We start from the raw sequence: 144,179 nt of genomic DNA on the forward strand, positions 1-144,179 counted from the left end.
TCACAGGGAATCAAACGATCTTAACAAAAGGACCTCAACTGGGCATGTGCAGAAGTGACATGGCAGGCACTATGCTGAACAAGAGCAACTCCATCTTGAGAGAAATATGCGCAAGCACCCCATTATAATAAACTACACCGCTTCTTAGAAGACAACGCCTATTCCCAGAAAACCCATGAGTAAAGATGACACAATTATCCTACTCTAAGCTATAAAAGCTGTAACCTCCCTGACTCTGGCTAGTCAGTGTTTTGGAGAGGGTTAGTACCCTTTGACTTCTTTTACTTGTCACAAGTAAAATAAATTTGCCATAGTTATGACCAACTCTGTCTCCTGAGTGTATTCTTACTTAGGGAAAGACAAGGACCCTTTGTGTCAATTGGATATCGGTAACAGCTACTTGGAGAAACTTTTATATAAATTGGTCTATTTGAAAAATACACCAAGATCTTTATGTTCTATACTATGTCAGTCTTAAAGGTGAAACCTTTCTAAGTAACTTAGGCTAGATATTATAAGAAATGTGTTTTATTTAAGGAAAAGAGGTAATTTTTATTTTTACATTTCCTTTTTTTAAAAATTGTGCTGTAAGTGAAAGTTTACAGTTGAAGTTAGTTTCTCATACAAAATTTATACACACTTTGTGTGACCCTAGTTGCTCTCCCTTTAATGTGATAGCACACTCCTCCTTTCCACCCCAGATTTCCCGTGTGCATTCAACCAGGTCCTGTCCCTTTTTGCCTTCTCTTCTTGCCTCTGGACAGGAGCTGCCCATTTAGTCTCACCTATAGGGTCGGATTCAACTCCACGGCACTGGGTTTGGTTTTTTTGGTTTATCTACTTGAGCTAAGGAATGCAGTCCTCACCAGTATCATTTCAAGTCTTATAGTCCCGTCTAATCTTTGTCTGAAGAGTTGGCTTCAGGAATGGTTTTAGTTTTGGGCTAACAGAGAGTCCAGGGACCGTGTCCTCTGGGGTCCCTCCAATCTCAGTCAGACCATTAAGTCTGGTCTTTTTACTAGAATTTGAGTTCTACATCCCACTTTTCTCCTGCTCCCTCAAGGACTCTGTTGTGTTCCCTATCAAGGTGGTCATCGGTGGCAGCCTGGCCCCATCTAGTTCTTCTGGCCTCAGGCTGATGGAGTCTCTGGTTTATATGGCCCTTTCTGTCTCTTGGGCTAATATTTTCCCTATGTCTTTGGTGTTCTTCATTCTCCTAAAAGGGGTAATTTTTGTCTTAAAGTAAAAGTAGCAGTTCCAGAATAGTAAAAGAGAAAGAAATTAGTTAGCTTTTGCCCTTCAAAATTCCTAGGTTGACTTAAACATATGTAAATGAATTGAGACGACACCAGTCCCACCCCAGTCTCACTAGCCAAGAATTGATGGATTCATTTACGAAATTGCTAAAGAGCTTTGTTACATACTGGGTAAATAGCCTTTCAAAATGTAAATGAATCAGAATGGCCTAATCTTGTCTTCTACAATGGGTCAAAAAATAGAGAGGGTGGGACAACATCAGGGTTCCCCAGCCACCAGTCTCCAAGGTCATATAATCACAATGAGACACACCTAAATGACCTTGAAAATCCTAGCCAGATACTTAAGGTTATATCCCTATCAATGAACTGGTCTGTTCAGCAAAGACTATGTGATTTTTAAAGCCAGTTGATAAAATCTTTAAGGTCTAAAATTGAAAAAAAAAAAAAATTAGATTGGGAAAATACGGGAAATAGTAAAATTTGAATGAAAACTTAGAATGTTTAAACAGACTTTCTTTCAACAACAGTTTTATGTTTTATGGTATACAGGCTTAAAATAATTTCTAAGACTTTAGGTAACTTATTGATGTTAAATTGAGTTAATAGATATTTGTCATAATTTAACCTTATATAGTTTTGCTTTTTATGCCACAAGAGAAATTTTATATATGTGTGTGTATTTGGGTTTGCTAATGAGTGTGTTCATTTTTTGCCATTTAAAGAGATGCACCATAAGAGGCATGCAACAAAGACAACGTTTAAGAGCTTTATTAAAAAGAAATTTATTTGATATGGTCAAAAGTTTTATCCGTCTGACTAAAGTTTTAATGGTTTAATTTATGAGATTTTTAGGAGCCTAAATGTTAAATAAAACATAAAACAAAGAATTGGGCTTTTTGCTGTTAAAATAATAAAATTTTCTTTTGATTTCTGAGTTGAAGGGTTAATTTATTCTTTGTGTAATCTGCCTTGAAGGCAGAGGTTGGCCTCTCATTAGTATAAGATCCTGAGCTGAAAACCAGACCACATGACTTTTAGAAATGCCAAGGTTTTTACTCTAAGATCTTTGGTTAAATAACTGAAGTATTGTTTCACAGTGACTTATAATATACTTCTGACAACTCTGAAACTTCATGGAAAGCCACAAAAATTTTTTATAAAGGAAAAGTAATAAAAAGTTTTATTTAATAAATTATGTGGAAGGTGTTGTCAAAATCAAGAAAAACGCCTGATTCTCTTTGGGTTAAGATGTATATGTTAGTATTTCCTCTTGTGTTTTTGCCTAATATCAACAGCAATGCATAATATTATGTCATAATTTTATTATTATTTCTTAATTGCCAACTTGGTCACAACTTTATCAAAGCCAATGGTTTGATTGAGAATTCACATCATTACCTATGAAGTTTTCTTTTATTACTATTCAGGTATTTAAAGATGTCATAATCTTGGTATACGATACATAATAATCTTAAGACATAATACCAGGATATACCGAGTCAGGGTATACCAAGAATATAACAAGATTATGACATCTTTAAATACCTTTAAGAGTAACTTACCTGCCCACCCTTGGTGAGCAGCCTTGGCAGCAGTAAGCACCGACTCCATTTCCTTGTACGATGAAATAAAGGTGCGTTTTTGTTCTCTCACCTTGGTCTCTTGTTTATTGGCCAATACAAGTCATGCTGAATAAGAACCTGGGGTTTCCACCCAGTAACAAGGTAAGTAAGAAACACGGGGTCTACTCTGTCTGACTAGTGTTTCTGGCATTTTCTCTCATGAAGAAGCTATGCTCAATATCATTAGCCATTAATCTGTTGCTGTGGAGTCCATTCCAATTCATAGCAACCCATTTAAAAAAAAAAAAACCTACAGCAGAGAGATGCAAATCAAAACTACAATGAGATACCAGTTTACCCCCATTAGAATGGCAATGATTTTTAAAAAATAAAAAGGAAAACAACAGGTGTTGGTGATGTTGCAGAAAAACTGGAACCCTCATGACTTCCTGGTGGGAAGGTAAAATGTTACAGCCACTGTGGAAAACAATTTGGTGGTTCCTCAAAAAGTCAAACATATGACCCAACAATCCTGATTCTAGGTATATACCCAGAAGAAGTGAAAGCAAGAATACAAACAGAAACCTGGTCACCAATGTTCATTGCAGCACTTTTAACAATAGACAAAAGGTGGAAACAACAGAAATGTCCATCAACAAATGGGTAAACAGAAGGTGGTATATACACACAATGGAATACCACTCAGTTATAAAGGAAGATGAAGTCCTGATGCATGCCACAACATAAAAGAACCTTGAAAACCTTATGCTGAGCCAAATAAGTCAGTCGCAAAAGGACAAATGCTGTGTGATCTCACTTATATTAAATAAGCAAATATATAGAAACCAAAGATTATTAGTGGTTACCAGGGGTGGGTGGGACGCAGGGGCAAAAGGGGAGTTCTTGTTTGGGGGCACTGAATTTATGTTAATGGTGGTAGAATATTTTGGGTGACAATAGAGAGAATGTGGCATACCATGAAAAATGGAATCGATATTACTGATTCGTACATGTAGAAATTGTTGAGATGGCATAAGTTATATATATTTTCACCACAATAAAATATAATAAATTTAAATGCAGGAGATCTCCTTCTTCCACTGCCTGGAGGATTCTGAACACTCCATCCTCACATGTCATTCATGTAGCCACTGAGGTTTTCTCAGGTGACTATCCTCCCAGGCGTGGCAGCGGCCTCCCCTTTCCTTTCACAGAGGGTGTCAGGAGGCACAACCCCTATATCATGTTAAGGGACAGAGCCTTTGGAATTCGCAGCATGTTGTATGCCCAGAGCTGGCAAAAACTGAAACTAGGCGATCTCAGTAACTTCTACCAGTTGCGTGATGTGGAGTTGCTCCCCATCCTAGTACAAAGGAAGAGAAGTGTTTCTGAAATGATCACCTCCAGATCTCTCAGAGATTTTAAGCCAATTGGTGGTTCTCAAAAGGTTAAACATAGAGTTATCATATTGTTGTGTGCCTTCAAGTTGATTCCAACTCGTAGTGACCCTATATGGCAGAGTAGAACTGTCCCATATGGTTTCCTAGGCTGTAATTTTTTTTTTCTTTAATTTGTTTTGTGAAGAATATATACAACAAAACATACACCAATTCAACTCTTTCTACGTGTACAATTCAGTGACACTGATTACATTCTTCAAGTTGTGCAACTGAGACCGGGTAGAATGGCAGGGATTTTCCTGCGGGAACATCATGAGCCTCAAGCAAACAGCAGAATGCCACACCCTGGAAAAGAACCTGTTATCAGCAGTATTAGTCAGGGCTTGCTTAGCTCACTTAACCATAAGGCTGTTTTTCTTGAGCAACCAGGTGCCGAGCATGGGCTGTGAAGAAGGAGATGGCCGCTGTATGACCCTACACTAGAGACAGACCAAAAACCAAAAACCCATTGCCGTTGAGTCGACTCCGACTCCTAGCGACCCTACAGGACAGAGTAGAACTGCCCCATAATGTGTCCAAGGAGTGCCTGGTGGATTCGAGCTGCTGACCTTTTGGTTAGCAGCTGTAGCACTTAACCACTATGCCACCAGGGCTTCCCCACTACAGACAGGAGTGAGCAAAAGTCTCTCACAGGGAACTGAACTACGATCTTAACAAAAGGACCTCAACTAGGCATGTGCAAAAGTGATGTGGCAGGTGCTATGCTGAACAAGAGTGAGTCCATCTTGAAAGAAATATGCACACACACTTCATGATAATAAACTATGCCCCTTCCTAGAAGACCACACCTATTCCCAGAAAATCCATGAATAAAGATGACACAATTATCCTACCCTAAACTGTAAGAGCTGTGACCTCCCTGACTCTGGCAAGTCAGTCTTTTGGAGAAGCTTAGTCCCAAGCTGACTCCTTTCACTTGTTACAAGGAAAATAAATTTGCCAAAGTTACAACCAACTCTGTCTCCCTCCTGTATTCTTACTTGGGGAAAGACAAGGACCCTTTGTGTCAATTGGATATCAGTAACACAACCATTCTCACCCTCCTTTCCTCCTAGGCTGTAATTTTTACGGGAGCAGCTCACCAGGTCTTTCTCCCCAGGAGCCGCTGGTGGGTTCAAACCCTTGATCCAACAATGCCACTCCTAGATATATACTCAAGAAGAGACTGGTCCTGAAAAGGACTCTCTAGGAAGGTTTATTGAAGTGATTAAAGGGATGAGTATACAAGAATGAAGATGGCACAGGACCAGGCAATGTTTCATTCTATTATACGTAAGGTTGCCGTGAGTCTGAGGCAGCTCAATGGCACCTAAGAACAACCACATGCAAAGCAGAGTAAAAGTTGAGCAAAGCCGGCATTCCAGACAGCAGTGACAGCACGTGGAATGGCACCAGGGTGAGCAGTGACATTGCATTTACCGGAACAGACAAGGATTTTCGAATTGTTGGAATGTCAAATGCAGGGAGGAGCAGGAATGCGTGTGTGCCGCAGGGGTCAAAGCAGCCAGGTTGCACACTATGGGCAGCCAAGGGTTACTGACAGGCTTAAGTGTGTGTGTGGGTGAGGGTGTTTATAGGATTTTTTTACACTAATAAGTCTAATTCTGATGCCTGCAATGTCCGGAATCTATTTGCACAAACACATAACTACACACCAAAATGTACTTACATCTGAGAAAGAACACTAGGCTGGCTGTGGCGAAGCAGCTGACCTCTTTAGATTTCAGTTGTCTTATCTGCAAAATGAATCTGACTCCCGAGGTTCCTCCTACCCTCCACTTCTTTGCCTCTGTTCTTAATAGAGTGTCTAGACATAACTTAGATGATGATAGCTGTGGTGTGAAAGTGTACTTGAATTGTGTCTATACCATTAATGGGAAGTAGTTAAGCAATTAGCAATTCAATCTGACAGTGTACTTGAGGTTCCAAAGTAGATTTATTTCAGTTGGGTCGGGTACCCGGATAAGATACTTCTTTCTACTGTCTGGAAGGCACCCTCTCCAAGTTATGTGTTTGAAACCAGGGCTTTGGTTTCCGCAGCTGAAATCCGATGCCTGTTTTGCATGGGTCCCAACGCCTCAAGAGCAGTGGTCTGTTAGGGCCTTTAGAAGCCACCTCATCTAGACCCCTGATTTTACAAAGGGCGGAGTGATTAGACCAGTGTGTTTCTTCTAATTCACAGGTATTTGTTCTAGTGCTTCTTTAGCCCCTTTCTTCCTAATCATCAATCGGAATCACAGACTTTTTATAAAAATATGATTTCTTATCAGTTTAATGCTCTTGATGATAACTATATTGTTTAGCTGGAAAGTGAATCTTGGGTAGGTGTACTGGCAAGTTATTCATTTAGCTGTTTCTAAGGGGCCTCGTTGCTCTTTAATGCTGATCTTCTTCAGCATTTATGTAAATTCTTTCAATAGTCATCCAGCAGCTTTTACTGAGCCAGTATTGTTCTCCTCTCAGAGATGGATAAGAAATTCTCTGCTCTGAGGAGCTCGTTGTTTTTTTTTTTTTTTTTGGTGGGAGTACACTCTAAAACGCAAGTGCAATTTAATATGACCAAAAAAACAAAAAACTAAACCAGTTGCCATTGAATTGATTCCGACTTGTGGCAACCCCATGTTGGTCAGAGTAGAACTGCTCCATAGGGTTTTCAATGGCTGATTTTTCAGAAGTAGATTACCAAGCCTTTCTTCTGAGGTGCCTCTGGGTAGACTGGAACTGCCAACTTTTCAGTTAGCAGCCGGAGCATTAACTGTTTGCACCACTCAGGGAATCCATTAATATGACAAATGCTATAAAGGGAAATACATATGAATGAAAATGGGGGAACAATTAGTTCTGCCTAAGGTATGAGAGATTGTCAGAGACAAGTGACATTTGAGATGGCCCTGAGAGAGTGAGAAGGGATGGGGCAGGTACTTGAAGTCAGGGGCTCTGTGTGGGGGAGGATGTTCGAAGCAGGGTAATGACTCAAAGTCACTGAAGCCTATAAGAGCATGGCGTATTCAGGACGTGCAAGTCGTGTAGCTGGAGCTTAGTGTTTCTGGGTGGAAAGGGGCCTGAGTGGTGGCCCAAAAATTCAAGCGGGGGCAGGATTGTGAAGGATGTTGTACAGCAGCAGCCTAAGGCATATGAGCCTTGTCCTATAGCTATCATTCTATAGGTGGTAGCCATGACAATTTGTGTGACATGGTTTAGAAAGGCACCCCTGAAGCTTCAGCGTCCAGGATGGACCGGCTGCAAGATCAACTAGAAAAACTCTTAAATGCGTAGTGAACACTGGCCACAGGAGCACGGCTTCATTTTTTTCTGTGAGTGCCTGGCTTTGCTTGGCATTATTCCCTATCAAGAAGACAGTGGACTGATGGTTCTCCTTCCTGCATAGCAAGCAACACACAAAAAGTTATAGAAAGAGCTTCCATTAACACAGGCTGTACAAGTACCACAGGGTCTTGGTCAGGCTTGGACAATTTGGGATCTAGTCACAGCTTTTGCGTTTTCCTGCTTTGTGACATTGAAAAAGGCACATAGCCTCCCTGAACCTCATTTTTCTTATATGTAAGGTACATATAAGATACAGAATAAATTATCTAGGATTAGAAAGTTGAATTTAGAACAGATTAATGAAATAGCAAAAATTTAAATGGGTTATTATACTTATCATGTTAAAGGGGAATAAGAAAAACTTATCATGTTAAAGGGGAATAAGAAGAGAGAGAAAATTTATGGAAAACTCTTTCAGTTTGTCATCGTGTGTTGCTATGGTTCTAGAAGCCATGTTACTGGTATTTCAAATACCAGCAGGGTCATCCATGGTAGACAGATTTCAGGGGAACTTCCAGGCTAAGACAGACTAGGAAGAAAGGCCTGGTGATCTGCTTCTAAAAAATTGGCCAATGAAAACCTTAGGGATCACAACAGGATATTGTCTGATATAGTGACTTGAGCATACCAGCAATGGTGAAGATGGGCAGGACCGGGTAACATTTTGTTCTGTTGTACATGGGGTCACTATGAGTCAGAGCCAACTGTATGGCAACCAACAACAATGACATATAACAACTGTCATTTCTACAGATTACAAATGAAAGCCAAATGTGCCACATGAAAATCCCAGTTCTCTCCAGTGTCCCCAACATCGTATCTTCTGATTTTGCTCCTGAATAGAGAGGACCAGAGGCTTGTGTTTCCAAGAGTCCAGAGCACTGGCATCAGCTTCCATGGTAACGTTTGATCCTGTACTGGAAACTCTATCACTCAGCCCCAGGTAACCCTTACTTGGTATCCCCCCAATTCCAGCATGTTTTTCTCTCTCTCCTCTCCCCACAACAACCCCTGAGTTCTCAGTTTTCTCAGTTTATAATCCTTTTTCCTTTCTGATCTCCAGACCTTCCAAATGGCAAGCTGACTTCTCTCATCGGAATTGCAGGCGCACAGCTTGGCCCTTTAGCCTCAGCGCCCTTTCCTGCAACCTGGGAGGACAGACGAACTGTGAATTCCTCCCTGGTTCCTGAAGTTCATACCCGAAAGACTAATTGATTAAATGCCTGCTGAATGAACGCTACAAAACAAGGTGAATGTCAGCAATGACTGGAGCTAGACGTAGGAGTGGTTTACAGACTTTGCATGTAACGCCTTCAAATTAAAAACAAAACAAAACAAAAAGCCCATCCCTGTCAGGTCAATTCCGACTCATAGTGACACTACAGGACAGAGTAGAACTGCCCCATAGGGTTTCCAAAGAGCTCCTGGTAGATTTGAACCGCCGGCCTTCTGGTTAGCAGCCGTAGCTCTTAAGCTCTAAGTCACCGGGGTTTCCAGCCTTCACATAAGTTAAAAGTAATATAAATTTTTCAGTAGAATTTTAGAACCCTGGTTTCTTTTTTTCTAAATATTGGTTAACATACAATTTTATTTAATATAAAATTAAATATTCATTGGGCTTATTTAAAGCTAGGAAAGAAATGTACATTGGAAGAGAGTGAGTGTTATTTTCACTTGGAAAATAGGATAAAAAATACACAGTTGTGATAAAATATTGAGTGATACTGATAACATAATTTTATATTGTGTTCTCAGCACTTTCAACGATGGCCTGGCACAGATGAGGTGCCCAGATATTTGTAGAGTAAATGAGTGAATACAAAAATGATCCAACACTTCATGTAGATTAGTTCAACAAAAATGTATCATGTGGATGACTTCTGGTATCCAGTTTGACATGTAAAGAGCTTTGAAGATATCCAATCTCTCTGCGGCAGCATGGATGTGTGCCGTCTAGATTTCCATATGGGTAAGAACTTGCTGTTGAGCTGCCAGAAGTGCAGTTAACCGACCATCTCTGTTAGCTCCTTCAGAAAACCTTTTCTATGTGAGGCCATGCTCTTCCCAGGTAATCCCCAGCTAATGACTAAAATACTGATAAAAGGGCTTGGCCATTTTGTCAAGGTGGGACTCCACTAACTCTTCCTCTTTGCTCCAGAGCTCTGCTTTGGGTTGGCCAATCATTTGTCAAATTTCATCGTTGTCTGAGGTTCTCCTGCCCATTTTTGTTTCCTCCACCCTTTCTTTCACAGGTATCCAAACCTACAATCTAGTTTAAGCAGAAAAGTAGTGTGCAACATATGAAAACATTAAAAGCTACCTTTTTTTTTTTCTGGTCTAAGCATTTAAAACATTTGTTAGAACAAAGGAAATTTTTTTTTTTTTTAATGTTCCATTGAGTTAAAGGAAAGCACTCAGTCATCATGCTGCTGATGGTCGCCCTTGCCTGGCTCCGTTCTCTGCAAACCTCCCCCTGCCCATTAGCATGGAGCCTTTCTCCCAGGAGACTAAAGCAGCAGTTTCAACACCAAAGAGCGTCACTGACCGAAGGATAACAAGGTGTGACAAGGACTGACAGCGATTTCTCCACACCATTCAGAATAGCAAGGGAGCCTGTACTCCCCCATGGGGCTTTGTCTCCCCAATGACTGTGCCTTGGAAATGCATTTATTACATTTTGTTCTGTGACTTGACTCTAAGACATAAGAAAAAATAATTTTTTTTTTTTTTTAAAGAGCAGCATAGGGCTCAAGTACTTATTTTGGCTTTTTGGAGGCTGAATCAATACAGCAACTAGCTGATTCTCTAATATTCACCCCTCCCGTGTGCTGGGTGCTTGGCAGTTGAAGACTTTGCTTTCCACGATTTTATGTGAATCTTCTAACAGTCTTGTAAGGGGCCAAGGGCAGATATTATTATCTGTACATTACATATAACGAAAAGGAGGTTCAGAGAGGTCATGTGCCTTTTTCAATGTCACAAAGCAGGAAAATGCAAAAGCTGTGACTAGATCCTAAGTTCCAGTTTGACCAAGACTCATCCTGCTATGTAACATGGCTTGAGAGATGTAGCTCCAAATGAAATACAAAAGGACACCTGTGATTTCAGCCCAAGATTTAATCAAATAGGGGTTGGTACATAATAACAAATGCGGAACATTTGTTTCTTTATTCTATTTGCTTGAGATGCAAGAGAAAACAAAATGTCCATTAGCGAAAATTACTTTCAAGCATAATACTCACATGCCCTGCTTAAGTATTAAAAGCTGTCAGTTGTTCATATGCACAAAGACCCCATTTTTGTGCAAAAAGCGAATCTAATTCTGACTCACAATGAAGGGTAAGTGGTACAATGACTCAGGAATGGAAGAAATGTTCTGCCATTGGCATTTGGCTACCAACGGACCTGCTAGACTACTAGATTAGACTCATTAGTAAGCCATTGGCCATACTATGACTATTGAAAATATGTCCAACAATCTTTTGCCCCAGGAAACAAATGAAATCGGACAGTTATGCGGGGATTTTTTTTTTTTTTTGGTACTCTCCAACTAAGCTGAATGTATTCACTAGAATCAGAAAGTTGGATTTACAATAAATTAATGAAGACAGTGAAATTTCTAAATGGGTAATTACACTTATCATATTAACAGGGAATAATAAAAGAGATATAAAGCATATGGAAATATGATTTATTCAGGAGAAGAATTAGGGAAGAAAAGAGTTTTTTTGTTTTTACAGAAGCAATGTATAAATACCACTCTATGGTAAAAAACAATTTCAAACAATGCAGAATAAAGATAAAAATGGAAACTGCGCCTTTAATTCCCCCTTCCTTCCCCAGATACAACCAATGTGTATCCTTTGTACGTGTAGAAGTAGACATTTTTATAGAAATTGGACTTTGCTGTATTTGGTATCCCAACACTCTCTCATTTTCACAAAATGATATATCTCAGAGCTCTTTCTATGTCAGTGCATACATGATTATGTTGAAGTGTATCTCTTTTTAATCCATTACCGCAGTTTATCTAGCCACTCTTCAATTAATAGCCATTTCAGTTGTCTCTCAACAATGGTGTGCTGAGCAGCCCCCTACATGCCCCTTTGTGCATGTGAGTGAGTCTTTTTCTAGAATAAATACCCAGAAATTAAATTCTGGGTTTGATGTGTCTGTGCATTTAGAATTTATGCACAGTAACTCAAAAGATTAAATAGGAAGCTTAGGGGACAGTGAGTTTATGTTAATGGTGGAGGAGCAACTAGGAAAAGGAGGGTGAGAATGGTTGCACAACTGGAAAGATGTAATCGATGTCACTGAATAGCACATGTAGAAACTGTTGAATTGGTTTATATTCTGCTGTGTATATTCTCAACAACAAATAAATTATTAAAAAAAAATTTATCTAGACCCTGTCAAATTACCCTCTTTAAAGACTACCTATTTATCTTCAATACCATACGAGACTAAATGTTTACTCACAATATTGCATATTACTAATAATTTAAAACTTTGCCAAACTCAGAAACGGATAGGAGCTGGTTAAAAGGACGCGGGAAATACAGTATGGAGGGGAAGGGTGTGCTGTCAGATTACAGGTATAGCAACTAGGGTCACATAACAATGTGTGTATAAGTTTTTGTATAAGAAACTAACCTGAGCTGTAAACTTTCACTTAAAGCACAATAAAGGAAAGACTTTGCCAAAATGTTGGAGAGATAATCTTATGTTTGTTAGTAATTCTAATTTTCCTAATTAATAATTGATTGAGCATCATTTCAGATGTTTATTGCCCATATAATCCTTTTGTAAAATGTTTTTATAATTGTTGCCTATTTTCCTATTGTTTTGTATACGTTTGACTTACTGATTGTTAGAAGGTCTCCATATATCAGATATTAATCTTTTCTCTGTTGTATTTGTTTCACATGTTTTCTCTCAGTCTGCTACTTACTTTTTCTTAGGGTGTCTCTCCTTAAGTAAATACCTACACCTAAAATCTGTTGCTTTTTTCCTATAGGCTTCTGGGTTTTCTGACTTGGTTAGGAAGGCCTTTTCTGCCTCAACATTATGTGTCTTAGTTATCGAGTGCTGTTTGGCTATAGCAGAAATACCACCAGTAGATGGCTTTAACAACAGGAGTTTATTTTCTCACAGTCTAGGAGGCTAGAAGTCCAAATTCAGGGCGCCAGCTCCAGGGGAAGGCTTTCTCTCTCCATTGGCTCTGGAGGGAAGTCCTTGTCATCAATTTTCCCCTCATCTAGGAGCTTTTCGGAGCAGGGATTCCAGGTCCGAAGGACACACTTTGCTCTTAGCGCTACTTTCTTGGTGGTATGAGGCCCCCATGTCTCTCTGTTGGATTCTTTCTTTTATACCTCAAAAGTGATTGACTTAAAACACAACTTAATCCTGTAATTCGAGTCCTGCCTCTAAGCCTGCCTCATTAATATCACAGAGATAGGGTTTACAACACACAGGAAAATCACATCAGCTGACAAAATGGTGGACAATCACACAGTACTGGGAATCATGGCCTAGCCAAGTTGACACACATTTTGGGGGGAAAACAATCCAATCTACAATATCATAAAAAAAAGAAAAGAACCTCACAGTTTTTCTGATAAGTTTAAAATTTTGCTGTTTTCATACTTAGATGTTTAATCCATATGGAATTTGATTTTGAAATGACCCAATCTTATATTATTATTTTTTATGGAGAGGAAATTGTCCTGAGACCCTTTGGTAAATATTGTATTTATTCCTGACTGATTTAGTGTATACCAAGTTCCTCTGTAAGCCTGTTTGTTTCTAGATTTTGTTTTCTGTTCAATTGACGTATTCTTCTAGTCCTGTGCCAGTACTGCACTCTCTTAATGACTTTAACTAGCACAGGTCCCTCCCCTACTCCACAGTGTGCTCTGTGAAACACACCTCCACTCTTCTTACTTATTTTATTTTCCAAGCAAGTTTTTGAGTCAGCTTGTGAAATTCTCTTATAAAAATGTTAATTTTTTCATTGGGACTGTGTTGGATTTATGAATCATCATTAGCTATGTTGCCTTCCTAATTCCTGAAGTTGAATAGGCGTGCATTTATTTGATCTTCTCCAACTCTGCATTCAGACTTGACAAAGGTTCGCAAATGTGCTTGCTTTCAAAAAACAAAAAAACTGGCTTTTGGTCTTATTAAGACTGTTTTTAATGTCTATTTCATTAATTTCTGCCTTTATCTGTTAGCAACCTTCCCTACTTCTTTCTTTTTGCCAGCACTTAGAATAAAAGGAGAGGTGTGTTAATGTCCCTCAATGTGATTGTGAAATATGTCAAAAAATTTTTTATTTCCAGAATTTTTGCTGTATACATTTTAAAACAGTGTCTAGATTCAGTAAGGTTTATGGCTGCTATATCTTACAGGCAGATGAAACATTTTCTCAATATTAAAAATTATACCCTATGGCTTTCTTTGTCCAGCTTAATCCTTTTAGATTTGAATTCTACCTTGTGTTATCATACCTACCCTTTTTCCTAAGTCCTTGGGATATACATTTTTAAAATTTTCTATCCCTTAATTTTTAATCGGGAACCCTGGTGGCATAGTGGTTAAATGCTATGGCTGCTAACCAAAGGTCGGCAGTTCAAATCCACCAGATGCTCCTTGGAAACTCTACGGGGCAGTTCTACTCTGTCCTATAGGGTCGCTATGAGTTGGAATTGACTTGATGGCAACGGGTTTGGTTGTTTTTGGAATTTTTACTTACTCTCTGTCCTATTGGTGTAGGTCTGCCTACTGTCAATAGAACGTAGCTGGATTTGTAACTTTGGCTCTGAAAGCCATATTGGTAACAGAGGAATGCGATAGCGCACGTTTACTATGATAACCAATGTATTCCTGCCACCGATTTTTAAGTTGTCTGTTTACCACACATTTCTGCTTGGTTTTCTCCAACTTTACCCCTTACCATTTGTTACACTGACCAAGTTTTATTTCTTCCATTTTTCCTTCTGTTTCTATTTTCAAATAGTTTACACACATTTAAACTTCTTTTTTTTTTTTATCAACATCTAGATCTAATCCATATTTCTATGTTCTCTCTGAAAAAGAAGCAAGTCTGTTACTTCTTCCCATCCCTCTGTATAATAATTATCCAAGGTTTTTATTCTAAATTGTATTGATCCTCTAAGTATGTAACATGATATAAAAACATTTAGGTGTAACCAGCAGTCATACTGGCTTCTTTATTCACCACTCATGCATCCAGTATCAGCTTCTTTCTTGTTTTGCTTGAAGTGCATTCTTAATTATTTCTTTCAGGAGGGTCTGTAGGTCGTAAACTTCCTAACCCCTTTTATGTCCAAACATAGCTTTAGCTTACCCTCACATTTGCATGCTGCTTTGGCTGGATATTGATTTCTTGGCTCAAAATAATTGTCATGGGGAGTTACTTATGGTCTGATTTTTGTCTCACTCCTCTGAAATATCACCAGAATGTGTCTAGATGTTTGGGAGTGGAGAATCCTGTCTCTACCCTTCCTGCGTGATTCTCAGCAGGGTCTTTCACTCTGAAATACCATGTGTTTCCTCCACTCTGGGGACAGTTTCTGGCTAGCTCTCGGATTACTTCCTCCGTGGAGGAACACAATCAGAATGGTCCTTAGAAGCAAGGATGACAAGACTTGCATTTGTTTATTTTAGACACATCATCCTGTTTGGTAAAATATGGACTCAAACATACCAACGATCATGAAGCTGGCACAGGACCAGGCAATTTTTCATTCTGTTATACATAAGGGTGCTGTGAGTCGTAGCCGAGTTGCCAGCAACTAACAACAACAACAACATCCATTCACTTGGTTCCAGCTCTCTTGACTCTTATTAGTGATTGTTGTAATTTCTATCTCCGAACATTTTTTTTCTTCCCAGTTTTCCATCTCTTGTCATTTTATTCTACAGTCTGAGATATTCCCTCAACTTTATCTTTCAAATCATGAATTGGTCTTTCATTATTTCTAATTTGCTATTCGACCTTTCAATTAAATGCCATATTTGCTAATAATTTTTTAATGTCTAAATACTTTTTTCTTACTGTCTGATTTTTCTTCATTGCATTCTTCTATCCCTTAGTGGATTAAACATCCATTCACATTCCTCTAAGTATTTAAATTAACATTTTGGTAAATTCCTCTTTTCCCTGGATTGTGTATTTCCTATAGAGTCAGTATGGAGCCATGGTGGCACAGTGTTTAAGAGCTGTGGCTGCTAACCGAAAGGTCAGCAGTTTGAATCCACACCCCACTCCTTGGAAACCCTATGCAGAGCAGTTCTACTCTGTCTTATAGGGTAACTATGAGTTGGAATCAACTCAATGGCAATGAGTTTTGTTTTATGGTTTCATAGATTCAGAGGAGCCCTGGTGGTGCAGTGGTTGAGAGCTAAGGCTGCTAACCAAAAGGTAGTTTGAACTCATCAGCTGCTCCTGGAAACCCTACGGGGCAGTTCTACTCTGTCCTATAGGGTCGCTATGAGTCAGAATCAACTTGACAGCAACAGGTTTTTTTTTTTCAGTAGAGGCAGATGTGGAGCTTTGTTCAGTTTACACATCCTGTTCCTTTTTGTTCATTTTCCTTGTTATCCCCATGTCTGATGATCCACTTTACTCTTGAATGAAGATCTACATTGGTTAGCCTAGGACTGAGGGGAGCAGGTTGTTGGCCCAACAGTCTTCTCCTCCGAATTGACTGTAGGTGGCTGACTAAGGTGCTGGGTAAGTGGATGAAGTGTCAACTGGTAGGCTTCTCTACAGGGTGGGCTTGGGGGCTTCTGCAATCCATTGTCAAAGTAAGTAGGGCTATATTCTACTGGTGGAGGATTTTAGAGCCTTTCTTATGGAGTGCTACTCTTCCTCTCCACCCACACCAGTACCACCGCACATATACACACATGCTTGCTGTGGAGACCCAGGACTTCTTCAAGCCCTTCTCTCTCTCTTTCTTTCTCCGGTTCCTACACTCTCCAAGGAGCCCTTTCCAGTCCATTTTTGGTTTAGTCGAGGGTCAAATGTCACAACTATATTGTCACTCTATATGTGTGTCTAGGAGAGGATGGATTTCTCTTAAATTCTGAATACTGTACATTAATTATCTTGGAAATTGTCCCAGGGATCCCTTGGCTTCTTTGTACTTGGTTTCTCTATTCTTGGAGTTTCTCTAATTATTCTGTCATTACCTTCGAAGTTGTTTGCTCCTGCTGTGTTTTAGGCAGTGTTTTTTTTCTGTCTCAGATAATTTGGTCACATCTGTTTCCAGAAGCTCCTCACAATTTCTTGGTCCTCGATTGCATTCCCTCTTGTTTTTCAGTTGTAGATATGTATGTGTGTACAGGAGTAGGGAGGGTATACAACGCACATGTATTATATTTCTGTGATTTTAAACAATTTGTACAGCAGGTCAAGTACACTATGTGATCACTCCAATATGGTCTAGTTGAAAATAATAACCACCCTTTCCTTGGCATCTAGCGCAAGGCCCTGTGTTAGGTGCTTCATATGCAGTATCACTGATGCGCAAACACTTCTAGAACAAAAGCTCCATGTGAGCAGGGATCATAGGGTGTCTTGTCCACTATTGTGTTCCTACTGCATAGCACGGTATCCAGCACATAGTAGCAGCTAAATAAATATTTGTTGAATGAATGAATGAAAAACCCCACATGGCAAGTAGCATTATTACCGCTTAGCAGATGATGAAACCTAGTTTCAGACAGGTTTATTAGCCTGCTCTAGGTTAAGATTGAAATTGTCAAGGATTTCATTTATTTTGGATCCACAATCAACACCCACGGAAACAGCAGTCAAGAAATCAAAGGATGCATTGCGTCGGGCAAATCTGTTGCAACAGACCTCTTTAAAGTGTTAAAAAGCAAAGATGTCACTTTCAGGATTAAGGTGCGCCTGACCCAAGTCATGGTGTTTTCAATCGACTCATATGCATGTGAAAGCTGGACAGTGAATAAGGAAGGCTGAAGAAGAATCCATGCCTTCGAATTACGGTTTGGTGAAGAATATTGAACATACCAGAAGAACGAACTAATCTGTGTTGGAAGAAGTACAGCCAGACTGCTCCTTAGAAGCAAGGATGGCAAGACTAGGTCTCATATACTTTGGACATGTTTTCAGATGGGATCAGTCCCTGGAGAAGGACATCATGCTTGGTAAAGTAGAGGGTCATCGAAAAAGAGGATGACCCTCAATGAAATGGATTGACACAGTGGCTGCAACAATGGGCTCTAACAAAGCAAGAATTGTGAGGATGGCGAAGGACTGGGTGGATTTTCGTTCTGTTGTACATAGGGTCCCTATAAGTCGGAACCAACCTGATGGCACCTACCAACAACAACAGGTGATAAGTCCCGAAGACAGGATTCAAATGTAGATCATTTGACCAAAGTTTGCTCTTACTACAATGCTACTGTAAGCAGTTCTTTAAAAGAAACTCTAGAAAGGAGATATGAGCTGTTGTTCTGTATCTGACTTTAGCTCTGGTTGTTTTCTCTATAGTGAAGTGATGTACCAAGCTTTGCCTTGGTGTGCTCTACACTGATCTCTTCAGTAGGACAACATGTGTAATTTTTGGGTGGCAGAGATGTAGCTTTGGAGCAAGTCATATCAATAAAGCCTGGGAGTTTTAATATATCACAGGTCCAAAGTGACCACACAGAGTATGGTCAATGAAAACAAAAAAAGACATTTTACTTTAGGGCAAATATATGGTACCCTGGTGGCTCAGTGGTTAAGAGCTTGGCTGCTAACCAAAAGGTTGGCAGTTGGAACCCACCAACCGCTCTTTGGAAGTGCTGTGAGGCAGTTCTACTCTGTCCTTTAGAGTCCCAATGAGTTGGAATTGACTTAACAACAACAGGCTTGGATTTTTTTTAAGACAAGGGAAGAAGTCCCACTGTGTTCTTTACTCATTAGATATTATCTGGAGAATTCTATTTACCTCTGGGAAATTAATAAGCATGTCACATACGGCATAGTAAAGGACCAGGGTATGTTTTAGATTTGGCTGTGCTAATGCTTTCAATTCCTCCTCCTCCCTTGTCCCTCCAGGCACTGCCTCCACTGTAGACCTCATCATTCTTTACTGTTTCAACAACTCACTGATTGTCTCCCTATTTACAGTCTTGCCACTTCAGTTCCATCCTCCACATAGCAGCCAGGGTGATCTTTCTAAAACAAGAATCAGATCTTAAAAACCCTCTGATTAAATCCCTTTAATGGTTCCCTTAGATACTAAGGATAAAATAGAATTAGAGGCAAGGCCCTGAGTGACCTGGACCTTCTACCTTCTCTAGCCTGGTCTCTCCCATCATTCGCTGCCCTTGCAATGGAGGATGTGGCCATGTTGCAGTGCTTTTGAAGTAGAACGCTGACATCGTTTCCTGAACCGAGGTAGTGTAGGTACCTAGAAGGAGTACTTTATTTTCTCTGAGTCCATTTCGTCTACATTATATGGCTAAGTCTACCTTATTTGTGCTCTGGTTCTTAAGGTCTAGGTTTCAGGATTCAATTGGATAAATACAATTAATATAATTACTTGCAAATGCTTATTTATGAAGATTGGTAAATTGGTTTTATTCCAGAAAACATAAATCTTAATCTCCTAATTTATTTTCCAAGTTACAAACATATTGGAGATCATTGGCATATGAGAGGCAGTGGCTAAGTAAAAGCTGGAAGGACCACGATCTGGAATCTAGAGAAGTAAGAGAGTCCTGGATGCATGAGAAGGGAAGTGAGTGGAGGCAGGTAAGGCGTGGGTGGACAGGGTAGGTCTGGGAGGTCTGAGAGTTGCCCAGTGCAGCCCTGCTCAGCCACCCAATCCAAGAGCAAACCTATGAGTGTTTACTCTGATTTTGTTCATGATTTCAGTTGTTTTTGGCCTCTCTCTAGCTTATTGTAGTCAGGAGGAAATCAGAGTCATTCAGAAGAATTTTATTTCTCATTCAGCCAACAATTATAGTCATTCATCTACTCACCCATTTCATTCGTCATTTACTTGGAAACTTGAATGTGACAAGCTTCGTAGTAGGTGTTGAAGTGTACTAGTTCTCTTACTGAGAAAGACCTTAAAAAAAACAACTGTTTGTTCTAATGGCAAATGGTTTAAAATAGTAACATTTACATCAGTTATTTCAGAGAAAGACCATTACATATGGAATTACAGTCGTTTCAAATTTTTGAGTTTGCTAAATAGACAAAGATTGTTTTATCATGTAAGCATCTGAAGAGCAGAAATATTTGCAACCATGCTTATGGTATTGTTGTTGTTAGCAGCCGTCATGTCAGTTCCAACTCATAGCTACCCTATGCACAATAGAACGAAACACTGCCCGGTCCTGCGCCATCCTCACAATTGTTGCGATGCTTGAGCCCATTGTTGCAGCCACTGTGTCAATCCATTTCGTTGAGGGTCTTCCTCTTTTTCTCTGACCCTCTACTTTACCTAGCATGATATTCTTCCTGACAACACATCCAAAGTATGTGAGATGTAGTCTTGCGATCCTTGCTTCTAAGGAGCATTCTGACTGTACTTCTTCCAAAACAGATTTGTTGGTTCTTTTGGCAGTCCATAGTATATTCAATATTTTTTGTCAACACCACAATTCAAAAGCGTCAATTCTTCTGTCTTCCAACTTCATTATCCAGCTTTCACATGCATGTGAGGTGATTGACAATACCATGGCTTGGGTCAGGGGCACCTTAGTCCTCAAGGTGACATCTTTGCTTTTCAACACTTAAAATAAGTCTTTTGCAGAAGATTTGCCCAATGCAATGCACCTTTTGACTTCTTGACTACTGCTTCCATGGGTTTTGATTGCGGATCCAAGTAAAATGAAATCCTTGACAACCTCTATCTTTTCTCTGTTTATCATGATGTTGCTTATTTGTCCAGTTGTGAGGATTTTTGTTTTGTTTATGTTGAGGTGTAATCCATACTGAAGACTATGTATGGTCTTTGATCTTCATCAATAAGTTCTTCAAGTCCTCATCACTTTCAGCAGGCAAGGTTGTTTCATCTGCATAATACAGGTAGTTAATGAGTCTTCCTCCAATTCTGATGCCCCGTTCTTCATATGGTCCAGCTTCTCAGATTATTTCCTCAGAATACAGATTGAATAGGTATGGTAAAAGGATACAACCCTGACGCGCACCTTTCCTGACTTTAAACCATGCAGTATCCCCTTGTTCTATTCGAATGAACTGCTTCTTGATCCATGTACAGATTTCTCATGAGCACAATTAACTGTCCTGGAATTCCCATTCTCTGGAACGTTGTCCATAATTTATTATGATCCACACAGTTGAATGCCTTTGCATAGTGAATAAAACACAGGTAAACATCCTTCTGGTATTCTCTGTTTTCAGCCAGGATCCATCCGACATCAGCAATGATATCCCTGGTTCCATGTCCTCTTCTGAAACTGGCCTGAATTTCTGGCAGTTCCCTGTCGATGTACTGCTGCAGCTACTTTTGAATGATCTTCAGCAAAATTTTGTAGACCATGTGATTGTCTGACTTAAAATGACCAATATCAGTCCATTTCAGGTCACTAATGCCTAGATATCGATCTTTATGTGTTTCCATTTCATTTTTCATGATTTCCAATTTTCCTAGATTCATGCTTCATACATTCCAGGTTCCAATTATTAACGGATGTTTGCAGCTGTTTCTTCTCATTTTTAGTCCTGGCACATCAGCACATGAGGGTCCCGAAAGCTTGACTCCATCCTTGTCATTAAGGTTGACTCTACTTTGAGGAGGCAGTTCTTCCCCAGTCGTATTTTGAGTGCCTTCCAACCTGTGGGGCTCATCTTCCAGCACTATATCAGACAATGTTCCACTGCTATTTATAAGGTTTTCACTGGCTAATGCTTTTCAGAAGTAGACTGCCAGGTCCTTCTTCCTAGTCTGTCTTAGTCTGGAAGCTCAGCTGAAACCCGCCTGCCACGGGTGACCCTGCTCGTATTTGAATACCGGTGGCATAGCTTCCAGCATCACAGTAACACACAAGCCCCTACACTATGACAAACTGACAGACACGTGGGGGTTTTTCATATTTATGCTAGTTCATATTTATTCATTTTATTTAGCCTTATTATTCAGTTGACTGCAACATGTTTTTTTAAGGTATCCTCGGTGGTGCAAACAGTTAATGGGCTCAGCTGCTAAGAGAAAGATTGGAGGTTTGAATCTACTGCAAAGCACCTGGGAAGAAAGGCCTGGTGATCTACTTAAGAAAAATCAGCCATTGAAAACCCTTTGGAACACAGTTCTACTCTGACACACGTGGGGTTGCCACGAATCGGAGTCATCTCAATGGCAACTTTTTTTTTTAAACATGTACTACGTCAGGCACTGTTCTAAGCTCTTTACAAATATTCGTCTACTTATTTCTCCTAACAACCCTCTGAGGGAAGGCCCCCAAGGAGCTGGATTTACACAATGGCTGCAATAATAGACTCACATATAGCACAAAGATTGTGAGGATGGTGCAGGACTGGGCAGTGTTTCTGTTGTACATAGGTCTCTGTGAATTGGAACCGACTTGATGGCACCCAACAACAACAACCCTATGAAGTAATTACTATCATTATCTGGATTTTACATATAAGGAAACTGAGGCACAGAAATGTGAAGTAAGCTGTCCAAGATCCCACAGCCAGTAAATGGCACTCGACAGGTTTCAAACACAAGCGGTCCGGCTCCAGAAACCAAGCCCTTAATAGGTATGCAATTTCCAATCATTTACTCATATAAAGTAATGGGCTGTGTTTTATGAAACCATCCACCTTGGAGTCCATGGAAAGATGACACATTTCAAGAATTGAACAGAGTGAGGCAGTCAAAGTGTCAAATACAAAAAATGTGACTTCAGCAGGGGCCCTGAAGTTTAGCTCTGTGGAGCGGGACTGGCCCGGGGAGGGCTGGGAGGAGAGTGTGGCCGTAGCCTGCCGAGCTGCTGGGGAATGGCTGTGATGTGGAAAGGCAGAGCTACCAACCAGACTGTGCAGGGAAAAAGCAGCAGGCTCTGGCAGTGGGTGGGAAGGAGGAGGGAGAGAGAGGCACGACATTCTGGCAGCGTCCATCTGTTGTCTTGTCGCTTGTCTGCCAGTTGAATTTAGCCAGTTGACTTCTAAAGCCAACTGCCCTTTACCTTAGAGCAGACTGTTGACAAACAATTTTGGCACTTACAAATAATGAAGGGAAGAGCTAGCTTGATCAATTAGTGCTTCTTGATAGAAATAGGGCAGAGAAGTCCCCATTCAGAAACACTCAAAACCGAGACCAGCCATCTTCTTCACTGAAGGACCCCACTGGGCCCGAAGCCTCTTCTGCTAATGATAAATCCTGCCCTGCTGTGGCTTCTCAATCCAGAGCTGATCAGAGGAGACAGCAGAGGGAAGAACGAACCATGGCCTCACAAACCCCCACTCAGAAAACTCCAGTGTTCCTGAAAGGTCAAATACACATTGCAAATAAGAAATTTTAGTTCTCCGAGTTGAAAATAAAGGAGTCTCTGGGTGGTGCAAACAGTTAAGTGCTCCTCTGCTAAGTGAAAGATCGGAAGTTTGGAAGAAAGGCGTGGAGATCTACTTCCAAGAAATCAGCCATTGAAAACCCTGTGGAGCACATTTCTACTCTGACACAGATAGGGTCACCCCGAGTCTGAGTCAACTCCACTGCAATTGGTTGGTTTTGGTTGAAAATAAGGGAAGAGGCTCCCTGCCTCCTCAATTCTTTCAGAATTAGTTTTAGATAGCTTGCCATTGTAAATTCTTTGTCTCTTTGAAGAGTAAGTAAATCTCTGGTGAGAACTCAGACCTGGAGGCCACTTCTTTAAAATGTTAACTTTAGTTGACCTACCCCTCCTTTCCAGTTTCCTGAAAGGAGATTAGCATCACCAAGCCCCAAATTGCAAATCTACCTCAGGTCATAAAGATACTAGAAAATTTGCAATTTTATTTTTGAAAATAATGCTGCAAAAGACCTTTTTAAAGTTTTGAAAAGCAAAGATGTCACTCTGATGATTAAGGTGTGCCTGACCAATTGATAAGATTGATCTTTTCAGGTGCCTTATATGCATGCGAAAGGTGGACAAAGAATAAGGAAAACAAAAGAAGAATGACTGCATTTGAATTGTGTTAGGAAGACTATTGACTAGACTGTGTTTTTGTTAGGTGCCCTCCAGGCACTTCTGACTCCTAGTGACCCTAGAGAACAGAGTAGAACTGCCCCCTAGGGTTTCCAAAGAGTAGCTGATGAATTCCAACTACACCTTTCGGTTAGCAGCCATAGCTCTTAACCACTGCACCACCATGGTCTGCCAGAGGAACCAACAAATCTGTCTTGGAGGAAGTATAGCCAGAATGCTCCTCAGAAGCAAGAATAGTGAGATTTTGTCTTGCTTACTTTTGAAGATTTTTACCAACTTCTGCAGTGTGAGGTTGATCAAACATGTAATCAAGATCCATTGATAATTACCTGGCTACAACTGATGACCGCCCTGACAGGGAACACAACAGAGTACCCCTGAGGGAGCAGGAGAGCAGTGGGATGCAGACCCCAAATTCTCCTAAAAAGACCAGACTTAATGGTCTGACTGAGACTAGAAGGACCCCAGTGGTCATGTCCCCCAGACCTTCTGTTGGCCCAGGACAGGAACCATTCCCAAAGCCAACTCTTCAGACATGGATTGGACTGGACAATGGGTTGGAGAGGGATGCTGGTGAGGAGTGAGCTTCTTGGATCAGGTGGACACTTGAGACTATGTTGGCATCTCCTCCCTGGAGGGGAGATGAGAGGGTAGAGGGGGTTAGAAGCTGGTGAAATGGACACGAAAAGAGAGAGTGGAGGGAGGGAGCGGGCTGTCTTATTAGGGGGAGAGCAATTGGGAGTATGTAAAAAAATAGCAAGGTGTATATAAGTTTTTGTGTGAGAGACTGAACTTGATTTGTAAACTTTCACTTAAAGCACAATAAAAATAAAAAAAAATGCATTGATAATTACTGGTGATTGGAATTAGAAACAGTGAAGAAGGATCTGTAGTTGGAAAGTATGACCTTGGTGATAGAAAGGACATGAAGATCACATGATAGAATTTTGCAAGACCAATGACTGATTCATTGCAAATACCTTTTTTCAACAACAAATGGCCACTCTACATGTGGACCTCGCCAGATGGACTACACGGACTGCAACAGTACATCCATGGGGAACTGCCAGAAAGTCAAGCTGGATTCAAAAGAGGATGTGGAACCAGGGACATCATCGCTAATGTCAGATGGTTCTTGGCCGAAAGCAGAGAATACCAGAAAGAGGTTTACCTGTGTTTTATTGACTATGCAAAGGCATTCTACTATGTGGTCATAAGAAATTATGGATAATGTTGCATAGAATGGGAATTCCAGAACACTTAATTGTGCTCATGAGGAATATTTACATAGATCAAGAGGCAGTTGTTCGGTCAGAACAAGGGGATACTGATTGGTTTAAAGTGAGGAAAGGTGTGCATCAGGGTTGTATCCTTTCACCATACCTATTCAATCTGTATGCTGAGGAAATAATCTCAGAAGGTGGACTATATGAAGAGGAATGGGCATCAGGATTGGAGGAAGACTCACTAACAACCTGCATTATGCAGAAGACACAACCTTGCTTGCTGAAAGTGAAGAGGACCTGAAGCACTTACTGATGAAGATCAAAGACCACAGCCTTCAGTATGGATTGCATCTCAACATAAAGAAAACAAAAATCCTCACAACTGGACCAGTGAGCAACATCATGATAAATGGAGGAAAGATTGAGATTATCAAGAATTTCATTTTACTTGACCCACAATCAACACCCATGGAAGCAGTCAAGAAATCAAAAGACACATTGCATTGGGCAAATCTGGTGCAAAAGACCCTCCCTTTTTTTTTTACATTAGTGTTTTTTGTTTAATTCTTTTTTAATTCTTAACTTTTTAAAACTATTTTAATTTTGTCTTCATTTGACCAAAATGCCTCCCCTGGCGTTTCAGGAAAAGCAGGCTTTGTTGGGGGAATGTTGCCCTGATGGTTAGGACAAAGAGGTTCATTTTCCTTGCTTCGTGGAGCTTTCAAAGCCAGGTCGACTAGCCTTGAGCAAGTACTTAAACTTTCTGGCCTGTCTGCTGTCGTGTCTGCTTCCCTAAAGCATGCTGGGTTTGCTCAGTGAAAGGCTCGCTCAAGTACAAAGAGTCAAGATGTGAAATCCTTCGAGCCAGCTGTGCCTGTTGCTTTCTGCAAGCCCTCAACTCTGCCCTCAAGTTACTTGTTCAGAGGGTGTGCAAGTTCCCGGACAGGCAGTTCTTTTAGGCTTCAGGTGAGTGACAAGCCATTGATTGTGCCCTCAATCTGGGTGCGCTCCTGTTTGCAGTGCTGGATGCAGAGATTGAGAACTAACTGGGCAGTAGCTATTGCTGGAGCTGTGCATCTCTGCGAACTTTCCCCCTCACTTTCTTTCACACTCAGGACACAAGTCGTCAAGTTACTGATCGGATCCATGCTGTTGTTGTTAGTGGCCATAAAGTTGATTCTGACTCATGGCAGCCCCTTGTGTGCACAGTTGAACTGCTCCAGAGGGTATTCAAGGCTGTGACCTTCTGGAAGCAGATCACCAGGCCTGTTTTCCAAGGCACCTCTGGGTGGGTTTGAACCGCCAACCTTTCAGCTAGTAGTCTAGTGTTTAGTGGCTTGTTATTTTATTTTATATTTCTTTTCTGACAATTATAGCCTCCCTCACTGGAGCTGCATTTAACATTCAGTGAGAAACTGCTTTCTCAGCTGAGTTATTGACCTGTCTAAAAACCAATGAGGAACTCAGATAGGAATTCATGGCAGTGTTAGAGGAGCCCACAGTACACGCGCAGGTCCTGAGGGAGGGCAGGTACAGGGGTTAATTGATTTGGGTCCATTTTAAAGATCAGCCCATTTTCCTTCCCGCCTCCACTCCCCAGGTTGGAAGCTCCTGTAAACTAAGGGGCAATTTTGGTTTCACCAGGTTTCCTTCATCCCCTGGTCAGATGTGTTAAATCTCCGTCAGGTTTCTCTTAACACGGTGACAGCCGGTTTTAATCTTCCTGTACACACCGCGGCAGCTGTGCAAACATTTCATTAACAAAAGTGGGAACCATTAAAGCGGCAGGTGACTTGGGCATAGCATTTGATATCAGTAGAGTTTAAGATGCCCCAAAGTAAGGATAAATCTATGCACCTTAAATTCGACTTTATTTCAAAAAGCTTGAGTAGTCATAACAAAGAAATTAAACTCCATCTAGGGAATTAAGAAATGCAAGAAGAATCTGTGAATTAGGATTCAGCTACACAAGTGTCAAAGAGCATATGTGGCAGAAATAATAAAACAAAGCAACTTCCAGGAAAAAATTCACATTCTGAATGGGGAGGCTATAAAATGTGATATGGGCAAGTCTTTTAGATGAAAAACTGTTTAATGTAATATTTACAGGCTGTCTTTCATAAGTTTTTTTTGAAATATGGCGACATTTGTTCTCAAGATACAAAATTGTTCAAAGATAGCTGGAAAGTCAACACTGGGGCTTTGATTTGTCTTGGTTATATTACCATTCAAGTGATTTATTATGTTTATTTCATAGTTCTCCTTCCTGAGAATTTTTAATATGTTGCTGACATTTTATTAGTTAGAGAATTTTTTTTTTCAATATCAAAAGAATCTGCCTATGGATTCTCTACTTACTGGTGTAAACAGTAAGGACAAACCTGTGCTGCTTTCGTAGCTCATTTTTATTTGAACATAATTCATCATATGCACAATCAAATATTTATTATTCCCATTCTCTCTTAAAGGAGCCCTGGTGGCACAGCAGTTAAAAGTGCACGGCTGCTAACCAAAAGGTCGGCAGTTCGAATCCACTGGCCGGTCTGTGGGAGAAAGATGTGGCACTCTGCTTCTGTAAAGATTTATAGCTTTGGAAACCCTATGGGGCAGCAGTTCTACTCTGTCCTGTAGAGTCCCTGTGAGTCTTAATCCTACTCCATGGCAGTGAGATTTTGGTTCTCTCTTAAAGAGACAAGCTACTGTATTTTTGGGTACATACCCCTTCCTCCATGCAGTCCTCTGTAATCCAATAGTAGGAAGTCATATCTCTCTCCATTCTCTCAAAGGTTTTTTTTTTTTAATACCTCCCTCCACTAAAAAAAAAAAAAAAAAAAGGAAGAAACAAACCCACTGTTGTCGAGTCAATTCGGACACATAGCGACCCTACAGGACAGAGCAGAACCACCCCGCAGGGATTCCAAAGCCGCAATCTTTATGGAAGTGGACCACCACATCTTTCTCCCATGGAGTGGCTGTTGGGTTTGACCCGTTGACATTTTGGTTGGCAGTGGAGTTCTTAATCATTGTGCTACCAGGGCTACAATTCATTATACAGTTTATATATTATACATTATACAGTATTATAGTTGTTTGTGTACCTGTTAACCATTCCTAATTCATAGTGAGCTCCTTGAGGGCAGGTACCAGGCCCGATCCAATGTTCCGTCTGCCCATAACCAACACTGGCTGCAAATGACCCTTGGGGTGGAACACAATGCTTCTGGTGGGAATCTTCCTTTCCTTGGTTTTGCTTCTTGTTTCGGAGAATATAGGCTTTTCCCCCAGTTGTGTGCTTGGTCTGGGTAGGGATATGGGTCTGGGTGAGAGGGATGTAAAATACACAGCCCCTACCTCTGAAAAGCCTACTTTTTAGGAAGGAAATTTGCAAATCAACAATAAAAATGTTTGGCAAGTTTAATGAAAATGATCTTGTGGGGTTCTTGCATGAAATCAATCTGTATTACATTTTTAAATATTCATTCAAAAGAAAATTCCCTTAGATTCTAACAAAAAGGCTCTATCTCTGTAATTCTCCATTCTCTTTCCTGTGGCAATATTGATTTTGTATTTAGTGTAAATTGTTGACTTCCACCTAGGCAGGATGCCTGTGCCTGGTGCGCCTGTCACCAGGGAAACTGTAGATTGAATGTTTACCAAGGTTCTCAAGCCCTAATGTTCACAAGAATGACCTGGGTGCTTTCTTGCAATGCATATTCCAGGTGCTTAGGACCAAAGACTGTTTCTGGACTCGGGCCCAGGAAAGTGCATTTTACCAAGCCCCTTACCCCTCTCCTGAGCCTTGGTAGCACAGTGGTTAAGTGCTCAGTTAGGCTGCTAACTGAAATGTCTGCGGTTGGAACTCACCAGCTGCTCCGTTTGGGGAGAAAGATGTGGCAGTCTGCTTCCTTAAAGACTTACAGCCTTGGAAACCCTATGGGGCAGTTCTACTCTGTCCGATAGGGTCGCTGTGAGTCAGAATTGACTAGATGGCAATGGGTTTGGGTTTTACCCTCTCTCCAGACGCACACACTCGGCACCAGCAACAAGTGATTTTGATGCAAACGATCTACAGATGACAAGGAGAAACTTAGGCTTTCCCAGCACGCTGGCCGCTGACTAGTTCATTCTCAATGTAAATAGGTAAGTACTTAGTGGTCTCAAACAAGCCAACGATCATGAACATGGCACAGGACCAGGCAAGATTTCACCCTGTAATACATAAGGCCGCCATGAGTCAGGAGCAGACTCCAGGGCAACTAACAACAACCCCCACCACCAAGGATTAACTTCCGGTTCTGGGGTGGGAGGGGACTGGGGAGAAGACATCACAAAGGAAGTGGTATTGGAGCTCCGCCCTGCAGACTGAGAGTAAAGATTTAGACAGGCTTTCCAAACAGAGGGAACAAAAAACTTGAAAAAGTGTGGGGGCAAGAAGGAGCAGGTGTAGCAAGGGAAGAGCAAGTGGGCTGGTGCAGTGCAAGTCACAGGCATAGGGAGAGTGGGCAGAGTCCCATCTCCCCGATTTACTAGCTTGAATGACCTTGGGTGCCGTGCATAACCTCTCTGAACCTCAATTCCTTCACCTGCAAGATGGGGCTGATAACACCTAGCAAGCTTAAGAATTAAACAAGAGATAGATGTGAAACACAGTGTAGAGCCTGACACAAAGTAGGCCCCTAGGGAATGATAGTTGTTATTATTAATACTAAGGGCCCCTGGTGGCGCTCGTTTGCTAACTGAAACACTAGCAGTTCAAACCCACCAGCCACTCCTGGGGAGAAAGATGTGGCAATTTGCTTCCATAAAGATTACAGCCTTGGAAACCCTATGGTGCAGTTCTACTCTGTCCTGTAGGGTCGCTATGAGTCGGAATTGACTCGATGGCAATGGGTTTTGTTATTAATAACCAAAAAAAAAAAAAAAAAACCATTGCCCCCAAGTAGATTCCAACTCATATACTATCCATCAAAAAAAAAAAAGAAAAGTAGCTGGTGGGTTCAAGCCACTGACCCCTGGGTTAGCAGCCAAGCACTTAACCTCTGCACCACCAGGGCTCCTTATACTATGCATATGGTTGGAATATTCCATCAGGAAGTGAGTACGTGAACATCACAAGGTTAAAAGAAACTCAGACTTATTTATAAAGCTCAAATCACATCCATTTACTCATGAAGTATCAAGGCAATGGAGGCACAATGTGAGCTGGGCTGTAATCCTTCTATTCATTGAATTGTATCTAGGGGTGACTTAAAGTGAGTCCAGCACTGGACAATTCACTCAGTTCTCTCTTTTCACCATGTAGACACAGCCAGGAGGCACCTCTGTTCTAGTTCATCAAAGAATGCAACATAGTAATCTGGAAATTCTGGCCCGGCCATCATCAGACTCCCTCCGAGCCAGCAGCCTCCTGTTTCTCAGGTAATGGAAACTCCCCATTGCCTGGAGGATGAGTTCTGAGTTATGTAGTACGACCTGCCCCGGGTCCCTAGCTTGAAGTAACATCTGATAACTCTGGAGAATGCAGTTCACTAGCTCCAGCTCAAATACACCCTTTCCAACACTAAAAAACCCATAAAACTATTTGCTAAAAGCCCACAAGCCTTAAAGAGTCACCGTTTATTCTATTAAATAAGTTACTTTTTGTATGGCACTTCAAACCGTGCCTGCCTCTTGGTAAGTACGTGTCCAGCCAACCAGTTAAGTCGATTCTGCCTCCTGGCGGCCCCACGCGCCTTAGAGTAGGACCTGTGCTCCACAGGGTTTTCAGGGGCTGCTTTTGCAGAAGTAGGTCACCTGGGCTGTCTTCCAAGGCACTTCTGCGTGGACTGGCACCTCCAACCTTTCGGTTAGCAGCCAAGTGTGGTAACTGTTCGCACTACTCAGGGATTGTAGCAGCCTCCTAACTATTCTTCCTGGGTCCACCAACTCCAACCGAATTTTTGGCAGAGCTGCAAGAGAATTTGTTGAAAAGATTGACAAAGAAGTTAAGATCAAACCTGACAAAATCGCATATGTGTCAAAACTGAATATCTCCTGTAACTGTACACACACACACACGCACGCACGCACACACACGCACCTTTAAGTTTTGTGTACCTTAAGGCAATTTTGCCATGTTTTATGTACTTTTATGCATTTCTGGCCATATATCATTCTTACCAAATATTTTTGGTAATTTCTGTGAATGATGGAAGAGTTTTACAGTTATTAAATGCTTTTCTTTGTTAGTTATTTTTATGCATATGTTTTTTTGAATTAAAAAAGTTTAATTCCTTTTCAACCAATTATATCATCTCTGCATGGGTTTCGATGTTGCTTCAATTTAAAAACTTTGCTTCTGGCTCTAAATCAATTGTCAGGAAGTAAGGTGGCCAAAGCGAATGTTAACAGCCACTCGTTCACATATTAATAACTTTGGTTCATCTCAAGGTGATTTTAGCCAGTTTAATATTTTCAAAACATTTTTTTCCATATGCTGGATAATATTGCTTTAATACTTTTGATTTATGTTTTAGCCAGGGAGGCTTATTTTACCTATTTATTATTTTTAAGCCATTTTAACTGATTTTTAAAAAAAAAAAAAATTTAAGCAGGTTTAATAATTTTTTCTTCATGGAAAAAGAAAAAAAAGAAATCTTCTAGTAGGAATGAGGGGATGCCTAGTTTTGTTTTTTGGCTACTTTTGAAATACACATTACATTTTTAAATGTTGATTTAACATTTACATCTGAATGGCATAAGTAGGTGAGAAATTGGTTCTGTAGATCATTTCTCATTTGTTTGACCTTACAAGTAGGCATTGTGTGCCTTTCATCATACTTAATTAGATGTTTACTGCCTTAGACTGACCAAACATAGTGCATACAGATAATGTAACCAAACCAAACCAAACCTGTTGCTGTCAATTCCCAACTCATAGCAACTGTCTTGGTCATCTAGTACTGCTATAACGGAAATACCACAAGTGCATGGCTTTAACAAACAAAAATTTATTTTCTCCCAGTCTACTAGGCTAGAAGTCCAAATTCAGAATGTCAGCCCCGGGGGAAGGCTTTCTCTCTCTGTAGATTCTGGAGGAAGGTCTTTCTCCGCAATCTTCCCCCGGACTAGGAGATTCTCTGCGCAGGAACCCTGGGTCCAAGTACTAGGAGATTCTCTGCGCAGGAACCCTGGGTCCAAAGGACACGCTCTGCTCCTGATGCTGCTTTCTTGGTGGTATGAGGTCTCCAACTCTCTGCTTGATTCTCTTCCCTTTTATCTCTTGAGGGATAAAAGGTGGTGCAGGCCATTCCCCAGGGAAACTTCCTTTACTTTGGATCAAGGATGTGACCTGGTAAGGGTGTTACAATCCCGCCTTTATCCTCTTTAACATAAAATTACAATCACAAAATGGAGGACAACCACACAATACTGGGAATCACGGCCTAACCAAGGTGATACACGCATTTTGGGGGGGACATAATTCAATCCATGACAGCGACCCTATAGGACAGAGTAGAACTGCCCCATAGCGATTCCAAGGAGTGGCTGGTGGATTGAAACTGCCAACTTTTTGGTTAGCAGCCAAGCTCTTAACTACTGCACCATCAGGTCTCCTTGAGTACATAAGAGATGCTCAATTAGTGTTGGACAGTGAGAGGAATAATAATACTTTAAGAGTGCTTAACGTGTACCAGACACTATACTAAGTGGATTATTTCGTATCGTCCCTCAAAACACCTCTGCGAGGCAGGTGCTATTTTTATCCTCCATCACCCATCTGTCAGTTTGTCCTACTGTGGTGGCTTGTGTGTTGCTATGATGATGAAAGCTATGTCACCAGTATTTCCAATGCTAAGCAGGGTCACCCATGGTGGACAGGTTTAACTGAGCTTCCAGACTAAGATAGGCTGGAAAAAAGGCCTGGCAATCTAATTCTGAAAATTAGCCAATAAAAACTATATGGATCACAACAGAACATTGTCCAATAAATGGAGTGCTGAAAGATGAGCCCCCTAGGTTGGAAGGTGTTCAGAACGTACAGTCGCTACAATGGACCTAAGTATACTGATGATTGTGAAGATGGTGCAGAACTGGATAACGTTTTGTTCAGTAGTACATGGGGTCACCACGAGTCAGAATTGACTCAACCGCAACTAACAACATTATTATCTTCCTTCTATAGATAAGGAAATGGAGAATCAGAGAAGTTAGCAACCGACCCAAAGAAACCTAGGATTTGAACTCGCCTTACTGGATTTCAATGTTTTTACATTGTTTTCTACTGTATGTCATTAGTCATATCTCCATGGCTCTAAATCTTAACTCTGTGGAATTTTTAACTTTTTTGATTAAAAATATTTAAGGATCATGAACTATATATGGGGCACTGTGTTAGACACTGTAAGGGATAAAAGTAAGCTGGTCGTAGCCCTTAGAAGTGGTAAGTGGGGCACCTAGGACAAATATACAAAGGATGAATAGATGAAGCTCTATCACAGGAGAGAAGAAGGAGACATGATACATCTTTCAAGTCTTTTGAGGAGTAATCAGATAAGCCTTCCTGCAAGCAGTAGCACTGGAGATGAGCTATAAGGGATGGGTTGAATTTCAACAGGCATACACAGGGCTAGGGAAAACCTTCAGGTAGAAGACTCAGTTTGATCAAAAACATGGGTGCAGGCAAACCTGGGTCACTTTTGTTCACCAGCAACTAGTTAAGTTTGTTCACAAAGGTTGGGTAAGGCTTTGCTGTAGAGGACTTCGAACGTCAGAGTAACAGATTTCTAACTAATTTAACAAACAGTGAGCTTCCCTGAGTGGCGTAAACGGTTAATGTGCTCCGCTGCCAAACAAGAGTTTGGAGATCCAAGTCCACTCAGAGGTGCCTTGGGAGAAAGGCCTGGTGATCTACTTCTGAAAAATCAGCCATTGAAAACCCTATGGAGCACAGTTCTCTGACACGCTTGGGGTCACCCTGAGTCAGAGACGACTTATTGGCAACTAGCATGGTTTATTATTTGTTGCTGTTGTTTTTTTTTAAATCAGGGAGCTTTTATTTTTATTAATCCCCCCTTTTTTAATTGAACTTTAGATGAAGGTTTACAGAACAAACTAGTTTCTCCTTAAAGAGTTAGTACATATATTGTTTTATGACATTGGTTAACAACCCCACGACATGTCAACACTTTTCTTTCTTGACCTTGGGTTCCCTATTACTAGCTTTCCTGTTCCCTCCTGCCTTCTAGTCCTTGCCCTGGGCTAGTGTGCCCTGTGAGTCTCGTTTTGTTTTACGGGCTTGTCTATTCTTTGGCTGCAGGGTGAACCTCAGGAGTGACTTCATTACTGAGCTAAAAGGGTGTCCAGGGGCCATACTCTTGGGGTTTCTCCAGTCTCAGTCAGGCTAGCAAGTCTGGTCTTCTTTTGTGAGTTAGAATTTTGTTCTACATTTTTCTCCAGCTCTGCCTGAGACCCTCTATTGTGACCCCTGTCAGAGCAGTCAGTGGTGGTAGCCAGGCACCATCTAGTTGTACTGGACTCACTCTGGTGGAGGCCATGGTAGATGTGGTCCATTAGTCTTTTGGACTAATCTTTCTCTTGTATCTTTAGTTTTCTTCATTCTTCCCTTCTCCCGAAGGGGTGAGACCAGTGGAGTATCTTAGATGGCTGCTCACAGGCTTTTAAGACACCAGACACTACTCATCAAAGTAGACTGTAGAACATTTTCTTTATAAACTATGTTATGCCAGTTGAGCTAGATGTTCCCCATGACCTTGGTCCCCACAACCCTCAGCCCAGTAATTTGGTCCCTGAGGGAGTTTGGATGTGTCTATAGAGTTTCCATGACCTTGCCTTTTACAAGTTGTGCTGTCTTCCCCAGTACTGTATACTGTTCACCAAAGTTACCACTTATCTATTGTCTATTAAGTGTTTTTCATCCCCACCATTCCCCTCCCTCATAACCATCAAAGATTGTTTCTTTTTTGTGTGTAAACCTTTGCATGAGTTTTTATGGTAGTGGTCTCATACAGTATTTGACCTTTTGTGGTTGACCTTTTTCACTCAGCATAATACCCTCCAGATGCATCCATGTTATGAGATGCTTCACAGATTCATTGTTGTTCTTTATTGTTGTGTAATACCCCATGGTGTGTGTGAACCACAGTTTATCCATTCATCTGTTGATGGGCATCTAGGTTGTTTCCATCTTTTTGATATTGTGCATAATGATGCAATGAACATGGGTGTGCATGTGTCTATTCGTGTGACAGCTCTTATTTCTCTAGGCTATATTCCTAGGAGTGCGATTGCAGGATCTTACGGTATTTCTATTTCTAGCTTTCTAAGGAAGCGCCTTATCATTTTCCAAAATGGTTGTATCATTTTGCATTCCCACTAGCAGCGCATAAGAGTTCCAATCTCCCCACAGCCTCTCTGACATTTGTTATTTTCTGTTTTTTGATTTGTCCATGTAATGCCAGGGTGAGGTGGCAACTCATTGTGGTTTTGAATTGCATTTCTCTAATGGCTAATGATCTCGAGCATTAACCGCTTGAATGTCTTCTTTGCTGAAGTGTCTGTTCATTTCCTTTGCCCATTTTTTAATTGGATTATTTGTCTTTTTGTCGTAGAGGTGTTGGATTTTCCTGTAGATTTTAGAGAGTAGACCTTTGTCAGATTTGTCATAGCCTAAATTTTTTCCCCGGTCTGTAGGTTCTCTTTTTACTCTTTTGGTGAAGTCTTTTGATGAGCATAAGTGTTTAATTTTTAGAAGATCCCAGTTATCTAACTTATCTTCTGGAGTTTGTGCGTTGTTAGTTATGGTTTGTATCCTGTTGATTGTTTTTATAAGTAAAAGAGAGCTTGTGGACATTTTTGAGCAGGGAAGAGATCTGAAGAGAGCTGGATCTTGAGTATTTCCTCCATTCCCATGCTTTTGTTTGACTGAAGATCAGGTAGCCTCAACTAGATACTTTGCGCATATCAAGCATGCAATAGTTGATTGATAGCACAGAACTCTCTGCACCAGTTCATTTGCTGATGTGTAGTTTATCTGAATAGGTAGAAAATCAATGGAATTTTTAACAACCGACTGTATATAATTATTTTGTCAAAGCTACCCATGCTTTTCCAGAATAACGAGTGGGTTACCTGAGTGTGTCTTTTATTCCAAATGGATTTTATAGGAACTGCAGGTTTTTTTTCATCAGAGGGCGTCTTTCCTGGGACAGTTAGGAAGAAAACGGAGCTGTTACAAATACAACATAGGACTTCAAACTAGGCCTTAGTCATTTTCTGGCTGCAGATATGAAGCTCTCGTTGCTTCCAGCCTACACTGTGTGGTTCTGTTCTGTGATCGTAAATGTGAATAGCAGGTTATTTATTTTTCAAAAGGGACATGATTCAGATTGAAATCAACGTAGAGAAAGAAAAAGCTTTCTTAAAGTCGCCAGAATGAATGGCAGATTTTTCTTCCCCCACATAAAAATGTCTGGTTTCTGAAATCAGCAGAAATTGAGGCATTGGTGAGGTTATTTAGTGCCTACAATGGCTTCAGCTTCACATTAGTCAGAAATAAGCCATAAATCCATTTGCATGTGTTTGGAAAATTTTGAAACAGCTCAGACTCATTCCAACAAGTCAGTATTTCCACCACATTAAGAAGTTATTGTCAAAAAGCAAAAAAGGGGAAAAGAAACGTTCAAAAGTTGTAATGAATTGATGAGAATATTTGAGAGTGAAGATTAATACATTTATTGAGTGTGTACCATGGCCAGGCACTGTGTTAGACATTTGACGTATTTACTCCCAACATTCCTGTGGAGTAGATATTATTCTTCTCTAATTATAGATGAGGCTATGGTTATGCAGTTATGCAATATTCTGGCTAGGCTAACTGCTGTAACAAAGGATCCCAGAATCTTATGGCTTAGCACAACAAAGGTCAATTTCTCTTTTGTGTAACATCAAATGTGGGTCAGCATGGGGATTCTTCTCCATGTAGTCTTTGAGGGACTCCACCTTCCATCTAATGCTGCTACCATATTCTAGGGCATTGGGATTTTCCTCTGGATTTTTTGCATTCAACTGGCGGGTGAAGAAGGAAAGACCATAGAGGATGACTTGAGAGGCTCTAGAAACCCAACTACTTCAGCACACATTCCAATGGCAAAAATTCAGTCACATGAACCCACCTAATTGCAATGCGGGGTGGAGACAGAAAATGTGGTCTAATGGCTTGTCAAGGAAGAGAAGAAAGCAGATACTGGCGAGCACTAGAATTCTTCGCTACAGCCTACCCTTCTGGTTATCAAATTTCTTCTTCACTCTTCTTCTCACACATACATTCACCATCACTCCCATAGGTAGATAGTAGCCAAAGGCCCCATCTATCTGTTGGTGCATCCACCACAGATGAGATGATGTATAGTCCTATCCGTTAGGTCCAAATATGGTTCCACTTGGCCCTGTCCTTTAGGAAGTAACAAGAGAAGTCATCCACCCCTCATAATAACCACCAGCATACAATGGCACCATGTATCAGTCCAATCACCTTTTAGGTATACACAAGTAAATAGACATTCCCAGAAGGCACGTGACTTGCTTCGAGGTAGAACTGGGTAAAAAATCCAAGTCTCCTGACTTTTGGTATAAGGTTATAGGTTATATTCTTTATTTGAAGCCAATTATTAAAATGGATGCCATTAATAGGAGTCATTGAATGGGAAGAGAGCTTTAAGATCTAATTCAGTTCCCCATCCAATGTGTGATGATCTGCTGCTTGGCTGATGTATCTTTGGTACAGAGTCCACTCTTAAAGCATTTCTGGACCTCTCTGTGAAGGGCAGACAGGTGCTTGAGGGCCATTAAAGTTAGGGTGTTGGCCATACGAGTCTTCTCTGATTCTGTCAGGTCCTCAGTCTGCTTCTGGCCAAGGGCACACTCATCATGAGGAATGATTTATTGAGGCTCATTGTGAACCTAGCAACTGTAGTAGCATATAATGTGGATTACTTTGATAAATACAAATCCCTATGAAAATGGTACTATTGTTATTTATTTATTTTTGGCTTTAGCAAACAAATTTATTCTCTCACAGTCTAGGGGGCCGTTGTTGTTAGGTGCTGTCAAGTCAGTTCCAATTCATAGCGACCCTGTGCACAACAGAATGAAACACTGCCCAGTTCTGTGTACTACTGTTATTTTCATTTAACAGATGGAAACTGAGACTCAAAGTAAAGCTTCCTGTCCAAGTTACTCAGCTAGGAAATAGCAGAGCCAGATTTCAATGCAGGCCTATCTTTTACCAAAGCCTGTGTTCCTAACTACTAATGACAGTTGTGAATCTCATTGAAGCTTTGTGATTGCCTTAGAAAAACTGAAGCAGGGCTGGCTGGGAGTGGAGCATGACACTTGCAGCCTAATGACAAGGGGAAGACATGTGGGGCAGAGCACTTGAGCTCTGACACTTGAAAGTGCAGAGCAGGTTGTCTTTATCTTTGTGTGCACAATACCTAATGATTGATGTAGGACCAGGCCTTTTCAAATTTGCAGGACATGGTGCTGGAGTTGAAGCTGGAATTTGCCCAACCCACCTTGGGGAGGAATTCCATTCCGCTGTGAGAAGTAACATGTCTGGTCCTTTCTTACGTTTCATACTACAGTGGTTAAAGATGAGTTGGAATAGAAGAAAGATAACAGTATAGCATCTTTTCTGGTAAAGAAGCTTCAACTCTGTTTCCAAAAGCTGGGTAATAGCAGGTGAGGTAAATCCATGCACATGCATTCCTTTAAATAATTTGATGTCAGTAAATCTGACAATCTCCTATTGGTTCTACTTCTCTGGAGAACCATGACTTATACAGCTTCCCAGATTATTTTGGAAATCAAAGCCAAGAATTTACTTCATTTTTCTCATTAGGTTACTTTTGAATCTCCCCAAGGGCTAGAAACTTCAGACTCTAGATCTAGTTGGTGAAGATTAACCAGTTTGACTTGGCAAGGTTCTCATTATTCAAATGTCCTTCTTTGTTAAAAAACATGGATAATTCTTTCCTTAGATTCCTCTGGAGTCCCTGGGTGGTGCAAATGGTTAGCACATTCAGCTGCTAACCAAAAGGTTGGCAGTTTGAGTCTGCCCAGAGGCACCTTTGAAGAAAGACCTGGCTATTCACTACTGAAAAGTCTGTCATTGAAAACCCCCTTGGGCATAGTTCTACTCTGACACACATAGGGTCATAATGAGTTGTAATGGACTTGAATAATTTTTAGCTTACCCTATATTAAATGTGAAGGTTGAATGAGGTGGCAAATTAAGCTCATTTCTAGATGTAACTGCATTTGTTTCCTGTGGCTACTGTAACAAATTACTGCAAACTTGATGATTTAAAGCAACAGAAATTCATTCTTTCACAGTTCTGGAGGCCAGAAGTTTCAAAATCCATGTCACAGGGCCAAAATGAAAATGTTGGCGGGGCAGTGCTCCCTCTGGAGGCTCTAGGGGAGAATTCATTCTTTGCCTCTTCCAGCTTCTGGTGGCTGCTGGAGTTCCTAGGCTTGAGACCACATCACTCAATCTCTTCAAGGCCAGTATCTTCAGACCTCTGTGTCCTATGTCTTTATATCACCTTCTCTTTATGTCAAATCTTCCCTTGGCTCCCTCTTATAAGGCTCCTTATGATTATATTTAGGGCCCACCTGGGTGATCCAGGATAATCTCTCCATCTCAACATCCTTAATCACATCTGCAAAGACCCCTCTCCTTATAAGGTCACTTTACAGCTTCTAGAAATTAGGACCGGATATCTTCAGGAGGCCGTTATTCAGTCAACTGCAGACAGCCCTCCATGAATAGTATGATTCTCCATGAAGTCAAAGATGAGGATGTAGAAGCTAATGGAGAGCACGTGGCCCATGGTGTTGCTGTTCATGTTTCTATCCACATGACTTGGTCTTTACCGAAACTTAGGGAGCTTCACCCAGCTGGGTTCTGGTCATTGTAAATAAGATCAGAAGATGTCTCCAACATGACCTAGTGTGCAGTTGGGCTGGGTTCTTGTCAACAATCTGATGAGCATCCAAGGCTTCCTTATAGGGGTACCTGACAGAAGTAGCTCCTCTAGAGCCATCTGGCAGTGAGCTTGTACCTGCTAAAGTCTCCCATAGGCAAATGTGGCAGGGAAATGGTATGAATTCTCTGGATCCTGTAAATGCCAGAGTGAAGTCTGTTGTGGCGTAGTAACATGTTAGTGGGAAGAAACCTGATGCTATAGGAATTTAACATTAATCATATAGAGCTGTACTGTTCAAACAAAATTATTATGAATTAGGTAGACAAACACCTTTGGATTCCCCCCACTGTTCTCCATTTCACTTGAATTGCCATTTACAAAAAGGCTTGCTTGTCTTCCCTAGAATGCCTGCACCCTGGGTGGTGCAAATGGCTAACACACTCATAGGAGATAAGCTTATGTGTGAGTGAAATTTTCGACGTGAGGGGAGGTGGCTTTGGTAATTCTGGAGGTGTTGGTTTGTTTTGGTCTCTTTGAATTCTTGTATTGGGTGGCTTGTAGCCCAGCTGGAAGAGACGGATTTACAGGGCTAAAAAAAAAAGCAGAGTAATTTTGCCACAGTAGAGGCTTGATTTCATGCTTATTTTTTCTACAGATTTGAGTAAGATTCTGGTTGTCTGCCTCTCAGGCTCAGCCACAAAACATAAAATTAAGTGGCTGAGCTATTATGTGCACACACCCTTTGTACTTATATGCTTGAATCTGTGAGGGTCCTTGTTCCTATTTCTGAGGGTAAAGTTGTCTTCATTTGAATTTTCCCGTCAGGCACACTATGTGTCTTAGGCTGGATTCTCTAGAGAAGCAAAACCAATTAAGTGTATAAATATATATAGAGAGAGATTTATATCAAGGAAATGCCTTACGTAGTTGTAGAGACTGTAACATCCCAAGTCCTTAGATCAAGATAGAGGCTTCTTCAGATTCACATAGCTGCAGGGGCTGGCAAACACAAGATTGGTAGGTCAGAGATCAAGGCTCTTGCTCCCAGGCTGCAAAGATCTATGAACCCCAAGACTGACGGGCAAGATTGCAGGTAAGCTGCTAGCTCAAGTCCCAAGAACTGAAGGTCAGATGAATAGGAGCCAGCTGCAAAAAGCCCATGAGCCTTGCCAGGCCGTCCACTTATCTTTGATACAGGTCACATGTCCAAGGAAACTCCCTTTCAACTGATTGGGTATTCACAGCAGATCCCATCATAGAGGTGATCACATTATATCAAATCTCATCATGGAAGTGATCACAACATCATATGACTGCTAAACCACCAAGAATTATGGCCCAACCAAGTTGACACATAACCTTAACCATCACAGCCCACTCCTTGTCAACTTGGCACCTGTGCATATCTCCTTGAACCCTACATAATCTCTGAATAAAGACAACTAGAAAGTTATACTTGTGCCTAACATGATATAACGAACATGCATACAACCGAAAATGCACTAGCTCTGTTTATATTTTATCATTGAAGAAAACAAAAATATTTGATGCACACAAACAAAGCAGAAATACTCATAACAATTATAGTCCTTCTTTCTGCAACTGATCACGTGGTTATAACTGTTATGTAGAACTACCTTCTTCCACCATCCACTCCTTATTCTCTTTGCCTTCAGCAAGTACCTCAGCTGGTCATGGTTCTTTGCCTGGTGGGGTGACCCAAAGCTACATTCCTGAAGGGTCTGGCTTATTAGTAGTCATGTTGGAATTGGGTTGCTGTAGTTTTCCATTGACTTTAATCACAGGACATGGTAGTACTAAGAGACGTCCTAAGGGATCTCCTACATTTGAGACTTATTCTTCTTTACCACCATTATGTAACATCAATCCAGTTTTCTCTGGGTAATCAGGATCAATCACACCAGCCAGTATGGTAACGCCCTCCTTTGCCTGTTAATCCAGAGACATAAGGAGCCCAAAGTGGCCAGGTGGCATTCTTAGCTTCCAGTTCAGTGGAATCAGTGATATGTCTCCAGGTGGGAGCATTTCTTCCTTTGGAACTAAGATCTCTAAAACCACAGAGCATAAAGTTGTTGGGACAGGAAGCAAAAATTCTGTGAGTGGGTCATTAGGGCTTATAGTGAATGGTGCCAATCCCATTTCTACCCCTGATTCCTAAACCCATGAATCCTGGCTATGGGAGAGACAGCACTATATATCGGATGCTGGTTTAGTACATATACAGCCTGCTGAAGAACATTGCCCCTACTCTCTAAGGTATTGCTACCCAGAGGGTGCCGAAATTGTGTCTTTACCCAGAGGACCTAATACCACCAAGAAACAAGAGCCAGGACAACAGTGTGTCCTTAGAACCCGTGTCCCTGTGCTGAGAAGTTCCTTGACCAGGAAAGATTGATGACAAGGAACTTCCCCAGAGCTGACAGAGAGAGAAAACCTTCCCTCGGAGCTGGTGCACTGAATTTGGACTTCTAGCCTCCTAGACAAATAGAGAATAAATTTCTCTTTGTTAAAGCCATCTGCTTCATGTATTTCTGTTAACAGTAGCACTTGAAAGCTCTAAGTAACATTGACTATAAATTCTGAGAGTTAGCAACAGCATGCCCTCTGGTTTTCACATGGGCACTTAAAAGTGCACTACAGCCTAGTATGTTTCTGCTCCTTCCCTAAAACTCAGTTCAGCTACATCACCTCTCTAATCACTGTCTTGGTAGCCCCCCTCCCCCCAAGCATCTCCAACAGTTGGTCTTTCTGAATTGCTACAACTGGACTGTAATTCAAACCTGGTTATTACCACTCTCCAAAGCCCCCAAGGAATTTTTGGTCCAGTTAGATAATAAGCAGGAGCCACTTTTCTGGCTTTTCTTTGCATTTTCCAGATCAGCTTTCAGAACAGAATGTCTATGCTGATGAACTGGATGTTTAGAAGCATCCAGCCTTGACTGAATGCAGTGAGGACTTTGGGACCGCCTCTTCAAAGATATGATTGTATCTCCATGACTGAAGTTGATCCGGTGCTTTGTTAAACTTACTCTACCTGCTCACAAAAATGATTTGAGGTAGTAATAATACAAATATGTTTATGATAACACTGTAAAAAAAACAAACCAAAAGTAACTCCATGGTGATTGAGGAGGAAGCAGTTATATGAAACACCTCACCAACATAATTACAATGATTGAGTGTTCAAGTTGACTGGGAGCTTCCTGGCAGCCAGAATATAAAAGAAAGTACAATGTATTACAAAATTTCTACCATCTGATACAATGAACATGTGTACTTTCTTTATGGAAGACAAACTAAATCCTGTTTCCTAAATTCTTCCTGGGTTGCTAATTGGGAGGGAAGTGGTTGAGGTAGATATTGCATTCTAAAAATAATTCATCATATGAATCTCTATGCATGAGACATTGGACACCAATATTGAAAACATCTTCAAAAGCTGCATGTCCTAAAATGCAGAGAAGCATCGTTCATTGTCTTTTTCTGTGTGGAAGACTGATAAAAGCCAAAGGCTCTATGTTAAGGTAAACCCAAAACCCAGTGCCATCGAGTCGATTCCAACTCATAGTTGTAGCCAGCAGGAAATGCACTCAGTGGGGAATGAAAGAGTTAGGCCTCTAGGAGATGAGCCAGCAGCTTGTTTTTTGTTTTGTTTCTTACGTAATTTACTTGAATTAGAAGTTACACATTTTGAAGTACATGGGTAGGGCAGACAAAAGTGATATTTAGGATCTGAATGATCTAATTTCCATGAATTTCGCCTGACTTAGGTTATGTTTTGTTGGGTCCTGATCAAAGTGAAGTAATAATTTTCTTAGAAATATCCAACAATCTACTTATGATTCCTAACAGTATTACTCAATGAACTGTAATTCAGCAATATTGTTCTTGAGGGCGGAGAGGCCACAGCTTCATCCAATATTTTAGACCTCTACTTTTAGAGCAGAATGAATCAACAAGTTCTTTAGATACAAGAAATTGCCTGCCACCTGAGAGCTTGAGAGAATAGTGTCATCAAAATGACAGCAGACAAGCATGCCTTCAAAAGCAATACTGCAGAATAAATAAGAGTTTTATCTTGTCCTATGTCTGAGGAAATTAAATGTACAAAAAGGCTAAAATGTCCAGTGACTCCAGATCAAAGATCTGTGGGGTCTGGGTTGAAAGTCAGTTGGCCTGGTCTCTACTGTGCCTGTCACTTGCCTGTGCCTCTCGTTCTTTGGGTCCCAGTTTGCCCTCACACAGAATGGAGGCATTGGACTAGATGTTACTTAAATTTTCTTTAATTAAAAAACTGGTTTTATGAAACCTAAAAAAAGTTGCAGCAGGGTATATCAAGAGACTGACCATCAGAATTGAAATGTAAAAATGTTACATGACCCTGCACTTGGGTTGCAAAAGCAAACTACACACCTATAGAATGTGGAAGACATAGCTTAACATTGACTAGTGGGGGTTGATGGGCAGACCATTTAGGAGTATAGTGGGCAATGGTGGTTCAATGGTAGAGTTCTTGCCTCCTATATGGGAAGACCTGGGTTCGATTCCTGGCCAATGGACCTCACGCTCAGCCACTGCCCGTCTATCAGTGGAGCCTTGTGTGTTGCTAGGATGTGGAACAGGTTTCAGCAGAGCTTCCAGACCAAGACAAACTAGGAAGAAAGGCCCGGAGATCTACTTCTGAAAATCAGCCAATGAAAACTTTATGTATCGCAGTGGAACATTGCCCAGTCAGTAACCAATCTTGGGAATGGTGCAGTACTGGGCAGCATTTTGTTCCATTGTGCATAAGGTCACTAAGAGTCACAGGTCAACTTGACAGTAGCCGATAACAACATTGTTTAGCCACTGAAATACAAGCAGTCCCCAGATTACGAATGAGTTCCCTTCCTAAGTCTGTCTTTAAGTTTAGTTTGTACGTAGGTTGGAACGGTTAGGTACAGTTAGTATCTAATGGAAGTTGGTCAAATGTTTAGTATATAGTTGTCATGGATTGGCTTATGTCCCCCCCACCAAAAAAAATATGTGTATTGACTTGGTTAGGCTGTGATTCCCAGTATTGTGTGGTTGTCCTCCATTTTGTGATTGTAATTTTATGTTAGGAGAATAAGGGTGGGATTGTAACACCACCCTTACTCAGGCCACCTCCCTGATCCAAGGTAAAGAGAGTTTCCCTGGGGTGTGGCCTGCACCACCTTTTATCTCTCAAGAGATAAGAAGAAAGGGAAGGAAAGAGAGAGTTGGGGACCTCATACCACCAAGAAAGCAGCACCGGGGAGCAGTGCACATCCTTTGGACCCGATGTCCCTGCATCTGCGAAGATCCTTGATCGTGGGAAGATTGAAGACAAGGACCTTCCTCCAGAACCGACAGAGAGAGAAAGCCTTCCCCTGGAGCTGAAGCCCTGAATTTGGACTTGTAACCTACTAGACTGTAAGAAAATTAATTTCTCCTTGTTAAAGCTGTCCACTTGTGGTATTTCTGTTATAGCAGCACTAGATGACTAAGACAATTATGTACCTTCCTATGCATAAAAACATTAAGAAACACTTCCAGATACAGTAAAGCATCTTTAGCATAATAATACAGTGATAATAATAATGTTTTGTTTCACGTTGCAAAGTATCACAAATTTGTTATTATGAATCATTGTATGTACCTCAAGGAAACCCTGGTGGCATAGTGGTTAAGTCCTACAGCTGCTAACCAAAAGGTCCGCAGTTCAAATCCACCAGGCGCTCCTTGGAAGCTCTATGGGGCAGTTCTACTCTGTCCTATGGGGTCGCTATGAGTCAGAATCGACTCGACGGCAATGGGTTTACGGGTTTATGTACCTCAAATTTTTAATATAATAGATTTCATGGGGGTTAGTTCGTAGCTATGGGTTATATGCTACAGACGTTGGCAACCCAGGGACTGCCTGTAGTTAATCAAACCCTTCTTCAGATATATCACTTCAGAAGTATGTTATCTAGACTGACAGAGCTGATAGCCACAAGCCCTTTGCACTGGTATGTCTGGAGTATTGAGTCCAGAATAGACATCTTATGATATCTTATGAAGAGTGAATGAAGGAACTAAGGATGGTTAGCTAGGGAAGAGAAGACCAGGGAGTTCTGCCTTCAAATATGAAAATAAGACCAGGGATATCTGCACTCAAATATGGCGTTTGCCCTTCCACATCCCTTCTCTACTCCCTTGCCCTCTGGCTTCTGACTGGGCTCAGCCAATAATGGGCACCAGCAAGAGATTGCTATGTGGGAGGAGAAGAAAGTCAGGGTCTTTAATTCTCCATCTCCTTCCTTGCTGAGCTTGGACTTGGCAGTGGCTGTGCCCCTCTCCTGAAGGCCACAGCTGCAGTTGACCTGCCTTCTTTTATATCTACCTTGCTCTCTAGAATCTTGTAACTTTACTCTTTCCACCTTAGGCTTAGGGATGGCGATTTGCTATCCCCACGGTTCTTCAACTCTCTTTTGATTCATTCTTGTGATGTTTAAGGTTGTGTGTCAACTTGGCTGGGTCATGATTCTCAGTGGTTTGGCAGTTGTATGACGTTGGGATCACCTCCATGATGGGATCTAATGTAAGTAGCCAATCAGTTCAAAGGGAGTTTCCTTGGGCGTGTGGCCTGTTTTGATTGTAAGTGGACATTCTGGCAAGGCTGGTCTGTTTTTTGCTCATGCTGGATCCTTCACGTGGCTCCTGTTCGTCTGACCTCTGTTCTTGGGACTTGAGCTAGCAGTTTGCCTGTAGTCTTGCCTGCTGATCTTGTGATTCATCAATTTTCACAACCTATGAGCAAGAGCCCTGCTCTCTAACCTGCGGATCTTAGGTTTGCCAGGCCCTGCAGCTACATGAATCTAGAGAAGCCTCTATCCTGACCCATGGACTTGGGCCGTTACAGCCTCTACAACTTTGTGAGCCATTTCCGTGATATAAATCTTTCTCTCTATATATTTATACGCTTTACTGGTTTTGCTTCTCTAGGGAACCCAGCCTAGCACAACTTCCTTATAAAATACTCACTTCATTCAATCATTCATCTTTTTAGTTATACCTTTGAATGTGCCATCTGTTTCCTGCCTGGACACTGATGTATATGTGTCTTCATGTTGAAGGACTGGATGTGTGTGTTACCACAGGAAAGTGCTAACATTAAAGGATAGAACTTGTGGAAAAGAATATTTGGTTCAAGATTCCTAACACTAGTTGTTATTGTTCAGTTGGCAATAAGTTGGCTCTGATGCATGAAACGTTGCCTGGTCTCGTGCCATCTTCCAGCATTATATTGGACTATATTCTGTTGTTAACCATAAGATTTTCACTGGGTCATTTTAGGAAGTAGATCTCTAGGCCTTTTCTTCCTGGTCTCTTAGTCTGGAAGCTCTGCTGAAATCTGTCTGCCGTGGGTGACCCTGCTGGCATTTGAAATACTGGTGGCATAGCTCATAGCAACACACAAATCATCTCACTTAAAATGAAATAGTAGAGAGCCTTTGTCACTGGCAGTGTTCAGGCAGAACACTAGGACCTTTTTTTTGAAGGGCGTGGGGGCAAGGAGGAGAATTTATTTTTTTTAATTTTATTTACTTATTTTATTTATTCTTTTCATTGTGCTTTAGGTGAAAGTTTACAGCCCAAGTTAATTTCTCATATAAAAATTTATACACATATTGTTAGGTGACATTAGATGCAATCCCTGTAATGTGACAGCACACTCCCCCTTTCCACTCTGGATTTCTTGTGTCTACTCAGTCAGCTTCTGTCCCTTCCTGCCTTCTCATCATGCCTCCAGACAGGAGCTGCCCATTTAGTCTCATGTATCTGACTGAACTGGGAAGCATGCTCTTCATGAGTGTTATTTTATGTTTTATAGTCCAGTCTAATCTTTATCTGAAAAGCGGGCTTCAGGAATGGTTTTAGTTCTGGGTTAACAGAGGATCTGGGGGCCATGGCTTTGGGGGTTCCTCCAGTCTCAGTCAGACCATTAAATCTGGTCTTTTTATGTGAATTTGAGTTCTGCCCCACACTTTTCTCCTGCTCTTTCAGGGTCTTTCTTCTGTTCCCTGTCGCGGTGGTTCATTAATGGTAGCTGGGCACCATCTAGTTCTCCTGGTCTCAGGCTGATGGAGTCTCTGGTTTATGTGGCCCTTTTGTCTCTTGGGCTAATATTTTTCTTCTGTCTTTGGTGTTCTTCATTCTTCTTTGCTCCAAGTGAGTGGGGAGCAATTGATGCGTCTTACATGGCTGCTCACAAGTTTTTAAGACTCCAGATGCCACTCACCAAAGTAGGATGCAGAACTTAATAAACTTTGTATGACATTTGACCTAGTTGTTCTATGAAACCATGGTCCCCACACCCCAGCCACAGTTGTTCTGTCCCTCAAAGTGTTTGGTTGTGTTCAGGAAACTTATTAACTTTTGCTGTAGTCCAGTTGTGCTGACTTCCCCTGTATTGTGTGTTGTGCTTCCCTTCACCTAAGATGATTCTTGTCTATCTAGTTAGTGAATTCCCCTCTCCCTCCCTCCCCACCCTCAGAACCATCAAAGAATGTTTTCTTCTGTATTTAAACCTTTTGTTGAGTTTTTATAATTGTGGTTTCATACAGCTTTTGTCTTTTTGTGACTGACTAATTTCACTCAGCATAATGCTTTCCAGATTCATCCAGGTTGTGAGATGTTCCGCAAATTCATCATTCTTCTTTATTGTTGCGTAGTATTCCACTGTGTGTTTGTACTATAATTTGTTTATCCATTCATCTGTTGATGGCACCTATGTTTTTTCTATCTTTTTGCTGTTGTGAACAGTGCTGCAATGAACATGGGTGTGCATATATCTATTTATGTGACACTCTTATTTCTCTAGGATATACTGCAAGGAGTGAGAATGTTGGTTGGTATGGTACTTCTATCTCTAGCTTTTCAAGGAAGTGTCAAATCGATTTCCAAAGTGGTTGTACCATTTTACATTGCCACCAGCAGTGCATAAGTGTTCCAGGTTCTCTACAACCTCTCCAACATTTATTATTTTGTGTTTTTTGGGTTAGTGCTAGCCTTGTTGGAGTGAGACGGCATCTCATTGTAGTTTCGATTTGCATTTCTCTAATGGCCAATGATCATGAGGATTTCCTCATGTATCTGTTAGCCATCTGAATGTCTTCTTTGGCCAAGTGTCTGTTCATAGCCTTTGCCCATTTTTTATTTTTCTTTTTTAAAATTTTTATTGTGCTTTAAATGAAAGTTTACAAATCAAGTCAGTCTCTCATACAAAAATTTATATACATCTTACTATTTACTCCTAGTTGCTCTCTCCCTGATGAGACAGCACACTCCTCTCTACCCTGTATTTCCGTGTCCATTCATCCAGCTTCTGTCCTCTTCTGCCTTCTCATCTCCCCTCCAGACAGGAGCTGCCCACATAGTCTCATGCGTGTACTTGATCCAAGAAGCTCACTCCTCACCGGTATGATTTTCTATCCTATAGTCCAGTCCAATCCCTGTCTGAAGAGTTGGTTTTGGGAATGGTTCCTGTCTTGGGCTAACGGAAGGTATGAGGACCGTAACCTCCAGGGTCCTTCTAGTCTCAGTCAGACCATTAAGTCTGGTCTTTTTACAAGAACTTGAGGTCTGCATCCTACTGCCCTCCTGCTCCCTCAGGGGTTCTCTGTTGTGTTCCCTGTCAGGGCAGTCATCGGTTGTAGCTGGGCACCATGTAGTTCTTCTGGTCTCAGGCTGATGTAGTCTCTGGTTTGTGTGGCCCTTTCTGCCTCTTGGGCTCACAATTACCTTGTGTCTTTGGTGTTCTTCATTCTTCTTTGCTCCAGGTGGGTTGAGACCAATTGATGCATCTTAGATGGCCGCTTGCTAGCATTTAAGACCCCAGAAGCCACTCTCCAAAGTGGGATGCAGAATGTTTTCTTAATAGATTTTATTATGCCAACTGACCTAGATGTCCCCTGAAACCATGGCCTCCAAACCCGCAACCATGCTACGCTGGCCTTCGAAGCATTTGGTTTATTCAGGAAACTTCTTTGCTTTTGGTTTCGTTCGATTGTGCTGACCTCTCCTGTATTGTGTGTTTTCTTTCCCTTCACTTGAAATAGTTCTTGTCTATTATCTACTTAGTGAATGCCCCTCTCCCTCCCCAGTATTGTAACCATCAAAGAATATTTTCTTCTCTGTTTAAATTATTTCTTGAGCTCTTATAATAGTGGTCTCATACAATATTTGTCCTTTTGCAACTGACTAATATCACTCAGCATAGTGCTTTCCAGATTCCTCCCTGTTATGAAATGTTTCACAGATTCATCATTGTTCTTTATTGATGTGTAGTTTTCCATTGTGTGTGTACACCATAATTTATCCATTCATCCATTGATAGGCACCTTGGTTGTTTCCATCTTTTTGCTGTTGTAAACAGTGCTGCAGTGAACATCGGTGTGCATATATCTGTTCACATAAAGGCTCTTACTTCTCTAGTATATATTCCAAGGTGTGAGATTGCTGGATTGTATGGCAGTTCTATTTCTAGCTTTTTAAGGAAGCACCAGATTGATTTCCAAAGTGGTTGTACCATTTTCCATTCCCACCAGCAGTGTATAAGTGTTCCAGTCTCTCCACGCCCTCTCCAATATTTTTGTTTGTTTGTTTTTTGGATTAATGCCAGCCTTGTTGGAGTGAGATGGAGTCTCATTGTAGTTTTGTTTTGCATTTCTCTAATGGCTAATGATCATGAGCATTTCCTCATGTGTCCGTTAGCTACCTGAATGTCTTCTTTAGTGACAGGCCTGTTCATATCCTTTGCCCATTTGGTAATTGGGTTAATTGTCTTTTTGTTGTTGAGTTTTTGCAGTATCACCTAGATTTTCCACATTAGGCACTGGACGGCAATGTCATAGCTAAAAACTTTTTCCCCGTCTGTAGGTAATCTTTTTACTCTTTTGGTGAAGACTTTGGATGAGCATAGGTGTTTGATTTTTAGGAGCTCCCAGTTATTGGCACTGGGTTAGTCAGTTAGTTAGTTATCTAGTTTCTCATCTGGTGTTTGTGCATTGTTAGTAATGTTTTATATACTGTTTATGTCATGTATTAGGGCTCCTAACATTGCCCCTATTTTTTTCTTCCATGCTCTTTATTGTTTTAGATTTTATATTTAGGTCTTTGATCGATTTTGAGTTCGTTTTTGTGCATGGTGTGAGGTATGGGTCTTCTTTCAATTTTTTGCAAATGAATATCCAGTTATGCCCACACCACTTGTTAAAGACACTGTCTTTTCACCATTTAACTGACTTTGGGCCTTTGTCAAATATCAGCTGCTCATATGTGGATGGATTTATGTCTGGATTCTCAATTCTGTTCCATTGGTCTATGTATCTGTTGTTGTACCAGTACCAGGCTGTTTTGACTACTGTGGCAAGTATAATAGGCTCTAAAATCAGGTAGCGTGAGGCCTCCCACTTTGTTCTTTTTCATTAATGCTTTACTTATCTGGGGCCTCTTTCCCTTCCATGTGAAGTTGGTGATTTGTTTCTCCATCTCATTAAAAAATGTCTTTGGAGTCTGGATCGGGATTGCATTTTGTCTGTAGATTGCTTTTGGTAGAAGGGACATTTTGACAAGTCTTCCTATCCATGTGCAAGGTATGTTGTTCCACTTATGTAGGTCTCTTTTGGTTTATAGTGCCTTATAGTTTTCTTTGTATAGGCCTGTTTCATCTGTGGTTAAGATTTATTCCTAAATATTTTATCTTTTTGTTGGCCTTTGCCCATTTTTTAATTGGTTTATTTGTGTGTTTGTTGTTGAGTTGCTGCAGTATCTTGTAGATCTTAAAGATTAGGCCCTTATCCAATATGTCATAGCCAAAATTTTTTTCCCAATCTGTAGGTTGACTTTTCCCTCTTTTGGTGAAGTCTTTGGATGAACATAAGTGTTTGATATTTAGGAACTATGCAGTTATCTAGTTTCTCTTCTGGTGTTTGTGCATTGTTAGTTATGGTTTGTATTCTGTTTATGCCATGTATTAGGACTCTTAGCATTGTCCGTATTTTTTTCCATTATCTTTTTTGTTTTAGGTTTCATATTTAGGCCTTTGGTCCATTTTGAGTTAGTTTTTGTACATGGTGTGAGGTATGGGTCTTGTTTCATTTTTTTGCAGGTAGATATCCAGTGTTGCCAGCACCATTTGTTAAAGAGATTATGTTTTCCCCATTTAATGGGCATTGGGTCTTTGTCAAATATCAGCCTCTCGTATGTGGATGAATTTATGTCTGGATTCTCAATTCTTTTCCATTTGTCAGTGTATCTGTTGTTGTTCCAGTACCAGGCTGTTTTGACTACCGTGGCGGTATAATAGATTGTAAAATTAGGTAGTTTGAGCCCTCCCACTTTGTTCTTCTTCAGTAATGCTTTACTTATCTGGGGCCTCTTGCCTTTCCATATGAAGTTGGTATTTTGTTTTTCCATCTCGTTAAAAAATGTCATTGGAGTTTGGATCAGGATTGCATTGTGTCTGTAGATCGCTTTGAGTAGAATGACATTTTCACAATGTTGAGTCTTCCTATCCATGAGTATGGTATGTTTTTCCCGTTATGTAGGTATCTTTTTGTTTCTCTCAGTAGTATCTTGTGGTTTTCTTTTTATAGGTCTTTTATGTCTCTGGTTAGGTTTATTCCTATGTATTTTATCTTCTTGAGGGATATTGTAAATGGTATTGATTTGGTGATTTCCTTTTCGAACTTCTCTTTGTTGGTGTAGAGGAATCCAACGAGTTTTTTATGTCTATCTTGTATCCTGATACTTTGCTGAAATCTTCTACTAGTTACAGTAGTTTTCTTATGGATTCTTTGGGGTTTTCTGTGTATAAGATCATATTATCTGCAAATAGAGATAACTTTACTTCTTCCTTATAGATTTGGATGCCATTTCTTTCTTTTTCTAGCCTAATTGCTCTGGCTAGGACCTCCAACACAATATTGAATAAGAGTGGTGATAAAGGGCATCCTCTGGTTTCCAGTCTCACGGGGTATGCTTTCGGACTCTCTCCATTTAGGTTGATGTTGGCTGTTGGGTTTGTATGAATGTCCTTTATTATGTTGAAGAATTTCCCTTCTATTGCTATTTTGCCGAGAGTTTTTATTTTGAATGGGTGTTGGACTTTGTCAAATGCCTTTTGTGCATTGATTGATAAGATCAAGTGGTTCTCGTCTTTTGTTTTATTTCTGTGATGGGTTACATTGATTGTTTTTCTAATGTTGAACCATCCCTGTATACCTGGTATGAGCCCTACTTGGTTTTGGCAAGTTATTTTTTTGATATGTTGTTGCATTCTTTTGGCTAGAAGTTTGTTCACTATTTCTGCATCTATGTTCACGAGGGATGTTGTTGTTGTTAGGTGCCATTGAGTCAGTTCCGACTCATAGAGTCCCTATGCACAGCAGAATGAAACACTGCGTAGCCATGTGCCATCTTTACAATTGTTGCTATGCTTGCACCCATTGTTGTAGCCACTGTGTCAATCCTTCTCATTGAGGGTATTCCTCTTTTTCACTGACCGTCTGCCTTACCGAGCATGATGTCCTTCTGTAGGGCATGATCCCTCCTGATAACGTGTCCAAAGTATGTGAGATGTAGTCTCGCCATCCTTGCTTCTAAGGAGCATTCTGGTTGTACTTCTTCAAAGACAGATTTGTTTATTCTTTTGGCCGTCCACAGTATATTCAGTATTGGTCTGCAATTTTCTTTTTTTGCGGTGTCTTTTTTTTTTTTTTTTACCTAGCTTTGGTATCAGTATTATGCTGGTCTCACAGAATGGGTTTGAGGAATAGTCCATCCTTTACTATGCTTTGAAATACCTTCAGTAGTACTGGTGTTAGCTCTTCTCTGAAAGTTTGGTAGAATTCTTCAGTGAAGTTGTCAGGGCTGCGGCTTTTTTTCTTGGGAGCTTTTTAATTACCTCTTCAATGTCTTCTTTTGTTAGAGGCTTATTTAGTTTTTCTACCTTGGTTTGTGTTAGTTTAGTTAGGTAGTGTGTTTCTAGAAATGTGTCCATTTCCTCTATGTTTTCAAATTTTTCAGAGCACAGTTTTTCATTGTACTCTGTTATGATCCTTTTAATTTCAGTTGGGTGAGTTGCGGTATTACCCATCTCATTTCTTATTCAGGTTATTTTCTTCCTGTTGAGTTTTTCTTTTGTCGGTTTAGCCTATGGTTTATTGATTTTCTTGATCTTTAAAAAAAAACAGCTTTTGGACTTGTTGACTCTTTCAATTGTTTTTGTATTCTCTATGTCATTTAATTTTGCTCTAAAATTTTTGTTATTTGCTTTGTTCTGGTGCCTGAGGACTTCTTTTGCTGCTCTCTTTCTATTGTTCAAATGGTGTAGGGTTAATGTTTTGATTTTGGTCCTTTCTTCCTCTTTTTTTTTTAAATAATTTTTATTGTGCTTTAAGTGAAAGCTTACAAATCAAATCAGTCTCTCACACAAAAACCCATATACACCTTGCTACACACTAGCAATTACTCTCCCCCTAATGAGACAGCCCGCTCTCTCCCTCCACTCTCTCTTTTCATGTCCATTTTGCCAGCATCTAACCCCCTCCACCCTCTCATCTCCCCTCCAGGCAGGAGATGCCAACATAGTCTCAAGTGTCCGCCTGATCCAAGAAGCTCACTCCTCACCAGCATCCCTCTCCAACCCATTGTCCAGTCCAATCCATGTCTGAAGGGTTGGCTTCAGGGATGGTTCCCGTCCTGGGGCAACAGAAGGTCTGGGGGCCATGACCACTGGGGTCCTTCTAGTCTCAGTCGGACCATTAAGTCTGGTCTTATGAGAATTTGGGGTCTGCATCCCACTGCTCTCCTGCTCCCTCAGGAGTACTTTGTTGTGTTCCCTGTCAGGGCAGTCATCGGTTGTAGCCGGGCATCATCTAGTTCTTCTGGTCTCAGGATGATGTAGTCTCTGGTTCATGTGGCCCTTTCTGTCTCTTGGGCTTGTAATTGCCTTGTGTCCTTGGTGTTCTTTATTCTTCTTTGATCCAGGTGAGGTGAGACCAATTGATGCATCTTAGATAAAAAAAAAAAAAAATTTTTTTTTTTTTAGATGGCTGCTTACTAGCATTTAAGACCCCAGACGCCACTCTTCAAAGTGGGATGCAGAATGTTTTCTTAATAGATTTTATTGTGCCAATTGACTTAGATGTCCCCTGAAGTCATGGTCCCCAGACCCCTGCTCCTGCTACGCTGGCCTTTGGAGCATTCAGATTATTCAGGAAACTTCTTTGCTTTTGGTTTAGTCCAGTTGTGCTGAGGTCCTCTGTATTGTGTGCTGTCTTTCCCTTAACCTAAAGTAGTTATCTACTATCTAATTAGTGAATGTCCCCCTCCCACCCTCCCTCCCTCCCCGCCTCGTAACCACAAAACTATGTGTTCTTCTCAGTTTATACTATTTCTCAACTTCTTATAATAGTGGTCTTATACAATATTTGTCCTTTTGCAGGTGACTAATTTCACTCAGCATAATGCCCTCCAGGTTCCTCCATGTTATGAAATGTTTCACAGATTCCTCACTGTTCTTTATCGATGAGTAGCATTCCATTGTGTGAATATGCCATAGTTTATTTATCCATTCATCTGTTGATGAGCACCTTGGTTGCTTCCATCTTTTTGCTATTGTAAACAGTGCTACAATAAACATGGGTGTGCATATATCTGTTCCTGTAAAGTCTCTTATCTCTCTAGGATATATTCCAAGGAGTGGGATTGCTGGATCGTATGGTAGTTCTAGTTCTAGCTTTTTAAAAGGAAGCGTCAAATCGATTTCCAAAGTGGTTTTACCATTTTATATTCCCGCCAGCAGTGTAGAAGTGTTCCAATCTCTCCACAGCCTCTCCAACATTTATTATTTTGTGTTTTTTGGATTAATGCCAGCCTTGTTGGAGTGAGATGAAATCTCATTGTAGTTTTGATCTGTATTTCTCTAATGGCTAATGATCATGAACATTTCCTCATATATTTGTTATCTACCTGAATGTCTTCTTTAGTGAAGTGTCTATTCATATATTTTGCCCATTTTTTAATTGGGTTATTTGTCTTTTTGTAGTTGAGTTTTTGCAGTATCATGTAGATTTTAGAGATCAGGCGCTGATCTGAAATGTCATAGCTAAAAACTTTTTCCCCCTCTGTAGGTAGTCTTTTTACTCTTTTGGTGAAGTCTTTGGATGTGCATAGGTGTTTGATTTTTAGGAGCTCCCAGTTATTTAGTTTTTCTTCTACGTTCTTTATAATGTTTTCTATACTGTTTATGCCATGTATTAGGGCTCCTAACGTTGTCCCTATTTTTTCTTCCATGATCTTTCTCGTTTTAGATTTTATATTTAGGTCTTTCATCCATTTTGAGTTAGCTTTTGTGCATGGAGGGAAGTATGGGTCTTGTTTCATTTTTTTGCAGATGGATATCCAGTTATGCCAGCACCATTTGTTAAAAAGACTGTCTATTCCCTATTTAACCGTTTTGGGGCCTTTGTCAAATATAAACTGCTCATATGTGGATGGATTTATGTCTGGATTCTCAATTCTGTTCCATTGGTCCATGTGTCTGTTGCTGTACCAGTACCAGGCTGTTTTGACTACTGTGGCGGTATAATAGGTTCTAAAATCAGGTAAAGTAAGGCCTCCCACTTTGTTCTTCTTTTTCAGCAACGCCTTATTTATCCAGGGCCTCTTTCCCTTCCATATGAAATTGGTGATTTGTTTCTCCATCTCATTAAAGAATGTCCTTGGGATTTGGATCAGAATTGCATTAAATGTATAGATCGCTTTTGGTAGAATAGATATTTTTATAATGTTATGTCTTCCTATCCATGAGCAAGGTATGTTCTTCCACGTATATAAGTCTCTTTTGGTTTCTTGCAGAAGTGTACTGTAGTTTTCTTTGTATAAGTCTTTTACATCTCTGGTAAGATTTATTCCTAAGTATTTTATCTTCTTGGGGAGGCTACTGTAAATGGCATTGATTTGGTGATTTCCTCTTTGATGTTCTTTTTGTTGGTGTAGAGGAATCCAACTGATTTTTGTGTGTTTATCTTATAACCTGAGACTCTGCTGAACTCTTTTGTTAGTTTCAGTAGTTTTCTGGAGGATTCCTTAGGGTTTTCTGTGTATAAGATCATGTCATCTGCAAATAGAGATAATTTTACTTCTTCCTTGCCAATCTGGATGCCCTTTATTTCTTTTTCTAGCTTAATTGCTCTGGCTAGAACTTCCAGCACAATGTTGAATAAGAGTGGTGGTAAAGGGCATCCTTGTCTGGTTCCCGTTCTCAAGGGGAGTGTTTTCAGGGTGTCTCCATTTAGGGCGATGTTGCCTGTTGGCTTTGTATAAATGCCCTTTGTTATGTTGAGGAATTTTCCTTCTATTCCTATTTTGCTGAGAGTTTTTATCATGAATGAGTGTTGAACTTTGTCAAATGCCCTTTCTTCATCAATTGAAAAAATCATGTGATTCTTGTCTTTTGTTTTATTTATGTGGTAGATTACATTACTTGTTTTTCTAATGTTGAACCTTGCATACCTGGTATGAATCCCACTTGGTCATGGTGAATTATGTTTTTGATTTGTTGTTGAATTCTATTGGCTAGGATTTTTTTGAGGATTTTTGCATCTACAGTCATGTGGGATATAGGTCTATAATTTTCTTTTTTTGTGCTGTCTTTACCTGGTTTTGGTATCAGGGAAATGGTGGCTTCATAGAATGAGTTAGGTAATATTCCGTCATTTTCTATGCTTTGAAATACCTTTAGTAGTAGCGGTGTTAACTCTTCTCTGAAAGATTGGTAGAACTCTGCAGTAAAGCCGTCTGGACCAGGGCTTTTTTTTTGTTGGAAGCTTTTTGGTTACCTTTTCAATCTCTTCTTTTGTTATGGGTCTATTTAGTTGTTCTACCTCTGTTTGTGTTAGTTTAGGTAGGAAGTGTGTTTCTAGGAATTCATCCATTTCTTCTAGGTTTTCAAATTTTTTTGAGTATAGTTTTTCATAGTAATCTGATATGATTCTTTTTAATTTCATTTGGGTCTGTTGTAACATCGCCCATCTCATTTCTTATTCGGGTTATTTTCTTCTTCTCCTGTTTTTCTTCTGTCAGATTGGTCAGTGGTTTATCAATTTTGTTGAGTTTTTCAAAAAACCAGCTTTTGGTCTTGTTAATGCTTTCAATTGTTTTTATGTTTTCTATTTCATTTAGTTCAGCTCTAATTTTTATTATTTGTTTTCTTCTGGTGCCTGTGGGTTTCTTTTGTTGCTCTCTTTCTATTTGTTCAAGTTGTAGGGATAATTCTTGATTTTGGCCCTTTCTTCTTTTTGGATGTGTGCATTTATTGATATAAATTGACCTCTGAGCACTGCTTTTGCTGTGTCCCAGAGGTTCTGGTGAGGTGTGTTTTCATTCTCAGTTGATTCCGTGAATTACTTTATTCCGTCCTTGATTTCTTCTATAATCCAGTAGTTTTTGAGCAAGGTATTGTTTAGTTTACATGTATTTTTTCTCCCTTGCCTTTTCTGTTATTGATTTCTAGTTTTATGGCTTTATGACCACAAAAAAATTCTTTTTAATATTTCCATGTTTTGGATTCTGTTAGGGCTTGCTTTGTGGCCTAAAAAGTTATCTATTCTGAAGAATGTTCTGTGTGCTTTGGAAAACAATGTATACCTGGCTGCTGTTGGTTAGAGTGTTCTGTATATGTCTAGGTCAAACTGGTTGCTTGTGGCTTTTAGATCTTCCTTGTCTTTGAGTTTCTGTCTAGAAGTTCTGTCATTCACTGAAAGTGGTCTGTTGAAGTCTTCTACTATTATTGTGGAGTTGTCTATTTTTCTTTTCAGTTCTGTTAGAGTTTTTTTTGTGTGTGTATTTTGAAGCTCGGTCATTTTGTGCATATATGTATTTATTATGATTATGTCCTCCTTTTATATTTACCCTTTAATCATTATATAGTGTCTTTCCTCATCCTTTGTGGTGGATTTTGCTTTAAATTCTATTTTGTCAGAGATTAATATTGCCACTCCAGCTCTTTTTTGATTGTTGTTTGCTTGATATCTCTTTTTCCATCCTTTGGGTTTTAGTTTTTGTTTTCGAGTCTAAGGTGTGTCTCTTATTGGCAGCAAATAGACGGTTTGTGTTTTATAATCCATTCTGCCACTCTCTCTTTATTCATGTATTTAGTTTGTCTAAATTCAGTGTAATTATTGATAGTGCTGTCATTTTGATGTTTCCTTTTTAATTGCTTGTGTGTTCTTGACAGTTTCTTTGTTTCACTTAATTTTTTTATAATTTTTATTGTGCTTTGAGTGAAAGTTTACAAATCAAGTCAGTTTCTCACACAAAAACCCATATACACCTTGCTACACACTCCCATTTACTCTGTCCCTCCACTCTCTCTTTTTGTGTCCATTTTGCCCTCTTCTAATCCCCTCCATCCTCTCATCTCCCCTCCAGGCAGGAGATGCCAACATAGTCTCAAGTGTCCGCCTGATGCAAGAAGCTCAATCCTCACCAGCATCCCTCACCAACCCATTGTCCAGTCCAATCCATGTCTGAAGGGTTGGCTTCAGGGATGGTTCCTGTCCTTGGTCAACAGAAGGTCTGGGGGCCATGACCACTGGGGTCCTTCCAGTCTCAGTCAGACCATTAAGTCTGGTCTTATGAGAATTTGGGGTCTGCATCCCACTGCTCTCCTGCTCCCTCAGGGGTTCTCTGTTGTGTTCCCTGTCAGGGCAGTCATCGGTTGTAGCCGGGCACCATCTAGTTCTTCCGGTCTCAGGATGATGTAGTCTCTGGTTCATGTGGCCCTTTCTGTCTCTTGGGCTCGTAATTGCCTTGTGTCCTTGGTGTTCTTCATTCTCCTTTGATCCAGGTGGGTTGAGACCAACTGATGCATCTTAGACGGCTTCTTGCTAGCGTTTAGGACCCCAGACACCACTCTTCAAAGTGGAATGCAGAATGTTTTCTTAATAGATTTTATTATGCCAATTGACTTAGATGTCCCCTGAAACCATGGCTCCCAGCCCCCTGCCCCTACTACGTTGGCCTTTGAAGTATTCAGTTTATTCAGGTGTTTCACTTAATTTTATGTGCCGAGCCCTTTTTCTAAATGTATTTTCTTTTCATCTTTTTCATTATTGTTGATTTTGTATTTGCTGAGTCTTTATGTGTTTCCTCTTTTATATTTTGCTGGATAGATTTGTTAGTTTCCTTTGTTTTTGCCTTAGAATTTACGTTTGTTTTTCTAACTTCCTCTCTATATGAAATCTCTGTGACTACACTATTTAGTCCCTTTTTATGTTTTAATGTTGTCATCTTTTACATATTGATGTCTCTATTTCCCTGTTTTTAATGGTTTAGCTTTGGCTTATTTTTGTGACTTATCTGGTTTGATATCTTGTTGTTCTGTCCTGCACTCTAGTCTTGTGTTCTTACATAATGTTGTTGGTTCTCTAGCCATGGGACTTCCTTTAATATTTCTTATAATTTTGGTTTGGTTTTTACAAATTCCCTTAATTTCTGTTTATATGGAAATGCCCTAATTTCACCTGCTTATTGGAGAGACAGTTTTGCTGGATATATAATTGTTGGCTGGCAATGTTTTTCCTTCAAGTCTTTTTATACCTCATCCCATTGCCTTCTTGCCTTCATGGTTTCTGCTGAGTGATTAGAGTTTAGTCTTATTGACTCTTCTTTGTGGGTGACTTTTCATTTATCTGTAGCTGCTCTTAAAATTCTCTGTTTATGTTTGGTTTTGGAAGTTTGATCATAATATGGCTTTGTGACTTTCTTTTGGGGTCTACCCTGTGTGGGTTTTGATGAGCTTCTTGTATATCTTGTCTTTGAAAATATCAGGGAAGTTTCCTGTCAGCAAAACTTCAACAATTTTCTCTGTATTTCTGTTATTCCCCCTGTTCTGGTACTCCAAATCACTCGTAAGTTATTCCTCTTGATAGTGTCCCCCGTAATTTTTAGGGTTTTTTCATTTTTTTAATTCTTTTATTTGATTTTTCCTCCAATAAATTGGTGTCAAGTACTTTATCTTCAGTCGCATTAATTCTGACTTCCATTGCCTAAATTCTGCTTCTGTGACTTTCTATTGAGTTTTCTAATTATAAAATATTATTGTTAATCTTTTGAATTTCTGTTTGCTGTCTCCCTATGGATTCTAAAAAAAAAAAAAAAATGGATTCTAGCAGCCTTTTAAGTTTGCCAGTCTGATCTTGTATTCTTTTCTGAATTCCTCTATTGCTTTCTCTGTGTGTTCCTTTGCTTGGTTTGCGTTTTGCCTGATTTCCTTCGTGATCTCTTGAGGAACTCCATATATTAATCTTTTGAATTCTACCTCTGGTATTCCAGGAACTTATCTTACTCTGGGAGGTTTCCTGGTTCTTTGTTTTGGTCACTTCCTGGAGCCATCTTGATCTGCCTCTTTATGTGATTTGATATTGGTTATTGTCTCCAAGCCATCAATAAATTATATTTATTGTATGTTTGCTTATTGTGTCCTAGCTTTTTGTTTTGTTTTGTTTTGATATGCCCAAATAGGCTGGGTGTGTGAGCTACTTTGTTTATTTGCATCTCTGAAGCTCTCCTGTCCTGTCACCAGGTGGTTAGAGGTGCTACTAGGTGTGTGAGCCCAGGAGTCCATTTACTTTTCTTGTGTGGATTCAGCTCTGGTGTCCAGGTCGTCAGTGACTGAGTGTGTGGTGTGGGCTCTCACCTGCAGTCCTAGACGGACAGTGCCACATGGGCTGATTGGAGCAGGTACAGGTATCTTGCTGTAGTAGGGGTCTATGTGGTGAGCAAGATAGGGCCTGATGGCTGCGTTTGAGTGCCTAGGTGGAAGGCATGTCTCTGGACCCTAGAGTGTGTAGGTGGGTGGGTTTTGCAGCTGTACTTTGGGCACCCTGTGTTTTTGGTTGTAATGACTGGGAGGTACCACTTGTTCTCAGACCCCTGTGGAATGGTTAAAGACACTATTCCTCAGGCCCCTGATTTTGGTGGGTGAGGACCCTGCTTAATAGGCAGGGCAATGATAAATGTCATGAATCTGCCCCTCCCCTTTGGGTGTTGCAGTTGAAAACAGGCTTCAGGTATATACTAGGAACGCGAGTTTAAATGGATGTTTGGAACAGCTAACTTTTAAAGAACTCATAAATTGAGTGAGTGAGCCATGTACTCAATTGGGGTGACTTCTCCTCTCTGAGCCCCCTGTGTGTATGTGGCAGGCTAACGGGCACTCTGGAGAAAGGGTTAACACGAGACAAGCTGTTGTCCCTTCCTTTTCAAACTGTCAAAGCAACAAATGTTTGCCTGGACTAAGTCATCCTTATGGTTCCTCCCAGCCCTCTGCATCCAGCCATCTTTCCTTTCTTCCTTCCATCAACTCACTTACTTGCCCCACACTTTCTCAACAATACTTGTGTTAGGTAGTGTGCAAGCTCTGCATTGGAGGTTTGGGGTGGGGCAGCGGTACATTGTACAAAAAAAGACCACGAAGCCCATGTCTTTAAAGAGCTCACAGCCTGGTAGGAGAGAGGCAGGCGGATGCTGACAAAATATTTAGTTCTTGCTTCCTCAAACTCTTCTGCTCTGTACTTGGGAAATTCTCCCCTTAAATGCCCACACATTGAGCTTTCCCCAAGCCCTGTCTTGTCCTTTGTTCATTTCATCTTCATTTCTCCCTGTAGTCCTTTTTTAGATTCTGAAGTTGCCCCTCCTGTAGCCACCTCTTTGCAGCTGACTCCCTCCGCCTTTCAGTCATCTATCTTGACTCTCTCTATCAGTGCTAACAGGATGACACCTACTGCTTGGGCAAAAGAGAAGTGCTTTCATATTGCTATCTGCTTCTAAGCAGTATAATGAAAGGTTTCTGTTCTCCTTTTTCCTTTGGGGGGGAAAAATACATGGTCATGAAAGGAACATGTAGCTGGGATAAAAATAGGGAAAGTAAATATAAATGCAGCATTGCAGCCCAGCTCATTACAAATTGAGGAGGGACAGAAAACGTATTGGTTGTGCTGAGAATGCTGATAAGTAAGCATGCATTAGTAATAATTTGAGTATCACTAGCTGTATCAGAAATTCTTTTTCTTTTAAGGATTTTTACAGCTGATTCTCTAGTTCCTATGCCCCTCAGCCTCACCACCAAAAATATCTTTGTTGTATTAGCTGCACTGAGTTGGTGCTATTGATTTTGTTTCCAAGGCCACAGAAGACCATCAGACCCAACTTGCTGGGCTGTTGTTTGAAGCTTTGAATACTACACAATTCCTTTAGAGGTCATTCCACTTAGAGATAATGGATTATGGATTTCAAATGCGATAGCCACTGTCAGTCATGTTGGGTAAACACATATTGCAAAAAGAAAGAAAGAAATATAATGATAACAATTGGACAGAGATCGTGATGAGCCAAGCTAAAGAGGACCTTTTCTGTAAAGGAAGTGGTCTTTCTTCGAATTCTGCTGGTGCTGGGTGGCTGAGCATGGGCTTTGTAAAGCATTGCTGTTCACCACGGTTCAAAAGCTATTGATACTGCACACTCCCCATTTCCACCCGCATCATCGAGAGGCAGAGATTTGGAGTGCATGGCACTGCCTGCATCAACGCTTCCTCTGGGACATAGTCTCTGGTTTGATGAACTAGCATAGAGTCAAATGCCCTTGTCTGCAGCGTCAGTGGTGTGATGGGCTGATGCATAGACAACAAAAGGTGGTGTGGAGTAGGGGAATGCCATATAGTCTCATTTCCAAAGGCATAGTTTGAAGTTGGGTTAACTTTTGCCATATTGCAGAATATCAGCAAAGCATTTCTCTACCTCCCAGAACACTGAAGGGGAGGTTTCCTTCCAGTTTTGTGTGCCAAGTCTTGTCTGTCCAGGAGAGAACTTAATCAAGTAGATATCAAATCTTATAGAGTGGTCTTTTTTTTTTTTTTTTGGTGCTCACCATTCACCAGAATGAATGAGAGGTTGACAGGTCTTTGAGTTATATGGTGGCCTTAAATGTCATTGGCATGGACCTGCAGTGTTCAATATAGCAGCCCCTAGCCATATGTGCTTATTCAAATTTAAATTAATTAAGATGTAAGAATATTAAAAATGCACATCCTCAATCATGCTAATCACATGTCAAGTGCTTAATAGCCACATGTGGTGAATGACTACCGTATCGTACTGTGTAAATGTAGAATGTTTCCATCATAACAGAAAGTTCTATTGAACAGCACTGGTCTAGACAACTTCTATGTTTAGCTTTCCTTGTTTTAGGACTTGGTAGGAAATCCTGACATCCCAAAGCCATGGAGAGTAGAGATATAGTACATGTGGTCACTATAGAGCAATGGGGGAGTCAGATGACTAAGGGGCAGTGAGGCCGTAGGTTAAGAAGTGTGCTATTCTAACCCTGTGTGATTTGGCAAAATACATTTTAATATTTTTATGCTATTTCATTTGAAGAATTAATATTACATTAAAAGCTAAACAATAAAGAGTATTATGAAATATTTTGGTATCTACTACATAGCTATTTATTACGGATGAAAAAACTGCTGTATGATAATAGATGAATAGTTTTTTGTAGCTTTCATATTTAAGGTTTATGGTCTTTTGGTTTGGGGATTTACCATCTGCTTTTCTGAAATGATTCTTAAATATTGACCTAGCTAGAAGCAAAGTCTGGGAGGAGTGGGCTTGCCCGAGTGTAATATTACATGTTGTAGTACATCACTGTCATGTAGCACTACAGTAGGGTAGTTTCAATTACAGATGTGAGAGTACATGAATGGCCTCTGCAGCTAATGGAGTGGTGTGTATCTTACTTCACACTTAGAGTCATTGGAATAATTGCCCACTATCTTAAGCAGCTCTCCAAAACTATCTATGAATTAGAAAAGGAATACCACCCAGAAGAACTGAAGCATTTCCAGGTTCTACACATTCTCAGAGTTCCTCCTAGAGGAAATGAATTTCTGAAACCCCTAGAGGTCGTTTTTGTGCACAGGTGTGTGCATGTGTGCAAGCACACACACACGCCTCTGAGGTTGTATTAAATGGCGTTATTAGAATATAAGATACCTACATCAGAAAGTGCCACCTGTTCAATGGTCAGTAAATATTAGTGCTCAACATCCTCCCCCTTTGTGATAAATGATAGTATGTGGGAGACTCTAGAATGAAATGTGATTGTCCTTATCATCCAAAGTCTTGAAAAGGAATAAAACTTGGGATGGGAGTGGTGTGAATAAAGGTTCCCCCAGCTGCCTTTCTTGCTCTTTGCTTTGTGACTGCTGATTGACAACATTTAGTTGTCACAGGACCAGGCCCTTTGCTAACTGTTAGCCTGAATGTTAGCATTTGACCTTTCCTCTGAATTTCTCAGCAAAACCTACTGCGGTGCTATAGATCGCCTTCGTGTGGCCTTTCTAGCCGTGGTCTTGTAACTCCCATCCAAGCAACTGGGTGGGACTGTGTGATAGGGTAGTTGTGGCCCACCAAAGGGATTGGTCAGTTTTGTCATCCCACTGGGCTTGAAATGAGCAACTCCAGAGGCAGGAAAGAGAAAAATTCTACCACCATCAAAGAAGAACAGCCAGGAGCCAACATGTCCTTTGGACCTGGGATCCCTGTGCTGAGAAGCTCCTGCAACCAGGAGACAGAGAAACAGAGAGAAAGAGAGATGTAACACTGAAGGTAGTGAGACCCAGCAGCAGGAGATGGCATGGTGGGTTTCCAGGCCCACAGAATGAGAAAGCTCAGTGCCTTTGGGCAGAGGCCGAGGGCCAGGGAGAGGCATGCCTGTGTGCATGGCTGAGAAAAGGCTGTCCTGATGGAAGAACTGTATCCTTGAGTGTTCCTGAGCCTGAATTGTAACCTGTTTCTGTGGGTTCTGTGTTGCCATTGCAACGAATTATCAAACTCAGCAGAGAAGTAGAGAGTACCGTTGGAGGGATGGTTCGTGTCAGAGACGGTAAAAATGGCAGAGAGAGGAGGCATGTCTGGCCTCTCTGCCTTACAGGAATCAGCCTTTGGCTGTTGATCTTGATTCTCCTTCCCCCTTTTGAAGTTAGAGGAGGTTAGATGTTGCCCCCAAGCTGTTTTTATAACCCCTGATGACGATTTTTGACAGAGGGGGTCAGACACCTCCCCCAATCCATTTTTTACATCTTCCTATGAAGAGGTATGGGAAACCTGGTGGTGTAGTGGTTAAGACATAAGGCTGCTAACGAAAAGGTCAGCAGTTGGAATCCACCAGGCACTCCTTGGAAACCCTATGGGCCAGTTCTATTATGTCCTATAGGGTTGCTATGAGTTGGAATCGACTCATTGGCAACAGGTATTTTTGGTTTATGAAGAGGTATCAGGTTTTTCATAAACCACACCAGGGATGGCTGGCCCTTGTTAACCCAGAATCAAAGCCTTCTTTTTCCTTTAGGGTTGTTATAATGATTTATGTAAGACACTTCCTATCACGCTTGGTATTTAAGTGCTCAAAATGTGTCAGCTATCAGAGTCCCACTCTAAGGCTCTCCTGATTGCTCTGACTTCCAAACAAACTTCTGAATTCAATGCCTTTAGTACAGCCACAAAATACATTCTGTAAAACCAGCAAATCAAAGATTGGATAGATTGCCTAAATAGAGTCCATCTCTTGGCAGTGCCCTTAGTGAGGAAGATGAAAGACATGAGGCTAGTCTCATCAGGAGTAATTCAAGTGTTGGTTGTGTAATTTAGTTGTTGTTTCTTGTTCGCCTGTTCTGCTGTTCACATTGAATGATGAAGCCACTGTAAATGACTTATTTCAAGGCGCCAAATGCCCTAATATCTAGCAAAGCACTTTATTTCCATGGGATGTTTTATTCAACTTGGCAAATCATGGGTTCAAAGATTTTGAATGCAGCACCTACATATCAAATAAGGGGGGGACTATGAAGGTTTATTTCCCTCCCCCCCCCCAATTCTATAGAAGTGCAATCTGGTTGTTTCTGTTGGGTCACAGAAGCTTTATCTGCTATCTGTCATCAGGGAGCATTGCACAGTACCCATGGGTAGTCAATGTCTCTTGGCCAGGAAGCAGTAGACAGAGTCTGAGGTTTAAAAAAAACAAAACAAACCTGTTGCCATTGAGTCAATTCCAACTCATAGTGATCCTATAGGATAGAGTAGAATTGTCCTGTAGAGTTTCCAAGAAGCGCCTGGTGGACTCGAACTGCCAATCTTTTGGTTAGCAGCCGTAGCACTTAACCACCTATGCCAGAGTCTGAGGTAGAGGGCACATTGTAACCATAGTGTGGTAGCCACTGGTCAAGGGGTCCCCTAAGTCATTATTTCCAAAACTCGTCTGATATGATGAATTATTTGGAGTACTTGATAAAAAAATAAAGTTTCTGTCACAACAGACAATCTGAAGCAGATTTCTCCAGGGGAAGAGTGTGGGAAGCTAGATTGTTAACAAGCTCCCCCTGCTGATTACTATTATCAGGAATTATGAGAAACTACTAAAAAAAATTTTTTTTATTTACTGTCTTAGTTTCCTAGGGCTGCTATAACAAAAATATGACAAAGTGGTTGGCTTTAGGGACAGAATTTAATCCATAACAACTACCTAGCTCACCTTCCAAACCATAGGTAGATGTGGGGATCTTCTTAGGTATGCTTGTCTGCATTCGACTAATCATTAAGGAACTATTACAGAAATCTAGAAAATGGACAAGTTTGTTGGTTCTAAAACTCTTTATAGGTTCGATGACTTTGGAGGAGTCCTGGGACTAAGAAATAAAAACTGGAGTCCAAAGTTGGAAAACTAACTCAACCTCATTTCAAAACTAATTATAGAGTGACAGTAATCAAGACAGGATAGTATTGGCAAAAAGATAGACAAATAGATCAATGGAGCAGAATAGAGTCTTCAGACAGACCCGCACATATAAGGGCAATTGATTTTAACAAAGGTGCAAAACCAGTTGAGTGGAGAAAGTATAATCTATTAAAGAAATGGTGTTGGGACAATATTTGGATATTGATATGCAAAAAATGAACTTTGATTCATACTTTGTATACAAAAATTAACTCAAAATTGAAAAAAAAAATGTAAAACCTAAAATTCTAAAACTTCTTGGAAAATACATTGTATAAAATTGTGACCCAGGGTTAGGCAAAGTTTTCTTAGGTACAGCACCAGGAACATACTCCATAAAATTAAAAGTTGATAAATTGGACTTCATTAATATTAACAACTTCTGCCCTTTGAATGATACTGTTAAGAAAATGAAACTACAAGCCATGAATTAGGAGAAAATTTTTACAAAGCATACATCTGATAAAGGACTTTATCCAGAATGTGTAAATAATTCTCAAAACTCAATAATAAGAAAATGAACCAATTTTTTTAAAAAAGGGCAAAATATTCAGACACTTCACCAAAGAAGACATGTGGATGGCAAATAATCCCATGAAAAGTGCTCAATACCATTAGTCACTTGGGAAATGAAAATTAAAAGCCACGATGAGATAATACTACACATCTATTAAAAAAAAACTATTAGGATGTCTTAAATTAAAATGACTGAACGTACCAAGTATTGGAGAGAATATGGAGGAACTGAAACTCTCATAAACTGTTGATGGGAATGTAAAATGGTGCAACCATTTTGGAAAACAGTTTGTCTCTAAAAAAATTCAACATACACTTACAATATCACTCAGCCATTCCTCTGCTAGGCATTTACCTAAGATACCAATAAAGTATATGTCTATACAAAGACTTTTACACAAATGCTCATAGGAGCTTTATTGGCAGTAGCCAAATACTAGAATTAACCCACATGTCTTTAAAGAGGTGAAGAAATAAATCTTGGTGCACCCATACAATGGCGTACTCTTCAGCAACTTAAAGAAATGAACTGTTGATACAGGCAAAAACATGGAGAAACTACAACACAATTATGTCAAGCGAAAGAAGCCAGACCTACCGTGTGATTCCATTTATATAAAACTTTTTTAAAATGCAAAATAATCTATAATAACAGAAAGCAGGTAAGTGGTTGCTTGGGAACTGGAGGTAGTGGGGAGTGGCAAGAGGGAGGATTACAAAAGGGCATGAGGAAACTTTTGGGGTGAAGGTTATGTTCATTTTCTTGAGTGCGGTGATAGTTTCATAGGTACATACATATGCCAAATCTCATCAAATTTTACGCTTTGCATATATGTAGTTTATTATGTCCATTAAACCTAAATTAAAAAAAAAAACAGAAAAAAGCTGTCTGGCAAAACAGTACATTTCTTCTGAAACAATTTAAAATATTTATATGATTTTGTCTCAGTTCTACTACATGAGTCATTTTAACTGATTGGATTTTGTCTCAAAAATTTTTTAAAATAAGGCAGACATAGTCAAACAAATACACGCATAAGAGTTTCAAATCTAAAACTGATTTGGCTAATCACTTCAAATAAGCAATCAGTTCAGGTAAGCACTTCCTTAGAGTTTCTGGTGTTTCCCATTGAAATGAGTAGTTATTTGGTTAAATTGATCAGTTGGGTTGGTGCCATGTAGAACTTTGTTTCTCTAAGTGTAAACCTCAAACCACTACAGGCATCATCTGGGAGCTTGTTTGAAATACAGAATCTCAGGCCCCCCTATATCTACTGAATCAGGATCTACATTTTAACAAGGTCCCCAAGATGATTCATACGTACATCAAAGTTTGAGAAGCATGGGTATAGACAGAGTTGGAATTGACTCAATGGCAACAGGTTTGCCCAGTTGCAATAAGACGTGGCCGCTTCCACACATTACAGCTTCCTTATCATTTCTTCCAAAACAGGTAATTGATCTTCTGATTTCTGAAGGTGCGAGAATATAATGGGTCTTCACAAGGTAACTTACAAACACACATTGTAGCTCAACCTACTGTCTTGTTTGTAATATTTCAACAGCATTGGAGCATTACACTGGCTTTATGGGTTGCATGATTTTGCTTTTATTTCCACTTTTCTCATTGCACCCTGTACTTATCCGGCATAACACTACACTAGTTGGAAAAAAAAAAAAAGTTGGTAACTATGCATTTAATATAAACATTTTCCTGACTCATTTTTTCTGCCTTAGAACTCTAGATAAAGAATCAAATAGCCCTTTGCTGTCTAGTTGATTCCGACTCATAGTGACCCTGTAGTATATTTTATTCTGTTCTTGACTTCTCTTCACTCAGCATCATGTTTTGGAAAATCATCCATACTGTTGTATGTCCATGTAGGCACAAAGGGATGTGGTGTATATTTGGTACCCTTTGGCTTTTGCGACTTCATACATGACTTCTGTTTGCAAAGACCTATATTCCATGAAATGGGTTTCAGTGATAAAGATCTGGGGTCATGGATATGTATTTAGCTTTATACATCACATTTCTTTTTAACATAATGTGACTTTATACACTAGGTAAGTGAATTTTGAGTTCTTTTATTTCAACTGGGCACTACTTAAGGAGTTGCATGTATTGCTCTTGAATTCTTAAGAGAGAAGCAGTTTGGAAGAGAGTGCTGAGATGTCCTAGTTAGAACCCTGGGTTTATGAAGATTTGGTCTCTTTACCTTTCTCTTGTTTTCTTGCTGAAAATATAACCTTAGGAAAATATTATTGTGTAAATTCTTGCCACTCAAAGTGTGGTCCGTGGACCAGAAGTGTCAGTATCACCTGAACACTTGTTAGAAACAACACTGCAAGATACTTCACACTTCTGATAGGTTTCCAGTGAGAATGTAAGTAAGTTTGCAAATGGTGGTTCCAATTTCCTGTCTTTCTTATGGCCCGTAGAAAAGTGTAGTCGCAGGTGCATTTCATTACCAGGTGTAGAAGAAATGGGGCTTCTGTTCATGGGGAAGGAAAAAGATGCGTTTTTCACGGGATACTCTTCATAATTTTGTCCCAAAAGGTGATAAGCAAAATTCATTAAGAAAAGTCTATGGATGCCTTACGGTGATATTTTATGCAGACTAAAGCCGTTAACTACACTTTGCCTTTTGAAGCATAATGGATGAAAATGAATTTGCACTTTTCATGAATGCTTTGTCTTACAATTTCAATGGTTTTCCATATGGGAATTGTTTTCCTGTGTTCACCTTTTGTAATTCTGTTTTTGAATATGTATTGGGAAATACTTTAAGCCTATGTATGTCATAAAATAGCAGAAGTAGCCCTTGGGGGACACTTCATAATATTGGTGTTGCTATTTTAGCGCCTTCATAATTGAATGGGAGAGAAGAGCCATGAGTTTGTGTTTCTTATTATACAAAATCTGCACATATAATGGAATATGTTATGGCCACTATATTTTGTACCACCACAATAGCACGGTGTTATATGGCACAAATAGGAAAACTCTCTTTGCCCTATAGGTATCTGTACCCTCAGAAAATCAGTCAGAGTTGTAAATGAGGCTCAGACTTCTTACCTATTTTCCTTTTAACAGAAAGTCTCTGGGAAAGTAACACTTTTAGGTAATGTGTGTCTGGTGTTATGAAAGAAGGCTGGGCTGATAGCCGTAAGACCAGAGTTCTAAAATTGGTTTTGTTACTCTCTTGTCTTAGATAAGTCACTTTCTTCCATCAGAAGAAAGAAGGAGTTGGGTTAAATGCCTTTCAAGACCCCTTTCTCATATAGAGTATAAATAACTTAAGCAAAATGGAGGAAAGTAATCAGGGAAGATGCCTTATTTTTGATTCACGTAAACCTTAAGACAACAATAACCCTAGAATAATGGCATTTCAGGGGAAAACTGGTGAATTCAATAACTGCAAAATTTAGAGTGAATTGATAATGAAGCCGTGAAATGAGATATTCAGCAGTCCGAACATGAGGAAATGGTCTGATGGATGAGTACTTGGACTGATAAGGTATGGCTGATTATTATCCCAAACTATCCTGTAGCTGCTGGTAGTATTCAAATGTAATAATAATGACTCAGTGCATTTAAATAGAGCATTACAGTTCACAGATCTCTTTCACAAATATTGCAGCATTTATTTTCCATCACAGCAAATGGAAAGCAAAATTAAGCACTATTCAAATATCACTTGGAATGTTAGAGTGATGTTGTCGTTGTTAGGTGCTGTCGAGTTGGTTGGGACTCATAGTAACCCTATGTACCACAGAACAAAACACTGCGCGGTCCTGCGCCATCCTCAAAATCATTGCTATGTTTGAGCCCATTGTTGCAGCTACTGTGCCAATCCATCTAGTTGAGGGTCTTCCTCTTTTGCACTGACCCTCTATTTACCAAGCATGATGTCCTTCTCCAGGGAGTGATCCCTCCTGACAACATGTCCAAAGTATGTAAGACAAGGTCTCGCTATCCTCGCTATACGGAGCATTCTGGTCATACTTCTTCCAGGACAGATTTGTTCGTTCTTTTGGCAGTCCATGGTATATTCAATATTCTTTGCCAACACCACAATTCAAAGGCATCAACTCTTCTTTGGTCTTCCTTATTCGTTGTCCAGCTTTCACATGCATATGATGTGATTGAAAATACCATGGCTTGGGTCAGGCACACCTTAGCTCTCAAGGTGACATCTTTGCTTTTTAACACTTTAAAGAGGTCCTTTGGAGCAGATTTGCCCAATGCAATGCGTCTCTTGATTTCTTGACTGCTGCTTCCATGGGCATTTACTGTGGATCCAAATAAAATGAAATCCTTGACAACTTCAATCTTTTCTCCATTTATCATGATGTTGCTCATTGGTCCAGTTGTGAGGATTTTTGTTTTCTTTACGTTGAGGTGTAATCCATACTGAAGGCTGTGGTCTTTGATCTTCATCAGTAAGTGCTTCAAGTCCTCTTCATTTTCTGCAAGCAAGGTTGTGTCATCTGCATAACGCAGGTTGTTAATGAGTCTTCCTCCAATCCTGATGCCTCATTCTCCTTCATGTAGTCCAGCTTCTTGGATTATTTGCTCAACATATGGATTGAATAAGTATGGTGAAAGGATACAACCACGACGCACACCTTTCCTGACTTCAAGCCGTGCAGTGTCCCCTTGTTCTGTTTTAACAACTGCCTCTTGGTCTATGTACAGTTTCTATGCAGAGTGATAGGCGAGGCCAAATGAAGTGTGTGTGTGTGTATGTACACCCATGTATGTTTGTTGGATAAAAAATAGAGGTTTAAAAACAGACCAAAACAGATATTTCCTTTACAGAAATATTTCAAGGTGGTGATACCTTCAAAAATCCATTTAGCACATGCAGTTGAAGGGCCATATATGTGAAAAAAAGCACCTACAAATTCCAGTTTAAAGAAAAGGAAGCTATTGTCTTTCTTCTTTCATATGTCTCATAAATAGTGAAGGTGAATAGCAATGCTTGATTTTTAGTAGAACACGTGATTGAGGAAGCAAATCTGAGTTTATTATGTGTTGTGGAAGAAGGGCTTGAACATTTCTCACAAAAATTCTGTTTTCAAAGATGTGGGGAATATCCAAAGTGGGTTTTTTGCATTGATCAGCAATAAGTCTTTGATGTTTGCCGGTGTTTGAAATGGCTGTTTTCTCAATATCTGCAAGCAGGCCAGGGCATTACCTGTAGAGTAGCTCACTGAAGGGGCAGCAGGTCCTGGAATTTCTAGCAAGGTCATAAGTACGTGTCTTCTTTGTATATAACAACTCATGGAAATAAGTGCAGTTTTTGAAAGCATATCTTACAAAATATTCTTGGTAAGAAATAATCCTGATACCTATCCCCAAACCAGGCAAAAGAGAATTCAGAGATGTTGTTGAGGGTAGGAGAAAGTACACTGGACTAGGAATTAGGAGAACTGGGTTCCAGCCCTAGTTCAGCCTCTTACTCACTGAGCCTCAGTTTCTTTATCTGTAAATAAGGATGCTATTATGAACATTTCCCAAGTCATAGAAGAACTAAGAACAAGTAATTTGTGTGTGTGCACTCGTATACACACACACACACTCAATGCTTAAAACCGTAATGTACTTTAGAAATTATATTTGTAGTATATAATAATAATATAATTTGTTAATAGCCTTTGTTAACTATATGGTGGAAATTTTTGTTTTTTTTTAATCCCAGCTCAGCCCTGGGTAGCTGTGCAGGCTTGATCAGACTCGTTCTAAATCTGGACCTCTGTTCCTTATCTGAAAAAAAAAAAAAAAAAAACGAATGCGTTGGCTCCAAACAGTAATTTTCAAGCTCTTTTCAGTTGTGGAACAATTAATTAAGATGAGGCCTCCTGAAGACGTTTATTTATTTAACACCGAGAAAACCATAACTGTTCTGATTAATACAGAGAGGGAGTGCCATAGTCGACTCGTAACGACTCTATAGGATAGAGCAGAACTGCCCCATAGGGTTTCCAAGGTGGGTTTGAACCGCTGACCTTTCTGTTATCCACTGCGCCACCAGGGATCCATGGAGGGCCAGGTTACTGCCTTTAAATTCCACTTCCTCCTCCCTGCGAGAGCTCCGTGGAATCCCTGGACTAGATTTCTTAAGTTCCATCCAAGTTGAAAATACTCCTTTCTGATCCATGCCATTATAATATACAACCTTGAACTTGGTCTTAACTCTACAGATGTGTTAACTGAATGATTAAGGGATGGAGTGTGTCAACAATTACTTTGTCTTCAGACCGTGAAATTCACTTTCCACTTGTTTTTTGGTAAAGTAAATTCCTTTGTAATATATGTTTTGACTCCACAAAGATCCAACCTTGAAGTTAGTTTTTCTTCTTAAGCATGGATCTATCTATGCTAAGGAGTAGAGCAAGTAAGATTTTCTCCATCTAGCCGTCGGCCACATATCTGAATGGAGACTTGTCTAGCTGGGTATCTACTGAAGTGAATGGGATATTGGCATTTTTATTCTGATTTAAAGCCAACACCCCCAGTTCCATTGGGAGCCAAGAAAAAAGTCTTTAGAGCCAAAAATATTGGCACGAGTATCCTAAATCCACAACTTACTTGCTATGTGATCACGGACAAATTAAATAGCTCTGACCCTCAGTTGCCTCATCTGTGAAATAACTGTAAGATTGCTGACAGGATTACATAAAGATAATACATCCGAAGCTCCTTGATCCATAGAAGATGCTAAATTAGTGTTCAGTTCCTTTCTCCCCTCCTTCTCTTTGAGCATAAGAGTATACTTCACTATTCGCTTGGCTATTGACTAAGCCATCTATAGTCAACCTTTTCTCCATGTTTACAGGGGAAGATGGTGGTAGCAAGGATAAATTTACGTGTAGTCTTCACATTCCATTTTGGAACACTGCCCAGCTGCGTTAACATCTTTCTCTGTAAGAAAACCTCTTTCTCTGTAAGAAAACCTATCCAGGATACTATCATGTTATATTTAGCTTGAATTGAGCTTTCTCTTCTTTTCCCCATTCCACTCTTATCTGAAAAAGGACTGATGTTACAAGTGAGTAGAAGTTGCCCCACAGTGAGTTCTTGGTAGCTCAAAGGAACTCAGAAGTTTCTGTATAATCCAGAACTTAGTACAATCAGCCCTTCATGAATTGAAAGTATTTTCTATTATGTGTTGAATAATCTGCAGGTTTATAGATATATTTCCTAGATATGAGCCCCAGGGCTATCTATCTTTTATAATCATAAAAATGCATATATAAATGGAAAATATTAGACTATTGAATTAAAATAGGTTTACTATTCTCGATGTAACACTATACCAAATTATATTGCATTTATTGTTTTTTAGAGCATAACAGAATATTGTATCTTGGGAAGAAAGCCCTATGAAGATTGCAAGGAAAGTTGAATTACATTTTCATATATCTACAGTGTCATATGACAAAATGAAAAATGTAAATAATATAGTTAGTCCTTAGAAAGATAGCCGTTAGAATCCATCTTATTTTGTTATGATACGTCAATGTCAGGGGGAGTCAGCTTTCATTTTCTCAACATGCTACATCATCGTATCACTTTGTGTTGAAATGTCCATGGATGGTTTTCATGATCCAGGATACGGTATGGCTGGGATACTTCTCTAATGCAACTCTTTTTTTCTTAACTGGTATCGTCTAAGGGTATGAAAGTCTTGTTATCAGTGGATTGAGGACTGAGGTCTGTGCCTTCTTATGCTTTGCATAATAGATACTTGACGACAATATTTTATATGTCAGTAGTAGCACAGGGAAGGCGTTTATGAAGACACTTGGAGAAAAGATCTTTGTTGTTACTTTTGTGACATTTTAAGACTTTCTTCATTCTAAGATAATAGTGTGGGTCACATAAAAGGGAAACCGGTCAATAAACAACATGATTTGGGTAAGATCCTACTAGTTCAAATTTAGAATACTGGGCTGTTTTATTATAAAGTAGTTCAGACACACACTGGAGAATGTTTTATAACACTCACATATACACCACCCAAAATAAGCAAATATGCTAATATGCTGCATATTTGCTTCAAGTATTTTTTCTTAAGAAATAACATATTTCAGATAGGTTTAAATTTATTCTTTCCACCCAGTCCTTTTTTAAAAATCCCTTCCTGGGGGCAACGAATAGCCTGAAGTTGGTATATATAATTCCAGTCCATGCTTTCATAATTTTATATGTAGTTATAATCAATATATAATATTGTTTTGTTCATTTTAAAATGTACCTAAATGGCACCCTGCTGTTTATATCATTTTGACTCATTTCTACCATATTATTTTGTGTCTCTATTTACCATGCTTGTTTGTTCTTTTCCCTTTCCCCCTGGCTTCCTAAGATTGATAGAGTTGTCTTTACTTCCCCTAGCTCTTTGTTTCCCCTCTCCATACTGATCTGGAAGTTATATCTGGTATCGGTAAGGGTCCAGACAGTGTACAGATGACTTACTTAAAAGACGGGTCATTGAAGAGAGGGATTAACCAAAGGACTGCGTGTCAAGTTGCAGTGTTAACAAAAATAAGGGAGGGTGGAGCATCCTGGGAATCCTACCACAGGTGCTAAAAGAAGCCATTATTACCCCTAGACCGCAGGGAGAAGAGGGAGCCACTCGTAGGGCCCAGCAAGTGCAGTAGCTGCAGGAGAGGGCCAGCTACTAGGGCTGTAGCCTTCGGTAGAGGAACACAACCACTGCCAAAACTAGAAGCTGGAGACAAGAGAGCCCAGTTGACGCACCTAAGAGGTCAGCCTCTAGAGGCTCAGAGCAGGACAGAGAAAAGTGGGGGCTGGTTCTTAATGGGCAAATGGAAAACACCCAGGATAGCACTCTACACCTACTCCTCACTTATCAACTATCTCATTATCTGACATTTCACATTGCCGACACCAGTAAAAAATCTACTATCTGACTATTTTGTGCATTAATGGCGTATGTCTGGCCATAATGAATGCTGAGGTGTGAGGCGAGAGTAATGCTGGCTGTGATGGGACATATAAGGCCCACTTAAGTTTTTGACTTCTCGAGTTTCTTGGGCTGCTGATGCCTCACTTAAAGTATGTGCTGCCATCTGATTGCTGGGAAACACAAGTCCCACTTAAATTTTGCATAATGCTGATTTTCACATAACGACCTGGTCTTTGGAACCTAACCATGTCGATAAGCGAGGAGTGTATGTGTATTTCTGTTCTTTTCATGGTTACCCTTGGCATTTTCAACATATGGATTTACACTCTAAAGCTAATCGATATCTCTTGCTCCTTAGTTTTTGGAAAGATTAAAGCCAAACTCTCCCCTTCCATCTTGTGTGCTATGTGTATTGAATATTTTACCTTGTTTTTGACCCCTCCAAATTTGCCATTCCTGTTATTAGTTTACTATTATTATTATTTAGGGATAGTATTTATTTATTAAGGAGCCCTGGTGGCACAGTGGCTGCCAACTGAAAGGTCAGCGGTCCAAACCCACCAGCAGCTCTGCGAGAAAGAAGACCTGGCAATCTGCTCCTGTAGATTACAGCCTAGGAAACCCTATGAGGCAGTTCTACTCTGTCCTATGGGGTTGCTATAGGTCATTATGAGTCAGTCATTATGACAAAACTCAACAACAACCATTTATTTATTTAGATTTAACAATATGTTTAAATTTCTTTGCATTTTCATCCTATTCCTTTCTAGTGGGTCCAATTTTCTTTAGTAATATAGGATATTTTTTCCTATGAAGAGGCCCCTTTTGCCCTCAAGGTGCGGTTATCATTCTGGTGTGGTTTGGCATTAATCTCTGTAGGATTTATTCAGTTCTAGGAGCCCTGGTGGTGCAGTGGTTAAGAGCATGACTGCTAACCAAAAGGCCGGCAGTTTGAATCTACTAGCTGCTACTTGGAAACTCTATAGGGCAGTTCTACTCTGTCCTATAGGGTTGCTGTGAATCAGAATCAACTCGATGGCAACAAGTTTGTTTTTTTGTTTAGTCTTGTATTGGAGCTTCTGGGTGTTGCAAATGGTTAACACACTTGACTGCTAAACAAAGAATTGGAGCTTCAAGTCCACCCAGAGGTGCCTTGGAAGGAAGGCCTTGGAAAGAAGGCCTGGCAATCTACTTCTCAAAAATCTGCTATTGAAAACCCTATTGAGCACAGTTCTACTCTGACACACATGGGGATGTTCTGAGTCAGGATCAACTCTATGTTAACTGATTGTTTTTTTTGTTCATTTGTTTAGTCTTGTGTTAATTCCCAGCCTAGGTCTTTCTATAGCCAATGGCTGATGCGTGTATGAGTTCCATTTTATCAGGGTGACTTTTCTTCACCCGAGGTTGTATAGGTGTGGGCAGAAATGAAGAGTTCTTGCCTTGTCCCTGGGCCTATGGAATGCTTGTATTTTTCTAGAACTATTTGTATAGTTCTAGTTGTCTAGTCAATAGACTTTGTTTGATGGACTTTGTTCACGGGGCTCAGTTCCAGCTCCTTAACCGCACACAAGCTTGAGGCTTCATCCAAATTCCTATCTCTGTTCACCATTCTGGCTTTGAGGTCTGGCTTTATTTTTGGTACTAGGGTTTCCTTTTCTTGCTTTTAGACTTTTTTTTTAAGCTAACTATATTTCATCAAGCGTTTCTCTGCGTTCGAAACCAGACGGGGCTTTTTCTATGTCAGCTTAGTTGGCCATAACGACCAGAATTTTCATAATGGATTATTTACAGTTTTGTAATTCCATAAAGAATATTTCTGTGTTATTATTTTTTTTTTGGCTGCTATTTTCCATCCAACTTTACTATTTCTTTTCTTGCCTTGCTTAGATGTTTTGACCTCTTTACCTGAATTGGCTTTTTTTTTTTCTTCTCTTTTGCCTTCTTTACACTAAATTCAGACGATTATTTTTGTACCTTATAGAAAAATGGAAAGCTGCCATTCTGCTTATTATGGTTTCGATTCTGTTTTAAGCTTTACATTTTCTAGTTGTCTCCAAAATCTGACTTGACTCTTTGTTGTCTTCACTCATTGGCTGTCTTCCCTATACTGTGCAAGCTCTTCAATTAGTCACATTTCAGCATCTCTCCCTATGCTTATATGCCCATATCTTGTCACTCGCTGATTTCATTTGCTCCTCAGCTTGCTGCATTTGGGTAGTTGCCTGGAGACAAATTCTGGGCATTTTTTTTCTCTAGCTATTCAGGATGGCAAAACTGAAGCACTAAATAAAACTCCCACAAAGTTATTTTTTTCATGGAAATACTTTTCTCTCCAATGTATGTCCTTAATTGTGCACACTTTTTTTGAAAGAAAATGAAGCTCTTATTTTCTGGAAAAAAAAAAGTGAAAAATATAAATTGTAAATATAAACAAATCTGGCTGCCACTTGTTTTGAGTAAATATCGGAACCTGGGAAATTTGTATGACATTGCCAGTGGAACTGTGGGAGAAAATCAGTACTTAGATTTTCATTGTTTACATGAGCAGTCTTTTGAACAGATTTTGAAAATTATTAGGCCTACCCATTCAGTTTTGCCAGCAAGTAGGATTATCCCTTCCCACGTCTTCCCAGCTCTCCTTTTCTTCCTCTTCATTTTTATTTTTGTGTTTCTGACATCATCTGTATCTTAATTAAAGCAATACGTGTATAGAGTTTAAACAACTACTTCAAGGCTTATAATGAAAAACAGCACTCCACTGTCCACATCTCTTGGCCCTGTGCCTCAGAGGCAACCTATTTCCAAATGTTTTTCCTGTTTCCTTTGGGTTTATAGGTCCTTGGGTGGTACAAACAATTTGTGCTTGACTGCTAACCAAAGGATTGGTGGTTCGAATCCACCTAACAGCATCACAGAAAAAAGTCCTGGCGATCTGCTTCCATGAAGACTACAGCCAAGAAAACCCTATGGAGCGCAATTCTACTATGTAACATGTGGGGTCACCATGAGTTGGAATCAACTTGATGGCAACGGGTGTGGTATTTTGGTTTTGTCCTGGGTTTCACTTTCGTATTTCTAAATAACAGGTAGATGCTGCCAGTACTTGATTTTTTTTTTCCAATTTTAGACATTAGTTGTTTGCTTTTACTATAGAAAGTGTAGATTAGCACTCCCATATTTCCCCCACATACTCTTAGTTACCCCCTCATCATCCTCACGCGGTTATATCAGAGTATTTGGTTTACTCAATATCCTCTGTATTAGGTCTTTATAAGAATTGTTCTCCAAAGAGCCACACAGATATTTGTTATCTTTCACGATATTTTCTTTTTCTTGGAATTAACAATTGCCTTGATTTTTCACTTGATTACTGTTCAATATAAAATTATTATATTTCCTCACGAATTTTCCTAAATAACTGTAAAACCTTTTGCTTTAAGCACATCAAGTATTCTGCTGGTTTTCTTTTTTTCCTCTTGGAACCTCTGTCTTGTTCTTGGAGCCCTCTGGCCTGCTGCATACTTTGAATCATGTTATTCCTATTTACCCTCATCTTTGGGATCCCCTTCACCTTTCTAATGAATTGGTTGCCTTGTAGTTATTTTCTCTTAGGTTGGTCAGTTTCTTCTGAGGAGAATGTTCAATAACTTGCTTAGGGGCTGTATAATGGAATGCTAAAGGTCCAGGAAGGAAAGAACTGATCTTCAGAACTGACACAGCATCACTTCTGTCACACTTTATTGATGAAAGCAAATCACAGGGTCAGCCCAAACCGGGCTCTGATTACTAACTGTGGTTCTTTGGTGGCCACCAATGTACCAGGCAACCTCAGTAAGCATGGAGGGTTCAGACCTGCTCAGTTACTGAAGGCCCGTCAGATTTCCAGCTTCTAACGTGTTAGCCTCTCTTCTTTGCTGTTTTCTTTCATTGCTTTTTTCCCTGTAGATTGATACCTTTTTTTCTTTCCTTTATTGTCATTTACTGAGGATTCTGGAAGGAGAGGTAGTAAATGCATATGTTCAAGCCACCATTTTTAACCAGAAGCCTCCTTCCATTTTTTTTTTAAATTTCCTTCAACAACTCTCCTAATTCAATAGCACTTATTTGAAATGGCATTTATTAAGAGTTCACAAATAAACATATCCACAAAAAAATCAAGGAAAAAAGCCCCTACCTGATTCTCACTAGATTGTTTTTCTCCATGTTTTTGGCCTAGGATATGTGGCTTAGCAGCTATTTTATGGTCGCATGACATAGGGGTATCTAGTAAAAAGCTTTTGTTCATTAAACTTTTAAAATCTGAAAAAAATATAGTAGGGGGTTAGGGATCTGAAGCGAAATGAGATTTCAGTTGTTTTTCCTTTTTGGTTGTGTATTTTCTGCACCTAGCAGAATGAAGAAATATAGTGGTAGGATGAACCCCGCTTGGGGGGCGGGCAGGACTGAAAGGGGAAACAGACCTTTGAGTCCGTTGTATGTAATCTGAGAAGGTGCCAGTTTTTGCTGTAGAATGTCTATGGAATACGAGTGAAAAGAGTAAGAAGTTTGACCTTGGACCTTTTTGGATTCGAATCTGACCTGTACTATTTATTGGCTATCTGACTGAGCACTTCACTTTGCCTCTCTGATTCCCACTTTCCTTGCATTTAAAATTGAGATAGTTAAAAGTACCCAAGTCATGGCTTGCTGCATTGATGAAATGAGATATTATATGTGGAAATAACATCTCAAAGTATTAATATCAAGTTTGTGGAATACCTTAGTCTAGAAAGCATAGAGATTTATCCCAAGAAAATACTTGAACAAATCAAAACATTTTTATACCAGGATGTTTGTTGAAAAGTTTATAATGGCAAAAATGGTGACACAACCGAAACGTAACCTACAATGTTCGTTATAAGAGATTGGTTACACAATTATGATCTATTCGTACTGTGCACTACTACCCCAAATTTTAAAAAAAGAATGAGGTAGATTTATTCTTTCAAGCACATAGCATGATGGTTATGAGTATAAACTCTAGAGACCTACTTCTTGGGTTTTTACTCTGGACCTACTGCATGAGCTTGGACAAATCACTTAATCTTTGTGCTTCAGATTCCTCTTCTATAAAATACAAATAATAATAGCACCCAAGTCACTACTGGAACATTGTCTGACATATAGCAAGTGCTAAATAAATATTTTCTATCATCATTTATTGAACACTTATAACCAGATAAAAACAAATATATGTTGTTGCATTTTCAGAAATGCTTTGGCCCTTTGGTCTTACAGATAGAATTCTTTAAAATTGCTTTGCACTTCCTAACCTGTTTTTCATGTCAGATAAAGTACCATGTTCGCTAAGGCACAGCATCTGACAAGGGGCAGACAATAGGAGACATGTCCCGGGAGAATTACATGGCTTTTTATTCCAGAGCACCATTGACTCCATAAACATTTTCGTACAGCAGATGCTCAGTAATACACCTGACCTTTGGTAGGAGAAAATATGGATTTGTGCAGAAGGCACACTGCCAACATAGAAATCATCTCTGAAATAAATTCATGGGTGGGTTGGTTGCTTTTGTATTACCATAATGAAATATAGGAAAACAGAAAATCAACTGCAGCGATACGACTCACATCCAGGAAATGGGAGACAAATGTTCGTTTCTTTCCGTGTTCTTGGAAGGGTCATTTAATGGCCTTTGCCTTTGCACGTGCTGGGCCTCTGACCTGTAAATGAACTAGACACACAATAATACTGAACCTTGCCTTTAAGGCCCAGGTTGATGGTTTCAAAGGGTTTTCACAAATATTACTTAATTTTATCCTCACAACACCGCTATGAATTGATTACAATGGGTGGTGTTATCCCCTTTTTGTAGCTAAGGGGATGGGCACTCCTAGAATCTAAAAGTCTAAAATCACTTGTGTCCAAGATCCTAAGATAGCATATAGTAAAACTAAGTCTTCAATCCAGGTCTACTGAATTTAAGCCCATGGTCTTTCCACCGTACTATTCACTTATTCAGAAACCCTGGTGGAGTAGTGGTTAAGAGCTAAGGCTGCTAACCAAAAGGTCAGCAGCTGAGATCCACCAGGCACTCCTTGGAAATATTATGGGGCAGTTCTACTACAGGGTCGCTATGAGTCAGAATCAACTCGACGACATTGGTTTTTTTTTTTTTTTTTTTTTGGTATTATTCATTCATTCAAAGAGTGAGGATGTGCCATTCAATTTTAGTGAGGACTTCACTGGGGCACCCTGGCGGCTTAGTGGTTAATAAGCGTTTGGGTGCTAACTAAAAGGTCAGCAGTTTGACTCTACCAGCTGCTCATTGGAAACTCTGTGGGGCAGTTCTACTCTGTCCTATAGGGTCACTATGAGTCGGAAGCAACTCGACAGCAATGGGTTTAGTTCTTTGGTCCTCACTGGGACTCAAAGAAGTAGTAGAAGGCAGTCCTTTATTCCTTAAAAAAAAAAAAAAAAAATTTTTTTTTTTTAATTTAATTGGGGTGACAAAAAGTAAAATGGCTACAGAGGAGCATGTCATACGTAACAATGAAAATGGCCATTTTGAGTTTGTGATCTTCCTTGAAGACCCAATAAAGGAGAAAATTTGCATTCTGTACTGGAAGTAATTGTTAGCTTTGGGGTAACTGTGAAGGTTGAGAAAAGGAGGTAGGCAACAATAGCAGTGCCAAAGATCTGGGGCACAAAATAAAGGGCAGGAGGAATGGAGGCAAGATGGGATGAGAGGACTTGTGGGTTAAGAAGATGGGGCTGGTGACGTAAAGCTTCAAAGGTTAGGCTCAGGCATTTGGGGATGGCTCTCTGAGGGTCCCTGGGTAGCACAAATGGTTTGCACTCAGCTACACACAAAAAAGATGGAGATTCCACCCACTTTTCACTGCGGAAAAAGGGCCTGGAGATCTGCTGCTGTAAAGATTACAGCGAAGAAAACCCTATGGAGCTCAGTTCTACTCTGTAACACATGGGGAGTGCTGTGAGTCAGAACTGACTTGGTGGCAGTGGGTTGGGTTTTTGCTTTGGTTCTTAGAGGCAGGGAGTCACCAGAAGCTATTAGGTAGAGAAATGAAATGGGGGAAGTTTTAGGAAGATCAGCTTGGTAACAGGGAAGATAAATTGGAAGGAGCTAAAGTAGAGGGGAAGACCTGTGAAGAGGAAACTGATACCCCAATTGTAACTTGCGTTGCATGTGAAATATTTAAGCAACAAACCCACAGTAAGCTAGGTAGTATTTTGATATAGACAGATCATTTTTTTTATCCCCCAGTTAACTCTAATTGGAGGAAGGTTTGACAGTGGAAGATGAAAAACAAATCTAGAGGAAAGGATTTCTGAGCGCAGCAGGGAAATGTCTTTCAAGTAAGATGCTTTTCCCCATGTAAAGTCACTGATGTCTAGAAACCTCCACTCATGTCGCAAAAGTAATATTATAGGGCACATTTATGAATAGTTTGTTGAAAGCAATGGGGGCTTCAAATCACACTGAAGGAGAGTCACACCTGAGTTTTACAAATGTGCATGCATTTCGGTTAAACAGTAAAGATGCCTAGAAATAGCTAAAACAATAGAAAATTGACATTTGTGTAGTTCAGGCAGAAGGTCTCTGTGCTTAAACTTGCACCTTGAATAATTGCAGACATTGGCACTAAGGTCACTCTCCTGGTCCAATATCTGCTCTAGTACACAAATTATGTGTAGATTGGAGCAGAGCCACAAGAGACAGAAATACAAAGGAGTCTGAGCAGAATTCCAAAGGAAGAGAAGGACCCAGACTAAGACAAATGGGAGAGAATACACTTCCATATTTCATTGCCTTACATAACGGTGGCTGATGCTTACCACTGCGGTTAGTGATAATAACAATGATTTTTTTTTAATCTGTGTACATATGCATTGGTTATTTTCATAGATGTCCTGTGTGTTAAGTAGAATTACCCTCAATTTACAGTAAACAGTCTACCATCTAAGGAGTCCTGGTTGCACAAAGGTTAAGTGCTTGGATGCTAACTGAAAGGTAAACAATTTGAACCCACCAGCTGCTCTTCAGGAGAAAAGACCTGGCAATCTACTTCCTTAAGGACAGGCAAGAAAACCCTATGGGGCAGTTCTATTCTGTCACATGGTGTCGCTAAAAGTTGAAATTGACTCATTGGTACACAACAACAGCCTCCCATCCTGATTCGATGTCCAGATTGAATATGCTGATAAATAGCTCTTCCTGAGAGAAGAGTACCCAAAGGAGAACTAGATTCTTGGCACATTAGGAGGCGAGCTTGGAGATGAGCTGATGATAGCAGCAATATAGAAAAGATGCAGCAGAGATGCATTACGGAGGAGGGACCAGCAAGCCTAAAGAACTGCCTGGGTATGATGGTCCAGGTGATGGAGCCCTTAGGCAAGCAGTCAGCTAAAAGCCCTGTAGACCTGGAGAATGGCATTGGTCTGCAAGCAATAGTAATGGCAGTTTGGAGGACACATTTTGGAGACCTCAACACAGGCGAGTAAATTCTGAATTTTAGATTTAAAGTGAAGGTGACATATCCAAGAAGAGGTGCCTGTAGGCAGCTAGAATGAGATGTTACAACTTAGGTAAGTGGGAAGGAAACAGAAATATCAATTTAAGAGACGTCAGCATGTAGTTTAGTGTATGCCATTGTGAGTAGCGGGAAATGAGAAAGGATCAAAAAAGGCTTAGGTCTAACACCCACAGTTAAAGGAGTAACTCTTGAGCAGGAAATAGGGTTGCCAGACTTAGCAAATGAAAATACAGGACGCCCAGTAAAAGTTGAATTTCAGATAAACAATGAGTGATTTTCCTTTTCTTTTTTGAGTATAAGTATATCCCAAATCTTGCATGGGACATACTTATACTGAAAAATGATTCATTGTTTTCCGAAATGGGACTCTTACTTTATTTAAATGGGACTCTTATTTTATCTGGAAACCCTGGTGACGTAGTGGTTAAGTGCTACTACAGCTGCTAACCGAAGGGTTGGCAGTTTGAATCTGCCAGGCGCTCCTTGGGAACTCTATGGGGCAGTTCTACTCTCAACTATAGGGTTGCTATGAGTCAGAATTGACTTGATGGCACTGGGTTTGGGTTTTTTGGTTTTACTTTATCTGGAAAATCATATCATTTTGAAATGGTAACGTTTCAAAAACTACAGAGATGTAAAAACATCATGAGAAACATTTATTCAGTAGTCTTTTCCCTGTACCAGAAAGATTGGTTTTTTAAAGCAGTTTAGTAGAGAAATTTAATAAACAATGTGGTCTTTACATCCTCAGCTGTAGGTGATTTAGAAATGGCATGGTCATACATAACCTTGGGCAGATAAACTTTCATGTGCCTTGCAAACAGCCCTCTGTTGATTGATTGTAGAACTTTGTCAGAATGTATACGTAGTTCTTGGCAGAGTAACGGTTGCTATCCTTTAATGTCTTTTATTTCATAACAAATATTGATCAAATTGTTTACATTATGCATTTCAAGTAAAACTGTGTTTCTAAAAATACAATACAGAGACAGAAATATTAAACACCAGAGTTGGGAAGAATGTAAGGATTTGCAGATTTGCTTTTTTAACTGCAACAATTTTGAAATTTTGGCTTTCAGGTGTTAATTTTAATTGCTCTTTACCATGAAAATAGATATATTACATTCATATTTAGTAATGAATTTTATAGTCCTCCTAGAACTCTAATCCACCAGAGTGGTCACCTTCAAAAATGACAAGAAAAAAATTTCAAAGTGTATATATTGATTTTTAATCATTATTTAAACTGGAGGGCCAAAGACTTTTTGCAGCTCAATAACATTGTAATCAAATTATACCTATTTTTTTTTCCTAAATCAATTCTTGTCTCATACACTGGAGCTGCAATTGGTAAAGTAATAAATATTAGCCTTGATATGCCATGAAAGAAAGTTTCATGAGTTTGTCATTAAGAGATTTATTTGTAGATTAAGATTTTTTTGCTTTCATGGAAGAGGTAAAAATGTTAAAATGCCCATAAGTTATATCTGACATGAAGAACATTTTGTGACCTAGAGAAACCATATACTATATTCACAGATGAACAATAAATAAATAAAAGTAAATACAATAAAAACCTTAAAAGAGATTTGGCTATGAAAGGAGAGAGATAGGATAATAATTAGAAGGGCTATGGTGCTCAGCGAGGTTCTTGTTTATTTTTTTAATAGTGGGGGTTTGAGTATAATTAAACCTGATAAGGGGCTTCCAACTGAAAAGAAGAGAAAGAATATACAAAAGAGAGAAGGGATAATTGCTAATGTAAGGTGGGAGACACTGGGAAGTATGGTACCCTAGCATAGGTGGAGACATTGGCCGTAAACAAGAAAAGGAGCATCTCCTCTAATGCTGTAAACAGCAACAGCAAAAACCCCATTGCTGTGGAGTTGATTCTTACTCACAGCGACCCTATACGACAGACTAGGACTGCCATATAGGGTTTCGAAGGCTGTAATCTTTACAGAAGCAGAGACTGCCACATCTTTTTCCTGCAGAGCGGCTGGTAGGTTCCAGGAAGTGGCTGATGGCTTCAAACCACAACCTTTTGGTTAGCAGTTGAGCACTTTAACCACTGCCCCACCAGGGTTCCTCCTCTAACGTGAAGGGGAGAAATAGAACATGGATTAGGTATGAATACGTGTTTAAAAAAAAATTTTTTTTTTTTTAGAAGAAAGGTGAGCATATTCCCTTCCTGACGGTTCTATCTTCTCTGTAAAGTAGGACGTGAGGTCATCTATTAGAGGGACAGGTGGTAGGGGAGTGGATGAGTTGAGGAACATGGAGGATGTTGGAAATTGTCATCGTGGACAGTGGAAAAGTTGATTAAATGGATATGGCAGGCTTGCTCAGGAGTATTGAGGACGCATTTGCAGCAGATGGTTAGGAATTTGCAGTGGAACCACTTTTTATTTTTGTGTGTAATATGGTGTTCAATATTATACCAACAAACATTTTTCCACCAGTGTCCCAAATTTAAAGCCTAAATTCTGTTTACTATGCGAATCATTCATGTTAGCAGGGCCTGCTGGGGAGACCCTCAGATGTTAGGGGCTAGCAAAATCTACCGTAGCAGCATCCTCACATTAACAAGAATGAAAGTGTTGCCTAGAGCTGCAAAGCCTGCATTAGTTTAACCTAATAGCAGTGACCACATTGGTACTGATAATACTTATCTTCCTTCCTGTTCAGGAGCTAGGAGAAAATGATGAACTTAACCCGGATATTTCTGGAGTGCAAGTTTAGGAAAACTTTCTTGGCAAATATGAGAAAGCAGAAATATGGTGCGGAGGCAGGAGAGGCTTATTGAAAATTCAAATCAGAAAATTCTAAAAATGAGAGAATGATGGATTCAAATATGGTAGTCGTCATGTGTTTGCCTAACCTCCCATGCAACAAGGGCTTTCCTATTTCTCTCCTGGTTTTCACTGTTTCCCGAGAGAGATAATCTCTACCCATTTCTCCACCCATCTCTCCATCAACGCTTTTAGGGAGTCAGCCACCATTAAAATGCTTGCCTACATCCTTCCTTTAAACTCTGAACTACGAAGGCACATAGGACAAAGGTGATGTTGGTATGGCTTTCCACAACTTACCTTCCAGGCCATGGGTCTTGGAAGAGGTGGGTAGAGGACATTCTGAAGAAACCTTGTATAAAGGGCATGAGCTGTCAGGAGCACATAGGTCGTATATGGGGTTACTCTTGTTGCTGTTAGGTGCTGACGAGTTGGCTCAGACTCATAGTGACCCTATGTACAACAAAACGAAATGCTGCTCAGTCTTGAACCATCCTCACTATCATTGTTATGCTTGAGCCCATTGTTGCAGCCACTGTCTCAATCTATCTTGTTGAGGGTCTTCTTTTTTTGCCAAGTGTCTACTCTACGAAGCATGAAGTCCTTCTCCAGGGACTGGTCCCTCCTGATAACATGTTTGTAGTGCATGAGATGAATTCTTGCCATTCTCGCTTCTAATAAGCATTTGGCTGAGCTTCCAAGACAAGTTTGTTTGTTCTTCTGGCAGTCCTTGGTATACTCAATATTCTTCGTCATCACCATAATTCAAAGACATCCATTCTTATTTGGTCTTCCTTATTCATTGTCCAGCTTTCACATGCATATGAGGCAATTGAAAACACCACGGGTTGGGTCAGGCACACCTTCGTCCTCAAGGTGACATCTCTGCTTTTCAACACTTTAAAGGGGTCTTTTGCAGCAGTTTTGCCCAATGCAATGCAGTCTTTTGATTTCCTGACTGCTGCTTTCATGGGTGTTGATTGTGGATCCAAGTAGAGTGAAATCCTTGACAACTTCAATCTTTTCTCTGTTTATCATGATGTTCCTCATTGGTCCAGTTGTGAGGATTTTTGTTTTCTTTATGTTGAGGTGTAATCCATACTGAAGGCTGTGGTCTTTGATCTTCATCAGTAAGTGCTTCAAGTCCTCTTCACTTTCAGCAAGCAAGGTTGTGTCCTCTGCATAACGCAGGTTGTTAATGAGTCTTCCTCCAATCCTGATGCCCCGTTCTTCTTCATATAGTCCAGCTTGTGGGATTATTAGCAAACGGATTGTATGTTGATGTTGTTGCTAGGTGCCCTCTAGTTGGTTCTGACTAATAGTGACCCTATGTACCACAGAACGAAGCACGGCCTAGTCCTGTGCCATTCTTACAATTGTTATGCTTGAGCCCGTTGTTGCAGCCACTGTATTGTACAAGTATGGTGAAAAGATAGAACCCTGATGCACACCTTTCCTGACTTTAAACCACGCAGTTACACTTACTTAATTTTAAAGAATTGTTTCGGTTGTAGTATTTCCAAGAAAGTGTCCATGATACCACCATCCCTGGACACTTAAGTTGGAGCCTGATGATAACATCTGCTCTGATCCTCTCAGAGCTTTTGTAAGGTGCCCTTGAGATATGGACAATCAAGGATGTTTAAAAGGGTAAAAGAGCAGATAAATAGAGGTATTTTCTACTGGGATAATCCAAATCTTACTTCCTTTCACAGCTATTTTATGTCCTTGTCTTTTTTTTTTTTTTTTTTGAAAGCAGTTGTGAATTGTGTCCAGCCTTTCCTTGGTCTCTAGTTATTCTTGAAAGAATTCCCTCTCAAATTCATGCATCATGTACCTACCATTCGTTAGGTACTGTGCATTGGGTGCTGGTCATCCAGTGCAGAATATGACAAACATGGCCCTGTCCTCATGGAGCTTATAATCAGGTCACAGAAGCGCCCTTCCGTATACTGAGCTACCTTGGTTTACTCTTCCCAATGGCCTGACCTCCAGTAGCAACCATGTCAATAATCTTGGAATGCTGCCTTCAGGCTCCCATGTTCAATTGACCGTTAGTACTTCTTAGAGAAATGCCTGTTTTCCCTTAAAGGTATTTTTTGTGTGGAGTTCATTACCATTATTGTTAGTCTCTGGATGAGCATTGCTGATACGTACATCCTGAGCATTCCTTATGATGGTAAAAGGTGTAATGACTTTAAGCTGTCATGAGCCAAGGTTAATTGGAAGGTACAGAGTTGCCATTCACATGGTGGTTTGCATTTGGGGAGTGTGGTTTAGTTGCTGTATTGTACTAGCACCGGTGCAATGTGGGGTTTGATTTGTACTGATGTATAATGACCTCCTGATTTTATTTATTTTATGTAACACCTGGTTTTAGAGCATCAACACAGCAGTTGCTAAGTAACCGCATTGCTCCTCCAGCCCTAAGATTTTATTGCAAGGAATAGAAAAGTATGCTGCTACAGAAAGCATTTCATTTAGATAAATACTCTTCCTGTTATGCCAACAGGATTCATCGTTTGCCTTCTAAGGCTTGTCTACACAAGTGGAGAATTGAAGTGACCACCACTTTCAAAGAAAAAGCAGAAATGGTGACATAAATTAGCTACTTGGCTGAACTTATTTATCAAATTCACCAATTAATTGCTGGAGTTTCTACTTCACTGCCTGGCTATATTCAGGGAAATATTCAGGCTTAGCAATAGCATATTGATATGGAAATCTTATGCAATTTGGCAAATTCCCTTTTTTTGGGATATGTGTCATGTGAAGGTATCTTTGCCTACACATTGGTATTAGGTATATTCAGATGCATACCCCAGGGTTCTCTGACTTTCTTTTATTTGCTTTGTTAGGAAAACACTCCCCACAACTTTCCCTATGAAGGCGAAAGTAGCATGATAAAGGTAAAATTTAGGGGTCTCTGTCTTTTCATCATTCTGGCTCCAATTTTCAGACCCCACTATTGTAAGAATTCACAGTTTGTGTCCTCCAAGAATTCACCATCTAATGAGAGAAAGGCATGGAAAGGGATCATTATAGGGGTGGGATTACGAGTATAACAGAAGGATTTTTGTTCTGCTATGAAAGCACAGCAGTGGTTAAAGTGCTTGGCTGCTAACCGAAAGGTCAGAGGTTCAAAACCACCAGCTGCTTTGCAGGAGAAAGAGTGGCAGCCGGCTTCCATAAAGATTACCCAAACCAACCCCAACCTCTTCGAGTTGATTCCAACTCATAGCAACCCTACAGGACAAGTAGAACTGCCCCATAGGGTTTCCAAGGAGTGGCTGGTGGATTTGAACTGCCAACCTTTTGGTTGGCAACCAAGCTCTTAACAACTGTGCCACCAGGGCTCCCCATAAAGATTATAGCCTAGGAAACTCTATGGGGCAGTTCTATTCTGTTCTACAGGGTTGCTATTAGTCAAAATCGACTTGATGACACACAGGAACATTATATATATATATGTATATGAATGATAGGAAACCCTGGTGGCGTAGTGGTTAATTACTATGGCTGCTAACCAAAACTTTTTTTTGCTAACCAAAAAGTTAGCAGTTCAAATCCCCCAAGTGCTCCTTGGAAACTCTATGGGGCAGTTCTACTCTGTCCTGTAGGTTCGCTACGAGTTGGAATTGACTCGATGGCAGCGGGTTTCGTTTGGTTTGGGTTTATATGAATGAGAGGGAGAGAGTGAGTTGAGCTCAAACTGTTGGTAGTTGCTCTAGAGTTGATTCTGACTCATGACAACCTCACGTGTGTCAGAGAACTGCTCCATAGGGTTTTCAAGGCTGTGTGACTTTTCAAAAACAAATTGCCAGGCCTGTCTTTCAAGGCACCTCTGGGTGGGTTTGAACCACCAACCTTTTGGCTAATAGTCGAGCGCTTAACAACTTGTGCCACCCAGGGACTCCTGAACTCAAAGTAAGTTGCCAGAAATGAAGAGAAAAATTAAATCTAGACCAGTGAGTGTAACCTGAGGTGATCGTGTCCCATAGGGATAGGGATTCCCGTACCAGTGTGGGGGAAGGCAAGAGGGGTGGAAATGAGACCCCTGCTGGATTAACCTGTCCGTTAAAATGGAGTTTTAGTATGTTTACAAAAAGACATGCCCCAAATTCGAAATTACCTTAATGACCATCAACAACGGAATGGATGAATCATGGTACAGTTACACAATGGAGTACAGTGCAACAATGACAACAGATGAAATGCAACTGCATGCAAAACCATAGCGGAATCGCAGAAACATAACGTTGAGAGGAAAAAAAGACAGACACAAAAGAGCACATCTACGCGCTGTGTGATCACACTTACGTAAAGTGCAAGAACAGAGCACATTAATCTATGCTGTTCGAAGTCAGGATAGTGGTAACCACGATCATGGGAAAGCGTGACTGCAGGAGGTCACGTGGGGGCCTTCGGGGTTGTGTGTAATATTATTTGAGTGCTGATTACACAAGTGAAATGTGTAAAAATTGTTCAAACTGTGTAAGTCCCCTATACTGTATTACATTTCGATGAAAAGTTTTCTAAAAGGAACTAGAAAAATGTCACCACTGACCTTGAAAGTAGCAAGGAAACACCCCTTCTCTGCCTGATCATATTGTGTGAAAAGAGAAAAATCACCCACGAGAAATTCCATACCGTTGACATGTAGAGGCAAGGGTTCTAATCTTATACTACTTGTGTGGGTTACACCTATAAGCTCTCAAAATATAGGAAAAACATGTCAAAGGCCATTGCAGTCCCTATAGGAAACTCCCCAAGAAAGAAAATACAAAATTATGTTATGATGGCAGTTTTTGCAGCACGAGGCACACAAGACTCAATGAGAAATAACCAAAAAACAAATACTGCAACTCCGAGAAGGAGCTAGCTTACATAAAAAAGAATTACAAATCACACATTGAAATCAGCCGCCACTGGCAAGAGCCAACTGATATAACAAACTAGAGATTTAGTACCCCCAGAATGCTGACAAAGGAGCAATCTGAAAATAATATAAAATAAGTGCGTTTAAAATGATGAAAAAGGTAAAGAGAAAATCCAAAAGCCATAACAAATAATTGGAAAAAAATTTTAGTATGGATATAATTTAATCAACCCAATTAGGAAGCTGAATCCAATGGACAGATTAAGAATATTTCACCCAACAAATAGAGGGTATATTTTTTTAAACACATATGAAATATTTGTCAAAAAAATGACATTAGATTAGGCTCCAAAAGAAGTCTGAACAATCACCAAATGATTTATATGACACAGATCACATTCTCTGACTACAGTAAAATAAAATAAATAGCAATAAAGAGCCAACACCACAATTTTCTCATATTTTGATAATAAATATTATACTTTGCAATAAGTCCTGGATCAATGAAGAAAACCTAGTGAATATTATGATTGAGTCATAATTAAATGACAGGAAAAGCACATAGATTTGAAAATGAAGGATGCCGCTAAAGTGGTACAGAGATGGAAATTTGTAGCCTTAAAGCATTATGTGTGTAAAAAAATGCTGAGACTTAAAGTGCTGTATTTAATTCAAGAATATAGAAAAAGAAGATTATTAGAGTAAAACTAAAGAAAACAGAAGGGAGCAATGCAAACTACAGAAATTCATTACATACAGAACACTTTTGTGGCTGGATTAGTAAATCATCAAATCCAAAAGTTGGTGTTTTGAAAAGACTGATAAAATGGCAAAGGTCTGACGAGATTGATCAAGGAAAAAAAAAATAATAGAGTTGGCAGAAATAAAAGGAAATATAAGAAATTTGGGGTCAAGCATAACAACGGTCCTGATGATAGCGCAGGATTGGGCAGTGTTTTGCTCTGTTGTACATGGGGTCGCTATGTGTCGGTACCAACTCGACGGCACCTACAACATTAGAAATTTAAAAGGGGATGTAAGAATAAGTAGAGAATGAAAATATGGTAAGAAAATATTCAAAACAATCAGTCAACAAACTTGAAAGCTGAGGTAAAGTGGGATTTTTCTAGGAAAGTATATTTTATGTTGAGACTATGTTTTGTTGTTGTTGTATGCCATCAATTGGATTCCGACTCGTAGGGCCCATATAGGACAAAACAGAACTGCCCCATAGGGTTTTCAGGAAGTGGCTGGTAGATTCGAACTGCCAACCTTTTGGTTAGCAGCCTGAGCTCTTAACCATTTCTCCACCAGGGCTCCATGTATATATATACATACATACACACGCACATATACATACACACGCAGCTTTTCTTTCTCAGATGACATCTAACAGTGAAATCTAAACATTTTAAAGTTAACAACTTTCTTAGTTTTCATGGTTAAGCATTACTCCATTTTCATAAAATTAGACCATTTCAAAGTAAACATGGTGTGTTTAAAACATTTTTTTTAATCCCAGAATAAAATCCATCTGAAGCAAATCTTAGCACATGCCTTTGAGCTTGCAGATATTACTCAGTGATTTTTCTGCAACCATAGCTAAGAATTCTGTTCTACCCAACACCACTCAGCACCACTCCCTTAACCAGAGCTTAAAAAAGCAAAGACCCAATTTCGAGGCTGTTAAAAAATAATTGATTTCTTGGGGCATGATCCTAAGGCACCTGACAATATTCCAGGCTGGCATAGATTTAGACTCTTCCTTTGTCTTGCTAAAACTTACTGTATAATGCAAGAGTCATTTTATTGACCCATCTAATCCAACTAATCTATGAATTATATTTTTAACCTTATCACCTTGTTGTGACTGTGGGAAAGTATTTCTGTTTGACACATATTTCTCCCTCATTCCTTCCTTAATTAATCAATATTTCTTGGTTGCCTACTATGTGCCAAGCTCTATAATTAGGTCTTCAGGATATAGTTGGCTTGCCTTTTGTCTTATTTCCCTCTCTGACAGCTATCTTTCCTTTCATGCTTCTCTAGCGCTCTCTGGCTCTAATCATTTGCTCTTTTTAGCCACCAGAATAATCAACGTGTTCCATGGAAGCCAACCAGGATGGGGTACCCTGGGCTTCCATAGCCACAGGTGGATCCCGGAAGGTGAGTCTCATTTTTTTGCAGGGTAGCAATAGCTATTTTCTGAGTAGAATGCTTCTCTGGATTGGGCCATTGATCACTTCCAAGTGGAAAGGTAAGAAGGAACAGTGAAAATGGGGGAAAACTGCCATCCACAAATTTGAATTTATATTGGGAAAATTTTCTCTGGAGTATCTTTTTACATTTTTACTAAATGTTGGGAATTTAGGATACCTGTTAATAGGATAGGAGTGTGACATCTGCTCTGATGGTTTGGTAGCATAAAGGCATAGAGAAACATCACTTGGCCACTCAGCCTAAGGTGACCGTGCGGTATGGCCTTTGGCCAGTTCATTACAGTTATGGTGCCCAAGCTTTGTATCTGATTGTAGTTCCTTGGAAGGACTTCTGTATTACAGTGTGCCAAGAACCCTAAAGAAATGCTACAAGATGTTCCATGATGTCTCAAAACCTAGTTTGAAAGGGGTTGCTTGAATTTCACTTGTTTTGGAAATAACCAGTTGCCTAACCAATTAGAACACCTTTTCTTTCCCGTAAAAACTTCTGTGTACTCATCCACATAGCCAAAGCGTTGATTACTCCCAAGATGGCAAGCAAACTGGTATTGGAGACCCTACACTATAATGGCATGTGGCAGTTTTTCCCTAGTAAAAGGCTGGAATTCATTGTAGCTAAGTAAGTAAAGGTGTCGTAACAAAAGCGTTTGTTCAAGTTCTTGAGAAAATACAGAGCTCATGGAGGACAGGCAGTTCAGGAATACTAACTGTTATTTTTATGTTCTGGCTCTTTTAAAAGACATATAGATGTGTCTGAAAAAATAGCAGCACGTGAGCTTCCGTCTTTGTGGGATGAATTTGCACTCTGCGTCCTTTCATGAATACATCAGTGCTGGGGGTCGAGACATCCATCTGGCCGACGCTCCCGGCCGCTGCTTCTCTGTCGTCCTCTTGTTTAGCTATTTTGCCAAGTCGCACTGCAAGCAGGCAGCCTTCTCGCCCTGCCCGCCACGTGTTAGTATGCACAACGAAACTCGTGTGGATGTGCTGAGGGTATTTAGGTCATTTAACTGCAGTAGTAAAATACAAATTAACAGGAAAATCGCTGACATCGTTAGTATAAAGGATTAACATCTGCGGGTTACACATGCCACTGCATAAGATTCGTTAATTATAGTTGTAATAGGAGGCCGTTGGGGGTGTGGATCAGGATTTTAAGTGAAAGTTTTGCTTCTTTCAGAAGTGCATTATTCTACTCGTGCTTTTTAAATTATAAAAATGAAAATTCCATACGTGGAGAGGGATATAGGTGACTCAAACATTTTTGAGAATGAATCCAATCTCTTCTTTTTTTTCTCCCCACAGACCTTTGATTAAGCTTAATGGTACTGATACAGAAACACAGGCTTCCAACATACGCTTCTTTGTTTAAAAAAACACAGTGATCATTTAGTTAAAATTATGTACTTCTGTGCCTTGTCATCATTACACATGACATAATTATTCTTACCCCTTCCCACTGTTTGTGCTTAATCTCAACATTTCGTGTATCTTTTATTTATGGTTCAATTGCCTTTTCATCTTGGTTTGCGCTGTATAAATTACGTCTCTGAGGGCCTTGATGACGCTTATACTGCATTATAGTAACTGTGTCCATTCAAAATGAATATCGCTGGACATAAGGGACTCAGCAATTTAATAATGAATTTAAAAGAGCTAAAAAACTACACAGTAAAGGTTTTATGGGTGTAACTGGGGAGTTTGGGGGTAGGGAAATCATTACTGTTGCAAGTGACTAATGACTTTCCTTGGATTTGACAAACTTGAATACACTGTCCCTGAGTCCTGTCCTTGACAATAGGTAACATTAGATAATACTTAGCAGCTTTCTTTGCACTGATTTTCCCATGCAGTTGATGATATATAACCAGATTCTCCAAATACATTTTAAACAGGCCTGCTACTGATTGCCAGCTTTTCTCTCCTTAGCGAATGTGCATTATTTTTCATGATTTTTTTTTATCATATTACCCCCTTCCAAGGTTACACAGACTGAGAACAATTGATTGGATTCCACTAAGACCTGTACCCTGGAGGTAATTTTCCTGAATAATTTCATGGTACATGGCTGGAATACATTGGAAAGAGAAAATACCAGAAGGGCTGCAAATAGGGTGTCGATATTATGAAAAATGGCCAGATAAATGGATGAGGATTAGGAAAGTGAGGAGCCAAAGAGTTGTCATTATATAAATCTAAGCCACATGTAAAAACCTGCAAGGTATAGATATGGTTTTGGAAAGTCAAAGTACAATTCTGGATGCAAATTACTTTCAGTCCATAAACACAGGCATGCAGGAACTTTAACTTCATTTTTTATAGCAACCTAATTTCTATTTTGAAATTCCATTCTCTATACCCATTGCCATTGATTCCAACTCATAGTGACCCTATAGGACAGGGTAGAACAGCCTCGTAGGGTTTGCAAGGAGTAGTTGATGGATTCGAAGTGCCAACCTTTTGGTTAGCAGCTGAGCTCTTAACCACTGTACCACTAGGTAGCTAGAAATTACTCTGAGTCAATTCAGGGTTCCTTCCTTGCCTTGGGGCTAGGGAAGTTACATGTGTTGACTTGTCGGTGGGGCGGAGTGGGGTGCTTATTTAGTCTTTTATTTCTTATGTGCATGCTGATATTTGATGAATCGTTCAACAGGCCATCCTGTCTGAAGGAAGACAGGCATGGAAGTCACTGGGGAGATGCCCTTCGTTCCTTACCTCCTGGTTGCCTTTGGTTTCCACTTTCCTCTACCTTGTTCTCATGCTGGGGCATCTAGAAAACACTGTGCTGCCTCTGCATCACTCATGGGAGAAGGAAACACATGAGACTCTCTCAGCCTCGATTTTCCAAGCGAGTCACACAGCCAGTCCTACTTAGCAGTTTGCCAATTACCTGATCTGTTCCCTGGCAACAGGGCAGGAGTCTACCCTGTCCTCTAGGCTCACAAACCTACCTGGGCCGATTTGCTGACTCCTGAGACTTGGCCCCTCTCTCTGTGACCCAGCAGTATCCATCCTCTCCTGGCTTCCCCTCTGACTTGCTCCTTTCCTTTAGCCTGAGGAATCCCATCCTAGCCTAGAGGGTGAGGATGCCTTCCTCTTAGTCATGAGGTTTCTTTCAAAATTCATTCTCTAAAGGGCATGGGGTTTTGAACTTTAAAAGCGTGGAAGATATTTCTTTTGCTTTGTGCTGTCACATCCCTTCCCTGAAGGATGACAATTAAATTATCTAGTAGTTCAATCTGATGGTGTCAAGCAAAGGAGTACCAGAAAATCACAATGGTGAATAGTTCAGAAATATTATCCTTCAGTTTGGAAAGCAAAAAATAGAAAATTCTAGAGAAGCAAAGAGCACACTGATTGTGCTTGCCTCTCCTAAGTCAATAACTGCTTGGTCCTATGGGCCTCTGGAGGAAAATGAAGTTTTTGGGGTATTAGAGGAAAAGAGAACTAATATAGAGTTTTCTTCTGCTGATGCTTGGCAAGATCCTGAAGACAAGTCTATGAGATTTTGGATGTAGATTAAATGCAAAGAGATTTGTGGGAGAATGGGTACCAAAGAGCTCTATGAAACCCCAGGAGAAGATAAAAGTCCCTTGCCACCCCCGCATTCATATGCTTCATTTACCTGGTGTACATCACGCCCCAAAGGAGGTGAACAGTGGCCTGATACCTCCTGCGTGGGGCCAAGAGAAGCTACACATTTCTGTGAGAACCTGGAGGCTCTCTCCAGATGCCTCATCAGGTAACTAACTGTCCACCTGCTTCTACCCTGCTGCCCACACAGAAGGGGGTGAGGAACATCGCCTTCTACTCCTGGAGGCACTGCCAAATTTTGGAGAAGCTAACCAACACATATGAGCCCCAAAGAGCCAACAAAGAATAAATAACACATGTAAGGGATAACAGAGGTCAGTTTAATCTGTATCGACCAGAAAATAACCAAAACAACTGTCTGAAAAATCACAAAAGAGGGCTTACCTTACCAGATACTGGGACATAATAGAAAATCATTGCAATTAAATTCATTCATTTGTTTATTTAACCAATATTTACTGAACTTCTGATATGAGTTAAACCTTGTTCTAGGGTGCTGGAGATAAAGCAGTAAACAAAACAGACAAATCAAGGACTTCCCTATGAAGCTGCCATTCTAGTGACAAAAGAAAAAGAAATTAAATATGAAGGAAATACAGAGGAGAGGGTTATCAGTGCAATGGAGAAAAAAAAGAAGGGGATGGGCAATGCGGGGGCCAAAGGTTACAATTTGAAGTAGGTTGCTCAGAGAAGGTGATATTCGAGCAGAGATAGGGTGAAGGAGTTAGCCCAGCTGAGAGGTGGGGGAAGAGCATTTCAGGGAAACCTTCTTAAACAAGATTATAAACTCAGAAGCTATAAAAGGAAAAAGGACATTTTTGATTTATATATGTCTTTAAATGTTATAGAAAAGATCCTAAAGTAGACAAATGATAGACTTGGAAAACAAAAATGTTGCCACACAGAGTTCACAAAGAGAGGTTTATATCTATAATGTAGAGAGTTACAAATTAGAAAGAAGATTAAGAAACCAGCAGAAAAGTGGACATAGAAAAGGAAAAAGCATTTTACAAAAGAAGAAATCTAAATCTCCAAAAATGAAGTAAATGATGTTCAACCTCCTTATTGGTCAGGGGAATTCAAAGAAAGTAATAATGAAATACCACGTACTCCTATCAGACTAGAGCCATGGTGGGAAGTGGTTAAGTGTTTGGCTGTTAACCAGAAGGTAGGCAATTTGAATTCACCAGCCGCTCCTTGGAAACCCTATGGGGCAGTTCTGCTCTGTCCTATAGGGTCGCTATGAGTCAGGATCGACTCAGGGGTAATGGGTTTGGTTTTTGTTTTTTTAATCAGATTGATAAAAATTTAAAAATACCAGTAATGCCTATTGATTATGGGGCTGCAGAGATGAGACTATGCTCAGATATTGTTGGTAAAATGTGGACTATTATAGGCTTATGGGAAAAAATTTTTTATGTATTATAATTAGAAAAAACTATGTATGCTTTCCCTCACACGTCTGTCAGTTTGTTGTACTGTGGGGGCTTGTGTGTTGCTGTGGTGCTGGAAGCTATGCCACCAGTATTCAAATACCAGCACGGTCACCCATGGCAGACAGGTTTTAGCTAAGCTTCCAGACTAAGACAGACTAGGAAGAAGGACCTGGCAGTCTACTTCTGAAAAGATTTATCCAGTGAAAACCTTATGAATAGCAGCGGAACATTGTCTGATATAGTGCCGGAAGATGAGGCCCTCAGGTTAGAAGGCACTCAAAAGATGACTGGGAAAGAGCTGTCTCCTCAAAGTAGAGTCGACCTTAATGATGTGGATGGAGTCAAGCCTTTGGGACCTCTATTTGCTGATGTGGCATGACTCAAAATGAGAAGAAACAGCTGCAAACATCCATTAATAATTGGAACCTGGCATGTACAAAGAATGAATCTAGGAAAATTAGAAATCATTAAAAATGAAATGGAATGCATAAACATCAATATCCTAGGCATTAGTGAGCTGAAATGGACAGGTATTGGTCCTTTGGAACTGGACATTTATATGGTCTATTATGCCGGGAATGACAACTTGAAGAGAAATGGTGTTACATTCATCATCAAAAAGAACGTTTCAAGATCTATCCTGAAGTACACAGCTGTCAGTGATAGGATAATATCTATGCCAGAAACCCTGGTAGCGTAGTGGTTAAGAGTTATGCTGCTAACCAAAAGGTCAGCGGTTTGAATCCACCAGATGCTCCTTGGAAACCACATGGGGCAGTTCTACTCTGTCCTATAGGGTCACTATGAGTTGGAATTGACTCGATGGCAATGGACTTGGTTTTTTGGTTTTATGAGGAAGACCAGTTAACACTATTATTCAAATTTACGTACCAACCACTAAGGCCATAGATGAAGAATTGAAGATTTTTACCAACTTCTATAGTCTGAAATTGATTGAAAATGCAATCAGGATGCATTGATAATTACTGGAGATTGGAATGTGAAAGTTGGAAATAAAGAAGAAGGATCAGTAGCTGGAAAATATGGCCTTGGTGATAGAAACGATGCCAGAGATCACATTAAATTTTGCAAGACCAATGACTTCTTTATTGCAATACCTTTTTTTCACCAACATTAATGGTTACTATACACATGGACCCCGCCTGATGGAATACACGGGGATCAAATTAACTACATCTGTGGGAAGAAACAATGGAAAAGCTCAATATCATCAGTTATAACAACGCCAGGGACAGACTGCGAAACAGACCATCCGTTGCTCATATGCAAGTTCAAGTTGAAAATGAAGAAAATTAGAACAAGCCAACAAGAGCCAAAGTACGACCTTGAGTATATCCCACCTGAATTTAGAGACCGTCTCAGGAATAGATTTGATGCATTGAACACTAATGACCGAATACCAGATGAGTTGTGGAATGACATCAAGGACATCATACTTGAAGAAAGCAAGAGGTCATTAAAAAGACAGAATAGAAAGAACGGACCTAAATGGGCTCAAGCATAATAACAATTGTGAGGATGGTGCAGGACCAGGCAGTGTTTCATTTTGTTGTGCTTAGGGTCACTGTAAGTCGGAACTGGCTCAAGGGCACCTAACAACAACATATGTCTTTGACTCATCATTTCCACTTCTGGAGTTTCTGCCCCACAGACAGAAGTCCCAGTTTATAAGAATGTATATATGTTTGTGTTTAGGAAACAATGCAAATCCCCAGCAATAAGAAAATGGTTAAATTACGGGTCATCCACAATGCAGACTACTGTGCAACCATTAAAAAAAGAATGGATTAGAGCTGTATTGGGTAAAAATATTCCCACGGTATATTTTGGAGTTAAAAAATTAAGGTATATATGAACAATTTTTATAAGATGGTGATAAAATCTACCTGTGTATATGAACACTCATAGGTTTGTTTGTTATTATGTGGACATGGACAAAAAATATGGAATGGTATGTGCTGGGTTTTCAATGTGGTGGTAGAAATGGGATAAGGGAAGAGGAGAGCTAAGCAAAATAGTAAAAGATAAAATGACTCCAAAAAGAGAAACATAAATAAGGAAGCTGACAAAGAATGTCAAAGAAGAGTTAATAAAGGAAGGAAGCTGATTTCAAATGAGTGATGTATTTTTCAATCTTTATTTCCTAGTGCTGCTGTAACAGAAATACCACAAGCGGGCGGCGTTAAAGAATAGAAATTTATTTTCTCACAGTTTAGGAGGCTAAAAGTCCAAATCGGGGTCTCAGCTGTGTTGATTCCTTCCTTGTTGGTAGCCCTGTGTGTTCCTTGGTTCCTTGGCTTGTAGAGGATCCTCACATGGTGTCTGTCTTACCCTGCGTGTGCGTTTGTGTCCATTTTTTGTAACTCAGAAGTGATTACGTTTAGGATACACTCTACACTGATATAGCCTCATTGACACAACAACAGAAGACCCTTATTTCCAAACAGGATTACATCCATAGGCACAAGGGGCAGGAGTTCAACATGTATTCTGGGGTTACGCAGTTCAGTCCATAGCATTGACTCTAGATTTCACAGTATACCATTGGTAGAGGTATCCAAGGCATATGTTGTGTTATATACGTTAACGACCAATGGTTTTTCTTTGAAGAACCAAAATACGCTCTTTCTTTAGGATGAGACAAATCCTTGTAATGGGCACAGGTGGCAGGACTCTCCCTCTCTCCACTCAGTGGTCATATTTTTCACTGAAGGTTGTTGAAGATCTTCTAATAAATTTCTTAACAGGGAAGGAGAATTGTCAAACTTGGAAACATTTGTGAATGGCCCCACCTAATAGCATATTTATACACTATTTGGCATTGTTGATGACAGATGCCATGCTTGAGCATTTCAGTCTCTGACATGAGTCATATTTTTACTCTCTTGAATTCCATAGAAAAATTACACAATTGCAGAGGCTCCAGCCTGGTTATTTTGCTTTCAAAGACATTAGAATGTGTTTTCCTTTGCATATTTCTAATCCGCCTATATTTTTCCATCCCTTATTAGTCTGCTGTAGCTGTCTTTAGATTTCTTTCTCTTAGCTTGCAATGTAATCAATGAAACCTCTGTTTGCTAATTTAATAATTGCTTTACTAAGTCACAACTCTACCTTACTCCAAGAAACACGTGTGTGTGCACCAGCTTGTGTACGTCCATACACTATTTTAAGCTTCCTCTGACTTAAGATTTTCCCTTCTCTAAAATTTGGTGTGCTTCTGAAATTTATACAATGTCTAGTTTGTTTCATTTGTTGATCTGATGACAATAGACCTTTGGGATGTTCGTGCGGCATCTTTTCCCCAGTTCACAATATTGGTGTTGTGGTATTTTTGTCTTTTATACTTTTCTTGCATTATTTTTAATCATTTTTATTAAGGTATAATTTACAGAAAATAAAATGTACTCATTATAAGTATGTAAGTATACAAGTCAGTGAATTTTTGAAAAACCATTTTATTGTGTTTTAGTTGAAAGTTTACACAGCCAATTAGGTTCTTCTTTAACAATTTTATGCAAATTGTTCCATGCCGTTGGTTATAATTTTCACAATGTGTCAGCATTCTTATTATTTCCATTCTGTTTGTTTTGTTTCCATTGCAGTTTGGTGAATTGTGACAAATTTATAGACTTGTGTACCCATCACCACACTAGATATAGAACATTTCCATCATCCCCCCAATTTTTTGATGCTCCTTGCAGTCAATCCGCTTTCTAGGTAACCTCTGATCACCTTTCTGTCATTATATGTTACAGTGCTTCAGAGTTTCATATAAATGGAATAATATAGTGGGTGCTATTTTTTTTCTGGATCATTTCATTCATCCAAATACTTTTGAGACTCAGCCATGTTGTAGGTATCAATGGTTCATTTCTTCTTATTTCTGTTTTTTATTTTGTATGGGTGTACCACAATTTATTTATTTACCTGTTGGTGGACATTTGGTTTGTTTCCATTTTTTGGCTATTCTGAACAAAACTGCAATGAACATTCACGAACTAGTCTTCGTTCGGGCATATACTTTCATTTGTATTGGATAAATACCTGGGAGTGAAATTGTTGGACTGTATGTTTAACTGTGTAAGAAACTAACAAACTGTTTTCCATTCCCACAGTATGTAAGAGCTCCAGTCGCTCTACATTCTTGCCAACATTTCAAGTTGTCAGTCTCTTATAAGTTTTAGCCATTCTAGTGAGTGTGCAGAAGTATCTCACTGTGGGTTTAATTTATATTTCCCTGATCACTAGTAATGTTGAGCACGTTTTCATGGGCTTATTGGTTATTTGTACATCTTCCTTATTGGAGTACCCATTCAAATATTTTGCCCCTTTCGATTGAGCTGTCTTCCTATTATTGAATTGTAGAGGTTTTTCTTAATGAATTCTGGATACCCATTCTTTATCAGATACATGTATTGTGAATGCTTTGTCCCTGTGTGTTGTTTGCCTTTTAATTTTCTTGAAGTGTCTTTCCAACAGAGGATTTCTTAGTATTGATGAAGTCAAATTTGTCTTTTTTCGGTTTGTTTGTGATTATTGTGTTGTGTCTAAGGAATCTTTGCCTACTTCAAGGTCAAGAGGATTTCCTCTTATGGAATCTTCAAGAAATTTTAGTTTATGCTTTTACTTCTAGGCCTGTCATCTGTGTCAGTCAATCGTCGTGTATATTGTGAAGTCAGGGTTAAGGTTACTACTTTCTAAACGGATGTGAAGCTGTTTCACTACCATTTGTTAGATGCACTATTTCCCTCATCGAGTTACCTTAGCATCTGTGCTGCAGTGAATTATAGGCAGTCCCCAGGTTATGAACGTCTGACTTTTCATGTGCTTTTTGGTCATTTGTATATGTTTCTTATCAAAGTACTCATTCAAATATTTTATGTAGTTATGAACCAAACCCTGTAAAGCCTATTATATTCAAAATTCAAGGTACATACAATGGTTCGTAATAACAAATGGGTGTTACTTTGCAACATACATCAAAACATTATTATTATTACTAAATTATTATGTTAAAGATGTTTTAGTGTATCTGGAAGCATTTCTTTAATACTTTTTATGTACAGAAAGGCACATTATGTACTGTACACTAAGACAAACATTTGACTAATTGACGTTAGATATGAACCATACTTAATTGCCCCAACTCATGTACAAATTTGACAGGTTTAGGAACGGGACTTGTTCATATATCAGACACTGCCTGTATTTAATATGGCCCTTCTGGGTGGGACTATAAAAATAAGGTATTTGTAGCCTACCAAGCGGATTGGACAGCCTGTTAATAATGCAAATAAGATGCATGGAACCCCTGTGGGGGTGAGACCATCAAAATAAGGTATATGGAAACCTAATGAGGGGATTGGTTAGTTTTGCCATCCCACTAAGCTTAAAAGAGAGCAAATCTCAGATTAGAGAGGAGGACCTCACTACCACCAAGAAAGAAGAGCCAGGTGTGGAGTGCATCCATTGGACCTGGGGTCCCTGCACTGAGAACCTCCTAGACCCAGGAGACAGAGAGCTGTAATACCAGAGGTGGTATGAGATGGTGAGAAGTGGCGGCAGAGAAACGGTGGCAGCAAAACCAGAAGACTGGTGCGAGATGGCGCTGCGGGCTTCCCAGCCCACAGAGTAATGGAGTTACAGTGAGTGTGCCAACCCACAGAGCAAGAGAACTGAGTGCCTCTGGGCAGAGGCTTGCTGGTAGAGCGGGATGCCTCTGGGCATTTGGCTGAGCTAGGTTCACAGACCCGCTGAGAGACAGCTGAGCACCTTTGGACCAAGGCTTACTGGTGGAGTAGGGTGCCTCTGGGCACTTATTGGAAGAGCTAAAGGCTTTATAACACTCACCTGAGTAGGGCAAGGGCCAAGGGCCAGAGAGAGGCCTGCCTGCTGGCAAGGCTGAGAGAAACTGTCCTGATCGAACAACTGTATCCTGGGTCATTCCTGATCCTGAGTCATAACCATTAGTTACTTCTCTAATAAACCCCTAATCTTGAGTATTGTCTGTGAGTTATGTGTGGCCATTGCAACAAATTATCGACTCCAACAGAGAAGTAGAGAGAGCCATGGGCAGGATGGCTGATATCAGAATTGGTAAAAAAGTTGGAGGGTGGAGGCATGTTTGACCTTCACCTCATAAGAATCAGCCTTGGCCTGATTGATGCTGATGATTTTCTCCCCCAGTTCTCATGATGTTAGAGGACCTCTGATGCCACCAGGCCATTTTTACAGCATCTTTTTCAAAAACAATTGGCCATAGATGTGTGGGTGTATTTCTGGGATCTCTAGTCTGTTTCAGTGATCTATGAGTCTCTCTTTTCACCAATATCATACTATCCTGATTACTGTAGCTTTATATTAAGTTTTGAAACAATGCAGTGTCAGTTCCCCAATTTTGTTCTTTTTCAAAATTATTTTGTCTATTTTCTGGCCCTTTGTGCTTCAATGTAAATTTTAGAACCAGCTTATCAATTTCTCCAAAAAAAGAGAGAGAGGAGAAAGAATTTCCTGGCATTTTGATTGGGAAAGTATTGAATTGATAGACCAATCTGGGGTAAATTTGCACCTAGGTCTTTCTAAATTTCTCTCATCAATGTTTTGTAGTTTTCAGGGTACAAGTATATTATATATGTTTTATTAAATTTAGTTCAAAATATTTCTTGTTTTTTTTTTTGGCTATTGTAAATGTTACTATACAAATTTCATTTACCAGTTGTCCACTGTTCATATACAGAAACACAATTTATTTTTTATCTCGATCTTGTATCCTGCAACTGTGCTGTATTCCCTTATTAGTTCTGGCAGGTATTTTTTTTTTGTAGATTTTGAGAATTTTCTACAAAATTATAACATCATCTGTGAATAAAGTCAGTTTTACTTCTTTCTTTCCAATGTACATGTCTTGTATTTCTTCTTTCCTTCTTTCACTGGCTATGACCTTTAGTACAGTGTTGAAAAATTAGTGGCGGGCTTTTTCTTTATATATATGTATATATACATTTTTTATTGTGCTTTAAGTGTAAGTTTACAAATCAAGTCAGTGTCTCATATAAAAGTTTATATACACCTTGCTATGTACTCCTCCTACTTGCTCTCCACCTACTAAGACAGCACACTCGTCCTCTCCACCCTCGTGTCCATTCAGCCAGCTTCTGTCCCCCTGTGCCTTCTCATCTCCCCTCCAGACAGGAGCTGCCCACATAGTCTCATGTGCCTACTTGAGCCAAGAAGTTCACTCCTTACCAGTATCATTTTCTATCTTATGGTCCAGTCCAATTCCTGTCTGAAGAGTTGGCTTTGGGAATGCTTCCTGTTTTGGGCTAACAGAAGGTTTGAGGACCATGACCTCTGGGGTTCTTCTGGTCTCAGTCAGACCATTCATTAAGTCTGGTCTTTTTATGCTCTCCTGCTCCCTCAGGGGTTCTCTCTTGTGTTGCCTGTCAGGGCAGTCATCAGCTATAGCTGGGCACCATCTAGTTCTTCTGGTCTCAGGCTGATGTAGTCTCTGATTTATGTGGCCCTTTCTGTCTCTTGGGCTCATAATTACCTTGTGTCTTTGGTGTTCTTCATTCTTCTTTGCTCCAGGTGGGTTGAGACCAATTGATGCATCTTAGATGACCACTTGCTAAGTGGCGGGCTTTTTTTTTTTTTAGTGGTGTTGGCTAATATGACCCTATAGAATCATACTTGGATTTATCTCAGCTATGGAGCCCCTCCTACTATGGATAAGCTCCTGATTACTAAACTGGTACTCAACCTCATTAATAATCAGAAAAAATAAAATAACATTGACTTTGCTTTACATCTACCAAGTTCTCAAAATATAGAGAGCCAGATAATATCAAATGCTGGTGAGGATATGGGAAAAGAAAACCCTTATAATGTGCTGGACAGAATGTAATTGGGTGTTGTCATTCTGGAGAGAAATCTGACTCTAGTTAGTGAAATTAATACATGTGGGTACCTATTATCTTTGCATATTCTGGGCATTTGTCCCAGAGGAACTCTCACACAAGTCCAAGAAATGATACATACAAGGATATTAATTACAAACTTTCGGATGGTAGCAGGGAGTTGGAGTCCATCACTGGGGAAATGAGTAATACAGAGTAGTGGATACACTCCAGAAATATTCTGCAGAAATTAGAAGCAATGAGCTAGGTTTACATATGGCAGTATGTATAGTTCTTTGAAATTTAGCATCAAGCGAAAAAAAAATGAGATCTATACTTTAATGTCATTTATGTAAATTAAAACCATATATACACACAAGCCATGGTATTTTCAATTGTATCATATGCATGTGAAAGCTGGACAATGGATAAGGAAGACCAAAGAAGAATTGACAACTTTGAATTGTGGCATTGGCGAAAAATATTGAATAAACCACATACTGCCAAAAGAACGAATGAATCTGCCTTAGAAGAAGTACAACCAGAATGCTCCTTAGAAGCCAGAATGGCAAGAGTGCGTCTTACATACATTGGACACGTTGTCAGGAGGGATCAGTCCCTGGAGAAGGACATCATGCTTGGCAAAATACAGGGTCACCAGAAAAGAGGAAGACCCTTAACGAGGTGGATTGACACAGTGGCTGCAACAATGAGCTCAAGCATAACAACAATTGTAAGGATGGTGCAGGACGGGGCAGTGTTTCTTTCTGTTGTGCATAGGGTCGCTATGAGTCGGAACTGACTCGACGGCACCTAACAACAACAACAACAACATACAGACACATAATTCTGGTATTTATTTTATAAGGACACACATGTATGTAAGAGAGAAAAGGAATGGGGATTAGGAATTAGAAGAAAAATAAAAGAAAAAATAAAATAAGACAGTGGCTTCAAACTTACCAGGGTGATGAAAATGCTCAGTAGACTGAGGAATGTGATTAAACTTAAGTTTCTACTCCTGAGTTTAAAAAAATACAACGAAAAAATTAAATCATTATAATATCAAATGGAGAGTAAGATACACATCCATATACGAAGTGTGAATGATTTTGTTTTTTGTTTTTTAGTAATAGAGTGTTTTTGGTGTAAGTTTACACAATAAATTAAGTTCCCATATGACAATTTCTATACAAATTGTTGCAACAGTAGTTAAATTTTTCACAACATGTCAACATTCTCTATAATTGTGTTCTGGTTGTTCTATTTGCAGTACTCTCATTTTCCTGCCCCCTTATCTTCTCATCTTTGCTTTAGAGCCAATTTTATTTTTTAAAAAAGTTTCATACATATGCATAGAAAAAGTATGATTAAGCAAAAGCACAAATATATTTACCGTGGTTGTTACAACAGGAGTATGGCTAATAAAAGGAAGAGTGATTTTTAATTTTTGTTTTGCCATTGCTCCATTCTTGGTTTTCCAAATTCTTAATAATAACAATATATTACTTTTTTGTTGTGGTAAATATGTATGTACAAAATCATTTATCTTTCTAACATTATTTACACTGTACAATTCAGTGACGTTATGTTTATCATGTTGTTCAGTCATCACCATTTTCTGTTTCCAAATTCGCCCATCACCCTTAATAGAAGTTCAGTGTCCCTTAAGTAGTGAGTTCCACTTTTCCTCTCCCCATCCACCTGTGGTAAGCATTGGTAAACTTTGGTATCTATACACTTGCCTATCCTACATATAAGAACATATTGTTGTTGCTCTTAGATGCCATCTTTTCAGTTCTGACTCCCAGCGACCCTATGTACAACAGAACAAAACACTGCCCGGTCCTGTGCCACTCTTATGATAGTTGTTATGGTTGAGCCTACTGTTGTAGCCACTGTGTCAGTCATTCTCTTTGAGGGTCTTCCTCTTTTTTGCTGACCCCCTACTTAACCAAGCATGATGTCCTTCTCCAGGGACTGATCCCTCCTGATGACATGTCCAAAGTATGTAAGACACAGTCTCGCCATCCTTGCTTCTAAGGAGCATTCTGGTTGTACTTCTTCCAAGACAGATTTATCCGTTCTTCTGGCAGTCCATGGTATATTCAATATTCTTCGCCAACACCTCAATTCAAAGGCATCAATTCTTCTTTGGTCTTACTTACTTATTGTCCAGTTTTTGCATGCATTTGATGCGATTGAAAATACCATGGCTTGGGTCAGGCATACCTTAGTCTTCAAGGTGACATCTCTTTAAAGAGGTCTTTTGCAGCCGATTTGCCAAATGCAATGCATCTGTTGATTTCTTGACTGCTGCTTCCACGGGTGTTGATTGTGGATCCAAGTAAAATGAAATCCTTGACAACCTCAATCTTTTCTCTGTTTATCATGATGTTGCTTATTGGTCCAATTGTGAGGATTTTTGTTTTCTTTATGTTGATGTGTAATCCATACTGAAGGCTGTGGTGTTTGATCTTCGTCAGTAAGCACTTCAAGTTTTCTTCACTTTTAGCAAGCAAGGTTGTGTCATCTGCATAATGCAGGTTACTAATGAGTCTTCCTCTAATCCTGATGCCTCGTTCTTCTTCATATAGTCCAGCTTCTTGGCCTGGTCAGAACAAGGCCAGGGGCCAACTGCAGAACAGACCACCACCTGCTCATATGTAAGTTCAAGTTTAAATTGATGAAAATTGGAACAAGTCCACTAGAGCCAAAGTACAGCCTTGAGTATATTCCACCTGAATTTAGAGACCATCAGAAGGATAGATCTGAAGCGTTGAACAGTAATGACTGAAGCCCAGGTGAGCTGTGGAATGACATCAAGGACATCATACATAAAGAAAGCAAGAGGTCACTGAAAAGACAGGAAAGAAAGAAAAGACCAAGATGGATGTCAGAGGAGACTCTGAAACTTGTTCTTGAACATCAAGCAGCTAAAATAAAATGAAATGATGAAGTAAAAGAACTGAACAGAAGATTTCCAAGGGTGGCTCGAGAAGACAAAGTAAAGTATTATAATGACATGTTCAAAGATCTGGAGTTTGAAAACCAAAAGGGAAGAACACGCTCGGCGTTTCTCAAGCTAAAAGAACTGCAGAAGAAATTCAAGGTCAGGGTTGCAATATTGAGGGATTCTACAGGGAATATATTAAATGATGCAGGAAGCATCAAAAGAAGATTGAAGGAATACATGGAATCAATGTACCAAAAAGAATTGATCGACATTCAACTATTTCAGGAGGTAGAATATGATCAGGTACTGACGGTATTGAAGGAAGAGTTCCAAGCTTCACTGAAGGTATTGGCAAAAAACAAGCCTCCAGGAATTGATGGAATACCAGTTGAGATGTTTCATCAAAGAAATGCAGCACTGGAAGTACTCACTTGTCTATGGCAAGGAATTTGGAAGACAGCTACCTGGCCAACTGACTGGAAGAGATCCGTATTTATGCCCATTCCAAAGAAAGGTAATTCAACAGAATGCAAAAATAATCACACAACATCACTGATATCACAAGCAAGTAAAATTCTGCTGAAGAAAATTCAAAAGCGGCTGCAGCAGTACGTCTATAGGGAACGGCCAGAAATTCAAGCCGTATTCAGAGGAGAATGTGGAACCAGGGATATTATTGCTGATGTCAGATCCTGGCTGAAAACAGAGAATACCAGAAGGATGTTTACCTGTGTTTTATTGACTATGCAAAGGCATTCAACTGTGTGGATCATAACAAATTATGGATAACATTGCAAAGAATGGGAATTCCAGAATACTTAATTGTGCTCATGAAGAACCTGTACATAGATCAAGAGGCTACTGCATGGTTTAAAGTCAGGAAAGCTTTGTGTCAGGATTTTATCCTTTCACTATATCCATTCAGTCTGTATGCTGAGCAAGAACATATTAGTTTTTGATATGGTGAATATATTTTACATGTAGTAAAAATTTTGGGGGGGCCAAAGGGTGGAATGTCAGGCATTGAATTGTGTCCCTCAAAGTGTGTGTCAACTTGGCTAGTCCATGCTTCTCAGTATTTTGTGATTGTCCATCATTTTGTCAAATAATATGATTTTCCTATGTGTTGTAAATCCTATCTCTATGGTGGGCATGATGTTGATGAGATGGAATTATTGGCAGTTATGTTGATGAGGCAGAACTACAAGATTAGGTTGTGTCTTAAGCTAATCTGTCTTGAGATATAAAAGAAAGAAACAAGCAGAGAGACATCATGCCACAAGGAATGCAGCCCCAGGAGCAGAGTGCATCCTTTGGACCTGGGTTTCCTGCGTGAAGAAGCTGCTAGATCAAGGGAAAACTGATGACAGGGACCTTCCTCCAGTGCCAACAGAGAGAAAAAACCTCCTGGAGGTGGTGCCCTGAATTTGGACTTCCAGACTGTGAGAAAATAAATTTCTTTTTGTGGTATTTCTGTTATAGCAGCACTAGATGATTAAGATATTTTTATAATAAAAGGATAACTATTGTTTCAGTAAAACCATATAAATAAGAATATTATCTCTATCGAACTTGCTGCAAATTGGCATGATTACCATTATTCCATTTTAGTGATCAACTCCTATTTCAGGTCTCAGAGTAACAATAATCCACAGAAAAATGGGTTGAGGGAATACCTCTCTCCCAGATGGTCAAGCCTGATCACCTTTGCATTGATAAATACCAGTTTTTTTGCTCCCTGAGGAAAACATTGCTCAAACTTGGGTCTTTTATGCTTGTTGTTAGTTTCCATCATGTCAGCTCCTACTTACGTACAACAAAATTAAATGTTGTCTGTTCTTGTGCCGTCTTCATGATTATTGCTGTTTGAGTCCATCGTTGAGATTATTGTGTCAATCCATCTCAGTGAGGGTTTTGTTCATTTTTTTTGACCCTTTACCAAACATCATGTCCTTTTCTAGTCATTAATCTTCCTTGATGAATGTCCAGAGTCTCAACATCTTCACTTTTTTTTGCATCTTATTTTGTTTTTCTATTGTACTTTTATTGTACTTTAGATGAAAGTTAATAGAACAAACTAGTTTCTTATTAAACAATACACATATTGTTTTATGACATTGGTTAACAACCCCACAACGTGTCAACACTCTCCCTTCTTGACTTTGGGTTCCCTATTACCAGTTTTCCTGCCCCTCCTGCCTTCTAGTCCTTGCCGCTGGGCTGGTGTGCCTCTTTAGTCTCATTTTGTTTTATGGTCCTATCTAATCTTTTTTTAATCTTTAGCTTAAGGGTGAGCCTTAGAAGTGAATTCATTATTGAGCTAAAAGGGTGTCCGGGGGCCATACCCTCGGAGTTTCTCCAGTCTCTGTCAGGCAAGTAAGCCTGGTCTTTTTTTTTTTGCGAGTTAGAATTTTGTTCTACTTTTTCCTCCAGCTCTGTCTAGGACCCTCTATTGTGATCCCTGTAAGAGCAGTCAGTGGTGGTAGCCGGGCACCATCTAGTTGTACTGGACTCAGTCTAGCAGAGGCTGTGGTAGATGTGGTCCATTAGTCTGTTGGACTAATTTTTCCCTTGTATCTTTAGTTTTCTTCATTCTCCCTTGCTCCTGAAGGGGTGAGACCAGTTCTCCATCTTCACCTCTAAGGAGGATTCTGGTTGTATCTCTTCTAAGACTAATTTTTTCATTTTTCTGGCAGCCCATGGTGTATGCAATATTCTTTATCAGTAAATACCACAGTTTGAATGCATCAATTTTTCTTCTGACTTCCTTTTAATTATCCAACTTACACATTCACATGAGGTGATTGAAAAGACCATGGCTTGGGTCAGTTGCACCTTAGTCATCAAAGTGACGTCTTTATTTTTTAACAGTTTAGAGAGGTCTGTTCATTAGATTTTCCCAATGCAGTTCAAATCATTTGATTTCTTGAGTGCTGTTTGCATGGACGTTGATTGTTGAGCCACCAGAAGTCCGTTGCCACTGAGTCAATTTCGACTGATAGCAACCCTATAGGACAGAGTAGAACTGCCCCATAGGGTTTCTAAGGCTGTAAATCTTTATGGAAGCAGACTGCCACATCTTTTTTCCTGGGAGGTGCTAGTGGGTTTGAACTGCTGACCTCTCAGTTAGCGGTTGAGCGCTTAACCACTGCTTTACAACTTTAATTTCTTCTCCATTTATCATAATGTTGTTTATTGGTCCAGTTGTAAGAATATTTGTTTCTCCACAAAAAAAGACGTAATCCATACTGAAGGCCATTGACATTCATCAGTAAGTCCTTCAAGTTTTCTTCATTTTTAGCAAGCAAGTTTGTGTCATCTGCATATTGCAGGTTGTTAATGAGTCTTCCTCCAATCCTGATGTCCCGTTCTTCTTCATATAGTCCAGCTTCTCAGATTATTTGCTCAGCATACAGATTTAATAGGTATGGTGAAAGGATACAACCCTGATGCACACTTTTCCTGATTTTAAACTACGCAGTATCCCCTTGTTCTGTCCTTTCAATTTATGCCCAGATTCTGTAAGAGGCCAGTTAAGTATTCTGAAATTCCCATTCTTCACAATTTTATTCATAATTTGTTGTGGTCCACATGGCTGAATGCCTTTGTGTAGTTGATAAAACTCGATAAACATCTTTCTGGTGTTCTCTGCTTCCAGCCAGGATTCATTTAACGTCAGCAGTGGTATTCCTCATTCCACATCCTCTGAATATGGCTTGAACTTCTTGCAGTTACCTGTCAATGTGTGGCTACAACCGTTTTTGAATTATATTCAGCAATGTTTTTCTAGCATGTGATATGAATGATATTGTTCAATAATTTCCCCATTGCATTTGATCACCTTTCTTTGGAATGGGAACAAATATAGATTTCTTCTAGTCAGTTGGCCAGGCAGTTATCTTCCCAGTTTCTTGACATAGATGAGCAAGTGCTTTCAGCATTGCATCCATTTGTTGAAACATCTCAATTGGTATTCTGTCAATTCCTAGAGCCTTATTTTTCACCAATGCCTTCAGTGCAGCTTGGACTTCTGTCATCGTTACCATAGGTTCTTGATCATAATGCTGCTTCCCGAAATGGTTGAATGATGGACATTTCTTTTTGGTATAGTGACTATGTTTATTCCTTATATCTTCTTTGGATGCTTCCTGCATTATTCAATTTTATATCCATAGGGTCCTTTGGTAATGCAACTCGAGGCTTCAATGGATGTCAAAAGAGATGCTGAAATTTGCTTTTAACTAAAGTGAACAGAAGAAACAATGAAGTAAAAGAGCTGAATAGAAGATTTCAAAGAGTAGCTTGAGAAGACAAGGTAAAATATTGGAGTTAGAAAACCAAAAGGGGGGAACGCAATTGGCATTTCTCAAGCTGAACGAAGTGAACAGGAAACTTAAGCCTTGAGTTTATATTTTAAAAAAATTTTTTTTTTTTTTTGTACTTAGACGGTGATAATTAGTCTGATGGGCATTGGCTTTTTTTTTTTTTGGACCAAGACTATCATGGTAATATTTAGAACAAATACAAGTTAAAAGAATATGTTTTTAAAGCTAAAGTGGAACTAAGTTAATACAGTCTTAAACCATTAAGAAATAATTAGAGATATAAAAGCACCAAGAGCAAAAGCTGAAAACCAACTAAGGGACTGTGGTAAGTAAAAAAAAAAAAAAAAAGACAAAATAATTCTAGTGTTACATTGAACCAGGAGCAGCTTTCAAACTTGGAGAATAATAAGATCTTAGGGTACTAGAAACCATTGTGAAACACTAAAAGGCACTCTGAAATGGGCATGATAAGAAAATATGGTTTTAATTCAATAAAGGAAGTAACTGAGGGAAGGACTGAATAAGAACAGCTAGACATTTCAGGGTCAGAACATATCTTCCCTTTCTATTTGTAGCTCTGATGAATTTCCTGTGTTTACTGAGTGGGTGAGATTTTATATGTTTCTATAAGATCCTACAGAGTGTATTAGGAATAATTAAATTAACAAGTCTCACCATTAAAAATTTTTTTGTGCTTTAGGTGAAAGTTTACAGTGCAAATTAGTTTCTCATTCAAAAATTTATACACAAATTATTTTGTGACATTGGCTGCAATCCCCGCAATGTGTTAGCACTCTCCCCCTTTCTACTCAGGTTTCCCCATGTCCATTTGTCCAGGTTTCCTGTCCCTTCTTGCCTTCTTGTCCTTGTTTTTGGGCAGGGGTTGCCCATTTGATCTCATATACTTGATTGAACTAAGAAGCATGTTCTTCATGTCTGTTGTTTTATAAAAAAAAAAAGGCCTGACTAATCTTTGGCTGAAAGGTGGACTTGGGGAATGGCTTCAGTTCTGAATTAGCAGGGTGTCTGATGGCCGTAGTCTTGGAGGTTCCTCCAGTCCCTGTCAGACCAGGAAGTCTGGTCCTTTTTTGTGAATTTCAATTTTTTTCTACATTTTTCTCCAACTCTGAGGAAGCTTCTATTGTGATCCCTGTCAGAGCAGTTGATGGTGGTAGCTGGGCACCATATAGTTCTTCTGGGCTCAGGCTTGTGGAGGGTATGATTCATGTGGTCCATTAGTCCCTTGGACTAATGCAGTAGCCCCACCTTATCTGCAGTTTTGCTTTCCACACTTTCAGTTATCCATGGTCAACTGTGGCCCGAAAATGTTAAATGAGTAACGTGATGAAATCTCCTGCTGCCCAGCTCTGTCCCACCTGGGGACCACATTCATATAACTTTTATTACAGTATATTGTTATAATTGTTCTATTTTATTATTAGTCATTGTTGTTCTTTTACTGTAGCTAATTCATAAATTAAGCTTTACTGTAGGTATTTATATATAGGGTAGAACAGTATATATAGGGGTCAGTGCTATCTGTGGTTTCAGGGATCCATGGTGGGTCTTGGAATGTATCCCCCGTATTTAAGCGGGGACGATTGTATTTTCCTTGTGTCTTTGGTTTTTTTAATTATTCTTTGCTCTGGAACCAATAGATGGATCCTAGATGGCTGCTTGCAAGCTTTTAAAACTCCAGATGCTACTCACCAAAGTAGGATGTAGAATATTTTCTTTATGAACTGTTATGCGAATTGACCTAGATATCCCCTGAGACTATGGTTGTCAGCCCTCATCCCCAGTAACTTGGACCCTCAAGCTGTTCGGATGTGTCTGGGAAGCTTCTGTGTCTTTGCCTTGGTTAAGTTGTGCTGACTTCCCCTATATTGTGTCTTGTCTTTCCCTTTACCAAAGTTACCACTTGTCTCCTATCTAATTAGTGACTTCCCCTCCCCACCTACCTGCTCTCTTATAACTATCAAAGATTTTTTTTTTCCGTGTGTAAACCTTTTCTGGAGTTTTTATAATAGTGGTCTCACAGTATTTTCCTTTTGTTACTGACTTATTTCGCTTAGCATAATGCCCTCCAGATTCATCCATGTTGTGAGATGTTTTGCAGATTCATCGTTGTTATTTATCATTGTGTAGTATTCCATTGTGTGTATGTACCATAATTTGTTTATCCATTCATATGTAAGTCTCACCATTTTTAAAGCTCAAGTTTTAAAAATTAAATGACTCTATAAATGCCTTCATGTTTTATTGCCTTCGAATCCAGTGTATTTTTTTTTTTTTACCTCTGTAAGCATCTAACATGAATTTCATGTTCCTCAGTTCTAAATAAAACATTGCCTATGCAGTTGAAAACCCCCCTCTTGGGCATCTGTATTGGGACCATTGGAATATGTATTAAAGATGAATACACTTAAACCCGCCCCCACTGAATCTGGATCTGGAGTCTATGTGGTTAGCTAGTGTCCCTGGTTGACGTCCACTGTGCCAGGGATATGTAGATCCTATACTTACACCCTTAAGAAAGAGGAGTTTTGCTCTGAAGCCTTCAAATCCAAAGGCAATGATTGGTTCTGAGTGGTGGTGGGTGGAGATACCATGTCTAGTTTAAAGGCTTAAGGAATTTGGAGTTGGTCTATTCATAGGATACCATGATGAGGGAGATGTCGAAAGAGTAAGATCATTTTTCTCTTCTTTTCTGTCTTCTTTTATTCATGAGACTGGAACACAGCTAGGTCCACCTCTCCCACATTCTAGAGGCCCTGGAATTTCTTTTTCTACCTTTTCTTTCTATTCTCCCATATCGGGAGATTTGATTTGACCTGTTCTAGACTTTGGGGGCAAAATGCTTTCTTGCTCTCTTTGGCTCCTTTTTTTTCCCCCTGTCACTGACATGTATGTCTTAGACCAGCCTTTTCTCTTCAACTAAGGCAAGATTTAAGATTCAGGTGTGGGCTTAGGGCAACAGGAAAAAGCAGTCTGATGACAAGCTTTGTGTTGTGGCTAGGGAAAAGGAGAACTCCAAGAGGTGCTGCCTAGCTTATCAGAACTTACTGAGATTGTAGCTGTCTATTCAAGCATTTCCCCCTTTTAACTTGCTAAGAAAATCTTGATTATATTCAGGTAGGCAATGCTCACTGACATGATTCAGTGTTTGGTGATTTCATCACCAGCTCCAGGGGTAGATCTTGATTTCTCTAAGCCAGTGTTTCGTAATGAGGATGCTATTAACATTTGGTGGGAAAATTCTTCATTGTATGGGACTCTCCTAAATATGGTCAGTAGTGCTTCCCCTTCATTATGACTACCAAAAAAGGCTTCTGCATTTTTCCAAACTCCCCATAGAGTAGTGGTTCACCACCACTGTAAAGTACTCATGGTAATTCCATTCTCCTTGCCACTCATTAGTTTAGGAATGGACTGTTGACCCCTTTTGTGGCCAGTAAATACATGAGAAAGAATCTGTTGCAGGAGGCAGAGCATTTCATACTCTCTTTTTTCAACTCTTAAGTAACGCCAGACATGATAGTCCCCTATTTTACTCCTGGGCTTTGTTATATCTCTATGGGACACTGAGAACTGCTGCAGCCATTTTGCCACCAGTCTGAGGATGATTCCGGCACATGGAAGAGGGAAGAGCCAAGAGAATCGGAGCAATAGAGCTTTAGATTTGATGCTTGCAGTTTGCCCAATAGCTGGTATTCTTGTTAGATGAGAAAATTCATGTCCTTGTTGTTTGGGCAAATCTGAATCCAAGTCTTTTGTTCCTTACATCTATAAACAACCCAAATAATACAATTGATAGGTACCTTGGGGCTTAGGGATAAAGCTGTAGTTATTAAGTGTCCTTTGCTTAGCAAGGAGCTCTGGTGGCACAGTGGTTAAGAGGTATGTCTGCTAACCGAAAAGTCAGCAGTTTGAATCCAACAGTTGCTCCTTGGAAAACCCGTGGGGCAGTTCTACTCTGTTCTATAGGGTCGACATGAGTTAGAATCGACTCTACGGCAACAGGTTTTTTTGCTTAGCAATGTCTCCGTTATGGATATAATTCAGATACTTTATGGGGAGATATGACAAAGACATCAAGCAGGATTTGGGCTTTTGTAGGTCCACTGAACAAATAAGATTATAGTATCATATGACTAAAAACCTATCGCCATGGAGTTGATTCTGACTCACAGGGTTTCCAAGGAGCGGCTGGTGGAACTGCTGACCTTTTGGTTAGCAGCCTGAGCTCTTAACCACTTCACCACAAGGGCTCCAAATCTTTATGAAAGCAGACAGCCACATCTTTCTCCTGTGGAGTGGCTGGTGGGTTTGAACCACCAACCTTTTAGTTAGTAGCCAAGCACTTAACCACTGTGCCACTAGGGCTGCATCATATGACTATGACCCTTTAATGCTCCCCATTTAACTATTCGATGTACTGTTCACTGTGTATCAGGTTTGAATTTTTCTGGATAATTTACATTGCTATGCTTGGACACACCAGCTCTGCCCTTACAGTGTGAGGTCTGTGCCATCAAACACAAGAGGTTTCGTTTGCCTCGCTGGCCTACAATGATGTATCAATCATTTGTGGTATGTTTCATCCCCCTTTAATTCATTCAACAAATATTCATTCTGCATTGACTATGTGATAGGTACTATGCCAGATGTATTTATTTAATTCATGCGACATGTGCTTTCTGAGTACCTACTTTCTGTTCAGCATGTGGTTAGGTATTCATTCATTTATTCCACAGATTTGTGTGGAGCAGCTTCTGCATGCCAGGCAGTGTTCACAATGCAATTGATCATATAGGCAAAAAGCTGTGCCCTAATGGACTTTGTGTTCTATTTAGGGAAATGGAAAGTAATCTAGTAAACAAACAACTTATGATAATTATGAAGGAAACAGTGTAGTGGCAAAAACCAGGAGGGTATGTTGAGAATGATATGAAGAAGATAGCCCTGTGAGAGCCAGGGAAAAAGCATTCCACTAGAGGGAACAGAATGTGCAGGGGCCCTGAAGCAGGAGTGAAACTGAAATGAAGCACAGTAGGCATGGGTGAGAGTGGAAGCTGATTAAAGGGGAAGTGTAGGCAGTCGTTCCTTAGAGGGTAGATGTTTGTGGATATTTTTTTTCCAAGGCTATAACCAGTAGCCTTCTAGTCAACACTGACTCCTGGTTGACTCCACATGTATCAGAGTAGAACTATGCTCCATGGAATTTCTTTTTTAAAAAATTTTTTATTATGCTTTAAGTGAAAGTTCACAAATCAAGTCAGTCTCTCACACGTTGGGCAAATCTGCTGCAAAGGACCTCTTCAAAGTGTTGAAGAGCAAAGATGTCACCTTGAAGGCTAAGGTGCTCCTGACCCAAGCCGTGGTGTTTTCAATGGCATCATATGCATGTGAAAGGTGGACAATGAATAAGGAATACCAAAGGAGAATTGACACCTTTGAATTGTGGTGTTGGCGAAGAATATTGACTATACCATGGACTGCCAAAAGAAGGAACAAATCCATCTTGGAAGAAGTGTGGCCAGAATGCTCCTTAGAGGCAAGGATGGCGAGATTGTGGGGGATCAGTCCCTGGAGAAGGACATCATGCTTGGCAGAGTACAGGGTCAGCGGAAAAGAGGAAGACCCTCAACGAGGCGGATTGACACAGCGGCTGCAACAATGAGCTCAAGGATAACAATGATTGTGAGGATGGCTCAGGACCGGGCAGTGTTTCGTTCTATTGTGCATAGGGTTGCTATGAGTCGGAACCAACTCAACGGCACCTAACAACAACAACATACTTCCAGTTGCTCTCCCCCTGATGAGACAGCACACTCCTTGCCTCCACTCTCTCTTTTTGTGTCCATTCTGCCAGCTTCTGACCCCCTCTACCCTCTCATCTCCCCTCCAGATAGGAGATGCCAGCATAGTCTCGAGTCTACTCGAACCAAGAAGCTCACTCCTCACCAGTATCATTTTCTCTCATAGAGCAATTCAATCCCTGTCTGAAGAGTTGGCTTTGGGAATGGTTCCTGTCTTGGGCTAACAGAAGGTCTGCAAGCCGTGACCACCAGGGTCCTTCTAGTGTCAATCAGACCATTAAGTCTGGGCTTTTTATGAGAATCTGGGGTCTGCATCCCACTGCTCTCCTGCTCCCTCAGGGGTTCTCTGTTGTGTTCCCTGTTAGGGCAGCCATCAATTGTAGCCAAGCATCATCTAGTTCTTCTGGTCTCAGGCTGATGTAGTCTCTGGTTTATGTGGTCCTTTCTGTCTCTTGGGCTCATAATTACCTTGTGTCCTTGGTGTTCTTCGTTTTCCTTTGCTCCAGGTGGGTTGAGACCAATTGATGCATCTTAGATGGCCACGTGCTAGCGTTTAAGACCTCAGACGCCACTCTCCAAAGTGGGATGAAAAATGTATTCTTAATAGATTTTATTATGCCAATTGACTTAGATGTCCCCTGTAACCATGGTCCCCAGACCCCCGCCCCTGCTACGCTGGCCTTCGAAGCATTCAGTTTATTCTTTGCTTTTGGTTTAGTCCAGCTGTGCTGACCTCGCCTGTATTGTGTGTTGTCTTTCTCGTCACTTAAAGTAGTTCTTATCTACTATCTAAATAGTGAATATACCGCTTCTATCCTGCCTCCCTTCCCCCTCTCATAACCATCAAAGAATATTTTCTTCTCTGTTTAAACTGTTTCTCCAGTTCTAATAATAGTGGTCTTATACAATATTTGTCCTTTTGCAACTAATTTCACTCAGCATAATGCCTTCCAAATTCCTCCATATTATGAAATGTTTCACAGATTCATCACTGTTCTTTAATGAAGCATAGTATTCCATTGTGAGAATATACCATAACTTATTTATCCATTCATCCATTGATGGTCACCTTGGTTGCTTCCATCTTTTTGCTATTGTAAACAGTGCTGCAATGAACATGGGTGTGCTTATATCTGTTTGTGTAAAAGCTCTTATTTCTCTAGGATATATTCCAAGGAGTGGGATTGCTGGATCGTATGGTAGTTCTATTTCTGACTTTTTAAGGAAGTTCCAAATTGATTTCCAAAGTGGTTGTACCATTTTACATTCCCACCAGCAGTGTATAAGTGTTCCAGTTTCTCCACAGCCTCTCCAACATTTATTATTTTGTGTTTTTTGGATTAATGCCAGCCTTGTTGGAGTGAGATGAAATCTCATTGTAGTTTTGATCTGCATTTCTCTAATGGCTAATGATCATGAACATTTCCTCATATAACTGTTAGCTACCTGAATGTCTTCTTTAGTGAAGTGTCTATTCATATCCTTTGCCCATTTTTTAATTGGGTTATTTGTCTTTTTGAAGTTGAGTTTTCACAGTGGCATGTAGATTTTAGAAATCAGGCACTGATCGGAAATGTCATAATTAAAAACTTTTCCCAGTCTGTAGGTAGTCTTTTTACTCTTTTGGAGAAGTCTTTGGATGAGCATAAGTGTTTGCTTTTTAGGAGCTCCCAGTTATCTAGTTTTTCTTCTGCATTGTTAGTAATATTTTGTATACTGTTTATGCCCTGTATTATGGCTCCTAACGTTGTCCCTATTTTTTCTTCCATTATCTTTATCGTTTCAGATTTTATATTTAGGTCTTTAATGAATTTTGAGTTAGTGTTTGTGCATGGTGTGAGGTATGGGCCTTGTTTCATTTTTTTGAAGATGGATATCCAGTTATGCCAGCACCACTTGTTAAAACGACTGTCTTTCCCCCATTTACTTCTTTGGGGCCTTCGTCAAATATCAAGTACTCATATGTGGATGAATTTATCTCTGGATTCTCAATTCTGTTCCATTTGTCTTTGTATCTTTTGTTGTACCAGTACCAGGCTGTTTTGATCTACTGTGGTGGCTCCATAGGGTTTCAATGGCTGATTTTTCAGAAGTAGGTCACCAAGCCTTCCTTCTGAGTCCCACTGAATGGACTTGAACCACCAACCTTTTGGTTAGTATCCAAAAGTGTAAACTGTTTGTCCAAGCCGAGGACTCTCTTTTCAAGGTTGTTGCTGTTGTTGTAGTTGTTGGTTTTTGTCAAGTTGATTCCAACTCCTGCGGTAGGATAGAACTGCTCTGTAGGGTTTTCTTGGCTGTAATCTTAATGTAAGTCGATTGCCAGGGCTCATCTTCCTTGGTACTGCTATGTAGGTTTGAACTGCCAACTTCAGGTTAGCTGTCGAGTGCAAAACTCTTATGCCACACAGAGACCTCTAATAATGGCACCCTCACCCACTCATTTTTGGTCTCATTCGTAGGAGGGGGAGGAGTGGGACAGGGAGGGAGAGTGGCTCAGAGCATGCCCCCAAAGCTGGCTGCCTGAGGTTGAATTCTGACTCTGCTATTTTGTTAACCATGTGACCTTAGGCAAGTCATCCTTCTGTCTGGGCTTCAGTTTCCTGATGTGTAAAAAGAGGGTGGCCAGAGTGTCTATTCCATACAGTTTTAGGAGGATTAAACAAGTTAATATATGCCAGGTGCTTAGAAGAATGCAAAGCACATAGCAAGTGCTTCAAAAGTGTTCATTTTTTAAAGGAAGAAGGAATTGTGGAGGTACAGCTTGTGTGCCAGGGATTCTTTGAGGTTATTTTATGCATGTGTTCATCATCAGTCATGTGTATCCAGCAGAGAAGAGAGATTGAGAACTGCTTAATCCTGTTTTGGAGTAAGTGATGTGGTCGCAAAGAACTGAATATACTAGGACTACATGCACAAAATCCTTATATCGATAGCTCTTTCCTGTGGGTTTGTTTACATCAGGTGGAAGCATCCCTCTTCCCTGTGAAGTCCAAATCAATTAGGAATACTCACAGGAAACAGATACGAAGGACATTAACTTTATTGCTGGTAAAGCTGGGTTCAAGAACACAGATTGAATCTGAGGTCTACACTGGGCTTCCTACTCCTTTCACTGCTAATTTAATTTGCCCACCTGGTCACAGGCATTGCAGCTGCTGGAGGACAAGTGTGGGCCGCCCTCACAAAGTGAGCAGAGCCTGACCCAGATAGCTTACCGCGTGGAGGAGGCAAGGGTGTAAAACAACACATACTGCCTGTAACCAGCTGGCCCAGAGAAACAGCCAGAAAGAACATAGGCTGTTTGTACAAAAATGAATCTTTTCCCGGTGTTACAAATCAAGTAAGTCACTCCTCCTCCAAGGGGCAGAAGAAGGAGTTAGAGAGAGGCAGAAGGTTTCTCCTCAACACCTTTGCGAGGGTCGAAGTATGGAGAGGGGGCATAGGCTCCTCCAACAGGGTTGATTTGACCAGCCAAAGCCATTCGGTCAAAGCAGAACCAAGTCAGTTTTGCATAAACAAGAGCTCATCCCAGAGGCACATCTTTTAAGAAACCTAATCCACAAAACATCTGTTTTTTAAAACAGTTTTATTGAGATATAGTTTACATATGATAAAACTTACTCATTTTAAGTGTATGCTGAATGATTTTTTAAGTAAATTTATGGAATTGTGCAACCATTGTATTGCAGAACATTTTCATCACTTCAAAAAGAAATGCCATATCCAGTTGGGATTAGCAGGCACTCCTGTTCCCCACTCCCCTGTCCCTGGCAAACACCAAGGATTGGACTATTCTGGACATTTCACAGACGTGAAATCATAGTACACGTGGCCTTTGTGTCTCACTCGTTTCCCTCAGCATAATGTTTTCGAGGTTCATCCATGTTGTAGCATGTATCAGAGCTTCATTCCTTTGCATGTCTGAATAACATGCCATGATATGGATATACTACATTTTGTTTATCCAAGCATCAGTTGATGGGCATTTGAGTTGGGTCTGTTTTTGGCTATTTGGAATATTGCTATTGTAAACTTTCATGTATAAAAATTTACCTGGACATATGTTTTCATTTTTCTTTAGTAGATTCTTAAGAATGGAGTTGTATAAGTTTATCTTTTAATTTTTTTACAAACTGACAAACCGTCTTCCAAAGTAAGTGTACTGTATTGTACTATATTGCATTCCTACCAGCAATGCATGAGGGTTTCAATTTCCCCACATTCTTACCAACACTTGTTATTTTCCATTTTGTTGTTGTTGTTGTTTTTTGTTTAATTTTAGCTATCCAAGTGGGTGTGATAGCTGAAATTAAACAAAAAACAGTGTGACTGGAAACCCTGTGGCATAGTGGTTAAGTGCTACAGCTGCTAACCAAAGGGTTGGCAGTTCAAATCCGCCAGGTGCTCCTTGGAAACTCTATGGGGCAGTTCTGCTCTGTCCTATAGGGTCGCTATGAGTTGGAACCGACTCGATGGCAATGGGTAGTTTTTGGTTAGTGGGTGCGAAGTGATATCTCATTGTGGTTTTGATTTGCATTTTCCTAATGGCTAATGATGTTGAGTATCTTTTTATGTGCTTGTTGGCCATTTGTATATCTTCTTTGGAAAAATGTCTCTTCAGATCCTTTGCCTATTTTTCAGTTGGCTTATTTGTCTTTGTTGTTGGGTTGAAGATAAGAGATACAGGCAGTCCCTGGGTTATAAATGAGATCAGCTCCTAACAGTGTCTTTAATTCTTTAAGTCAAATTTGTGGGTAAGTTGGAACAGGTTCATATGGTTCTTATTTAGCCTTACTTTAGCACAAGAAGAGGCTTGAGACTTTTCAATCACTGAAAAGCAGCAAGTGCAGCAAGTGAAGGTGATCGTGATGAGGAATTTATTGCAAGTAGGGGATGGTTCATTTGTTTCAAAGTGAGAGCAAATTTACGTAACATTAAAGGACAAGTACTAGTTTTGTCCATAAGTCAGACTTCCTATCTCGGGAACTGCCTGTACATGGTTTTCAATTTTCTCCCAGTCTACGGCTTATCTGGAGACCTGGTGACACAGTGTTTAAGACCTCAGCTGCTAACCGAAAGGTTGGCAGTTGAAATCTACCAGCTGCTCCTTGGAAACCTTATTTATGGGGCAGTTCTACTGTGTCCTAGAGGGTCCCTATGAGTTGGAATCAACTTGATGGCAAGGGGTATGGCTTGCCTTTTCACTTTCTTAACGGTGTCTTTGAAACACAAAAGTTAATTTTTAATGAAGTCTCTTCGTTCTCATAACAATGTCTAAGAAGAGAAGATTTTAATTTTTCTTTATTTTATGGATTGTGTTTTTGGTCTTGTATGTAGCAACTCTGCCTCACCCATGAGTTTTATAGTTTTAGCTCCCATATTTAGGTATTTATTCCATTTTGTGTTAATTTTTGTATATATTGTGAGGTAGGGGCCCAACTTCATTCTTTTGCATGTGGGTATGCAGTTGTTCTGGCACCATTTGTTGAAAAGGCAATGCTTTCCTTCGATTGAACTGTCTTGTCAACCTTGTTAAAAATCAATTAACCATGCATATAAGGGTTTATTTCTGGAGTCTTTATTCTGTTCCATTGATCTATATATTTCTCCTTATATCAGTAGCACATGGTCTTGATTATTGTAGAAGTCTTCCTTTTAAGAGGCTCCATTTTAATGGAGGAGCCGATGGAAGTCTTCCACAGACTTTACAGACCACTTTAAAAAAAAAATTTTTTTTTTTTTAGGGATAGTGTTGGCTTTGAGAGTACCTTTAGTATTTTATGTTACTTTACTAAAAGCAAAGTTTCAACCTCTGGCATGCTTCCAGGCTGAATAAATCTTTGGGGACAAGCATAGTAATGATTAAAAGAGCAGATCATGTAAAATTGATCAAAGACACAAATTCCTGAGGACAGCCTTGAAGTAATCCTACACTGTACCAATAAATGATAAGCTATAAACCATAGTCTCATTTTAAATGCTGATAATATTTGGGAAGGTGCATATATGAATCAGAACCCTCAGGTCATTAGGGGTTTCTATTTAGTTTTTACCATTTTTACACTCATATTTTTCTACTGAGGTATTTTGCTCCAGTGTGTTTGAAATAAATGTTAAATCCACTAAAGACAGTGAAATAGGTTGTTCTTCTCTCCCAAAATGACATGTTTTACAGTGAAGATATCAATGCATTCTCTACATATCTTTCCAAGTAATGATCCATTTCCACAGGATGGCGTTCTAAGGTGAGAGGTTTTATAAAAGGATGATAACAGCCTGATTGGGGGATGGGGGTGGTGATTTACGGTAAATGAGTAATTTATTTTAAATCAGAAGTGAGTAATTAAAGACAGTGAGAATAGACAACAATTTTAAGGAGTTCGATTTAAAAAGGGAGGAGAGAAATGGGGCAGGAGCTGGAGGGGGATGGGATCAAGGGAACTTTTGCTTTTTTAAGATAAACCAACAAAACTCATTGCTATCAAGTCAGTTATGATTCATGGTGACCCCACGTTCTTCAGAGTAGACCTGCCTTCCACAGGGTTTTCTTGGCTGTAATCTTACAGAAACAGATTGCCAGGCCTTTCTTTCATGGTGCCACTGGGTGAATTTGCACTGTCAACCTTTCAATTAGTAGCTGAGAGCAAGTGGTTTGCACCACCCAGGGACTGATTTTTTTTTTCTTTTCTTTTTTTTAAGTATGGGTGCTCCTACATTATCTGGATGCTGAATAATCTGATCTAGTATGTAAAAATAAATAAATAAATAAATAATTTTTTTTTTTAGTATGTAGTGAGGAAACCCTGGTGGCGTAGTGGTTAAGTGCTGTGGCTGCTAACCAAAAGGTCGGCAGTTCGAATCCACCAGATGCTCCTTGGAAACTCTATAGGGCAGTTCTACTCTGTCCTATAGGGTCGCTATGAGTCAGAATCGACTCGACGGCAGTGGGTTTGGTATGTAGTGAAAATTTCATATTGCAGGAGACTGGGGTTAATTGCAGGAGCAAAGTCCTTGAGGACATGGGGTCCAGTGTCCTGAGGGAAGCATTACTTTACATAAGAATAAAGATCACCCACTGAAGCAATAGGGAAGGTAATGTTTATAGGGAAGTGTGAATTTACTAGAGACACTTGAGATTCGTTAACCTAAATTTAATGTAGGAAAGGTCAGCATTGCCAGCCACATTTAGCTATATAAATGAAATCGCCAGAGATTTGGGGTGAACAGTGTTAGAGTTTGATCAAAAGAAAGGGGAGCAGAAGAAGTCAACAGTGTATGCACGTTAAAGATTACAGGTGTTGGGCCGTGGAAACCATGACGGGAAAGGACAGAAGGGAAGGCATCAGGAGATGAGAAACATTTCAAAGTATAGGGTGATGATGGAGTCCCTGTGTGGTACAAATGCTTGATATGCTTGGCTACTAACTGAAAGGTTGGAGGTTTGAGTCCACCCAGAGGCGCCTTGGAAAATAGGGATGGAGATCTACTTCCAAAAGGTCACAACCATTGGAAACCCTATGGAGCACCGGTCTGCTCTAACACATATGGGGTCACCATGAGTCAGAATCAACTCTATGGCAATTGGGGGAGGGAACGGGAGGGGAATTGTGTTAAAGGGCTTTATATTAGAGGGCAAAGAATTATTGGAATCAATGTAGTGACATAAGTAAGCTGGAAAGAGGGTGATAGTGAGTGCAGTCCCTGAAAATGTGAGATTTTAGAGGGAGTTCAGTTATTAGTGTCTATAAAGTAAGACAAAGAATTTCAAAGGATTGAAATCATATAGACCACATATGCAATCAATAAAAATGTGGATGATTAATTAAATCTCATGTCTTGGTCATCTAGTGCTGCTATAATAGAAATACCACACGTGGATGGCTTTAACAAAGAGAAGTTTATTTTCTCACAGTCTAGTAGGGTAGAGGTCCAAAATCAGGATGTCAACTCCAGGGGAAGGCTTTCTCTCTCTGTTGGCCTTCTCATCAATCTTCCCCCTGACTAGGAGCTTCTCTGCACAGGGACCCTGGGTCCAAGGGACATGCTCTGCTCCTGGTGCTGCTTTCTTGGTGGTATGAGGTCCCCATTCTCTGTTTGCTTACCTTTCCTTTTATCTCTTGAGAGATAAAAGGTGGTGCAGGCCACACCCCAGGGAAACTCCCTTTATATTGGATCAGGGATGTGACCTGGGTAAGGGTGTTACAATCCTATTCCAATGCTCTTTAACATAAAATTACCGTCACAAAATGGAGGACAAACACACAATACTGGGAATCATGGCCTAACCAAGTTGACACATATTTTTGGGGGATACAGTTCAATCCATGACACTTCATATGTTTGGAAAATTAAAAAATGTAATGTTACATAGTTCATGGGTCAGAGAGGAGAAAAATTATTAATTAGAAAATGCCTGTGGATAATGAAGGAAACACTGGTGGCGTAGTGGTTAAGTGCTACGGCTGCTAACCAAAAGGTCGGCAGTTCGAATCCACCAGGCGCTCCTTGAAAACTCTGTGGGGCAGTTCTACTCTGTCCTATAGGGTCGCTATGAATTGGAATCTACTCGACGGCAACAGGTTTGGTTTGGTTTTTATGGATAATGAAGAAAATATTAACATATCATAGCTCAATGGACACAGCTCCAACAGTACATAGAGGGACATGCACAGTGTTAAAACTTCTATAAGAGGAAGCTGAAAAGTAATGAGCTAAGCATCGTTGATAAGAAGTTAGAAAATGTAAATAGGATAAACTCAACCAAAGGAGGAGGAAGGAAACAATAAGGATGAAAGCAGGAATGTATTAAGTAGAAAACTTTAATATATTCAAGAGGATCAATGATTCCAAAAGTTTATTCTGTGAAAAGACAACTAAACTTAATAAACTTCTGGTAAAATTGATCAAGAAAAGAAATAACATATAAATAAAGCATGATGGGAATGAAAAGGGGAATATAATAATTACGAACAACTTTGGAGCCCTGGTGGTGCAGTGGTTAAGAGCTCGGCTGTCAACCCAAAGGTCAGCAGTTTAAATCCACCAGCCGCTCCTTGGAAACCATGGGGCAGTTCTGTTCTCCCCTATGGGGCCAGTATGAGTCGGAATTGACTTGATGGCAATGGGTTTTTTTTTTTTTTTTTTTATGACAAGATATTTTCAAACATATGCCATATATGGCATATGGATAATTTCCTAGAAAAAGAGAATTTTCCAAATTTATTCAAGAAGAAAGAGAAACTGATTCATCTCATAACCATTAAAGAAATGAAATCTGTAATTAAAAATCTTTCCACAAAGAAAATCATCAGGCCCAGATAGTTTTATAGTGGATGTTTACCAATCATTCAAAGAGGAGATACGTCTTATGTTTATAAATAACTTCTTTGGTAAATACAAACAAATAAAAAAGATACTCCCCCATTCTTTTTTCTTTTCATTAAGGCCAGTATTCTGTGTGTGTGTGTGTGTGTGTGTAGTGTGTATACACACTATACAGTATGTATATACACACGTACACACACAGCATAGTATACAACCCAAATAATAAAGCAAACCAAGAGTAATATGAAAAAAGATAAGTAGAGGCTGATCCCACTAATGAGCATAGATGGAAAAATCTTAAAATAGTGAAGGTAGATTGTCAAATATATCCACCGCCTGACCATGTCTCCATTCCTACCATCCCAAGACAAGCCACTCAGGGTCACCTTTTGCCTAGATTAGTATGACATTGGTACCCCTGCTCCTACCTTTGTCCTTCGATACAGTAGCCAGGGGGCTCTCTGCCCCCTTTTTCTCTTTTATTTGTTTATTTATATTGTACTTTAGATGAGGGTTTACAGAGCAAATTAGTTTCTCATTAAACAATACATAAATTGTTTTGTGACACTGGTTGCCAACCCCGTGATGTGTCAACACTCTCCCCTTCTCCACCTTGGGTTCCCCATTTCCATTTTCTAGCTTTCCTGTCTCCTCCTGCCTTCTTGTCCTTGCCCCTGGCCTGGTGGGGATCCCCCGTTTAAAAAAAATTTTTTTGTATCGTGCTTTCAGTGAAAGTTTAAATAGCAAATTATGTTCCCATTTAACAATTGCTATACAAATTGTTCCATGACATTGGTTACATTTCCTATGATGTAGCAACTTGCCCATGAATTCCATTCTGGATGTTTCATTTCCAATATCTGGTTTCCTTGTCCCCTTAGCCTTTATGTTTGCTTTAGAGTAATTGTTGACTATTTGGTTTCATATAGATGCCTTTTGAAAAGTGTGCAGTACACACTGGCAATATTCATTTTACAGGGGATCCTTTTAAAATGCAAATTGGAACATCTCTTTCTGCCGCCCAGAACTCTCCAATGGCTTGCCATCTCAATCCATCCTCAAAATGGTTTTCAAGGCCCTATAGCAAGGGGTTGTCAAGCTACAGCCCAAGGGCCAATTCCAGCCTGCTGCCTGTTTCTATACAGCCATAAGCTGAGACTGTTTTTTTACATCTTTAAACGTTTGGGGAAAAAAAATAAGAGATTTTATGACATGAAAATTAATAGGAAATTCAAATTTTAGTATCCTTTTTCTTTTTTTTCAATAAAGTTTTATTGGAACAGGGCCACATCCATTTGTTTCCATCCTGCATCTGGCTGCTTTCACATAATTTGTATATTATCTAGCCACTGGTCCCCTTGCTATTCCTTGAAAATGCAAAGCTTCCCCCTGCACTTGCTGTTCCCAGAGCCTGGATTGTTCTTTCTCTCACTACGAGCATGGCTCACTCTCTTTCAGGTCAGTATTGAAGTGTTGCTTTATTACTGAGCCTTTACCGGCCATCCGTTATAAAATTGAAACCATCCTCTCACCTCCACCTCTTGTCCTGATTTGTTTTTCTCTGGTGCACTTATCATCATTGAACATACTCTCTATATTTTATAAAAATAAAACATGCAAGTAAAATACAGAGAGTATGTTCAGTGGTGATATAAGTGCACTGGAGAAAAACAAATCTGGAAAAGGGGATGGGGGGTGGGTATCAGGGTCAGGTGGGAGAGAGTTTTGTCTTTTGTTGGCTACTGGTACATAGAACTTGCCAATAAATGTTGAATAAATGAATTGGTGAATAATAACAATGGCACAAATTATTGTACCCTTACTGCATATTAGACACTGTACTTTTTGAACATTGTGTTTAACTCCATAACAACCGTGAAAGTAGGCATCACCAGATGCATACTGTGGAGCAAGGAGCTGAGATTCACAAAGGTTATGTGACTTACCCAAGAGCTAAAGAGGAACAGTGCAATTCAGGGCACTATCGAGCCTTGCAGGCCTTAGAGGAAAGGCATTCAGGGTGGGAGCAATCCTCATAGGGAGATCCAGGGCTGACCAAGTCCCTCAGTTGTCCTGGGATAGTCACATATTCAAGATAAGGGTTTTGCTGGTCTGAGGGGTAATTTAAACTGGGACAGGCACCCTTATTCTATCTGAAAGAAAGCAAATCTGATTCTATAGCAATTCAAAGGAATTTAAGTTTAGATAAAGACCTCTGAATAAATCAGTCAGTAGGCACTGAGATGCAAACATGATTACCATGTTTCCGTAAGTACCACCTGTCATGGCCATATCACAGATGATGCCCACAAAATAAATATCACATGGAGTTAAAAAGAGCTATGGAGACAGAATGCATTGCTAAGACCTAATAACTAGTGCAAGTGAAATATTTTGTAGTATAAAGATGAAGCTAATAACAGTCATTATGGACCAACACTGCTGCACTTGGGGTCTAAGATTCCATTTGCTCTGAGGATTGAGGATTCTAATTTTATAGTTGGTAGTTCTGTAGCTGCACAAGGCCCTTTGATGAAACTGTGTAGCAATATTTAACATTTCAGCATCAAATGTTGTATTTATTTGTTTCTCTGTTGTATTTATTTGTTTCTCCATCGTCTAGGGCAAATAACGTTGCAAGTGTTCTCTCCTGGGGTTTATCAAAGTTGCCATGTGAAGCTTTATTTAATTTCTGTATCATCTCTTGGGCTTCCGCAGTAAATATCCATATGGCAGGTCAAGCACATTGGGCTTGTCCCACTGACTAATTATTGCTCATTGCTGGTTTCACGTTAAAATCACCTGGAAGCTTTGACAAATTACCTCTAGCTGCGTGCCACACCAGAGATCGTGATGGAATTAGTCTGTTTTGGGGTCTGAGCATCAGTACGTTTTAAAACTTCCCCCCAGGGAATTCTATCAGGGTTGACAACCTCTGCTCTGGAGCTGGACTTCCATGATAAAGCAAAATATACCTATAGATAGGCACGACCTATCTATATAGCACAGTCCTAGTTTCGTTGCACAATGAAATTCCAGTTTCTAGTCTCTTTGGAGAGTACCTCCAACTGACTCCTATTCTATTTCTTATTCAGGACCCTAATGGCTTGTGTTGCAGTAGTCTGTGTGACATGAATGACCAGAGACTAAGATGAAGAGCAAGGGACTCAGTTTTCCTAATTGGCTGTCCAAACTGCCAAGAAAACAACAGTGATAATCACATGAGTCCATTTCAGCAGATGTTGGTTGTTGGGAGGGGCTACCTTATACTGCTTAAGAGTACAGGCTTTGTAGGCTAACTGCCTGATTTCAATTTCCAGTTCAGCCATTAATTAGCTCTGTAGATTGTCATGAGTTACTTGCCTTTTCTGTTCTTTAGTTTCTTTATGTTCAAAATAGTGTTAACAGCAGTGCCTAGCGAAAACACGATAAATATTTTCTATAACAAATTTATGATTATTTTGTGTTAGATGAAAGCTATAGCCAAAAGATTCAATGAGGATGATGAGGAAGTTTATCTTTGCAAGAAAACTGTGGGCCCTGGATCTAAGATGTCTAAGGTCCTTTTTTGGGTGATCTCATCTACTCTAATTAAAATAATTCTTACCTGTATGTAGATGAGTCCAAATCAATATCCAGCTATGATCATCTTGGAAGCCCAGATTTCATATTCACAAGTCATCTCCAAGTGGGCATCTCATAAAACAAAACAAAACAAAGAGAAACTCAAAGCACTCGTCTTGGAGTCAAGTCTGACCAGGGCAACCCTATTTGTGTCAGAGTAAAACTGTGCTCCATGGGGCTTGCAATGGCTGGTTTTTTGGAAGTAGGTTGCCAGGCTTTTCTTCTGAGGTTCCTCTGGATGGGTTCAAGCCTCCTACCATTTGGTAGATAGCTGAGCTTGGACCACTTAATGCCCCCAGGGCCTCTGGACATCGCATAAAAATCAGAACCAAACTCATGGCCATTGGGTCAATTTTGACTCATAGTGGCCGTATAGGACAGGACAGAATACAACAGCTCCATAGGATTTCCCAGGCTGACCCTGGTGGCGTAGTGGTTAAGTGCTACAGCTGCTAACCCAAGGGTCGGCAGTTCAAGTCCGCCAGGCACTCCTTGGAAACTCTATGGGGCAGTTCCACTCTGTCCTACAGGGTCGCTATGAGTCAGAATCGACTCGACAGCATTGGGCTTGGTTTTGGTTTGAATCTTTACAGAAGCAGACTGCCTCATCTATCTCCCACAGAGTGGCTGGTGGGTTTGAACTGCTGATCTTTTGGTTAGCAGCGAAGCACTTAACCACAGTGCCACTAGGGCTCTTTGGACATCCCATTAAGGAAAAAAAAAAAAACAACTGTTGTGTTGAGTCGATTACAACTCATAGCAACAGAAGAGAACTGCCCCGTAGGGTTTCTAAGGAGTGCCTGGTGGATTTGAACTGCCGATCTTTTGGTTAGCAGCCTTAGCCTTATAACCACTATGCTACCAGGGTTTCTGGACATCCCATAGGGGCCTCAAATTCATCGTGCCTAAACTACCACTTTCTGTGCTACACCCCAATCTGTTCCTCTCCTTACATTCTCAACATTGGATTATAGCCTCACCCTTTAACCCAGAAAAGCCTTCTACTATTCTCCCACTGGAGTCCCTGGGTGGCACAAATGGGCGCAAATGGTTAAGCAGTCGACTATTAACTAAAAGGTTGGTAGTTCAAACTCACTCAGAGGTGCCTCTGAAGAAGGGCCTGGTAATCTGCTTCTAAAAGGTCACAGCCTTGAAAAGCCTGTGGAGTACACTTCTACTCTGCAACACATGTGGGGGCCAGGAGTCAAAACTGACTTGACGGAAAGTGGTTTTAGTTTTTTTTTTTTTAAATTCTCGCACACCTCTGAAAAGCCATTGATTACCTAGCTTTGTCTATTTTGCCTCCAAGTGTATTTTAAATCAATGACCACCTCACCACTGATACTGTCTGCCATACCCTGGGCTTGGCAGGTAGCATGGAAGAGTGGACAGAGGGCGCTAAGTACTTAACTCATCGTTGGGATAATCGTCCTGTCGAACCTCCCTTCGGCAGCCCGGGAAACCAAGTGGGAAGAGCACAGTGCACAGGGTCTGATTCCCACCCTCTACCCCACGGCTGTCTGGGTTGTCTTGGCAGTGTTACTGAACCTTTGATTCTCAGTTTACTCCTCTGTAAAATGGTGATCCTAAGACCTCCCTGGGGTCTGACACCCAGCGTGATGAACGCAGAAGACTCATGAAATGGGAGCCTGCTTTTGAATCTGCTGCTGAGGTCATCTGATCCTGCAAGCAGCACAGTTCAGCCAAAGGAGCTTTTAAAAATCATGATTTTTTTTTCCGAGCATCTCTGGAGGGGTGTTAATGTGAGGTCTAACTCACGATCCATAGTCCTGTGTCTTAAAATCCCCTTCTTGCATTCCTTAGTTCCCTTGCACCCACATCTGCCCAGAGCCTTTTCCATGTCAAAATTTTCCAAACTTGACTCAACGTGATTAAAAACAAATGAGTCCCTGGGTGGCCAAATGGTGAAGTGCTCAGCTATTAACTGAAAGGTTGGCAGTTTAAATCCATCCAAGGTGCCTCAGAAGAAAGGCCTGGTGATCCCTGCCAAAAGATCACTGCCATTGCGAAAAAATTAAAAACAAAACAAAACTTTATTCCATCATTGCCTCATCTGCTTCTTATAATAGATTCACTCATCCTCTCTCTCACAAATCAAGAGAAAGGGGAGCAAGAGGCTGGGCAGGGAAAGACGAGGGGATGCAGATACAGGATTCTCTTTTCTTGGAGGGGGCGTCAGCCTGTGAACTTTCACGAGCCAGCAGTGTTTAGCATCTTTTGCCTTGTCCATTGTAACTGCCCCTACCCAATCCTGAGCTCTCTTGTTCTAGTCCCTCCTTGTCCCCCTTCCCCCCTCACCCCCAACCAACCCATCTTCCACATGGCCACCAGAATCATTTTTTCTTCTAAAAGACAGCTCTCCCCATAGCATTCTTTCTTCTGCTACCCCAGCCTAGGATCCCCAGTGTCCATGAAGTGAAGCCCAATACCCCTCCTCCACACCTTTTCTGCCCCTTCCCTAATTCTCCAATTCCACCCCCTTCCCCACCGCCCACATTCACTCCAGACACTAACTAGTGAGAACACACTGACCTACTCCAGACCTCAATGTATCTGCACATGTTGTTCCATCGGACTGGAAGGCCGTTCTGTCTCTTTATGTGTATGTTTGTCTATTCATAGTTGAAAGCACAGGGAAACATTAGGCTTTTCTTTTTCTCCTTATTCACAGGAACATCTATTTCTGGTGTTCTGTATAATGCATTCATTAAACAACAAATAGTTTTCAAGTGCTCTGTGCCCCGGGTCACACAGCTCTCCTAGAGCAGATCCAGGAGAAGAACCCTTGCTTCTCTTGGCCTCTCTCGTCCTGCGTTTCTTCCACTACGCCATGTTGCAATGTAAGTGCCAGATGCTGTGGCAGGCGCTAATGATGGAATTCTCTTGGAATGGGTATCTGTTACGAAAGCCCTTAGAAAATAGAATGTCTGTTTGACTTGAGTTATAACTAGTTTTCTGACGTCCCTCAGAGGCATCAGGGAGCAGAGTCTTCATGTAAGTCCCCTCTTGGGTTTTTCTACAACTGTGTCTCACCCTATTAGACCACATAATTAACCAAGACCGAGACAGAATTGCTCCCTTTCACTGGGGGCTACGTGCCTCCCTTGCCATGTCCACCGCAAATGCAGTCCTGAATTTCCTATCCTTCCCAGAATGACCTTGCACGGCCTCGGGGAGGAAACCCCAGCTGGAGCAGAGAGTTCCAATTTACTGCCAAGCTGTTGATTATATGCTTGTGTATTTCCTAAAATAGTGAAAAGCTGTTGAGGCTGGAAAACAAGTGGAAATCAGGCAAGATGGCCGATCATGGAAGTTTTGGAATCTGATGGAACGTGATGAAGTGAGCACTGGGCACCTGTATTGATATTCTCAAAATATATGAGGGATGTTTGTACCACTTAGGAATCATAGATTAAGGTTTTTTTTTTTTTTTTGAAGTTTTCCTGTTTTGTGGTGTGGAGGTGAATGTGGCTGACAGTACCACGGTTACCAGAAATCAGACCCAGGAATAAGGAGACTGTTGCATCTAGCATAACAGAATTTGGAAAGCCTGCAATTATTGCATTCATATTTACTGTGCTTTTTAGCCTAGAGGGTGCTTTTGTAAGATCGAGTTGGATCGTTCTGACAACTGTAATGACAAGACAATTATAATTATCACCACTATCCTCATGAAGCAACTGAGGCTCAGGAAGTAGAGATGACTTGCCCAAAGCCACTCAGCTTGTCAGTAATGGAACCTAGGTGAGAATCCAGGTCTGTCATTTCACAGCGTCACACTACTGACTTTCATAGGCATGATACAGTCCTTATAGGATCAGGGGCTGGGTGGGAAGAGGAGGAAAAGGGCTCCACCTTTCACCGTGAGCCAGGTGCCAAGCTAGTTGCTTTTCATTTCATTTCTGCCACAACCCTGTGGAGTCCTGGTTTTCCCAGGAGAGATGGGTTCCCAAGATGGAGGACTTTCAGTGCTAGACTGGGGAGAGGTGGTCACCCTATGTGAGGTAGGTATTATGAATTCCATTTAATGGATGTAAAAACTGAGGTTTGGTTGATGGGGTAACTTGCCACCCAAAATTGCAGGATTCCTGTGGGATGCTTGTACATGTAAACAAAGGAATTTCACAATCATCCCCTCAAATTCATGTTCTAAGTTTATGTTTGGTGCAAATTAATATTCCTTTTTGGAAACACAAAAATCAAAATTAATTGTAGGAAAAAAGGCTAAATTTGAAAGTATATCATTAAAAAGTGAGCACTTATATCACTCAGAAGCTGACTTTTAATTACGGTTTCACAATTTAAATGAAAAGAATAAGGTGACTTAGGAAGGAATATTATGAAAAGTAGGCTTTAAAAGGAGAAAGGCTAAAGAAGAAGGAGTAAAACAGAAAACGTAGAAGGAAAAGAGAAAAGTTTTATTTATTTTATAGCAACTTTAGAAACCCTGGTGGTATAGTGGTTAAGAGCTCGGCTGCTAACCAAAGGGTCGGCAGTTTGAATTCACCAGCTACTCCTTGGAAACTCTATGGGGCAGTTCCACTCTGTCCTATAGGGTCACTATGAGCCGGAATAGACTCGTCGGCAGTGCGTTTTTGCTTTTTTTTTTTTAGCGGCTTTACAATTTCTGGCTGAAGAAAAGTTAGGAAGATGGAAACCCTTACTGAACAGTCACTTGAAAATATGAAACAAATACTGAGAATAGTTGCCAGGAACTTGGAGCTCCAAGATTAAGGAGCAATTTGAAAATGAGCAGTAATCCAGGAGAGAGACAAAAACAGGGCTGGATTCACAGATTGGAGGAGGCTAGTGGGAAAGAAGAGTGATGCTCTGGGACCGAGTTACTTGTCTGCTTGAGGGCAGAACTACCAATAAGGTTGGGTTTGGTTTTAAAACTTTTTTTTTCCTCTTCAGTAATGGAAGTTCTATGAGCATGGCTGCATAGTTACCGCTCATACCTCTGGTTGGAAAACTCAAAAGCCATAGAACTAAAATATGTCACCGTGCATAGAATCTGAACTCCCCAACATGGAGGCCATAGCCCACACTCCTTACTCTGTTAAGGGGGCCGTGCATCAGCTTAAAGCTGAATTATTCCTGTTCAACTCTGAATGCCAATCTCAGGGCCCCTGGCAATGCTGCCACCAGGAGTCTGCAAGAGCCTGAAGTCTTAGTGTCTCTGACAGAGTGGCCTGGGCACTTGGGGAATTCACACAGAATCAATTTTCTGAAGGAATTCACATAAGTGACAGAAGACTGTCAGTTTATACCAGAAATCAAACTATTTCTAAACTCCAAAATGATATTTAAACTTAAAACCGGCCCCAATAATACATGAATTAATAAAGGAAGCTGGGTAAAGTACTTTCTAGACCCGGTTTCAACCTGAGATAATCAAATATTCAAAATAACAGTCACCAGTTTTTAAATCATCTTTTTTTTCCCTTTAGAATTATGGGTATGGCTGTTATTCCTCACAACTCTATCTGTAAACCAAGCCCCCATCTCTTTTTCCAAGGAGATTCTGAAAGAAGCCTAAATATCTTTGAATCTTTAAAACTTAGATACTCCCTTAACCTAATTAAGGATTCATTAAGTTAATTAAAAAATTAGGTTATGTATAATAGCCTTTCCATCTCCATCAACCTCCAACCGGGAGATTGCCATTCCCTTGGTAACGTTTCTGGCATTTTCTTTACCTGTCATCTCTTAAGAGAGCTACTGTCAGTTTTCCTCATTCTCACTCAGAAAATGGAACCCAGCCTCCTTGCCTCTTTATCTGATTGTGTACTTGATGTAGTCTTATACAAGGCCTTAAGCACTGTATATGCTTCCTTTCAAACAGTTACATGTTTTATTACCCAATGCTTTAATTACCAATTGTCAGCACATTGAAAGCACTGAATAAACATAGGTTGACTGTTGTTGAACACAAGAAGTATTTGCCTTGTAAAATCTACCTTTGGCAGCTTGGGAAACTAAATGAATTTATATAGGTACCTACTCATACATCTAGTAAAATGAAAATAATAAGTGATGTGGCTTTTCTGGTGAAGGATTAGATCTGGAAATGCCCTAAACCTGTAACATGTCTTGAAACAAATACACGGAAAGTAGCATCAACAAACGATCCAATTCTCAGTGGGCTCCCTCTGAGTTTATACTTTTGCATTTAACTACTACATGCGTCTTTCTCCTAGAGGACTCTCTCTCTCATTTTAATTCTGTCCTTCAAATTCAGAGAGGATACTCTAACATCATTACAGACCAGCCTGGCACACAGTGGGCACACATTCCTGCTGAGTGTCCAATTAGAACTGGCAAGACCAGTGCCTTTCGCAAGCTGCTTTCTATAAAATTAACACCCGTCTCACTCAGGAAGTGGAAGGATTGGATGAGGAAGGTCTGTCAGGCACAGGAGATCTGGTGCTCTGAAAGCTGGTGAGCCCCTGAAGAAATCCTGTCAGAATGAATGAACACGATGGCATCTTAATACAGTAGCAGATGAATCCCACATGGGGTCAGTTTTGTATAGTTTCAAGTTCACAATGTTTTACAAGTAAACTTGCTCATAAAAAAGAGGGTGCACTGGAAACACCCAAGATCGCTGTCTCTCCTACTGCTGGGATAAATAAAAGATAGGTTTAAAAAAAAAAAAAAGGAAAACAAAGCACAATGAAAATCCCACCTTTCTCATTCTAAGACATCATTAATGACTCTTTGTCCCTTCCTGGCTGGGCACTCGATGTTCTCCTTATCTGGCCCTTCACTACCTTTCCAATGGGACCTTCTACTTGAGGATGTAAAAAGTGGTGGCAATTGTTATTCTCAATAGTCATAGTAATTGTAGGCTTTGCATTTGTGCTTTCTTATGAGTTTTTTGGTGTATGTGTTGTGTTCTCTGCCTCCAAATCAATTGGAGAGCCGATTCTTTCCTGCTTGTTTGTTTGGCTTGATTTTTGGGTCATGTTCCTGGCTGTGCTTAAGGCTTAAAAGTTATCAGGCATTCTGGGCTTGGATTAGGCAGCTGGTACTTGTTTTCTCTTATCAGGATAGACTTTTACTATCTTACCTCTTTTCCTCTTTCCTCACATGAAGTTTTACTTATTTCCAGAGAAGACCAAAACCAGTTGTTGTCTGTTAGGGTTTAAAAGTCTAAAAATTTTTCCAGAGCTTTGCTCATTAAATCCAAACATCTCTCTCCTTTCACCCCCCCAGGAGAGCCATGTATTCCTCTCACATTCCCAACTTCCGGTTTTCAATTTCTTAGAGATTTTCCCTAAACTCCCCAACAGAAATGGATCAGAGATACAAACCACACATTAAATATTTCCTTACAGTTTAAGCCCCCCTGCTTTTATTTTTAGTTCTCATAATGTCATCTTTTTTGTGCCTAATTATCAAATTTTACATTCTTTATAAATTAGAAAAACTATGACGACAATAATATTTTAGAAATGGCTCTTGTTTTTACCTATTTTGTTTCTATGTAGCTACAATGACAACAAACTTATGAGAAGGAACTGGAGACAGTTAAAAAAAAAAACAGGTAGAGAAATTCTGAAACCAAAAGAACCAAGCAGGTGGGTGCATAGCCTCTGAGAAGGGGAAAGAAAAAGACATACAGCATGCAATTAAGTGGGGACAAGAAAGAAAAATAGCATATGTGAAATAATAAAATTAAGAGAGAAGGGGGTGAGTAGGTGAAAGCCATCTGGGGCTCCCTGGGAGAAGAGTGAAGTGGGGGCAGGGAGAAAGGAAGGTGGAGGGAGGGAGGGAGAGGGGAAGAAAGGAGAGGGAGGAGGATGGGGGTAAACAGGGTAAGAGGGAGAGAGAAAAAGGGGGGAGTGAAGAGAGATGATGGAAGAGAAAGAGGGAGGAGCAAGGAAGGATTTGGGAGAAGAAGAGGGTGGGAATGGAAGGAGGAGACGGAGAGGGAAGGGTAGGAAAGAGGGAGAGGGAACAGTAGGAAAGGGAGAGAGGGAAGGAGGGGGGAGAGAGAGAGAGAGAAGGGTGGGGTAGAAGAAAGCGAGAGTAGAGTGGGAGGAGTAAGGAGGAGGGAGAGAGAGGAGAGGGAGGAACAGGGAGGGAAAGAGAGAGCTTTGGAAACCTACTTGTGGTCCAATCACTTCCTGGTTGCACTCTACCAGTTGTATAGTTACCAACCATCCAATGGAGGGCATAAACAAATGTTTAAAGTTCAGTTGAAGCAGCTCCTCATTGGTGTTTAATTAGCAGAATTTGAGTTGACTGATGTTTCCAAGGAGCTTCTGCATCTGCCTTTTTGAAGGCCTTGAGTTACAGCACCCAAATCTGATACAACTGTGTTCAAGAGGGAAATTTACTAGCCATCAATTGTGGTGGAAAATATTTCTTCTTATAATGCTCTCAAGCCTCAAATCCAAAAATGACATGGCATATTGAAAGTATTGAAAGAGGGCATTTTGTGTAAAGATTTTATATTCGTGCTCACTCACTAATTTTTGATGCTTTCACTTCCAGCTGCTAATAATCAAAGCTTTAGTAAAATCAGCATAGTGTTAAGGACATTTAGATGTAACTCTGACCCTGGAGAAGCATTTCTGGGTTGAAATAATTAGGTTAGCTGCTGGTAAGAGCCTTGTATGATTTCAATCAAGATTTAGTATCAGGACTGAGTGCCACAGCCTGGGATCAAACTGCCTGGCTTTGAATCCCAGCTTCAGGATTGTTTTGGATAACAGCGATTTGACAAGGTGGAAAAGGGAGGAACTTTTTGTTAGTCCTCCATCTTGTCTCTTTCCTCCATCTTATATCTACCTTACATTTTGTCTCTATCCTCCATCTTATATTCACCCACCATCTTGTATCCAACCTCCATCTTTCTTGTCTCCACCCTCCATCTTATCTCCACTCTCCATCCTGTATCTACCCTCCATCTTATACTCACCCTCCACGTTATACTCCCCTTCTATCTTATATCCACCCTCCAGCTTTTCTCCACCCTCCATCTTGTCTAGACCCTTGATTTTGTCTCCAGCTTCCATCTTGTATACTTCAGTTCCAGAAACATATGATCTCAGATGGCTCATTTAGAAAAAATATTTTAGGTGTCTAAGACTATGAGGAATACTTGTATGGTACAAATGCTTGATGCACTTGAGTGCCCACCAAAAGGTTCGAGTCCACACAGAAACACCTCAGAAGAAAGGCCTGGTGATCTATACTTCTGAAAAATCTGGCACTGAAAACCCTATGGAGCACAGTTCTGCTCTTACACACATGGGTTCACTATGAGTTAAAATTGATTGATGGCATTGGTGTTTTAG

The sequence above is a fragment of the Loxodonta africana genome, chromosome X, assembly GCF_030014295.1.
Source record: "Loxodonta africana isolate mLoxAfr1 chromosome X, mLoxAfr1.hap2, whole genome shotgun sequence".
NCBI classification, from domain to species: domain Eukaryota; kingdom Metazoa; phylum Chordata; class Mammalia; order Proboscidea; family Elephantidae; genus Loxodonta; species Loxodonta africana.